General features: G+C 37.5%; 5 protein-coding genes across 36 annotated transcripts; 1 reads left to right on the top strand and 4 right to left on the bottom strand.

The window, feature by feature from the left end:
* Positions 1–1,043: 1,043 nt before the first annotated feature.
* Positions 1,044–12,217, bottom strand: LOC148846858 (alpha/beta hydrolase domain-containing protein WAV2-like). 2 transcript variants are annotated; one of them, XM_088948431.1, is made up of 8 exons: positions 11,756–12,215; positions 10,428–10,463; positions 10,216–10,294; positions 10,041–10,095; positions 9,814–9,930; positions 2,546–2,710; positions 2,125–2,368; positions 1,044–1,355 (listed from the first exon to the last, which is right to left on the bottom strand). In XM_088948431.1, exons 1-7 carry the CDS (start codon positions 11,991–11,993, stop codon positions 2,213–2,215), a joined length of 846 nt encoding a protein of 281 aa, XP_088804557.1. In that variant the 5' UTR covers positions 11,994–12,215; the 3' UTR covers positions 1,044–1,355; positions 2,125–2,212. The 2 variants fall into 2 exon arrangements, with proteins under 2 accessions (XP_088804557.1, XP_088804558.1); XM_088948432.1 differs by lacking the exon at positions 1,044–1,355 and having other exon boundaries at positions 2,177–2,340; positions 11,756–12,217.
* Positions 12,218–19,479: 7,262 nt separating this feature from the next.
* LOC148846857 (nuclear transcription factor Y subunit A-7-like) lies at positions 19,480–32,881 on the bottom strand. 2 transcript variants are annotated; one of them, XM_088951925.1, is made up of 6 exons: positions 31,254–32,881; positions 26,495–26,895; positions 22,331–22,440; positions 22,182–22,253; positions 20,251–20,418; positions 19,480–20,159 (listed from the first exon to the last, which is right to left on the bottom strand). In XM_088951925.1, the coding sequence occupies exons 2-6, from the start codon at positions 26,688–26,690 to the stop codon at positions 19,803–19,805; spliced, it is 903 nt and encodes a 300-aa protein (XP_088808051.1). In that variant the 5' UTR covers positions 26,691–26,895; positions 31,254–32,881; the 3' UTR covers positions 19,480–19,802. The 2 variants fall into 2 exon arrangements, with proteins under 2 accessions (XP_088808051.1, XP_088808052.1); XM_088951926.1 differs by having other exon boundaries at positions 20,251–20,406; positions 31,254–32,758.
* A 10,308-nt stretch (positions 32,882–43,189) lies between these two features.
* Positions 43,190–69,578, bottom strand: LOC148846856 (polyadenylate-binding protein-interacting protein 4-like). Of its 25 annotated transcripts, none has more exons than XR_016100943.1 (18): positions 67,364–67,689; positions 66,413–66,467; positions 64,484–64,606; positions 63,703–63,864; positions 63,400–63,536; positions 63,038–63,228; positions 53,117–53,294; positions 52,778–53,008; positions 50,999–51,126; positions 50,770–50,842; positions 50,594–50,627; positions 47,134–47,456; positions 46,873–47,019; positions 45,961–46,056; positions 45,773–45,835; positions 44,831–44,995; positions 44,038–44,192; positions 43,190–43,523 (listed from the first exon to the last, which is right to left on the bottom strand). XR_016100943.1 is itself a non-coding variant. In XM_088950616.1 (16 exons), the coding sequence occupies exons 3-16, from the start codon at positions 64,530–64,532 to the stop codon at positions 43,494–43,496; spliced, it is 1,842 nt and encodes a 613-aa protein (XP_088806742.1). In that variant the 5' UTR covers positions 64,533–64,606; positions 66,413–66,467; positions 67,364–67,689; the 3' UTR covers positions 43,190–43,493. The 25 variants fall into 25 exon arrangements, 6 of the variants coding, with proteins under 6 accessions (XP_088806742.1, XP_088806740.1, XP_088806743.1 ...); XR_016100936.1 differs by having other exon boundaries at positions 64,478–64,606; positions 67,364–67,507; XR_016100944.1 differs by lacking the exons at positions 66,413–66,467; positions 67,364–67,689 and adding an exon at positions 68,942–69,574.
* A 1,918-nt stretch (positions 69,579–71,496) lies between these two features.
* Positions 71,497–87,966, bottom strand: LOC148846855 (phospholipid:diacylglycerol acyltransferase 1-like). 4 transcript variants are annotated; one of them, XM_088951900.1, is made up of 7 exons: positions 87,067–87,966; positions 85,427–85,649; positions 84,875–85,158; positions 82,253–82,577; positions 72,976–73,235; positions 72,122–72,614; positions 71,497–71,905 (listed from the first exon to the last, which is right to left on the bottom strand). In XM_088951900.1, the coding sequence occupies exons 1-6, from the start codon at positions 87,513–87,515 to the stop codon at positions 72,131–72,133; spliced, it is 2,025 nt and encodes a 674-aa protein (XP_088808026.1). In that variant the 5' UTR covers positions 87,516–87,966; the 3' UTR covers positions 71,497–71,905; positions 72,122–72,130. The 4 variants fall into 4 exon arrangements, with proteins under 4 accessions (XP_088808026.1, XP_088808025.1, XP_088808027.1 ...); XM_088951899.1 differs by having other exon boundaries at positions 71,497–71,895; XM_088951901.1 differs by having other exon boundaries at positions 71,497–71,895; positions 86,967–87,961.
* A 21,374-nt stretch (positions 87,967–109,340) lies between these two features.
* On the top strand, positions 109,341–115,624 carry LOC148846854 (protein Brevis radix-like 2). 3 transcript variants are annotated; one of them, XR_016100359.1, is made up of 7 exons: positions 109,341–109,658; positions 109,772–110,404; positions 110,497–110,879; positions 113,192–113,327; positions 113,605–113,999; positions 114,685–114,930; positions 115,058–115,147. XR_016100359.1 is itself a non-coding variant. In XM_088948384.1 (7 exons), exons 3-7 carry the CDS (start codon positions 110,285–110,287, stop codon positions 115,134–115,136), a joined length of 1,113 nt encoding a protein of 370 aa, XP_088804510.1. In that variant the 5' UTR covers positions 109,344–109,658; positions 109,772–109,912; positions 110,212–110,284; the 3' UTR covers positions 115,137–115,624. The 3 variants fall into 3 exon arrangements, 2 of the variants coding, with proteins under 2 accessions (XP_088804510.1, XP_088804509.1); XM_088948384.1 differs by lacking the exon at positions 114,685–114,930 and having other exon boundaries at positions 109,344–109,658; positions 109,772–109,912; positions 110,212–110,404; positions 115,058–115,624; XM_088948383.1 differs by lacking the exon at positions 114,685–114,930 and having other exon boundaries at positions 109,344–109,658; positions 115,058–115,624.
* The last annotated feature ends 1,762 nt before the right edge of the window (positions 115,625–117,386 follow it).

Here is a 117,386-nt window from a genome sequence, read left to right as displayed (position 1 = left end):
AATAGTTTGGGCACAACCACATCTGTGATTATAAATCCCAGCAATGGTCATCCTATATATGATAGAAAGGTGATGTTGCACGATCCGATGCTCCCTGTTGACAAACAGTTTGGACGCCGAACTATGTAGGTCGTTTATTTGAGTTGCAAAAGAAGAGATCAGAGTGTCCGGGTTGCTTTACCCAAGGTGGACACTCCGATGCTTAAGTTAGCGATGAGTTGTAGAATTGGAAAGCTTGAGAGCAAGAGAGCTATTAGCGTTGAATCACGAGTACCTTTTTTTAGGAAGGGGACACCTTTATATAGCCTAATAGCCATGAGCCCCATGAAGCATGTCTGGGATCTTCAACCCGTCTGGTTTGGAGGTGGTTTCACGCCCAGAGATGGGCTCCGAGTAAGCAGGTAGTGCTTATCCGGTCATGCTCGAAATGAGTGGGGCAATAGTTAGCCCTGTCGACATGGTGTCGTGATACTGGGGAAGTCAGAGGTGACATCATGTCATGCAAGCCACTAGCTAAATCCCTACTAGGTCGGTAGAGGCAGGTCACCTCTTATGCTGACCGGTTTATCTTCAATTCGACCTACCGAGGTAGGGCTGAGGATCTACTAGGTCAATGGAGGTAGGTCACCTCTTATGCCGACCTGACATCGGCCGATTTATTTGCAATTTGACCTACTGAGGTGGAGCCGAGGAATCTGTGGTGGATGCGAGGTGTCTATCGTGCTGCCGAAGTCTGCTTACTGAGTTGTCGTCTGACAGTTTTGTGGAGCCATGTGTCATGATGTCACTTGAGGGTCAAATCTCCCCTCTTCAAAAGCCTTCTCTAAAATTCCAGGCTAATCGCGTGTATTGACTATAGAAAATAACAATGACAATAAACTAAAGAGGGTATTCTTCTGCACAAAGTGTTTATCCTTGGCAGTTCAAACAAGCATAGTGGCTAAGACTTTGAAGACTGAAGAAACACAAGAAGTAAAGATGATGATTGGGGAATAAAGGAAAGGACTATGTCAGAAGAGATTCAGCAAGGGGCATACAAATCGTACAAGTTTCAATTTACTCTTTGCAGCATCTTATTTCGTACAATGAGATGATGTCCAATTGTTTCAACATTTGTTCTGGGATATATATTAGTACAGCACTTCAGGAACCAAAAAATACATTCAAATCTTTGATGTCTTCTGAACTTTGTGGCATCCATGAAATAACTGAATGGAACATTTTCTTTTGGATGGGCAGCAACTCCTTTCTTAAGAGCTTTACAACTTCAAAAACTGGTAAAATGACCTATCCTGGGATTAACCAATCTTAGAGTTGGTATCAATTAAGCACCCAAAATCACCTTGCCCTCAAATCTGAAAACAACATTCAGAAGCCAGAATAAAGGGGTTAAAATGATAATTTTAGCGCTCATGCTAACAAGACTGGTAACCATGAAGCTTGTACATACTACTTTATGAGGATGCAAAAATCAGAGCACTTCAGTTCTCCAGTATCAGAGTGCAAACATAAATATAATAATACTAATATCAATGAGAAAAAAAGCATATACTAGAGGAAAAGGAAAACAATAAAGTTTTCTTGGGTAAAGGGGGTTAGGGGGCTATTGCTTCAGCCTTTGGGAGGTTTCGGATGGCTGTTTATCTTTAGTTTTTCCGGTTTTGCTTTCCTGGTCCTGTTGTAAGGTTGTGTTGGCATGGTAGTTGTTTTGGGGATTTTCTTTTCTTCTCTCAGGTGATGTTTTATCACCTTCCCTATGTATTCTCTTTTTATTTTGATGAATTTTTATATTGATAACAAAAAAACAATAAACACTTACAAGGATTGTTCATAAATGTGGCTGTCTTTCTTTTTTCTTATCAAAAAGAAGGCAGAAATATAAAAGCAAATGCAAGCACACTTACTATTCTTTTGTAAATATAGCATGATGATAACAACTAGTTACTAATCCATTTAGAGGGTGATGTCTTAAGACTATAAATGTCAGCAGGAAAGCCCATTAGAGAATTCCAAATAGAAATTAAATGATTTAAAATGTTATTTACAATTAAAAACATCAAACTAAAGGCCCTAGATAGGAAATGGAGGTTTAAGAACAGAGAGATCTAGTTTTCAAACCACTACCTTTGTCACTATGATGCAAGGCATGTTCATTGTTCTCTGGCACATATTGCTCCAGGAACTGCTGGATTGTTCTCCAATAGTCGTCACCTCAAGCCAGCCATGTGTCCATATGCATACCAGTTGGGAATTCAACAAAGATACAATGCGTGTTATGTGTGGATGCTTTAGCATAAAGCATCTGCATATGAGATGGGGGAATCATCTCATCCTGCAATCCTGAAATGAACAGGATTGGCTGTCTGATCTGTAGGAAATAGGTTCAAATCAAATGTGATTGGAAATTTGCAAATCAATGAAAATGAGATTAGATTGTAGGGGAAAGGGTTAATATCATCCTGTCACTTTTCCAAAGTTTTGCAAGTTGTGGAGAAAGTGTGTGTGTGTGTGTGTGTGTGTGTGTGTGTGTGTAACCAGCCCTTACCTGGCCAATAATATCAATGGTACTCCATGGAGACCGTACAAGGAAGTTAAGAACCTTGAGACCTTTAGAACCACTGCCACCAATAAACCACTTTAGGAAAGGTAGTAGAACTCCAGCCATATCCAGGATAGATGTGAATGTGTTTTCCAATATTAAAGCACAAACCTGCAGACCATACAAGATCACAAAGAAAGAAGAAAATTACAGACGAAAACATCACACAATTAGTAAACCCAAGACCCCAATCACTTGATGGTAAAAAAAATAACGCACAGATAAATCAGAAAATCTGAATCAAAGACAATAATGAAGGTTAGGCAAGAAATAACATTCAGACAAATGAGAAACTCTGAGTTGGTGTAGATAATGGATTTTTTTTTCTTTTTTTTTTTGTTTATCATTTTCTTTCAAAAGATACCATAGTCTGAAAAACATCTTTAGGTGCCTAATTTGATTAAGAAGAAGAAATGGCAATAAGGCAAGGTCAAGGTTAAAAAAAAAATCAACATTCTTTGGGGTAAAAATATATCCCTCTGTTTTCTTTTCTTTTCTCAGTAGATAAAGTATTGTATTTCATTGAAGAGTATAGTAAATTACAAAAATCAGCACCCATGTACACCAAGGAACTATACAATGGGAAATTGGAATATACAGACTTTACTAGTATGGTTCAAGAATTACATCTCAAAACACCATTGAAATCAAAAAAACAGTCATACATATGCCCCTAAAAATCAGGTGTACTGAGTAACAGCCAAGACCAGAGAGTGCCTACTGCCTTCTTTACAAGCTCCTGGGCAGTACAACCTTTATTTTCGAAATAGAGGATTTGACTATTGCCAGTAAGATTTCCTTCACTATAAAATTTCTTACAAGCTTTCCCAATAGCTGGGTGGTTAGCTTGCAATGAATGAATAGGTGGTCTTCTGTATCTGTATGTGTGGAGTACAGGGTGCACTGTGATGAATCAAGCAGTCAAGCTCCATGCCCCTCTTATTAAGACAATCCTTTGTAGGGCATTTCCCAAGACCATCCATCCTAACTAACAATGTCACCTTGGAAGGAATACTTGAAATCCATTCTCTGGAGTGGGGGAAGATGCTTGGCAAGTGATTGCTCAGATATTCACTTATTATTTGCTATAGGAGTACTTCCATCATTTATATCCTTCTGCCTACATAGTTAACAAAGAATTCTCCACAGGCTCAGCCAATCCTCATGAAAGTAACAGCAATAAAGCCACTAGAAATCAGCTCCAGAAACGGAACTAAAGAAGCTTCACATATTTAGGCTTGTAATGGTAGGGCAAAAAGATAAGACTTCATGGAGATTCTTCAACTAGTTATTATGTCTTTCAAAGATAATCAGATCTATATTACAAAGGCCAATAAAAGCCCCTTAAGGAGGTATTTGAACTTTGATCCCTGAAAAGCAAAAGAAGTTTTGAGAACAGTTCTAAGCTTTGAGCAGTAAAGTTTTGCTTTTTGGTTTTTCTATATATTTAAATGCAGTGAAGTTGTTCAGTAGTCTGAAAGTTGTAACCTCTGAGAAATGTCTATTTTACAATTTTACCCTTGTGGAAAATCTATTTGATTATTTTGTATTTGTTAACCTTTGAGAAATGTCTATAATAAACACTTATTTAATTACTTTATTATATGTTCAATCATTATTTAATAAACTACACATTTATTAATAATTTTAACATTTTCATTTTTGTAAATAAATTTTAACACTTTATAGATGCCTTTATCATTATTTTATATGTATTACATTTTTGAGTAATGTATATACATAATTAATAATTATTTAATTACTTCATCATTTTCAATTATTTTTAATAAATTACAATAATTCAAACATTTTTCATATGCTAAGTAAATTTTAAAATATGAAAGACTTTAGGTAAGATTTTGCAATTTAGGAGGGACATTAATGTCCAAAAATTTTAAAAACCTCCAAACATGGTCAGATGTCTCAAGTCTCCAAGTGCTTTCAGAAGTTAGCACAAGGGTTTGGAGGTTTTAGAGGCCAAAAGGATTCCTTGTGTTCCCATTTCCCATCCTTTACTATTGGAAAAAGTATGATCCTTTACTATTGCAAGTCCCAAGTATCTTTTAATTACAAGTTAGTATGGCTGCTAAACTAAACAAATCAGGCAAAACCTTAGTACAATATGGAATGTTGGACAGGTGAGGACCATGCAAGTCACTACATGGCTTATCCAGAAGGTCCCATATCTGCTGGACAGTCTGGACTGGGCCCAGGATACTTCCATGTCGCAGAAACATGTGGGGTTGTCTAGGGAGCTTCTCCAATTATCCAATATAAGCATGCTTGCTAGTCAAGTCACTTGTGAAGGCTGAACAACCAAGGAATCCTCTAGATGGGAACTTGGCCCCACATATTCCTCTCGTTAATCTGTATTAATGCGTAAAACTTGAGCCTACAAGCCCCTTCAACAAGTTCAAATATTAAAATAATAGAACATTTTACAGTCAATATCATGAAAAGAAAACACTAAACCAAACTGGGGTATATAGTCAACTTGGACAGGAGGACTGAACAAGTGAACAATCCAGGGGGTCCTCAAACCAGTGGATGGCTCAGATTCATCTCATCATCCCTCCGGGTGGCAGAAATGGGGAAGGTCATGTAGGGAAGCTGAGAAGCTCCCTACTTGCCCCAACTAGGGAACTACTTTCTAGATATTTTCGGGCTGCTGCCCTCAGGATGTTCAACTGGAAAGGTTAGTAAGTTCTAAACACTAGATTCACATTATACTTAGAACTGTGCTTTACATAACCTCTCCAAACAACAAGGTTCACTACTACTTAGAACTGTGCAATCCATGAAAGGATAACTTTGAACTATTACATTCATTTTGTAATCTCTAACTGATTAGAGAAATCCATTAAATAAAAGAGTCAGATTTCAGCAAAGTAGAAAGAAATGAAAGCCACCAACCCCCTCCCAAAGACCTGAATTTGCAAAATTAAGAGATACCTCGCTACTGCTTCCCCCAGAATTTGTCTATCCCCAAGTACAAACAAATAAATAGATAAACAAATAAATAAATACCTACATTTTGAAAACTAGGTGGGGCACTGTCCAAAAAGGCTTATGGTTCCCAGGTCAACTAGATCAGCCTCTGTTTGACTGGGTAAACTAAACATAATATCATAAATATATTGATAAAAAAACAATAAAATGACAAAAAGCTGCGAACTAGTTAAAGAGTTTCTGGTTCAACCACAGGATTGACCAAAGTCAACATGTTTTAATATATTATAGGCACTTCATATCTAATCCAGAAAGTCTCAGTTCCAGTTGATTCCATTTCAACTGGCCTGTCTACGTAAGTTTCAAATCATTGATAAATACAACATTAATCCAACTGTCTAAGAGCTCCCTCTCTAGCAAGAGCATATTTGTTGATCTAAGGACCTAATTAATCAAGAATTTAAACTAGAGACCAAGCCGCCAAGGATCTAGTGTCCCTAACATGATGATAAAGCTACCAAAATCCCACAACTGTAAATCCCTTTCCCACCACTACGTTCTGATATCCCAAGGAGCTATGCAACCTTAGTCATAAAGGAAGGATGGAAACTAAGCCTGGTTGGAACCTCAGTAGGACTAGGACATAGACCATAAAAATGTCTCTTCTATGATTTCTAGAAGACCCACCAATGTGCCACTGTGATGAAAATAAGCCAGATGGTGGTTACTTTTGTATGGAAGAGAAACAAGCTGGGGTTTTGGGAGCACAAGAAGTTAATTGATTTGTAGTTTTAATGGTACAGGAGGTTAGAGTGAGAATTAGTGAGTGCAAGGGTAGGGAATGTTGTGCAAAACAAAGTTGGGATTTGGGAACTTGAGGAGAGTAGAAAGTTGAGGGAGTTCATGAGTGAGGATGTGGGGGGGAGGGGAGAAAGAAACTAATAGAGGAAAGAGAGTAGAATATGGGTCAAATTGATGTTTTTTTTCCATGGCTGTTATTTTAACTTCACAGAAGAGCTGCATAGAGAAGAATTAGTTGAAGACAATTGAATTTTTCTGGTTATAGATGACCAGTTGATGTAATTGATGCAGCATCATGCACTTGATTAGATCAATTTAAGCCTCTTTGGAAGCCCAAAAAGAAGCAAGCAAATCTAAATTTAAGGAAGAGACGGCCTGAAAAAGTCTTTCACCTCATTCTCATCTTAAAGAAATTTTGTGGGAAAAGAATTGATGACAACTAGAAGTGAGTACTTGATAAGAATCAATCAGCACCCTTGAAGACTTATTCTAGAAAGAAGAAGGCCTTACAACAGGTCCTGATATGGCATAGTGATGGTACTTGGGATTTGGACTGAATTGAACACCAAGGGTATTTTTGCTATTTTATAATTTTTTTGTAGGGTCCGATTATAGGGTTTAATTTGACTAGTTAGAGTTTGTTTATGTTTAAAATTTCAGAGTCATTGCATAAGTAGGATTAGAGTTATTAAGTCTTCTTTGAATTGAAATAGGATATGACAGCTTAGTTTGAGTCCTACTAGGATTATTGAGTCTGACAGTTTGACTCCTAAGACTATTATGAGTCTAACAGTTTGACTCCTAGGATTATTATGAGTTTAGAGTCTATAAATATGTATGGACGTTTTACATAAGGGCAATGAAGTATATTGAGCTTTCTTCAGCTTATGCTAACCATGGTGAGTGATTCCCATACCATAGAGTGATTCTAGGCACCCTGTGAGTGATTCCAGGTATTTTCCCTCTTCTTTCTCTCCCTATTTTCTCTCTTATTCCTTCAAGAAGCCATTACATCCATCAACAGCCATAAAATTCTGATCAAGAAGACCATTCAACACTCTCTAAGGACTAGAATTTAGCTGGTCCTACATCAGAACTACTTAAGATGCAATTCTTTTATTGAATTTGTAGGTACCTTAAGAATAGGGCTTCAAGATAGTTTCAATAGAATTCATAAATTGTTATTGGAGCTGTATTAGAAGTTAGATTCCTTATTTGAGTGTCCCTACGGTTGCCTATGGATCTCTCTTAAGAAATCAGAAGTGGATTATTTACCAAAAATTAAAAATAAAAAACAAAAAAAGAAGTTGATTTGGGTCAGTTTCCTGTTCTAAATTGGAATCTTTAAAGGGACATACAACCTCATAAATTGTCTGTAAATAGAGTCATCATAATTGCAAATTAGAAAGAGTTGATTTGAAGAAATAAAGTTTGGTTTAGTGAGTTTTGGTTGTTGCCAGTTTTTTTTTTTTTTTCTTTTCCTCTTTTTTTCCCTGTCTCTCTGGTTTCTTCTTCAAAGTGATCTCTCTCTTTGCTGTTTAAAAGCAAGAGCTCTTCTAATTTCTTGCTTGCTCATTCTTTAGTGGACTGCAAGCTGTCTGCTTGCTCTTCCATCCCTATTCTTCTTTATCCTTAATCACATAAAGCCTGTCTTCCACCCAACAAAGCCCACCATGACATCTGAAATTTGTAGGACCCACCCAGTCCTATACATCACTAGTTAGTGGGGTTGGGGATTACGTGTTTGAGGATTGTGGTTAAATATATTGAGATAGTTTAAGGAACAGAACAATACATTTAGTGGACACTAACATGACAATAAAAGGATCACGGCTTCTGTGTTCTCTTCTTCTGGTTTGGCTGCTGGTGGACCCAGATTTTGAATTTATGGATTGAGTTGACTTGAGTTCTTGAATCAAGTATTTGTTTATGATGGGGCATTTTTGAATTTTAGTCCTATTGTTTTCTGTGATTGGTGGGAGTCTTCTTATTTTAATTATGATGAATCAATTTTTTGTGCTATGTACCTCGTCATTTGGTCTGCTTCCAAGTGGTCGATGACTCAGAGGCCGAAGTTGAGAACTTTTGCTAGATGAGGACCTGGATGCCGAGCTGACCAGGCCGAGCTGGGGGCAGGTTAGGTGCCGAATTGACTAGGCCGAGCTGGGCAGGTTAGGTGTCAAACTGACTGGGTCGAGCTGGGTAAGTTAGGTGCCGAACTGACTGGGCCAAGTTGGGCAGGTTAGGTGCCAAACTGACTGGGCCGAGCTGGGTAGGTTATGTGCCGAACTGACCAGGCCAAGCTGGGCAGGTTAGGTGCCGAATTGACTGGGCCGAGCTGCATATTAGGTGACGAGCTGACCAGAGGGCCAAGTTGCCTATTAGGTGCCGAGCTAACCAGAGTGTCGAGTTGCCTATTAGGTGTCGAGCTACCTATTAGGTGTCGAGCTGCCTATTAGGTGTCGAGCTAACCAGAGTGCCAAGCTGCCTATTAGGTGCCAAGCTACCTATTAGGTGTTGAGCTAACCAGAGTGCCAAGCTACCTATTAGGTGTCGAGCTAACCAGGCCGAACTGGGGGCAGATTAGGTGCCAAGCTGACTGGTGGCGAGCTGGATTGATTGTTGAGCTTCGTAATTCTTTAGAGACCTACAAGGAACCAATGTCAGAGGACCCGGGGTGGCTAACCCGGCGAGGTCGCTCCAATGCTTAAGTCAGTACTCTCATAGTAGACTGCGAGCTAAAAAATCATAAAGTATGAGAGCTAGAATATGCTTACTTGCCCCCCCCATGTCATTGGGGTTGGTGCCTTTATATAGGCATTGTTTGGCATGGGCTTCACGCATCGTATCCGAGATTTCTGCGAGGTCATCTAAGTGGTTCGAGATTCCCTGAGGCAACCGCCTTGCATGTTGACCACCCTCCGGATCGTTCGGCACGTGGGCCAACTTCCAAGGATCGTGGGAGTGTTTGGATATGCATGCCGAATTTGTCGGCAAGCACGTCTCGCAGGTCGCCAGGTTGGCTGCTGTGCCAGGCTGCCAGTTCGCGCCTGGGCCAAGCCTCCAGGTGGGACACCATAAACTTGGCTAACGCAAGTTGTTGCCTAAGTGGTTCCGGGTGTCACCTAGTTGTTCCGAGGTGCCATGTGTCACAATATCATTGGAGGGCCAAATCCGCCCTCATCAAATTACACCTACTATTGTATTGTCTTTTTATTTTAATGAAACTTTATCACTACTATCCAATGAATTTTACCAGGGAAGATCTATATTTACAATTTATAACTCAAATTATTTCATGATTTTTTTTTTGATAAGTAAACTCAAATTATTTCATGAATTTTTATAACACAATTTAGTCCAATGCTTAAATTTACCACTAGTGAAACAAAAAGAGGTAGAGTAGGTAACCACAAAAACAAAGTAGGCAACAAAATTCTATTAAAACGGGAGGAAAAGATAACCTTATCGGGATTGCTTTTAGCAACCACTGCTCCTACTGCACCCCCAAGTGATCTTCCAAAAACAAATATTCTAGATGTGTCGATGTCGGTTCTCTGAGTCAGATAATCCAATGCTGCCTAACCATAAAGAAAACAAAATGCATGAATCAAGCTCATAATTGAATCCATCTGAACAACAAGACAGAGGTGGGAAAAGAAATAACCAGAAACTTTAATAGGAAACAAACCTGAGCATCCCTTGTAATGCCATGTTGAGAAGGGTAGCCATCACTTGCACCATATCTGTGTAGAGATGAAGAAAGCACTGTGCTCATTCAGTGAAATGAGCTGCATGTATGCATGGAATAATGAAGCTCCAGCAGCCACTAGATAAAATCTTCCAAACATGAAAGCAATACAAACCCTCTGTAAGAAAGCATAAACACGTTGCATTGCAATCTCTGTAACATTATACGAGCCATTTCAAGACGGTGAGCAATATCTGCAGGTGACAGTCAAGGTTCTCACAAGAAATAGTACCCACTTAAAATACAATGTATGAAATAATAAACCTAGAACAAAGTCCCTCCAGGAAGGGGCCCTTTGGTGGGTGGAGGGTAGAACCATTAGGATACTTCCAGCATTTTCTTGGAAAAAGAGAATGGTTGGCCCTGCAATAACAACAAAAATGACTGTTACGGCCTCACAAAAAAGACGCATATGCAGATACAGACAGACAAAAGGAATAAAATACACTGTTACAGCCTTGTCAGTATCCCAACTTCTGAGTTATCTGACTGAATGGTAATTTCAATATAACATGAAATAAGAACCACTAAAAAATATGGAGTGATTACTGACTATATATTTGTAGGAGCAAAGTATGTTGGTTGAAGAAGAGATCCACTAAAAAGAACTATCCAACATACACACAGTCCTCTGTAGTCATGCCAAGCTACAACTCCTAGCACATTTGCCATACTTCACACTTCAAATAGGTCAAAAGGAATTGGTTTCCTAGACAGGCCATTTGAAGATCTTCATATGAACTTTCCCATCCAAATGTTGTCAATCCATACCCACTAAAAATGTTACCTACCCAGATGCCAGATAGAAGAACTTCCTGGTTCAGACATGTTTTGGCATCCCTGTCCATTTCAGCTATGTAGCCCCGCCATGTACTAGACCTTTTCTTACGTAATGTAGAAGATAAAGATTCACATTTTAGTTTACAAAACGTTAGAAAACAAGCGTTTTTTTTCTGTCTACCAGCGAAGAAAGGACTGTTGGGATCAAATTTGCCCCATAAACTGAGGTAGAATGAACCTTTGGAACACCTTTTGGCTGCTATCTGAGATGCCATGCAGAAGATCCTTAAACCATCCAGATATTTTTGCTGGATTTTCCCCTTTCATAGCCGAGTACAAGTAAAAAACAAATAATAAGAAAGTAGGCATCAGAATGTGTAAAAGGGTGTAATAATCCAAGATGGTGTGATCCAAGCCAACCAAAACTCGAACTCCATAAAACTCATGCTAAATGGATTCATACAAATCAACATTATAGGTAAGTTCCAATAATGGTAACAACAAAACCAAACGCACTACAAGCCAAAAATCTCAGAAACAACTTAAATTGAGAATAGAAAGAATATGCATGTTCTTACATAATAACAGCACAAAACCACAACAATGAGGTGTTTTTTTTTTCACGCAAAGAAAAAATACAAGACAAAAAAAAAAAAGAAAAAGAACAGAAAACAGCGGAAAGAGCAAAAACCAAGAAATACAGCTAAACACAGGCAAAGAGGAAAAAACCGGATACCCCAACTAGAATTCTTTCTCTCAAACTGGAAAACAAATCTTCAATTCCAATTCGAGAAGGAAGAGAGGAATATGAGCAACGAAACCAGAGGACTTACGAAACTGAGAAAGACAAAATAGAGAGAAGGGGGAGGGGGGACCTCTGCAATCAGGGAAGAACTTGATGAACCAGGAATGAAGGCGAACTCCATCTGAGGATGTCAGCCAAACGTCCTCGTATATAAGACGGAGACGAGCAGGTGTTATGGGGTAAGATTTGGTAAGGCCAGGCAGCACCGGCACGTACACCAGCTTCTCTTGGAACGCCACCAACAGTGCCATCCCCGCTACTACTATTCCTCCCACCCCGTACAACAATATGCTCACATACGATACCATTTCTTCTTCTTCTTCTTCTTCTCTGTGCGTGTGTAATTCACTCCTCTTCTCGGTAGAAAGAAAGAACGCAGAAGAGTGGTAGGTCAACAAAGCGAAAATGTGGGGAATCCAATTCCATTTGCGGTTTTGAGAAACAACGAACGAATGATATGACAGAGACAGAGCGCGCTACCGCTACGAGGCTGGCCTTTTTTTTTCGTTCAAAGCTCTTATTTTTTTCGTTCAAGTTGGATATGTCAAAGCAAAAAACTGTCTCAGGACTCTTCCAACGTGATCTTTGTCCGCACATCTTATCATACGAATGGGGCCCGCGTGATCTATGTCCGCACATCTTAATAACATGTTATTAATAACAAATCCTCCATGGATGAGATGTGCAACACAGATCGTTGGAACGCGCAACGAGGTTGGTGGGCTCATGTCTATGCACTTTTTCTCTTTCTTTATTTTATTATTATCGAGGAGGAAGCATGGAGTACATTGCCAATCAGAAACAGGCCCGAAAATTGAATGGTAGAAAAAAATAATAATAGAGGCAATCAGGAAAAAGGCGCAAAATTACTAAAATCCTCCCTAACTTTACGAAAAAATGCATAATTCCGTCATTTTTGGTATCGATGGGTCCTCCCATCCCATGTGCCAATATGGCCCAATAAGCACCTTTTCACATATTTATGAATTATATGGTCCAACAAGCCTTTTATTTAAGAAAAATTACCGATTATTAACTTGTATTTTGGGCCACGTGCCACTTTCGTCCTCAAACTTTAAAATGCAATAATTCAGTACTCAAACTTATAAAACATGACAATTCAATACCTTTGTCGTTAATTAGTTGTTAACCAGTCGTTAAATGATATTTGAAAAAAACAAAGATATCATTTAAGTACTATCTAATTTTCTTTATCAATCATCCAAATATTGACAAAAAATTAACAGTTTCAAATCCTTACACTTCTTCTATTCAAGAAAGTTGGGATCATCGGGATGCCCACTCGAACATGACCCTAACTTTGTTGAATGGAAAAAGTAAAGATATGAGACTATTAATTTTTTTGCCAACATTTAGATGTGTTAGTGGTGTTAGTGAAGGGGTATTTCGGTCTTTGTACATGTTGAGAAGGTTGATGTGTACTGTTATGTTAGTTCGAGTGCTTCTTACTTAAAGAAGGGCACTTAAGTCTTTTCCATTAAGTTAATAATATAATAACAGGTCTGGCCGAATCTAGGGAGATAATCTTTTCTCTAATTCAAACTAGCCTTTCTCTCTTTCCTCTCTTTTCTCTCTTCTGCTTTCTTCTCCTACTTGCTGTTTACTTTACTTTACAGTCAACGAACAAGACAGAATTCTAGGGCAGGTCAAACTTCAACATGGTATCAGAGCTAGGTTCAACAAATCAGACTTGCTAGAATTCTGTCTTTTATGCATTCGAATTAGGGTTTCTCTTGGGTTTCTCAACTGTGAGTTGGAGACTAGGAAAATGGCTGAAAAGGAGTGATCGTCCCATTTCCTAGGAGGTTCCAATGCCTCCGATTGTGTCGTTGGTGATTGGTTGTTGTGGTTTCTAAGCCCTAGTTAGGGCTGGTACGTGTGGTGCAGTGGTGTCTCAGTCCTTCGTGTGGTTGGCCTTCAGGCGGTGAGGTAAAGTTTTTTTATGCATATTTTCTGTTATGGAATACATGAGAGGTGTAGTACAGTTTGCATGATGGGTTTCGGTTGCAGTGTGCTAGGGTTTATTCTGGTTTGTGTGTGATTCAAAGGGCAATAGTGTGGATTAGGGTTTGTGGTGTTACAAGTGTGGTTTTTAGCACTTGATATCGCTAAAATCAGGTTGTAGACTTTGGTGAGTAGGGGCTGTGGTGTTGCAGTTTTTCAGCATTTAATATTGCTAAAATTAGTGTGCATATTTTGGTGATTAGGGTTGGTGGTGTTGCAGTTCTCAGCATTTATTACTGTTGAAATCAGTGTGCAGATTTTGGTGAAGTGTCTGTGTGTAGTGTGCAGTGTGTAGTGCTCATAATTCAGTGATAAGGGAGTTCGGCAATGGCAGATAACAGTGATAGTAAACCTAGTGTCATGATCTCTATTGACTACCTGAATGTCCAAATGACCTCCATTAAACTGAATGGAGAGAATTATGTTCATTGGGCCAAGTCTGTAGAGGTTTTTCTGAAGGCAAAGAAGAAAGTGAAGCATATAAGAGAGGAGAAACCCCCCGCTAATTCTCAAGAGTATGAAGACTGGGAACAGAAAGATGCACAGATCATTACATGGTTGTGGAACAGTATGGAACCCAAAATCAGTGTGAACTTCATGTTTCTTGACACAGCCAAAGAGGTGTGGGATCATGCTAAGAAATTGTATTCAGGTCAGGATAATACCACTATGGTATATCAACTGTATTAGGAATACTTCAATCTGCAACAGGGAAGTCAGAGCCTTAAGGAGTACTATGCCAGTGTGAGGAATATCCGTAATAAGTTAAATGTCTATCATCCTCTCACTTCTGATGTCAAAGTCCAACAGCAACAACGAGAACAGCTTGATGTGACACGGTTTCTGGTGGGGCTGAAGTCTGAGTATGAACCAGTACGAGCTCAGATACTAGGGGAATCTGCTCTTCCATCTTTAGAGGAGGTGTTTGCTCGTCTTCGGAGGGCTTCCATTGGATCTATGGATTCTAATGTCTCCGATAAATCAGCATTTGCAGTGTTGAGAGGTCGATGTGGCAGAAGTGGGGCTCGAGGAACCCAGCCTGGCAGAAGTGGTAGTGGTGGATCTACACATACCCGTGGTGGTGGTCGTACTGGAGGCAGAGATTCAGGGGGAGCTCGTGGTAGAGGACGTGGCTCGGGTCCACGGAAGTGTACTCATTGTGAATTGGATGGACATGCCATTAACTACTGCTACGACTTACATGATCATCCCTCGACGTGGGCCAACCATGCCATGACTAGTGACACCAGTTTCAGCTCTAGACAGGAGAACCGGTCAGCTGACCTGATGCCTTCTACCCCCTCAGATGGCCCAGGCAAGGAGATGGTGACTGTTCCTCGGGATGAGTATGAGAGGTTTGTTCAATCCAAGTCGCAGCAGAAAACAACTTCCTTTGCACACTCAGGTATGGCTTGTTTGGCATCCACACCCAACCCCTGGATTATTGACTCTGGAGCCTCCGATCACATGACGGGAAATCCAGGTGTGTTTTCATCTCTCACTCATTGCTCAACATCACAATCTGTTACCCTTGCTAATGGCTCCGCATCATCTATCTATGGTGTTGGTAATGTTGACCTAGACCCTGTATCCCTATCCTTTGTTTTATATGTACCTAAGATTCCATTTAATCTTATGTCTATTAGTAAGCAGACCAAGTCCCTTAAGTGCTCCATCACATTTTACCCTTCGACGGCCCTTCAATCATCAATTTCTCCTCTCCAGTGGCATTGTAGATTTGGTCATCCTTCGCTGAAAGTGTTGTAGTCCTTAGTCCCTTCATTGATTCAACTTTCTGTTTTATATTGTGAGTCGTGTCAATTTGGGAAATACCATCGTGTTCCCTTTCATTCTAGGGTCAATAACCGTGTGTTGAGTCTTTTTTCTTTAATTCATTCAGATGTTTGGGGTCCTTATAAAGTGATGTCATATAATGGATATCGATATTTTGTTATTTTTGTTGATGACTGTTCAAAAATGGCGTGACTCTATTTAATGAAAGAAATGATGTGAATTATTTGCCATATTCCAAAAATTTTATGCTGAGATCCGCAATCAATTTGGCGTTCACATCAAAATTTTCCGTTCTGATAATGGATGTGAATACTTGTCTTCATCTTTTCAAGAATACTTGGACCAACATGGCATTATACACCAAACTTCATGTACCTACACTCCGCAACAAAATGAAGTGGCTGAAAGAAAGAACCGCCATCTTGTAGAAACAACACGCTCCCTCATGCACCACATGAATGTTCCCAAAACCTTTTGGAGCGATGCAATGCTCACCTCTTGTTTCTTAATTAATCGGATGCCCACGTCTATCCTTGATGGTCATTCTCCTTTTAGTGCCTTATTCCCCAACATGTCTCCGTTTTCGCTTCCTCCTCGGGTATTTGGGTGTGTCTGCTTCGTTCATAATCTGGGTCCTGGGACTGACAAGTTAGATGCATGTTCCTTGAAATGTATCTTCCTTGGCTATTCCCGAATTTAGAAAGGGTACAAGTGTTATCATCCTAGTTCTCGTCGTTCCTTGGTATGTGCTGATGTTACATTCTTCGAGTCTACTCCGTTCTTTGTCGGGTCCGGTGCTGCTGCTTCCTCCTCATCACCACCTCCTCTTCCTCTTCCTGTGGCTGATCCACCTCCTCTGGTTCCAGTCATGCCTACGTCCTTGCCTCCGGTGCCACCGTCGGTTGACCGTCCACCCATCTGTCATGTGTATACACATCACCCGCGTGTACCGGCTGCAGCTCCTCCAGCTTCATCACCGTCGACAGATCTAGCTCTAGCTCCGACACCAGCCTTCGACCTAGATCTTCCTATTGCCTTCCGGAAAGGTAAGCGTACTTGCACCCTTCACCCTATTTCCAATTTTGTTTCACTTACCCACCTCTCCGCCTCCCATCGCCAGTTCATCTCTTTGTTATCCTCCGTGGTTGTTCCTAAGGATGTCTAGGAAGCCCTTACCTCTCTAGAGTGGTGCCATGCTATGGAAGCAGAGCTCTCTGCTCTGCATCATAATCACACTTGGGATCTCATCGCTCTTCCTCCTAGGAAGTAGGTTGTCGGTTGTAAGTGGGTGTATAGTGTTAAGTACTTGCCAGATGGTCGTGTTGAGCGCCTGAAGGCGCGGTTGGTTTCCAAAGGGTACTCCCAAACCTATGGCATTGACTACACAGAGACATTCTCCCCAGTTGCTAAGATAGGGTTAGTTCGTGTCGTCATCTCCTTTGTAGCTATGTATGATTGGCCTCTCCATCAGCTAGATATCAAAAATTCCTTTTTGCATGGTGATTTGCTCGAGGAGATCTACATGGAGCAACCACCAGGGTTTGTTGCTCAGGGGGAGGATGGTAAGGTATGCAGACTTAAGAAGGCTATTTATGGACTTAAATAGTCCCTTCAAGTTTGGTAGGTTAAGTGAGGTGGTCAAGAAGTTCGGTATGAAACAATGCCAAGTTGATCACTCTGTCTTCAATTTTGACTCTTCAACAGGCAAAATAATATTGGTGGTGTATGTGGATGATATCGTTGTGAGTGGGAATGATAAAATGGGCATTGACAGATTGAAGGCATTCCTACAAAAACACTTTCAGACAAAGAACCTTGGCAAGTTGAAATACTTTTTGGGCATAGAGGTAGCAAGATCTAAGCATGGCATTAATTTGTGTCAGAGGAAATATATGCCCGATTTATTGGAAGAAATATGGTTGTTGGGTACTAAGCCGGCTGAGACACCTATGGAAACAATTACGAGGCTGAGCAGTGATATAGGTGAAGTATTTGAAGACCCTGGCAGATATCGACGACTTATAGGCAAACTAAACTATCTAACCATTACTCGACCAGATATTTCATTTGTGGTTAGTGTGGTGAGTCAGTTCATGCAGAAACCTTTGGTCCCACATTGAAATGTAGTGCTAAGGATTGTGAGGTATCTGAAAGGAGCTCCTCCTAGTCGTGGTGAAAAACTGGTAGTAGAAGGATACACCGATGCTGATTGGGCAGGTTCTATGTCTGATAGACAATCCACCATAGGCTATTGCACCTTTCTGGGGGGTAACCCGGTAACGTGGAAAAGTAAAAAGCAATCAGTTGTGGCAAGAAACAATGCAGAAGCAGAATATAGGGCCATGGCACATATTGCTTTTGAATTAGTGTGGCTGAGGAACCTTCTACAGGAGATAGGATATGACATCAGTACTCCAATGAAGCTCTATTGTGACAATCAGGCAGCAATTCATATCTCTTCCAATCCAGTGTTTCATGAAAGAACCAAGCACATCAAAGTTGACTGTCATTTTGTGAGAGAGAAGGTGTTGAATGGGGTGATTGAAACTACATATGTTAGTACGGGAAACTAGTGAGCAGACTTGTTTACAAAAGGTTTGAGTCAGGGGAGAGTGGGCTACATATGTTACAAGCTGGGATTATATGATATATACTCACCAGCTTGAGGAGGAGTGTTAGTGGTGTTAGTGAAAGGATATTTCGGTCTTTATACTTGTTGAGAAGGTTGATGTGTATTGTTATGTTAATTCGAGTGCTTTTACTTAAAGAAGGGCACTTAAGTCTTTTCCATCAAGTTAATAATATAATAACAGGTCTGGTCGAATCTAGGGAGATAATCATTTCTCTAATTCGAACCAGTCTTTCTCTCTTTCCTCTCTTTTCTCTCTTCTGCTTTCTTCTCCTATTTGTTGTTTACTTTACTTTACAGTCAACGAACAAGACAGAATTCTAGGGCAGGTCAAACTTCAACAAGATGATTGATAAAAAAAATTAAATAATACTTCTAGGGCATTTGTATCTTTTTCAAATACTACTTAACAACTGGTTAACAACTGGATTGTCATGTTTTGAAAATTCTGATACCGAACCGTCGCATTTTAAAATTTGGGGACCAAAGTGACATGTAGCCCAAAGTACGAATTACTAATCGAAAGTTTTCCCTTTTTTATAACAAACCACCCAAAGTCGTTCACTTAACTATATTTCGGTGTCATTCACTTAACTAAGGGAGCTCAATCGATATTGGGCTTGGGCTACATCAGTACAACACAAAGTCGTTTTTAATAACATTAACATGTACAGATGTACTGTGGTAGATATGCTTTCATTGGGACACTTTAAAAGAAGCTTCAACAGAAAACCGCTTTCTTGGCTGAAGAACAGCAAATTTGAGCTTTACAGGTAAACATTGCCATGAGCCGTCCAGGTGTGGCCTACCTCAGTATCTCACAAAGCCAAAAGCCACCACCACAAGAAAGCCCCAAAACGGGCACTTACGCTTTTTTGGCTGCACTGAACCAAAGTAGGCTATCTAATTGATTCTCCAATCTCCTTATCATCAAAATGGAAAGAGGAAAAGAATCACTAATTCCCTTTTTTTTTTTTTGGTAAAAATCGTAAAATGCTGATTCTGCCTGGTGGAAGAGATTAAGGCTGAGTTTGGAAGGAATACAAATGCAAATATATAAAATGCAAAACCTTATATTTTGTATGCATTTAAACTGTACATATTTGCATTTGTCCTGCTTCCAAACTGAGCCAAGAGAATGAAGATTTGATACGCTACGTATTCAGCAACACTGTCACCATCAAACAAACCATACATGTTAAGTAGTCCCCAATGCCCAGGTGACTAAAAGAGGAATGTGGTGTACTTACTACCTTCACTAAAACAATTGCAGTGTCTGCTCCTCGTGGAGTTGTTTTTATAACAAAGATAGCCAACAAACATGAACAAAATACAGATGTGACATGTTTTTATGGGTGTTAATCTGAGGTAGAAAGCAAAAATCATTTAAAGTGATGTCCAACCAAACAAAAAAAAGCAATAAACGTTAAAAATAAAATAACACAGATAAACATTTAAAGCAATAAATGACGTTTCTCTAAACGCCAGCAGAACCAAACATATATCAGTATCAAAGCCAAGGATGAATTGCCAAATGGAACACCAGTCAGCCGCTTCATAGTTGCCCTACCCAACCAATTAATGAAATTTCATCAATCAAGTTTAGACTGTAGATGGTAAAGTAACACCCTAGTTGAGCTGATCTAGTGGTTGTGATCATCGTCATCCCTCATCGCATGACAGGAACCCGGACTTGTGAACCATTCCTCATAATGCCCACTCCACCCTGCATGCTACTACCAATCTCAATCTGGGCAGGATAGACCGAGAACTGCAGGCAGCTCTCATCGCTTGTGACATCAGAGCAAGATGTGGCAGAGCCACCCGCAGTCCCAGTGTCCGACTGAAGAACTTCAGATTCCGATTGAGTTCCACCCTGTTGTAGAGAAGCAGAGTCTGAGACATCATGGCCACCCACAGGGGCAGTAGGCTTGGACTCCTGGAGCTGCTTTATGTTGAGAAAGCGTCCTCCAGATCCCCGAGCCCTCTTGAGTGCATGAAGATGTCGAGACTCATGAAGATATGGCTGCAAATAATTTTTTAGATTTTAGTATAAATGGGGGGTCAACTGTCCAAGGGAAGAAAGGAGGGACAGTGGATAGGCAAAAGATACAAACCTTGCGACTGTTGACAAGTTTATTTTGGGCCTCAAGCTTGGCACGTGACTGTCTTCGTCTGAGAATTCCACGATACTGCTTTGCATTGACATAGATGGGTTCATCCTCTGAAAGCCCAAGAGGCAATGGGATTCGTGCAGGTACCATCCCAATCATCTGTGGGTGAATCTGTTTTAAATTCCCGAAAAACGTCGCATGTAAGAGAAAAGGTAGAAAAGGCATCATTTTGTGGTAGTAACCACTTCAAATGAAGCTATTTCACATTCCCTTCCGGAACGACAGCAAATTATAATTAAATACCAAAAGACTGGCACTGATGACATTGTCCCCTGCTCAAATTGACAAAGATATAGTATAGCGATACCTTATCAGGCTTTCAAAAAAAAAAAGCTATAGTACAGCGACAGTTCAATAAGACAATAACTGTCTAATTTCTTGGTCTCGGCTGATGAGTATGAGACCGTGGGTTAGAGTCTGAGTGACCGCTAAGGGTTTTTGCCTCATGGCATGCTGAGATGACAGATAGAACCTGTATGATAAGGTGGCCCTCTGGATTAAACATTTAAACCTGTGCCTCTTTCTTGTTCACCCATGCTATAATGCATGTTTTCATTTTTCATGTCAATAATTGATCATAAAATTTATTTGGTTCTATAATAATGAGAGAGATGACTCTTTTACCACATGGCAGAGCGCCATTTGGCTCTAATTTGGCACATGGAAAGTGGAGAACATTAGAAAGACAAAGACCCAATTTGGACTTTACCTCAGATGGCACATGTAAAAATCGCTAATAAACAGAACTGAGAACCCTTTTGGCTTAAACAACCAACGACTCTTATAAGAAAGATCAGGAGAGGGTATGGCCATACAGAAGGCAATGCCTATCCCATCAAACAAGGGAGCAGGGCCTACAGAAAACAAAAGGTGGAAAAGATAATACTGCAAAAGAGTGCAACAAATTATAACATACAAGAAGTGGTCCCTTTAATCACCTCAGAAGATAGATAAAGAAACAATAACATGGAAAACAAAAAAGATTGAAGAGGAAAAGAAAATTAGGAAAATAAATGAACTTCTGAGTTCTTCTGGGCATGGTGAACAATTTTTCAATTGGGAACTTATTAGATTGGGCTTTTATATTTCAATATGCTTATTCCAGAAAATTAAATAAAGCAGCACATAAAATAAAATAAAAAATCATATAATAAAACAGAGAGCCCAAATCCTGACAAAAAAAGATATGCAAGGCCCGATAAAATAACAATTCATCGATCTCTTTTTTCTGGTAGGTAGCATCATTAATAGAAAAATGAGCTAGCCCTAAACCAAGGACAAGATATGAAAGAAACGCTAATGCCCCAAGGACACATGATTAGTTAGGCATGTTTCAGATCATCAGCCAGTTTCATCCAACCCCAAACTCAATGTTGTATGAATTTCAACATCACAGGAGATTGAATCAATGCTGTCAAAATATTATGATTTACGATACGATTCACAATTTGAATCATGAATCCCAAGGGTTTCGATTCAAATCTTATGTCTGAATATTTTTCTGAAAAAATCTTATGATTTTATGATTTGATTCATAAATCTTACAATTCATTGGAATTCAAATAAAAATTCATTTCATAAATTTTACTACGAATCTGTTCATATATCCCCCCCCCCCTCTTTGTGAGTAATCAAAAGCTGTTTTACAGTGCACAATAATGGCAGCCTAAATGTTATACCAAATAACCACAAAATTCCAACTAGAAAATGAGCTGTCATTGAAAGCTAGAGACTAATCAATGAGAAGGTTTCTTGCATAATCACAAAGATGAGCCAGTGACCTAACTTACATATAATCTCTACCAAGTGGAAGCAATCTGGAAATGAGATTATATCTGTACGTTAGAAAAAACAAGATATTTGTCAGTACTTACAACAGTCTGTGGTACATACGCAGTCAAGTATCCACTCAAATACGGTTCAGCATAAGGGTATGGAATGCGGGCCTGAAATATGAATTATGAAACATCAGACCAATACCCACAATAATAATCGTCCACCAGAATACATAAAAGAAACTTACTACTGATTGGCTATAATCAATTTGCGAAGGTACAACCAAATCAGGAGTCCCCAGTGACAGAACTGGTTTTATATGATCTCCAGCCTGTTTTCCATAACTCTCTGTCAAGCCTGAAAAATGGAAGAATTGAAATCAAAATAAGGTATGTGCCACTTCTGAAACAAGATCTTTTAAAGCCTGCAAACTTGAGAAGAAAACCTCAAGGTTTTGATAACAGATGACCTTCCAGCAGTTGCATGGACTCTCCAAAATGGATGGTGTGTCATGTTGGTCGTGTGTCCAAGTCTGACAATCCATGGATTCTTAAGGAAACTTCTATATTACATTTCCCTTTTATCTCCTAGATTATTTGACATAAATGAAAAGCTAAACTACAAGATGAATCCTTCTTTTTTTGTATCAAACATTATTTAGTAACTAAAGTAACATTGTTTGCATGTATATAATGTTAATTCAGAAAATATGAATTATTTTAATATTATATAAATTTCCATAGATGCGTCCATGAGTCCATGTTTTCTCATCTTGCTGAGTCAGACTCTGGGAATACACATCATATTTTAACTTCTCTGTCCATGTCCATGCAATACTGCCTTCCAGAGCCTTTTGACATGGATTCTGATACCAACTAACAATAAATAAGTCAAACCTGAATTCTAGATTGTGATTTGATTAGTGATCAGATCAAAATTGGAAATACGACAATTCAATCTATTAAGTATCCAATTCATTTAGCTAGCTAAAACAGTACTGGTTATGCTTAAAGTACTGAAAGGATATAATGAGATTTTCATTATCTTTTTCTCTCTCACACACAAATGTTCTTGCAAGTTGCTAATTAATGGAATGAAAGGACAAGAGGCAACTTCTCTCAGTTATTTTAACTGTATATCTAGATGTAAATGTGCATTTCAAATATCAAATCCCATCACCCACCCTCTACTCTCTATCATCTACTGGTCTTGGTTGTCAGCTTTTTGTTTTCTTTCTTTTTTCTTTTTTATTATCTACTTATGGGATTTTCAGTTTTCACAGGGAATTTGAAAGGATCACAACGAAGAATAAAGTAGCAATCACACATCAATAGGCCCACCATTGATGATCATGATCATCTAATGGGTTCAAAGTAATGGTAAAAACCAACTTTTTTATTTACACTAGCCATATGACATGTGCATTGTGCATAAGATCCACGAGAGATAAGAGAGACAGAGCTGGTTTTAAGTCATTTAGTAGAGAGGAAGGACCCAAAAGGGAATAAGAGAGGTGGGGACACATTTGGAAATATATTTTCCTTTTGTACTTCATATATATCTTGCTGTCTTTCATTCATACTAACAAGGTTTTTTTTGTCCATGGTTTTCATTAAGAATCAATTCAAACTACATTTACTTCAAATTTTCATAAAATTGAATTCAGATTCAGGATCTTTCAGATCTATCAGATATCAAATCAAATTAGGATAGAACCATAGAAGATATATCCTATCAAGTATCAAATAGAATCAGATATAACCTTATCTGGATTTGATTCAATACATTTACAACCCTATTGGTAAATTGACACAATGCCAATTGAAACAGCTGAAAATGAGAATAACTGACGCAATGTCAATCCATTTACAACCCTTTTTACCTCCAATAATTCATGGTTAAGATCCCTCAGCTAAAAAGAGAATTCACGGCTGATCCCTTTTCTGCAAATATCATGACACTCAACTTATATTGAGGAAATGAGTATGATGGACACTTGAAGTTGAAAATTTATTCATTCACTTCAAAAGGACTAAGCTACTAATATATTCTAGACTGATAGGTGTTGGGAATACTATCAAGACAGAACTTTCTATTCTCTGAGGATAGATTGGAGGTGAAAAGGGACTCGCATCTGGTCATAGGTTAGCTGGAAAGGGTGAAAAGCACCATGGAGGTTCAGAGTTTAGATATACAATTAGAGAAGCAAGATTTCTGGCTGATAGAATGAATACCTACTTTGATGGGAGTAATAGAGGGAACCCTGGACAGTCAGGGATTGGAGGTGTCTTCAGGGATGAGAATGGGGTCATTTCTGCCTTGTACTCAGGCCCAATTGGAGTGGGGGACTCCCTTAGAGCTGAGATTTATGCAGTTATGGAAGGGATCCAGAAAGCCAAGGAGATGAATATCAGAAAACTCATAATTGAAGGAGACTCGGATGTGGTAATAGGGTGGCTGAATAAAGATAATAGTAGCCTATGGAATTACAGTAATCAGAGGAAAAAGTTTCAGTGGTTGGTAAGGGAGATGGAAGTGAAGATGAGGTGGGTTCAAAGATCAGCTAATTCTTTGGCTGATGGATTAACTAAACAAGGGGTAGAAAGGGACTCAATGTTTTGGGCCAAACTGTAAATTACTGTTTTCATTTCCTTTTCTTTTTCTCGAGGGCTCAAGCTGTATTTGGAAGACAAGAGTGCTTGTCTTCTTTGTAATCATCATTTTCCTGATTTAATGAAGTTGCCAATGAATTCGTTATTGATCAAAAAAAAAAATGAATGAATACCTAGTTCAGATGAATTAGGAGACCAACCAATTCAAAAGCAGATGAATTAGCTAGAAATGGGATAGAGGCATAGGACCTATATCAGGGGCTTACAATTACCCTGTAGGCGATCTTTATTTGGGATGGGGAGCTAAAGGGTTCATTTGTAAGATTTGTGGAGTATGATAGCTTTTATATAGTTGTAATTCTTTCTGTTACTTCTTTATAATAAAATTTTTCAGATCAATCAACAATTAAATAAAAAAAAAATTGTGGGTCTTGAATGCAGTAGCAATTTCATATTTATGGTGAAGAACAATAACTGGAGTCACTCTAGTTACTTGTGTATATCTGTTATTTTTCTCTTTGATGCAGCATAGAATAAAAATTGGAGCTTGTGTTGATTTTCTTTCCCCAAACCCTCTCTTCTTTGTCTAAATATTGATTTGAGCTGTAATTCAATCTATTAGAAGGCATCAACTTCTTAAATTTGATCCATCTTCAACCTACAAGTTCCCTCCACCTTTCTTCAACTTTCATTGAGTTTTCACAAAACCCTAGACTAGAACTTCTCTCTAGAAACCATCCAACCTAGAAACCCTAAAAAACTCCATTAAAACCTCTATGTCAACTGTCCTCTTTATTTCACCTTTTCTCTCAACCCTGTCAGGAATGAAAAAGAATTTCCTTTCCCAATCTTGAAAATTGTGTATATGCAGAATTTTAGCATATTTTCTTTCTCTAGAATTCTCTCTTAAATCCCAACATTCTCTAACAATCCTAAATCATTCCTCAGACCTACCCCATCTTCATAGCCCTAAATCCTAGCTTTAAACCCTATCATTGCCCTAGTTTTCTTTGTTTTTTCCTGTCCTTTTACATCAGTCGCCTATTTTCAGCACCTGTCGAAGTGTTCTTAGGAAGGTTCAGTATCCATCCGAATAATAGTTATATACCCAGAGGTCCCAAATACCTGTACAGGGGCGCCATATGTGTCAGACACTTCAATTTTTAGTATAAATTTGGTATCCTATACCATCTCCAGCTCTGTCCTCTCCATATCAGGGTAACATGGCATAACAGTACATTTCAAAATCACACATTGATACATGCAAGCTAACTTAACTGAATTTTACACAGCCCTTTGTCTTAGGGACTGCAGACTGCAGTTCTGATATTCTGTGCATGCACAACCTTAGAAGCATTAATGAAGCCAGAACGGCTTGGTCAAAGAAGGTATTACAAACAAATGTCACTGTCACACCACCTGGAAAGTGAATCCAAGTTTTCTTTTCATTCCTCACCATCTTATAAAAATGAAACATTGTCTTTAAGTAGATAAAATAATTAAATAATAAAACATTCAGGGGTACAGTAATCAACTCAACTTCAGCTTCAGCCATTAAAGAGCTCACAACTTCCTTAATAACTTATCCAGTAAAAGACAAAGCAATACCATTTAGTTCAGACACTAAAGCTGTTACCAAAAACAGCCCCTAAGATCTCATTTCTCAATATCTAAAAGTCCAATAAAAAATTTATAAGTTACTTATACCTCATAATCTTAAATAGGAAAATAAGAACATTATATAAAATCTAATACAAATAACATCATTTTTATACCACTTATCTATGAGTAACTTATACCAGATTGTTCCGAAATGCATTGTCCATTATGGCCACTCCCCACAGCTTCCACCTCATGGTGAGATTGGCCAGTTGATTGAGTTGACGATGAATCCTGCTCTTGTGATTGAAGACCTAGTTTCTTTATGTTATGACAATGCTGAGACTGAGCATCCATCTTCAAGATCAAGCTCTTGGACAGAGATGATGCTGGCATCTGTGACCCAACAGAATTCCTCCACAATAGGCAATTAACAACACAAGGGGATGTCGACTGGATACAACTTTAATCAGAACCTTTCTTGGTTATGTTTTTCTTTCTTTTGTCCTTTTCTTCATTGCATGTATGGAAATTAAGATGTGAAATCTCCTAGATCCACAATAATCTCTTCAAAGGCCTTTCTTGCTTGAATAGGAAGTGCCTTCAAAAAAGAAATCCAATAAGCAAATAAGCTGTACTGGTCCAGGCTTATCAAAGTTGAATGCAGATTACATGTAGATTTGCAATGTTAAACAACACATCTCCAAAAAGATAAACTAAATGTAATTGTAATATCGTTACTTGAGTGAATGAGATATTTACAACTACAAGATTACAACGTGGGATTAATTAGATTGCAAAACTACTACCAAGAGAAAACTGTAGCTACCAACTGTCTGAATTTGAATGTAAATGATTCCATTTAATAATCCACCACAAGTCTAAAAGAAGAAGAAGGCACAGCCTCCCCTCCCAAAAGAAAGGCAACTAAAATGGGCAAGAATCAAGAAAACCTCGGGAAGGGCCTCTTGCTATTAGCAATTTGATAACATCAAAAAGCAAACAAATATGTAAAGAAATTTGACTATTCTTGTGAACCTAATCCTGTCAAGAATACTAGTAAATAGTGCCATAGTGGTTGTTAAGTATTAACTGATAAAGTAGTAATTCCTAACCATGATGTACACACAACATAATTGCTAAGATGTCAGCTATCTCCTTTGGCTTCAGATGACAGTAAATAGAAGATTCAAGAATTATCTCTTCCCAGTCGTCAAAGTTAAAGCTAAAGTGTTACATGACTTACATCCCAAGGTATATTAGCAAGAGATGCTCTTGGAGCCACAAATGTTTCTCCCACAACAACAGAGAAGAAGATAGAAAAGAAACAAAGGAAGAGGAGGCTCTCAATACAAGCAAGCCATGACTAAACACACCCAAGACCACAACCTACAAAAGGATCAAACCCCTACAAAACCAATATCCTAGAACTCTGAAATCAGACAGCCCGAAAAACAACCCAGCCAAACAGAAAGTTAATGGTCTAGGCGCTGATAAAAAAAATAAAAGAGTTAATGGCCTAGACATGGATTAACAGCTCAAAAAACCCCACCAACAGAAACAGAAATAGTCTCAAATGAGACCATTTGGTCAATGGAACACCAGATACTCCAAAAAGAGAACGCTTTTTTTTTTATTGTTAACAGGTGTGACTTTATTGATAGAGGTACAATTTTTAGTACAACTCTATTCTCAAAAGATATCAGAAAAGTAGAGGAGAGCATAGAAACAACCATAAGCTAACAAAGGCAGTCAAAGCTCCCTAATTCTATTAAAAATTAACCCCCAGATCTGGTTTTCCCTAATTTAAAGTATTTTTGTTCATCCCCATGACCCCATCCTCACCAGACTATCTGCCATGCAGTTTTCCAACCTTGGAATTCACCTGAATAAAATTCAGGTTGGATCCTAGAAGTTTTACTTCTTTGACTAGAACATTAGGTTTCAAGGACCATCTAGATCCACTCCAACATTCACCAACTGCTAGAGATCAGCAAATTCAAATGCACATAACCCACTTCACACCCTTCCTTTCTACAGATCAGCAAGTGTGTTAGCCAATAGTTCAAAATATAGGCCAGGAATTTCACTTCTTTAATGTGGTTTCTGAATTCTCCAAGGTTGTCATTTCCACTCCTCATCAACCCAATTACCACCTGTTAATCTCCTTCCACCTCAAATCTAGATGGCAATAGGCTTGAAGTAAGACGCAAGCCATGTAATAGTGGAAGTAATTCTGATATAAAAGTATTGCCCACGCCAATAAGTCCAAAATACATAAAATCACCTCTTTGTGGTGCCAAGAGGCCTTCTTTACCTCAATCACCTGGATTCCCCAAACAGCACCTGTCAAATTTTGGTTTTATTACACCTTGGAGAGGGGGTAACAGTCCAATAATGATACCACCCTGTTGGATTAAGATGCAGCCATGTAATTCCAATTTATGATGATGACATCTGTCATAAACTCCTCAAAATTTTCCCTAGTCTTTACCCAGTCTACAACCCTCACAGTTATCCTTCTGAGTTGAAGTGGGGCATATGTCTTAAAATGTAGCTCATCTATGTGCCCAGGGGCACCTTTTAGAACAATAGATTTTAGGCTTTACTTAGTTCTACTGTATAACCATATCCTTAAATCGTCCTCATCAAATAGAACTCCTGATTTCGTGGAAGTCTATCTCCTCCATGTAACCCTAAAATCTAGTAGTTTAGCCCATGACCTTTTTCCAAGTTTTTATTAGAAAATTTAGTAAAAATAATAATTTTTGTATACAATTAATTTACCTTGCAAACATTTTGCCTACCAAAGATATTTTCCTAGGATCCCCACACAGCATTTGTAGTGGAATTTTACCTTGCAAACATTCTGTCCTCTTACTCCAATTTGTCTGAAATCTACTTCACTCCATCTTCTCCATTATCAAGGGAAGCTCCAATGAACTTTTCAGTCTCCACCACACTCCACATGTCTCATTAACACCCAAAGAATCATCAACGTCTTGATGTTGCACAATAGGTAAGGGTATATACTCTATCATCCACGTCTCTGTAGTGGCAATGATCATCTAGGCTATCCACCCAAAAAACTAAAATAAAATACTATTTCTCCTCAAAACTTCATCTGTCAGAAGTTCCTCTTATAAAAGAATCCCTACAAAACTTGGGTACTTGACATGGAGATCACCAGAACCATATACAAGTTAAATGATGAAACACCCCCATCCGAACACAAAACAGACAAACAAGCAAATAGAAAAACTAAAATGAGAAATAGCAAAGGATACTAACCTAAAAAGTGAAGAGCACTCTCCAGGAACCATAAAATTCAAATATGACAAGTCTAATTTCTTAAAAATCTGTTGAAATTAAAAAGAAAAATACCAATATACTTGGACATTCTAGTTTTCCTCAATTTTTTGGAGGGAAATTTATGATGTTTTAATGGGAAACAAAAGTATTATATCCTAAGAAATATAGATCTTTTCTTGATGTTTGTGCATGAAATCAAAAGGGCATTTGCCAAATAAAAAAAAAAAAACTTTAATATAATCTCTTTTAATAAAGTATTTGAAAGCCATCTAGAATGAAATCATTTCAGGTTTCTCTAGCATATTAGCACACAATCCAAAACGGGGTTACTCAAGAGGAAAGTGAGAAAAATAGAAATGAGATTCCCAGGAAAACAACCATTTTAGATGATGAATTTACATGTTCAAATGGACCAAAAGAACAAAAATGAGAAAGAAATGAATCTGTTCCACATTGACTCCCTCCCCAAAATATAAATAAATAAACAAGAAAGGATAACCAAGCACCATAGGACCTAATAAAGCCATCTAATAGGAAACGATTTCAATCTAGATTTTCAATGCGGTTCAAGCCACAAACTTATCACCTAAAATGGAAACATTTCAAGATGCCAATAGAAATCGAAAACAGGGCATGTTAGGATTTCAATACATGAAATTGTTTCTATCATTTTCTTAGCCCCTTAGGATTTCAATATACGACTGGCGAGAGGTGCATTCCTCAATCATTTGAATATTTGCTACGAATTCCAGGCTCCATCAACTGCCTCGATAACAAGTCAATGTTAGTCACCATCATTAGGATTTCTGCGTCAGGAGCCAGGAAGAATCCCCTTTCCACCGTGGGGATCATTTCAGATGAAGAATCTATTGGTTAAAATTGTATGAAAAAGAAAAATGAAGTAATCTCATCCCGAACGGCTGCCAAACACCACAAAGATGAAACCAGACAATAAACATGTGACTATATTCCGCAAAGAAGATAACTTAGAAACCGATGTACAAATTGAGTGAAGATACAACCATCGTCCAATTAGTAGAGGCAGAATAAAAGAAAATTCACAGATTTTAGAACAAATGCACTCGGACTGCAATAAAAATGAAACAGAAAGGACAACATAGAGTCAAAGAAAGTTGCCGCCCCAAATAGAAATTTCTTTTTCTTTTCAAGGAAAGCAAAACATGCAACAAGAAGACCCACGTCAAAAACTGCAGCAAGCAACTAAGCAAGTAGTAGTTATAACTCGGAAGGTATAAAACCAAGAAGAAATATCATAACTGCTATTCCATCGGCATGATCTCAAAGTCCAACCACATCCAAAATCAACAAATAATACAAACCAAAATACACAAACAACCGATAGCATGCTAGCCTCTACATAAACTATGATAACAAAAAAAAAAAAAAACAAAAAAAACAAAAAAACAAAAACAAAAAAAAAAAAAGAAAAACTGAAAAAACTAGGAGAAAAGAAGGGAGAAACTAAAATATGAACATTGTTTTTCATGTTCGGATAAGCCAAAAACAACAAATCCACGAAGAAAGAAAAGAAAAAGGAAGGAACCGGAAAATTGGAGACAAAGAAGAAGAAGTACAGAGAAAAGATGAAAGGAAAAGAAAAGAAAGATGAAGGAGAGAGAGAGAGACCTTTGGCTTTGGCTTTGGCTTTGGCGTTGGTACTTGGTATTGATAAAGTGAGAAGAAGTGAGAAACAGTTGATGTTGGGAAAGATCTGGGCATGTCTCCCCTGTTGAAACCTCTTCAGTCTTCCCTCCCTTCTTGGCTTTGCTGCTGAAACTCTGATTTCCACCGAAAACCGCGGCACGTTGCCCCTTACACGCTAACACCCAAACCTCTAAAAATACCCCACGCAAACAAATCACGCCATACAATTGATAGTTGATACAAGCGCAACGCAGCTCAGGCAGTCATGAGTCATGAGTGATACAAGCGCAGCGCAGGCAGTCATGACATGAGTCACCCCAACCCCTCCCTAGTGGGCCTAGTCCCCTCCCTACTCCCTACTATTTCACCTCTTCTTTTAGGGTAAATTTTAAATTATCTTTATTATTAAATTAATTGATTATTTTTATATTTATTGCTTATATATTATCTTAAATAACCCTACTGTTTTTAATTGTCATTGATGTTAAATGCTAATAAAAACAAAATATCGAATTTGTCCTTTATCATTTCTCAAATTTTCAAAATAAAACCCAAAAAGTTTCGTCAATCTCTCCAAACTTCTTTTTCCTGTGTTAATCTCTCGAAGAAAAGTGAAGACACAGAAAAGGTTCTTTCAAGACGAAAGAACAATAAACCAGACGGAACGATAGGGCCCCTCGTCAAAACGACGAATGATTTGTCGATTGTTGGGTTAGCGATGAGCAACTGGGAAACCCCTTCGTCTCTGATCAAGAAGAAGATTAAACCAAAGACAGAGAAAACGTTATTTCCTTGCAATTTGCTTGGTTCTTACCATTTCCTACAGAAAACATACAAAGAAAGTTGTGAAGGAATGATGCAGATGATCACATAAGGGTATCATTATATAGGGGCTGAGCGAGGTGGAGGACAATGGAGTTTCATGCGTTGCTAGAGTTCCTCTCAGCGAAGAATTACAGGGGTTTTAGGGGTGAGGGAAGAGAAGAAGATGAATCTTCTTTGGAGAAGGATTCCGCCCCTTCTGAAGGATTAACTTTGGGTTTTGTTCAATCAGTACTGGTCAAGGATGGGGTTCCCTAAACCTAAAAGCAATTAGCAACTAAAGCGGCTAGGAAATCGTCTCTAGCGACTAGTGGAGTGAAGAACACCCGAGTTTCAGACCTGAGGCGGTGGCTCTAAGAGAAACCAGGGCGACTAGTGGAGTGAAGAAGACCCAAGGTTCAGACCTAAGGCGGTGGCTCTGAGAGAAATCAGGAAGTATTAGAAGAGTGGAGACGACACGACCTCCTCTCCACCAACTAGAAATTCCCGAACAAAGTTATCTCTGGATGTAATTTGTCGATTACGTACAGGATTCACCAGAAATTCCCAACTGACATCGCCATCGGTGCAACCCAGCTCTCGGTTTGAAGAGCCAACTATTTTCAGCTTGGGATGCTCGAAAGATCAAAGCTCTCAACTGTGATGATTCAAATTAATCAGTTTTCAAGGTTGAATCTTCGTGAAGGTCTGCTCTTTACACGAAAATAAGCCTTGAACCAATAGATCTGCTTTTGATGGGCCATAGGACTGAATGCATTTTCAGACGATAAGCACAAGCATACAAGCACACCCCCTCCCTTAAGGGTATTACTGTCATATTTTGAAAATATTACCGTCATGTTGTGTGGTATATGAACAGATCATGATGAATTGTGACAAAACTCCAACGATAAAAGTATAATTAGTCAATTGTCAAAAATAATAGAAATATAAGATAAATAGATAATATATAAATAATAAAGATAGGGTTAGCCAATTAATTAAACAGTAGGATAGTTTACAAATTTTATCTTTTCTTTTTTTTTTTGTTTTATTTTATTACAAAATACTTTAATTTGCTTCGTGTATTTACATAAAAAATATATATATATAATAAGCATTGCCGTTTGTCAATGTTGTCATACGATACCACGGTGACCACACGCCAAGCTCCTTCCCCTTTCCGCCCTTTCTGCCCTTCCAATTTATTTAAAATTCCCTCGATTATCTATCAATTATTAAAAAATATCCATCACTTTCTCGTTTTCTCTTCACATTTAAACTTTGGACACAAGGGTCAAAGTTCGAATTCTGAGTTAAAAGATGATAACTTTCTTCTTAAATATCAAAAAGAAAAATCTCTACACATTTAATTCTGCCCAACTCACTCCTAATAATCGAGCTTGCAAATAGGTATTTGGTTATTATTATTATTTTTTAAGTCAAGGCAAAATTGTTTATAAATGCCTAAATTATAACTGCAAGGAATATAAGCAGATAGGGCGCAATATCAGAAATTAGAGTAAGGTCATGTTGGGAATTAATGCCTTTTCATGATAGGTGGTTTTTTTTTTTTTTTTTGAAAAAAAAAAATAATATAGATGTAGTGCCAATTTTGTCAAGAAAATGACATCAACAAAAGTGTGGGTCATCCTTTGATTGTAGGACCAAGAGCTAATGCAGTGACTTGAAAAGGAGGGGCTGTGGAGAAACGCAAATTTGGCCATTGCAAGCCAAGGCATGATGGTAATTTGTCCTAATTGTTCAATTATCAGATGGTCACAATTACCTTTCCAATAATTTATACCACCACACATTAGCTTATTGGGGAGGTTGTAGACTTCTAGTAAATAAGAAGTTTTGGTACTCGTAAATTGTAAATCGCCCCAAATTTATCCTATCTTATTTATAAAAGTATAAATGGGTCACACTTTTTAACTTTGTGGTTGTTTAATTTGCATATGACAGACGCAAAACAAAAAATTAGAAATAATAAGAATCAACGCATGTTGAATACAATAATAAACTTTATTATACGTGTCTGATCTGATGCCCCCAACATGTCCTCATGCAATATAACAGGATCCCAAAACTTAAATTGAATTTGGAACTGGTGACAATTTGGGGTTAGTTAAAATAGTTTTCATAATTATAAACCAACTCGTTTATCAACATAACACTACTTTACTCTTTACCATGTTAAATGAAGTTATATTTTAAAATTTGAAGCCCCAAGTTGTTATGTGATGATGTCAAGTACTGTTATTTCACATTTTTATTTTACAGAGAAAAAAATATCATATTATAATTATAATTACCTTTATTTATCATCATCATCATATTATTATATTATTATTATTATTATTATTATTATTATTAAAAGTAGATCTAGTACCTGACTCCCAGGGACAAGTGATGGGTATATATGATTAAAAGTTTAGGTTGTATTTGTTTTGATTCCTTACATTTCCCTTTCTTTACCTACCATTTTCCTGCTGATCAAACACTGCCTTTGTGATCAAAATTTAACATGATTGGAATTTTAATAGTATAGAGAAATAAATGAAATTTCAAAATCACATATAATAATTGTTTGTTGTGGATGTTGAGATTCCGGACCCAAAAATGTTGAAAATGTATTATCCTTAGATTGGATTAATATGTATATACAAAAAAAAATAAAAAATCTATATAAACAAATGGATGAAGATTGAGAGTCGAAATAATCAATAAATCCCTTCGCTCAATCTTTTAACCGGCTCTGTTTGGAGTTGAGATCGCCGGTCAACAAAACACGTTCTATCACCTGCCAACTTAATCCAACACCAGACATCTCACTATGAAATTGGGCCCACCATAAAATTAGACCCGTCGTCGGGGGTTGGAATGCATTTTCTTGGCACGTGATCCGGGCTCCTCTGTTTGTCTGTATTTTGGATGCTTTCACTGTCATTTAATATCAATTTTGAATGAAGATTGATTGCAACATTGAATTGCCCACATCTTAGGACTATTAGTATGCATGTCCAAAGGCAAGAGTCGCTTTCTGATTTTTCCCCTCCAAATGGGTTTTCAGTCACATAAATGCCATCAATCCAATTAAAGGGCCCGTTTGAAATGATTCAAGTTTGATTTGAGATGCTTAATGAGAGTAGCTAAGGAATAGTAATTGGAAGTTGAAAAGAGCCAAAAGACTGTTAGGTGATCACTTTGGTGCCTTTCATGGTTTTCAAAACTGGGCCGGACCGGATGGTCGGATCAGAAAAATCGGAAATTGGTCATCTGTTTTCTTTGAAAATCAGATTTTCCCTTAAAATTGTTGGTTTTGGTCGGCAAATCGCTGAACCAGGTGGTTAACCGTTCAAACGGTTTTGACAATTTTTTATTTTTGAAAATTTTTTATTTTTTTATTTTTCTATCAGAACAGATTAAGCATTTGGTTCGAACGATCAGACCATTCGACCCTGCAACCAGACCCCTAACCGGTTTGATTTTAAAAACCATGATGCCCTTGTCACTGAAAAAAAATGATACTAACATAGAAGAATGAAATTTGATGAAACCTGATGAACTGATGGTAGATATTCAAAGTGTAAGTTCAATAACAATTACATCCAATGTCAATGTTGTTTTTTCTTCAGGACATTGATTCTTAGCATTAGTAGGTTTAAAAGAAAAATGAATGGTATTAAACAAAACAGAACTTATGTAATCAACTACATATTGAAAATATCTCCTATACTTATGTATTGTTATTTATAGAAGATATTCTCAATACACACTGGGATGTGCCATAAGATCACTATGAAGTACATTCTATGATAAGCAAATCCCAATTACTCCCCACGTGAAGGCTCAGATGATGAGGGATTCTCAGCTTTCACTGTCTGAAAATTCATGAAAGGTGAAAACAACCAAAAAGATAGCCCTCCGGAAAACTAGTCCTAAATAATCAATTATTATTATTTAGAATCCTAACCGTAAATTAATGTCAAATTCATGGACAAGATGCAATTTATAGGGAAAAAGGGGCTACCAGTAAACCATAGGAACTGTCATTCAGAATTCTGCATTGGATTGCAAATTACTTAACCCTTCAATTTATTCAAAATCTATTTTGATTTGTTTTTTTCCTGATGTTCTGATCATGAACATCGAATAATCAAATTTATCCTTTATTGCTAGGCTTACAAGGCAAGTATCATTTTTACACGAGTCATATTGCTCCACCTATCTTCAGAAAACTGCGAGGAATCAAGCAGAAGGATATTCCAAACTTCAGAACAAATGATAGTAAAAAATAGGCAACAATAACAATTGTTGATTGCTCCACCTGTTTTTAGAAAACCGTGAGGTAGCATGCTGAAAGGATATTCGTATTCCAACTTTTAGAAATATTTATGTTAAGAAACAGATCGCAGTTACAAACTTACAATTCAACTCATGATACTTGAAACAGTATGAAATTAAAGTAATGCTCTCAGACTTGAACGAAGCAAAGTGCAATTGAACAATAATCATAATACCCATACATTTGAATCATGATTGATTAGAGAGAGAATAACAAATTAGTATAGATGTACATCTTGAGGAAATATTCGTAATGCACAGCTGCTGCAAGTGGCTGTGAGTACGCTACATCAGACAAACAGATAAAAGACGAGGCGTTAACGTTGACTCGATCTCACATAATACACGCTGCGTAACCAACCAAACTCCAACTACTACTCCATGAATCTTTTCTTTTTCTTCTGCTCACAAAGCAAATATCTTTAGCCCACTTGATGTGTGATTGTGATATTCTGATGTTTTTTAAATTAAATATTTTAACAAAATAATATGATCTCCATCCACTACGACAAGGACCATTTGAGGCTCCAAGGGGTGGTGGTCCACCATTTAGGAATTGAGCCTTAAAAAAGGTCAGAATATAACCAATTGGACTGGGGAATATACGCAAGAATCTATTTGAACTTTTAGATCTTAGAATTGCTCAATTAGCAAGCAAAATTGGCTGGAGATACACATAACGCTTTGGGTGGTTAAGGCCTTTAAGGGGTCCATTTTCATTTGAATATTGAATGCACTAGAAATCTCTATGGATCTATTGGAGCAACAAGGGGGCTTCAATGCTATATTAAAAAAATTAAATCATTCAATAAAAGGAAAATTGCCCAAAACTCACAATGAGTTTTCAGCATCTCTTAAACTTACCACAACTTTTCAAAATATCTAAAACTCACCATGTCACTAACTTGACATTAAACAGACTAATGGGTGTTAATATTTTACCATTTTAACCTTAACTATAAAATATATACAAAATAAATTAACGGGTGTTAATATATTATCATTTTAATATTTAGACATGTAAAATTTCAAAAATTATTTTCAAATTATAGAAACTATAGAAATTGAAAAATGAAAACAGAAAATAAAAATTGTAAAAAAAAACACAAAAAATTATAAAAAAAAACACAGAAATTACAAATAAATAACAGAAAATACAGAAAAATTTATAGATTGTAGAAAATAGAAAATAAAAAAAAACATAAATTTTAAAAAGCATTGGAAATTATAACAAAATACTAAAAATGCAAAAAAAAAAAAACAAGAAAATTGAAAACTGAATAAGACCATTTTTCCTCTAACTCGCCATTCAAGGGTAATTTGGTCATGAAAATTGTTATTTATGTTGACATGGACACCTTTGTTAAGAAGCATTAACGGTGCACTAATGGAAGGTGAGTTTTGAAAAATAAAAGCTTACTGACATTGTAAGTTTTAGACATTTTGAAAAGTTGTGGTGAGATTAAGGGAAACGCTGAAAATTCATGGTGAGTTTTAGACAATTTCCCAATAAATAAGGGTAATTTAGAAATTTAAAAATTTTTAAACAGCTGAATAAGAATAAGTTTAGAAGTTAATTGATGGAATCTTAATAAAGATGCCATTTGTTGCAAAGTGAGAAGTTGTGTGAATGATGAAAGTTTAGAGATGTGCATCTGCTTTAAAAATTGGTTAGATGTTGAAGATAGATTACAAGACAAAGGAGGGCACAACAGAGTGACACTACACCTGATGTTTCACCTAAAGCAAATGATTAGAGTCAAGAACAATGGGAGAAAATGACGAAGTTAATATTTTTTGTATACTAAATAGTTGTATAGCAATTTTTTTTAAAATTATTATAAATTTTGTTTTAATTTTATTTAATTTATTTGATATTTTTAATAACGTAATTTTTTATTTTCAATTTGCAACTATATTGTATTTTTTATTTTATTAATTTATTCCATTTTCCAATTTTCATATTGCATTCATCCAACCATTGTATCATTCAAATTTAAATGAAATAAACTTCTTATTTTTCTTCTAATTTATTATTCACTTTGAGTTTTTGTCTCTTTTACTTCTTATTTGGTTAAGTTTTTTTTTTTCATTTCTTTGTTAAATTTCTTATTTTTTCAAATAGTTTCCAAAGGAAAGTTAAATGTTTTAGTTTTACTTAGCAAAGAAATAAAAAATAAAAAATGTTAAAAAAAAAAAAAACAGTTTGGCCCAATTTAGCCCAGGGAACCAAAAAATCAGTTAACCAAACCGGTCGGTTCGATTTCGGTTTGGTGTTTTTAAAAAACTGGGTCTAGGGGTGTTTTTAAATTAATTATGTTAAATATATATATATATATATATATATATAATGTATTGTGTATTATATTTTATTTAAAATATAATGTTTTATATATTTTTATACATATTTTTATAATATATATTATAAAACTAGAAAACCGAAAACCAATGAAGCAAACCGATGGTTAACTAAATCGATCAACTGGTTAACTAACTGGTTTTGATTCGGTTTCGATTACCGATTTTCAGAAAAGACCCCTCAAATTATCCATAAGAAGAACAATACAACCCAAAACGGTCTACGGGCCAACACGGCACAGCCCGCATTTAGACGTCCGTTTTACACTTCTAAATAGGAGGTACGATGTACTTTATTATTATTATTATTATTATTATTATTATTATTATTATTATTATTTTTTTGTTGAGAAGCTGAGTCTCTTCCCATGTGATGTCATAAGCTCCAAGTCAATGATATGCCTTTAATTTGCCCCGGAATGGAGGCACGTCTCCATTAAAAATGATAATATAGATAGATGGTTAGAAAATACTTTTTTTTTAACACAAAGGATAAGGATAAGAATGAAAAGAAACAAAAAGAAAAAAAAGGTCGGCTTAGATAAGGATTAGGAATCTTGTTCCGAAGCGAAGCCAAGCGATGATGCGCACAATAAATAAATTATAAGAAAAGCTAAGTCCTAATCTAGAGATAGAATAAATATCTACCATCCTTGTTGGCTATGCAAAGGGCTTTTATTTTTTATTTTTTTACTTTTTTGGGTCCTTTAACTACTATAAGGAGAGTAGTCATCACTCGGCACATACTCTCCGACCTCTTCGCAGAATAAACCCGAGAACCCCAAGTGATTTTTTGAACAGGTAGATAAAACAGCACGTTAAGAGACCCGATCTTTTCCTCACACGGTGCCTTACACCGACCTTATACGTATATCCTACCATGCATTAGGAACATCTCCCCTATTTATAATTTATTATTTATGGGAGATATTTTCAATACATGGTGGATGTGTTTGTGAGGTGCCCATGTGTGAGGAGCAGATCCCGTTCTTCATGTCAAGCTGGTGTAGAATAAAAGTATTGGTGTGTTCAAAAATCAATGGGGTTTTGGGCTTGTCCTGATTATGTGGTTGCAGGAAATGTGTTCTCACTTTATGGATGGATTGGATACTGCCATACTGGGAGAAATTACATCAGGCACAGACACCCCACATATACATCTCAGCGTGCATTGAGAACATTACCGGGAGATTCCCAATGCACAGTTGAAATGTGCTGTTGGACACCTATGTAACTCATTCCAGGAACCAGTCCCAAGGTCACTTGGAACATGTTTGAATCTAGGCCTTTTTACATTATAACCCATCTCAGAATTCATAAATTAATTCCTCAAATGTATTTATTACCACCCCCCATAAACAGAATCCCTCTAAATTGAGAATCTTCTCCCCCTTAACATTGACCCGAACTCTACATCACATTATAAATTTTGAGGTGGAATGAACTCAAATTACTCCTTGAATCTATTACCCACAAGCCACTACTATGGGTGCAAATGGATCGGATCATGACCCGGTCCAATCCAAAGTCTGATCCTATTTTGTCGGATTTAGATATCCTCACTTCAGATCTTTGGTTTGGATCAGATAATAGGATCAAATCAGAAATTACATCCAATTTGGATCACCCCTATCAAATAATATATATATATATATATATTGCATTTTTATAATTTTTTTATATTATGTATATATTTCTTATAATAATTGTATTTTTTTTGTTTTTCTTTATTTAAATTATTATCTTTTATTTTTCTTTTAATAATTTATTATTTTTTCAAATAAGTCAAATCGGTTCAGATCCAAATATCCGATTTTCTCATCAAATTCGAATTCAAATCCATATTTACAAGATTCGTTGGATCTTCAAATCAAATTTAATTCAGATATACCCTGATTCGAATTCGAATCCGATACGATACAAATAACACCCTATAGCTTTCTAAATTGTATTCCTTTGGCTTTTCAACCATTTGAGGCAAAGCATCTGCTTCAGGCTTCAACAAGTAATTACGGGTCTTCTTTCCTTGGATTGCAATCCAAAACATGATTAAAGATTAGAACTTTAAAATCAGTTACCCTTGCAACAATCACTTCTTTTCATTTTGTTTGTGGTTCAATTACGATAGAAATAATGGGGCTATAAATGGCTTACAACAAATTCAATTCGCTCTCCCTTCTATTTATATTTATATCATGAAGGGTAAATTACAGATTACCATCATTGCAGTGACACTTAATCCCTCAACTTTCATTTATAATAAAGATCCCCCTAAACTTTGAGATTCTAACACTTTGCCCAGACCCGATAATGGGGTTGACAGTAATATTTAAAATTACCAAATTGCCATTCAAAATTAATGTGCTGACAACAACAAATATCCAGATGAGAAAAATAGCCATTTTCACGCCATTGGGTTATTTTCAAGAAGGCCATTGGGTTAAGGTTAACTGTGCTTTCAATGCGATCGGACAAAACGCTTGCCGGTTTACGTCCCCAAATTGATATGAAAACAGGAAAGGAATAGAAACTGGTGGAGACTGTCAGCACCAAATTCCTCATTTTTCAAGGGTTAAAATTTTCTTGAAATTCATGGAAAATCTTGTTTAGTTTTGCTTATGAAATGGTTCTCTCCCCTCTTTTTTCTTTAGATTTGTATATGAAATAGAGCATCAAATGACGCCATTTTTGAAGAAGAGTATGGTCGAAACATAATCTCAACTTCCTTTTGAACAAGAAATAGAGCTGGGTTGGGTTGGTTTTTTTTTTGCATCCTTCTTTTCACTGCTCTAACTTTCTCTTAATCTCTCTTTCAATGGAAGCAACCGTCTACCTGGAAGGACTATCGGCTCCCAGAATTAGTACTTCTCCTTCCGAAGACGGTATCTAATATATCAATATTACGATCCTTGGCCTGAAGCAGTCTCCGAAGGGGTTTTCAAGTTGGAATTATTGTTTCATAAATTTTCCTTATATGCAAGAGGTGCTTGATGATGTAATAAAAGCTTTCTCTAGCAAGTAACATTTATGAGATGTAAGCTATTAAATGGGCGTGAGGTTTCTGAAATGGAAATGGAAGAATTGATCACTGAACCATCACAAATTAATCTCGTCAAGCTCTTCAACACCGACTGTTGTTCATTTTCCTCTCATGGAAAGCATAAATGACTAGTGGTGTAAAGTGGGCTGTGCCGCCCTGATGAAAAATTTGAGGGTCGGTCCAGCATGACCCATGGGCCGGAACGTGTATCAGGGCAAAGTTATTTATTTAAAAATAATTGACAAAAAAAACTTAAAAATTTTAAGTTTATATGAATTTTGTGTATAAATTTACTTATATATGCAATAATTAAATAAGTTAATATAAAAATTTTAAAAAATATTTATTTTATTAATAAATTATATACTGTATATTATTATATAATTATAATATATATAAAATATATAAATATATATGGATTGTGTCCGGTCCAAATTCGTACCGGGTCACGGACGACACGACCCAATTTATACCTCTATATGTTACCAATTTACCATTGACATTGAGATTGACGGAAAGAATTTGGATATCCGACCTGACACCGTCCCCACAGCCCTTGTAGTCGTGCATTGAAGATATCCCCCATGGCCCATGAATTAAATCACAAGTACGAAGATGTTCCTGATGAATGACTGCAAAGGCTATGAGGACAGACATTTTGTGAGGATGAAACCCGTGTTGACAGAAGAGCCATGAGAAGATGTATCGCCAGTAAAAGGGGCGGAAGATGGAATGCAAAAGAAAGCAAGGAAGTCCATTAATGGTGATGATGTCATTACCTGATTTCATTAGGAAATGTGGAGACACAGCAAAAAATAAATATTCAATGAAGTTAAACTTAAAGAATGCTAACAAAGGGGGAGGGGGTGGGGCAATATTGTTGGAATCCAGATTAGGGGCAATTCCTAATTTACCCTACTAATTATTTTGATCCAAAGTGATTTTGTTTGTGTTGCACTTTTATATTTTATTTGGGTTTTAGAGCCCAACTTGGGGAAAAATAAAAGAAAAATGCATACAAGCCATATGCATAGAATGTATAATATGTGTATGCTCGCATATGTTTGTGCACTTGTGGGCCCTAATTGATCACATACATATCATAAACACTCTACGGTGTAGATGATGCTGTTTCATAATAATATATACATATTTATACATGTGAATATGGGATAATATAGATAATAATATAATAGACTAATAACTTAGAGTGGGTTTGGTTGGGTCGGCCTTAGTCTAGGCCACAACCCAAACTTCGATCAAGCTCAAGCCTACACCACAAATCAAACATTCATTCAAGCCCCACCAATGCAAAGCCTGACATTAGGTCGGTTCAGAGTTCAGACTCGGGTTAAACCCACCAAAGTACTAGGCCGAATCGTGCTCAATTTGCCTTTCCACTTGCAGACGTCTTACACTAATACTTCTTAATAGTAACTTAAATTATACAAATACAAAATTCCTTTTTTTCTTCTTTTTGGAAAATACAAATACAAAATCAAATGGATATTTGAAGCATCTAACCTTCCTATGGCTTTTAGAAGGTGCTACAGAATCTTCACATTGAACACTGAGACATTGGGTTTCTGTGATGAAATTTTGTCTCCTCTCTCAGAATGGTGTTATTTACAAGCACCTATAGCCACTGAGAATGCATTACCAAGCTCAAGTGGTTAGAAATCGCTTCCTTTGTATGGCATTTCCTGTCCAGAACACCAAATTATATAAGAGAGAGTTGCAAGCTTGTATATAGTGTAAACACGGGCAGGTAGGTAAAACCCCGTGCCTAGCATGTATTGGAGCGGATAATCTGATATCAAGAAGCAAAACTAATATATAGTGTAAACTTGAGCCTCACTAATCTGAATGAAACGATGAAACATGAGATGAGGCATATAAGTAACATAAATGAAGCTTAAGCCTCACAAGAACGTATTTATTCTTTATAAATAAGTCTTGCACTATAATGATCTTTTTCTGTGTTTTTAATGTTGCAAGAGGTTCAAGCTAAAACCAAAGACTTTTTAGCTAGAGTCACCATAGATCCCAATATGTAATGATTAGTATCCACCATTCAATTGGCCAAGGCCTCAACCCTAACCTGACCCATAGTCTGGTACATATTTTCAACCCTAACCCTAATCCAAACTTCAACCCAACCCAACCTGACTTTTTGGGTTGGCGAAAGCCAACCCAGCTCATGTTGCACCTTTATACCTTGATTTCTTTTTGCAAGAGCACTCTGTGTTCTTTTGGCCAGCCATGAATGCCGAAATCAGTCAGTTTCAGAGGTTTGATTACTTGGAAATAGCTACCGTGTTGGAAATTTCAAAAATGTCATGCCAAAGCTCTGGAAGCATTCATTCATATATCTGCCAGTGATGGAACAAGCATAAACTCAAAAACTTAAATTGGTACATTGACAAAAAAAGACTTTCTACTCACATTTGAAATATCAAATATTGATTCTATTCTATTTCATCTTATTGAAATTTGTCCACATAGGTTTTAAGATTTATGCATTTCAAAATAACATATTTATTCTTTGTAGGAATGTCAAAGATTGGGGCACAGGTTATCATTAACTAAATTAATACATGAATTAAAAATTATCTCAGAAAAAGGTCAGTCCTAGCTAGAGAATTTGTGTCAATGGAATTAAAGAAGCAAAAATAAGAAAAATTTGAATCTTATTGGCTTAAGAACATTTCTGTAAATGTAAGCTATAATTGTGTAGCTTGAAAAAAAAAAAAAGAGAAAAAAAAGAGAAAGTTAGATTTAGTTGAAAATTGAAACAATATAACCGTATTAGCGCCATCAGAACATTTTATGGGAAGTAAATCAAATATGTAGTTTTTTTGGATCATGAGCTACCTATAATCTTTTGAGAAACAAAACTTGGTAAGTTTGCATTGATCCTTTTTTCAATCAGTTTACCTTAATCTTATGGGACTTTGGTCTGTTTTTTATATAAATTTAAGAAAAACATGTAATATGTCATGTCTCATACCTCTGTCTCGAGATTTTAAAAAGCCACACACCTCATGCCTAATGTTATGCTCAAAGTTGTGTGATGATGCACTTTAGCTTCGCCTCTTCTCCACAAAGCACCCCCCCAGTACATGTATTTCAGGTATCATAGCCCCATAAACTCTGTTATTTTAAGACACCTCAACTACAAGGCAACAATTTTCTATTAGAGCGAAAGCCTCTGCAACCAGGCTCAGCTACCAGAACTTACAAATTGTCGATACATATGATAAGAAAACAAACAGTGTAGCTCCTGAACTCGAGGAATATGTAAAGGCTGAATTTTGATTGGGGCAGCTTAGGCAGCCCAGAAGCCTTAGGAGTTAGGAGCGGGGGGAGCTTTTAGAAACCACAAAAGAGTAGTGAAAGATAGTCTTTCCAGGTCCAATTGGATGAAAGAACTCAATAGAGGCAGAGATGTTGGTTGTAATTCAAGGCTTGAGTTTGGGGAGATCATTGGGATTTAAAGATATTATGGTGGAAGGTGATTCAAGGAAAATAATAGGTTGGCTGAAACAAAATTGCCCAATTCCATTGAAAAACAGAAATACGGTGAGGGAAGTAAGAAGCACATAGCAAAGGAGTTGAATGCAATTTTTGTTTGGGTATGTAGATCTGCAAATGGGATGGATGACACTCTAGCAAGACAGGGGACTGATAGGGAGCAAATTTTATGGAGTGTCACGAACACTGATGGGGATTGGTATGATGCAAGCAGAATCTCTCAAAAGCCAAGGCAGGGACAGAGTGAATATGATGATGGGTTGGGTACCACTTGTGCTCTTTGCAATGTATAGACTTTATTATTTTTTGATAAATGATGTATAGACTTTATTTTACCATTACTTAATAAAATTGATGATAAGTTACCAAACAAGAATATGCATATCATAATAAAAAAGCATTATTCAAGCAGTCTTACATGAGGGTAGCTTGGCATGTACAAAAATTGTCTAGGGTGGCCAAGAATCATCTGCTGCCCATACTGCAAAAAAGGGGAAAACAAAATCATACTCCATCACTTCTATGGGTATATCAAATTGATAGGCAGCATAAACTATCAATAGAAAAGTACAAAGAGAAAGGTGTAATAAAACCAAATCTGCATACCACTGGTGCACTTGGATGGATATATGCCTGAGGTGATTGTATAGATGCAGTCTGTGGATTGTAAATAACAGGCTGGTGTCCAAATGAGGGCTGAATCTGCAAACGTTGTAAAAATAACTCTAACAGCAAAGCTTTATTCAAACCATACGAATCAGCTAAATGGATCCTGCTTTGCCATCCCACCGTGGTCAACATGGCCATTCAGGACTCATGTCAAAATAGTTCTTAACTATTAAAAAAGGATCTGAATAGAAAGTGAACATGGGCATGCTGCTATCAAGAAAAATTAAAAAAAAAAAGTTTATTTTATCGAAGAAAGAAAATTGAGAAAACAAAAGGAAAATAATGTTTTTTTACCAGCAACACAAAAATGATTTATTAATTATAAAAAGGAGTACAACAAGGAGTGGCGGCAAAGACCAAGCCCAAAATCACTTCCAATATTTACAAAACAGCCTAAAACGTGGATTGAACTGAATTCGTAATCCACTTTATTCGGATTATCATGCCTTTAGAAACCTGCTTGAAGCACCTAAATTCATTCTTTAACTGCCAAATTACTCCTTCCCCCTTTTTCAGCCAGCCCACAACAACAAAAAGAAAAGACTGTTGTCCAGTGGAGGAATGTCTATAAACATAAAAATATCTGAATATCAAGTTTCAACATTCTCATAATGTGCCCAAGATAAATCAGATTGGGTGGAGTGAAGTAAGAACTTGTCCAATTGGTTAAGGGGGTTGTAAGAACTCAAAAATCTAATCTTAGCAGCCTTCGCCATCAATGAGAAATAACACTACTTTGTGTAGTAGGAAGGTAGTACAGAAAAAAAAAAGGGATAGACAATTAACTATTTAAAGTGACAAGAAAAAAAAAAAGGAATAAGGAACATGAGTTGGTCTTCATGAGCTCACCCCAATGCCCACTGGTAAACCGTGTATATGTTGGACAGCAGTAGCATTCGGTGGGAGGTAAAAGGAACCTTCAGCTCCTGGAGAAGAAGGCCTCAAAGGCGTTTGAGATGGGATGAAACTCTTTGCATTGGGATTGAGCTTGAATTCCTGAAACACAAAATCTAATCAGAAAGCAAATCAAGACTACCAAGGAAAAAAACCATGAAGGTGGATGCAGGGGGAGGGGTTGTAGGGATGTAAAAACATGAGAAAAAATGTCACCTTGGCATGGGGATTTAATGTGGACTTCCCTAAAGACAATGATCCCATGGATGAGGTTGGAGGCAAACCAGGACCACTTAAAGCTGAAGTTCCACCTACACATTCTGAAGTTGAAGATGTAGAACTACCAGGTCGTCCTTGAGAGTTTACAGGTTGAGTTGCATCATGTTCTTTGGCTGTAGAATATGATGCTTTGCCAAAAGGAATCACGCAATCTTGCCCCTTTGAATGAAGAGAAGATGAAGGATCATATGCTGTGGCACTGGGAGATAACCCCCCTTTATCAGAAATAGCTTTCTTCAAGTTCAGTGTTGATTGGGCATCTACATCAGTTATGGCACTTCAACATGATTAACAATGTAGCTTTATAATTGGAAGATGCTAAAATGATACAATCAGATCAACAATTATTGCCAACATAATTAAAGATTTGAACCACTTAAAAGGCATCCTCCGATATTAGCTCACCTGACTACAAGATCTATGAAAGCTATACAAAGACATGGGAAGGACTAAAAAAACAAACATTGAAGTTGAAGTTACACAGGCAGCTGATAGGTTGCAGTTTTCAAGAAAAGAGACCAAAGGTCAACAACCTGGACTCTGTTTCACATCATCCCTTTACTCTGAATTCAACATAACCAAGTAAATAATAAAAATACAATCTATTTACAAATATGCACTCATGCAGTGTTTTCAAGGGTCATTTTTTCTTGAGGAGACAACTATAATGCCTTGGGGTTTCAAGTAACAATTAGGTGCTCATCACATTAAAGTGAGGCTGTAATTGGGTCGGATCCAAATCAGATTCAGTAACATCTGAATCCAATCTGACTAATGAAAACTGAAATCTGCATGTGATCTGAAATCTGATTGGATTTGGGGATCTCAGGCTCAGATTGGATTCAGATTTAATCCAACTCAGCTTCATATTTTTTTTAGATAAAGAAAAAATTTTAAAAATTAATTACTTTCAACTTATATATAATAAATTAATATAAATATGAGAGATTGAATAATTATATGTATAAACTAATATAAAATATATTTTTATATTTATGTATAATTATATAATTTTTATATATTTAATCAATATATTATAAAATAATCAGACTCTGATTTTAATAGGACCACATGGAGCAAAATCCACATCTGATCTTGATGTAGGTGCACATATCTTTGGCAGCAACAAATCTGATTATTAATCAGATGTAATTTGTAAAATCCAAATCTGACCCAATTATGTAAATGGATCATCCAAATCTAAGATAATCAAATCAGATGTCAGATTGGGTTTCGAACTTTTGGAGTCCATTGACAGCCCTACATTAAAGTGAAGCAATAAGCCATGGAAAAAAAAAAAAGAAAAAAAAAGCTCAATCCTACTCCTAAACCTTCTCATAAGATCCACCAGGCCACCACCACTCAGCTCTAGATGTCAACTTACTTAAATATCAGATACTAAAGTAAGGGAAGGGGGAAAATAAGGGATAGCCCTGCAATAAGTGTTTCTTAGCCAAAAAAGTCATAAGCACTTAGTGATGTGTCAATGACCACCCGCCTCTAATCCACAATCTCCACTCTCCCTAAAGCTCTTTACTTTTTCAAGGAGGCCAATACACATGATCATAAGCCTTTTATAATGGAAACAAAACCCCTTCCATGAGACCACCTCATCCATTGGAATTTGATCCACTTCTCTCTAAAGCTCTATTTTTTCAAGGAGGCCAATATGCATGATCAGAAGCCTTCTATAATGGAAACAAAGCCCTTTCTATGAGGCCACCTCATCTATTGGAATTGGGTCCACAATTTCAAATCCTTTGAAAGAAACCCCTTTCAGAAGGATAAATATCCAAAACACCTGATACATCTATTAGAAATTATTTAAAAAATGACCTCAGAAAAACTATCCACCAGACTAACACATATAAAACTATAGAGATGAGAGTGCCTAGCTTCCTACATATCTACTATTTTTATCAGCACTTGACCATGGCAGTGCTTTATTGATCCCCCCTCCCACTCTCATATGATTCCATAAACTTGACATAGGCCATCCTTTATAATGTCCCAGCAGCAATCATGGTAAAATACACTGTATATCCATTAGGACCCAGAACTGGAGTTTCATCCTTCTCCATCTCTGGAATAACCCTTTAGCCTCCACATCTTTGAAAGGTCATAGAAGGAAAATGATTGGAGGGTGCTGATCCAATGCAGTCCCTCCAGAAGGGGCCTAGGAGGAATTAATCATATAAAGCACTAAAGTACATAAAAGCATACTCTGTGATTCTGTCTTCCTATTGGCTAGTCTAAGTGAAGACTCATGATTCTTTCCCCCAAGACCATTTTTTTTTTCTCCAACTGACCCATCAAACCCAAACACACGTTCTCCGTCACTATCCATTAGCTCGCCTGGAAACTATGCGACCAAATCCATATCCTATTAATGTCCCTTTCAAGTTCTCTTTTACCCCCTCCAATCACCTTGTGACCTCTAATCAACATCAGAAATCACTTTGAAATCACCCAACAGAGCTTTGACATTCTGATCATCAACTAGGACACTGGCGTAGACTGTAGGCATGTTGGAGAAGACAAGATATCCTATTGATGCATTCCCTTCCAAGTTCTCCTTTATCCCCTCCAATCACCTTGTGACCTCTAATCATCCTCAGAAATCACTTTGAAACCGCCCAACAAAGCTTTGGCGTTCTGATCATCAACATAGGACACATGCACTGTATGCATGCCGGAAAAGACAAGAGGAGAGGTGGTTATAGCAGGATTATATTGAGTAACATGAAAATTACCTAGGGTTGAGACCAGTTGAGAGTTAAGAGGAATAATGATGGGATGAAGAGCCACCTCCCACTGGAATTTCCTACAGACAAGAGGCCATGCTCCAGGATAACTTAAGACAAAATCATCATGCACTCGGTATTTGTCTGAAACTATTCCATTCAAGGTCCAAAGTGATACTTCTACTCCTCTAGGTTTTCTAGCATGCTACTTTGAGGTGAAGTTGCAGTCACAATGCATACTAGCTAGAGTATAAACTAATTTAGCTTGGCTAGTTCTGATCCCAACCATATGGAATTGGCTACATGAGTCTGGCTCCATAATGCAATCCAGTTTAGGCCATATCTTCTGTTAAGCCATAAATTCTCATAATCATTCAACACTCACTTCCATTTCACAACTTGTTAACCATTGGACAAGTATTATAAGCTAATATTGATAATAGAATTGCAGCAAGAAGCTAGGGATTGACGTTTTGCAGGAATTCTATTAAAAATGGTTACAACTTTAAAATCAAGGACATCATTTTTTAATCCTCACCGTAAAATTATGTCCCAATATCAGAAAATAGACAAAGCAAACTTGTTAAACATTCATGACCACAAACATACATGGTCTAACATGTTTAACAAATAAAAATGTAGATCCTACTCACCCTCTAGTTTTGAAGGCTGCACCTCCTCACTGAACTGCATTAAGCAACATAGAGAAAACAAATATAAAGTAGATATAAGAATGCATGCATAAGCATGAAACCCAAGAAAATCAATGACAAAACTGCATAGCATGCAAATCTACAAAGAGAACACTCAATGAAAATTGAAAACTGACATTTTTCCTTTCCTCAAAGTCCTTCGGGAAATTATTTCCACTATTCTGTTCTCTGAACCGGTTCTCCTGCAACCTAAAATTTTAGGAATGTAAGATCAGGGCTTCCTGGGTAAAACTCTTTGAGGACAACATTATTCATCTGTTATGAACTATTCATTTCCAATTCTAGTAGAACAGAATGGGAAGAAAATACATAATTAACAAAAAAAAAAAACTATTAACTAGATACCTGTTTTCTCCTTCCAAAGCAGTGAAGCTCTTTGAAACAAAATCTGAAGGCAACTGTTTGGCAAGGTCACCAGATCCAAAATGACATAAATCCCTGGCAGTATTTAATTGAGCAGATTGAGCTTCATCCTGCATAATACAAAGAAATAGAAAGAAAATGGAATCTTAGATATAGATAAAGAATGCAAATGCAATTTAAACTTTAAAGGTCATGCCAAAGAGTCAAATAGCCATTAAGCAACGATGAGAAGGCCAGGGGATTAACCCCAAGTATAAAACCAATTAGTAATTCTTGTAGATACATTAATAAACATGAAGAAGCAGAAGTATTAAAAAAATGACCAACAAGCAAATCCAATGAACATCTTTTGAGAGAGAGAACTATCAATAATCAGTCATTAACTTAAAAATGAGAATAAATGGTGCCATTTATAAGCGACGAATTAGATGTCTGAGAAAGTCACAGTATGTACTTTGGAAGAATATTACGTTGAACATTTCCAAAAGGATGCCAGGCTTAGGGTTGGTGCTGGTGATAGGAGAACAGATAGGAAAAACTCCTAAGTTGCTTCTTCTGGGCTCATGTTGTGAAGTTCATAGGGATCAAAGTCCACAACTAGTACCAGCAAGCACATCTGCAGCCCAGGCCCAGACATCTACTGGCCAAGTGGCTGCTCTAGGCAAGAGGGTGAGTACTACTCCACCCATAACTTTGTTTACTCAAGGAAGCAACGTCAGAACAAGTAGTTACCGAAAGAATATTCTCATGTAACTGGATATAAATACCTGTTCGAACATCATGAAACCGGATTCATGTAGCCAACCTCATATAGTTGGGAAAAGGCTTAGATGATGAGTTGTGCAAAATGCATTTTATACTTCCTTTTTTTTTGTCTGTTTGGAGGAATAAAGTGTAAACTATGATACCCATGTATCTGTACCAGGGTGCCATATCATTCTCAATACTTCTTCTTATAGCATAAATTTTGTATCTGATTCCTGATACTTCAACTTATAGCATAAATTTTGTATTAGATAACTTTCCAACTATATCCTTGTCGTATCTGAGTAACATAGAGTGTGAAGTTATTCTACAGGATCTTGGTTTAGATGATCATACTTATACATGCTCCTTTGAAATACTACATGTCACAAAGTAGGAGAAGGAGAAAAAGAAGGCACAGGTAGGAGAGAGATGATTCTTCTTCAGACATAAACATCTCTATTTTGATGAATATTTTGTACTTCTATATTTTTGTCCCAGTTCAGCAATTAAATATGCTATGGAGTATTTCATTGTGGCTATCTTTCATGCAAGGTTCCAGAACCCTTCTAGAAAAATGTTTATTTTAATACCATGCAATTCATAGGGTGTGAATTTCAATTCTTATCCTGAGGGTCTTTTTCTCAATAGCCAGTCTTTTTTGTGAACCCTTCCAGAAAAATGTTTATTTTAACACCATGCAATTCATAGGGTGAGTTTCACTTCTTATCCTGAGGGCCTTTTTCTCAATAGCCAGTCTTTTTGTAAAGAACGCCAACTGCCATGTGTAACAGCTCAATGTACATGGAGTACACCACCCTTTTTTGTGATTACTACAATATCCTTACCTTCTTCGAAAAAATGCAATTCAAGCTAAATGTGTCTTTTGAGATTATTACCACTACTAAACCATAGAAGATCGTATTATGCAAGATTAAATGGCAGAAAGCTCAACTCCTTAGCTATCCTTACCAATAAATACAATATTTTATAGAAAGAAAATGGTCACAGGGCTACCATTAATGAAGGGCTTGATGATGCATGAGTTCCATCGTTGGTCTTTCCTCTGACCACATCTGAAAAGGACCTGCTAATGACAGATCCAGAAGAAGTTCCAAAGGTATCAGAATTATGTGAATCCAATGCTGAGTCCTCACTTTCTTCATATCCACTATCATCAACCCCCCTGAGTACTGATGAGAACCTGGCCTCCTCATCATAGTCATCATGAAAGTTAAGGCCTCTTTCCTGTTGAGTGGATCAGTAAAACTGTCAAAATTTGATAGAATCAAACAAGAAGAAAGCAAATCAGACAATAAGAGCAAAGGAAAGCATGATAAGTAGGTAATTGGTCACCTCAGCTAAATGAAGATCATGAGTTTCTTCATTCTCGATTTCTCTTGCTATTCTTGTAGCTTCCCTTTCCAATTCTCTCATATGAGGACCTCTCTCAAGTTTTGTGGTATAAAGTTCCTCATTAAAGGTGCTCTTTACTCCAAATAACGATTTGTTAGCTTCAAACTGATCCCAATTCCTTGTTAAGAAATAAAAAAGGAAAAAAAAAATCAACCAATATACAATAGGAAAGAAGAGGAAATAGATGCAAATCAAAGACAATTCAGATGGAAAAGAAGACAAGGATGAAGATTATGATTCTTAAAGAACCGTACAACCTAAAAGTTTAAGCTTTAGGTGAGGTCCTTAAATAGGTTTTTATTCTCTAACAGGCCCCCTCGTGCAAAAGTCTATTGGGCTTGAAGCATGGACAAGCACAGGCCAACCCATACCTTATGCTGAACTTTAGTTAATTATAATGGGGCCAGCAGTGATTGAACACTAGATCACTTGGTCAAACAGGCTCTGATACCATACCATATTAAAGATCCATTCAACCTAAAAGCTTAAGCTCTTAGGTGAGGTCCCTGAATAGGTTTTTATTCTCTAAAAACGAGTATCAATTTTGCATGGGATTGACTCCATGTCAAGGACATGTTGGAATACCATGGATTCTTAAATGGATGCTTCTACCTAATGTTTTTCTCTTTTTCTTTCTTTGCTTACTACATAAATGAACAGCTAAGAACATTACAGACAACACTTTTTTTTGAAGAAGGCACCTTGCCCAAGCACCTTGACTTTTAGCAACTATGCGCCCTTCTAGGCAACTAAGTGCCTGCCTAGGTGACAAAAATGACAAGGCGGGCACTTTTTATAATAACATTTATATTGTTGTATCATATTAAATTATTAATGTACGTGTTAATACATTTTATTATTATTATATATATATATATCAATTATACTTTGTTTTAATGTTTTACTACTGAAATTTAAAAGATCAAAAGGTTTTGAGGAGAGAAAAAGAAAGAAAGAAAGAAAAGAAAAGAGGAAAGAAAGAATAGAATTATAAAGAGGTTCTTTTTTTCTATTCTTTCTTTCTCTCTCTCTCCCCCTCCCATTAAATAAAACAGAAACTCCATCCTTGTTTTTTTCTATTTTACTTTCCATCTTGAATATTTATCATATAAAGTTAATAACCTTCTTTAGCTGTTAATTGATATGAAATTGCTCTATTAAATACTTATTATAGTAGTATTGTTTTTGAAAATAATGAAATTAATATATGTAAAAGATTTTTATCTTTTAGATGTGATGATTTGCCACATTTTTAGAGGAAATTTAATGTTCTTAATAAAGAGAATTGCTATTTTTTCATTTATACATGCTGAATGGTATATAAAACTAGAATTAACCAAAAGTTAGTTTTTTATATTATAAAATTTTTATCGCCTAGGTGAATAGGCGCCCCAGTGTCACCCAGAATCACCTAGATGCCTTGAAAACTATGGATACGACAGAAAGCTAGGAATCCCATAACAAGACAGTTACAATGCTGAATCAGGGGCCGATCAGCAAACTCTTTGGATACAGAACTCCAAGAAACAATTCTGCATCAACTCCACCACACATTTAGACTATACTAAAAACAACCATCTATTCCTTTCAGTCCAAATGATAGCTGTTGGGACTAGCTGTCAAACAAATGTGAAATGTCACTTTTTTCTTATCAGTAAAATGCCACTTATATTTGAAAAATGATATCTGTATTGTGTATTATCCAAAGGCTGTCACTTTTTTTATCAGTAAAATGCCACTTATTTTTGAAAAAATGATCTGTATTGCGTATTATCCAAAGGCAAAAGAGAGTATGATTACATTCACATTCTAGGGAAATCATCTGAAGTGCTCAAAAATATTGATTTATTTGAATGGTAGACCAGCCTCCATGGCCCAATACCAACCATTTGACCCCAAAGTATTTTGCTGACCGAGTCTTCTTTAATAACAGGGGAGTATGTAGCTGTTTAGCTATACCAGTTCCTATGTATAGCTCACATGCCTGTTCGTGTCATCGAGCTACTATAAGCCTAGAAATATCAGATTGGAGAGACCGCTCCCTCAGAAAAAATGCTAGAAGGCCTTAGGTCACGTCTAGCACTACCATCAAATTGCAACTGCGATTTACTATCAGAAGGTAGGAATGTAGCATAACTCTACGAGTCACTAGGGGAGAGTTTAGGATTTCTAGTAGATTCCTCAAGTCATCACAAGAGATCTTTTTGAATTTTTCTGCTGCCAGTACCTAGGAACTGAGGGAAAGGATGTGTTCCCTTAGTACTTCCAAAGATGCTTCCTTATATTCAATAATTCATCTATTTCTCTCTTCCCACATGTCCCACATCTATCCTCTCAATTCTCCTACCTTATGGTACAATATCCTTCATATAATTGATCCTGTACTTGATATTGGTCCTAAATTACATATCTTGTTTTAACAAGGATCATATATCATTGTGCAAGCACTAATTGGAAGGGTTGAAGGCACACTGAGATGACAGGTGTCAATTCTCAAGGCCTTTGACAGTAAGTCAGACAACTTTAATGGTCACTGAGACAGCGACGTCATAATTCATCATTTGGTAAATAGAGGATTCATTTGTACTCTACCTTGTTTTTTTTATCAGCACTCTGCCTTGTATTTTCTTGTGGTTCCCATAGTCAAGTAAAATTCCATACTGTTATGTAGCACCCCCTTTTGTATCAATAATTGAAAACATATTGCATTAGGTGAAGCCTCAAACCCAAGAAAGGGACTGAGGAACAATAGAAGAAACAGTCCAAGGCTGTCCTTAAGTAAAACTTCTTTTAACCACACTATTTTCCAACATTAACCCCAGGCCTCAGACCTCCAAAAAGGAATCCGGATTAGCTGAATGCTTTAGCTGTGTAGCAGGCTGTGGAACCAGTATAATGCTCCATGCCAGTGATAAAATACATGGGGCCCACAGGGAGGGATGAATGTCTGTGGGTCTCATGTATTTTATGACCAGTCTGGAGCATTATTATTGGTTGCACAGCCTGCTGAACAGCTATTGTGTTCACCTAAACCTATCTCCCAAAAAAGATCTTGCTAGTGCATCAGCAAGCTTGTTAGTAGATCGAGGAGCCCACTTGAACAAGCAGTTCAAGTTGGGCATCAACAACTTAGCCTCTCTAATCAAATGATTAAGAGCCCATGGACCTGAGTCTGTCAAAGTAAATCAAGAAATGACAACTTTGCAGTGACCTTCCACTGTAAAATTTGAGAAGCTGTGAGAGAAAGCCAAACTAAGACCTTGAAGCAAAGTAAGCGCACGGCACTCAAGGAATTGTTCAGTGCAATAGCACCTGAGTAGCTAAGCAAAAATGAGCCAATTTCATCACTCATCACCTCACCTAGCTTGATTGCCCTGGATCTCTTATCACTCCACCTAGCCATTTCCTCCTTTTAGTTAATACAATGTACAACTTATCCAAAAAAGGCTCATGTCTCATGAATATAACCATAGGCAACTTTGTGTAAGTCAACATTATTGACTACATCAGTGCTAGCCAATGCAAGAGAGATTTGGTACTTTTGTTTCTATTCAACCAATGATACCATTAAAATTTCAATAAATATGAATGACACCAGTGTTCAGTCTAAATATCAATTTAACATAAGTACTGGATAAAGGAATACAGAGATCCCAATGTCAATCCATTTCTCAACACCCATATCTTTGAAAGTTCAACAACTTAAGTATGTTGATGCATGGCATCAAACACTTCGTTAACAATAGCAATTAATGGTTAACCGGTAAGCAATGTCCAATATCTATTCCATACCACTGTCTTATATAGAAGAAATTGGTTAGTGATGAAAAAAGAATCAGTGTTAAAAGCTCCCCAAATTACAAATCTCAAACTTCTATCTGCACAGTCCCACTAAAATGACATAAACATTGTTATGTACTAGATTCAACAGCCTCACCCAAACTTACATAAATTAATTTTTTATGTAAGTTCACTAATACCAAAAGTATCCCTCAAACTATATATTAGATAGTAGGACAAACCAGGAGAATGATACAAAAATTACTAGTAGTAATTTTGAAGAACTTTATTGGCCCACGTGGGGAAGGAAACTCATTGAGGGCTGAAATCATTTGCTCCTTCAGGGTCTAAAGCTAGCTTATTCTTCGGGTTGGTCAAGCTTAGATGTGGAAGGAGATTGCCAAGTGGAAATTAGTTGGCTGGAGAATAAGGAAGATAACCCTTGGATAATATGACACTTTATAAGAAAAGCCCAATATTTGGAATCCAACATGATTGTACTGTGCTTTCACTTTCCTCTTCATATGATAAAAAGGGTTTTCTCCCTTTCTTGAGTTTGTTTTAATAAAATTTACCATGGTTAACAATTAAAAAAAAAATCAAGCATGCTGTATTAGATGTGCATATGTACTCAAAACAGACAAGAAACCTTAAATGCAAAAGAAGCAGCAAAATTTTCCACAAGCAAGGAACGAGGTAAGTGTGTGACTTAATGTCCATTACCTTTTTCTCTATCCTTTCAATCACTCCCAATAATTCATTATGCCCAGAGTCATCAGACAGGGAAAAAAGAAGGTTTCCCTAGATAACATTCAGAACACAAAATTCTGCACAACAGGCTTCAGAAATAATATCCAACTTCTGAAATGCGTCAAAGCAAGCCCCATGCATCAAATTGACAAAGATGCTCATGTGCACCACGTTACATCTCCCAACTTCTAACTCCATATTCTCCTCCAAGAAATCACTAAAGTTTGATCAATAAAAGAATTTTAGTTGCAATCATATAATCTTAGATTACTAGAATCCATGTTTTATATTCAAAATGTTGAGTGGGCCGATTTATGTTTAGTTTGTTTTCTTTTAAATTAAGAAGTTGTTGGGCCTTGGGCCCATTAGTTTTTTTATTTTTAAAAGAATTGTAAGTACTTAGTTTGAGTTGCCGCCCTACTAGGGGCATCTTTGTAATATCTCATATTTAAGTTAATTATAAATAGAATGAAGGGCTGGCGGCTAGGGTTATGAATCACTATCCTAGTTGACCTTCTTCTCCTTTTCTTCCCTTTCCTCAGTCTATTGCTGAAACCCCCAACTTTCTCCTCTTCCTTTCACAAGAAGCTTGGCCGAATCAGCACATAAGGCTTTCTACTTGGTATCAGAGCAGGTTGAAGGTTCTTGAAGAGATTCACTCCTGCAGCCCTAGATCGGCCGACTACATGGAGATTTAAGAGGCTGATCGAAGCTCTCAGGTAAGCCCAGTTTTTGGATTTTCTTGATGGATATATATGCCCTGTAGCTGGTCTAGGGTTTCTCATCAGAATCAGGAAAAACTGGAGAAAGGGGAAGAGTCCTGATTTTGTTGGACTCTTCAATTTTGACCTAGGTAGTGGCGCCCTAATTTTTTAGGGTTCCTTAGGTTTTTTGTAAGGGGCGATTCAAGTTCCATGTGGTTTGGAGGCTTCTAGAGAGGGCGGTTGCTTTTTCTCTCTCTTCTCCCATCCTACAGAAAAGGAATCTTTCGTGGGAAGAAAGTCCAGGACACCAAAGGAGTGTCGTTGGTTCCAGAAGGTATTTGTTTGTTCTTGTTGCTTTTTTTTTGTTGTTTTCTTTACCTCTTTTGAGAAACATGGAGGGACACAGAGTTGAATATAAGCCCGGGAATGAAATGGGGCCAGTGGGAAGAGGTGTTGGAGACCCCTTCGGAGCTAGGACCATTACTACAGTTAGGTTGGATGGTACAAACTACTTGGAATGGTCCCAACCTGCAAAGATGGCCATTGGAGCTCGTGGAAAATTGAGGTATATTACTGGTGAAGAGGTGAAACCCGAAACTGGCAACTCCCGGTGGGTGTAGGAAAATTATATGGTAATGACATGGTTGTGTAATTCTATGTTGCCACATATAAGTAAAAATTTTCTATTGGCAAACACTGCTAAGGAGATATGGGATGGGGTTGCAGAAACCTAGTCACAAAGGGAGAATATTGCTAGGGCTTATCAACTGAGAAATCAAATTATTGCCACAAGGCAGGGAGATAGATCTGTTGCAACCTATTTTTCAGTCCTTAAGACCCTGTGGCAGGAGATCGACCATCTAGAGACCTTTGCTTGGGAAACCACCAAGGAGCCCCAATGGCCATCTTTGCAGATTGGGACCATTGCACGACAACATCTTCTTTCTAGGTAAGTGTCACTCTCTCCCAAGCATATGCCTTTGTGTCAGGAGAGGAGTGCAGGAGGGATGTAATGATGAAAAATCTCAATTCTGATCAGTCTGCTATGGTAAGTGTTGTGAAATCCAAACAGAATGGCAATGAAAACAAAAAAAAAAAAGACAAAAGGGACTTGGTCTATGACTACTATAAGAAGCCTAAGCATACAAGAGACACTTGTTGGAAGCTTCACCCACATCTTGTGCCGACCAGATTGAAGAATAAGAAAGGAAATGCACACATGGCAATTACCGGCGATACTCCGCCCCCCTACTACAGCTGCTTTGGAGTCCGCTGCAGCTGCTGCAGTAAGGGCCAAGCTTGAGAGGTTTGGGTTACTTCTGAATCAGAGGGATACAACTAGTTCCAATTCAGCCGTAAGCGGACACAACAAGGTACAGGTAGCACAGGTGGAGCTCACTCTACCTCCTTTGCCCACACAGGTAGTTCACATGTCACTGCAAAATATGTTTCTGCTTCAGGTAAGGAGAGATCTCCTTGGATTATAGACTCTGGAGCCTTAGAGCATATGACCCATTGCTCCACTATTTTCTCCTCTTATCAGCTCTGTTCTGGCAGAGATAGGGTCTCCACAGTTGATGGATCCCATGTTCCTATTGCTAGGAAGGGATCTGTCAGGATTAATGATTCTATTTGCTTACCCTCTATCCTTCATGTTCCTAGATTAAGCACTAATTTGTTATTTGTTAGTAATTTGACTAAGAATCTGAACTGCTTAGTGATTTTTTCTCCTGGACGCTGTATTTTGCAGGATCTGGATTCAAAGAGGACGAATGGGAGTGGTCGTGAAGTGAATGGAATTTACCTCCTAGATGCTCTCCCTCTTCACCAAAGCCATCATGTTTGTAGAGATAGTGAGTCAAAATCTGTGGGTCAGATTATGCTTTGGCACAACCGCCTGGGTCATTTATTATTTTCTTCTCTGAGTTGTTTGTTTCCAAAATTGTTTGAGTCTGTGAGTCTGTCAAGTTTGAAGTGTGAGGGTTGTGAACTTGAAAAGCATTGTAAACACTCTTTTAAACCTAGTAATAAAAAATGTCCTTCTCCCTTTGATGTTATTCATTCGGATGTATGGGGCCCTTATCATGTTCCCTCTATGGGCGGCTATCGCTATTTTCTCCTATTTGTGGATGATTTATCTCGATATTCCTGAATCTACCTGATGAAATCACACGATGCAATACCATCCTTGGTGAGGCAATCCCACCAGATGGTACTAACACAGTTTGGGACGAGAATAAAGATGTTCAGATCTAGCAATGCTAGGGAATATTTTGAGAGACATCTTGCCTCATATCTGTTGGAGTATGGTGTTGTCCATCAGAGCAGTTGATCCTATAGTCCACAGCAGAATGGTGTTGCAGAGAGGAAGAATAGACACATCGTTGAGACGGCAAGAAGCATGATGATCACAGCCACAGTTCCGGTTCATTTTTGGGGTGATGCAGTTCTCACAGTAGTATATCTGATTAACAGGGTGCCCTCTCGTGTACTCGGATTCAACACCCCATTTAGCCTTATTTTTCCTCAGGGGGAGATGTTTCATATTCCTCTAAGGGTGTTTGGATGTGTCTGCTTTGCGCATATTCTTGGCCCTTACCATTCGAAGCTTGATCCCAAGGCAAAGAAATGTGTTTTCCTTGGATATGCAGAGAATCAGAAAGGGTACCGCTGCTATGGTCCAGTCTCTAGGAACCGGTATGTTACTATGGATGTTACATTTTTTGAATCTACATACTTCTTCTCAAAGGATCCTTCTCAAGGGGAGTGTTTTGGGGAAGTAAGTCAGCTGTCTATCCCTCTCTCAGTTCCAATCCCTATGTCTACTCCTATGCTTGACCACCACCCGATGTCACCCACTTTGCCACCTCCTTTGTGTTCCATTTCACAACATTACTCACGGCAGAGACTCCATAAGGCGGTTGATTCCACTACAGCAGAACTCACACCACTTCCTGTCGATCCCTTGGAGACTCTAGATTCGGCTGATATGGATTTAAGTATTCCTCTTGATCCCACTACTAATTCAGTTCCCATTGATCCTATTGACACTGTTACAGATAACCTTGATCTCCCTATTGCTCTTAAAAAATGGAAGAGAAAGTGCATTGCTCATTGTATCTCACAGTACTTATCCTACAGTGGACTTTCTCCTTCCTACCGTGCTTTTCTCTCTTCTCTTGATTCAGTGTCTATACCCAAGGGTGTTAGTGAGGCTCTCTCCAAACCTGGGTGGAAGACAGCTATACAAGAAGAGATGGAGGCTTTAATTAAGAATCAGACATGAGAGATTGTGGACCTACCAGAAGGCAAAGAGGCAATTGGATGCAGATAGGTTTACACAGTAAAGTATAAGGCAGATGGAAGTATAGAGAGATACAAGGCAAGACTTGTTGCAAAAGGGTACACACAGACCTATGGCATTGATTATCTAGAGACATTTGCACCAGTTGACAAAGATGTTGCACAACAGGCTTCAGAAATAATATCCAACTTCTAAAATGCGTCAAAGCAAGCCCCATGCATCAAATTGACAAAGATGCTCATGTGCACCACGTTACTCTCCCAACTTCTAACCCCATATTCTCCTCCAAGAAATCACTAAAGTTTGATCAATACAAGAATTTTAGTTGCAATCATATAATCTTAGATTACTAGAATCCATGTTTTATATTCAAAATGTTGAGTGGGCCGATTTATGTTTAGTTTGTTTTCTTTTAAATTAAGAAGTTGTTTGGCCTTGGGCCCATTAGTTTTTTATTTTTAAAAGAATTGTAAATACTTAGTTTGAGTTGCCGCCCTACTAGGGGCATCTTTGTAATATTTCATATTTAAGTTAATTATAAATAGAATGAGGGGCTAGCGGCTAGGGTTATGAATCACTATCCTAGTTGACCTTCTTCTCCTTTTCTTCCCTTTCCTCTGTCTATTGCCGAAACCCCCAACTTTCTCCTCTTCCTTTCACAAGAAGCTTGGCCGAATCAGCACATAAGGCTTTCTACTCAAAACATGGATTCAGAAGTTGACAATGATGCTCATGTGCACCACGTTACATCTCCCAACTTCTGACCCCATATTCTCCCCCAAGAAATCACTAAAGTTTGATCAATAAAAGAATTTTAGTTGCAATCATATAATCTTAGATTACTAGAATCCATGTTTTATATTCAAAACATGGTAGATCTCCTTTCTTCTCTCAATGTAAAATCCTTGTCATGTTGAGCACCCCACCCCCAAAAAAGTATCAAAAACTTTGATATCATGAATCTATTTCTAAAATAGTAAAATTAGATGGATGTTTACAACAATATCACCAATACTACTTAATGTTCAGGGACATATGAATGGATGAAAAGCATTTAAATGATAGCCATTCAAAGAGGCAAAGAAGAAAAGTCATTCAAAAAGCTGCTAAAAAAAAAGAACAATCCATGCCAAGCAACATTTGCAAATGCATCCATCCTCTTAAGTAAGAACTGAAAAATGATGACTACAATCAAATCACCATCATGTATGGCTACAATCAACGGATAATATAATCAGACCAAATATGTAGATACAGGCGTGGGAACCTTAAGTAGCATCAGGTTATGATCATGCTTAAATCCCAATAGGTTTTTGTAACAACCTATTCCAAGGGTTATCAAATATACTCTCCAACTCAGGGCACTGTGGACCATCTTCATCAGGAGTCCAGTGCTCCAGCTCTCTCTCTACCTCAACAACCTGAGATTGTGATATTAAAGAGTCTGTCATAATATCTTGCCTCCTTTCACGTTGGACCCCACTTGTCAAACCATCCCAGGTCAATGGCACACCCTGACACAAGTGATATAGAATAAGATCACAAACTATCACAATGGAAGAACCGCAATAGGTTTAGCTGCCTTATCCAATAAATAACATAAACCTTATTTATTAACTGTACAGTAATTATCTGTGTAAGAATGAGATAAATCAACCAAAATCATTGAGAAAATGCAGTAGAACCTTTGCTATAACTTGTACAAGTTCTTTAGCAGGTATGATCAGAGTCTTTGAAGGAGCCTTGCTAGTAGAATCAGATATTGGCTTCTGTCCTTTGAATGAGCAATCCTTGATTAACCTAGCCATTTTCAGGATAATTCCTGAAATTAACATGCAACAGGATATTGAGGACGGAAATGATTGAATTATAGGAAAATAATGTGTCATTTTCAAAACAAAAGTTGAAAACAATACATAAGCTTGTAAGCCCTTCAATCTCCTATGCAAAAGCATTACCACTAACACATTAAAATCAGTAACACATACCAAAATCATTTTCAGCGTTTGTTGCATGAAATATCCCAGAATATATAGATCCATTTTTCAACTGGACTTCCACACGATATCCAATAAGACACATTGTCAAATAAATAAGCCGGTCACGCAAAGGATTTTCATATTCTCCAACATTGCTGCCATTTAGCACACCTGCACCAAAGAATTTTAGGGGGAGCAGCATGAGAACAAAACATATTTCCATCTATGGTGCCCAGAAACCTGTACAAGGGTGCCATATCATGCTGGACACTTCAATTTTTAGTGCAAATTCCATATCTGACACATTGTCCAGCAGCGTTGCATGGGCTCTCCTAAATGAACGTGTCTACGTCAGACACTCATCAGAATCCAACACTCCACATTGAGGACAATTCTACATAACATTTCCCTTTCATCTCCAAGCTTATATGCCATAAGTGAACAACTAATATACAAGATGGATAACATTTTTCATATCAAACATTATTTAGTAATAAAGACACCATGTTTTTTTTTTCTTTTAATAAGTAAAGAGGAAAATTATATTAAAGAAAAGAGAATTTGAATGAAATCTATGTTAGACCCCCTTATGCAGGTACATAATTTTAGAATTCAAAAATTATGAAATACTTGAAATACTATATATTTTTGATAAATGTGTCTGTGAATCCACATTTTCTCATCTTACTGAGTCAGACTCTTGGACACAGATTGGATTCTGACCTTGTCCATGCAACACCAGTGCCATATCTAGGTAAAATGGATTTCCCTTAGCAGTGGTTACCTTTACCTGGGTTTGACTTCCCAGTGTACAGCTTGTTTTCAAGACGAGTTCCCATCTCTTCCTCAGTACAACCAGGATCAAATCAATTGGCAGAAGAGACTATATAGCTAGTTCAAGATTCATCCTTGGCTGCAACATACAATGAACTGGATATAAATTGAAAAAAAAAGATATACTCAAAACAAACATTACAAGCAATAAAATTACAATAATACTAAAAGGACAGCCCAGTGCACTTCTTTGGGGGGGCGCAAATGTATGCAGCCTTACCCCTGCACATACAGAGAGGTTGTTTCAAAGATTTGAACCTTGGTCACCCAGGTTGCAATGAAGCAACCCAACAATTAAATTAAAAAGATGCTAACAGCAAATAATCCACTTAGCATATAAATAGTTAAATGCAGCTCAAATGGCATAGAATATGCAATAATAAGGTGGACAATTAGAAGCTACAAAGCATCATAAACAACAATATTGTCCTAAGCAAAGCAATTTGGCTTCCACTTCTTGGAAGTAGAGGGGGACTCAAAACTGATCATCACTTGGGCAACTTGTGAAGTCCCTTGGATATGCAGGCACATTTTTAAGGAAATGGAATGTCTCTCAAGGGAGTTAAGCTACATTGGCATTGCTTGATTGTCATACATTCATAGTAGTCTCTATTTTTTTCATATGGTAGTAGGTAATTTATGTATCATTTAAGATAGAAGAAAAGCATGCAGTCATTGGGTGATTTGATTTTTCATTTAATTGTTAGCATGTCTATGTTTTATTGTAGAGTTGCAAGAAAGTGCTGTGGCCATGTGAATTCATCAAAACCAAATCACCCAAGCATGCACTCATTCAGTGATTTGGGTTTTAATAGCATGCTTGTGTCTCATTGCAGGGTCACATGAAAGTGTTGTGGTCGTGTGATCTCATCGTTCAACATGTTAAGGCTACCCTAGTATTTGTAAGTTGTCATAGTAAGGTAGTATACCCTAGAAGCAATCTCTATTTTTTCATATATTAGTGGGTTGTTAGTGTGTCATTTGGGATAACAACAGGTGCACTCACTAGATAATTTGGTTTTCATTTGATTGATAACATGTCTATGTTTTATTAGATGATCGCAAAGTAAATGTTGTGACCATGTGAACACATCAAGGTTTTTAAAAACGAACCGGACAATAAACCAGTCAAGGGTCCGCAAAAAAAAATAATAATTTAAAAAACAGCCAAAACCATCGGACGGTTCAACTGCCCGGGTCAGCAGTTTGCTGACCAAATCAATGTTTTTTGGTGAAAGAACGACTCGGGTAAAACAGAACTGGTCACCTAACCGGTTCCCGGTTTTTCCGGTCTGGTCCGGTTTTGAAAACCATGGAACACATCGATAACAAATCACCTAGGCAAGCACTCATTGGGTGATTTGGTTTTTCATGTAATTGACGGCATGTCGTGTTTTATTGGAGGGTCAAAACTAAAGAATGTGACAGTGCAAACTCATTGCTCCACATATTAAGCTAGCTTTCTATTTCTTGATTGTCAAAGTAAAGGATTGGACCCTGACGGCATACCTTTCAAGGCATCTAGGTGAGGCTGGGCAAAAGGGGGATGCCATATCGCCTAGGCAATGACCTTTTTTTTAATAAAAAAAAAAAAAACCATGAATCTTAGGACAATTCCCTAGGCTCCATAGCAAGCAGCAACCATCTTTCACTATTAATTGTTTACAATCTTCATAAAACATGTATAAACTTCATTTACATAAAATCAACATATTCATAAGATGAAGAAAGAAAAGAAATTCCAGAAAATAGAGTGGTTAAGCCTTTATTTTTGTCCTAGAAAAGGAAGAAAAGAAAAGAAAGGATGAAAGAGGACGAAGAAGAAGAAAAAAATAATAATCAATATGTGTTGATTGGACAAAATTTTTAGTTGTTCCATACTTACCAGTTCAAATCTTGAAATCTTCCAGGGTTAAGGCAGTATACATGCTGATTGAACCCTAACAAATGAGAAAAGTGATAAAAAGAAAGTAGTGTTTCTAACTTAAACTGAATAATTTAGTTTAATAATGTTTATTTTATTATTAAAATCTCAAAAAAAAATTAAGGATACATTGATACAAAAGTATCCAAGACCATCTTGTACAAAATATCTTTGCGATAAAGCGAGGCAAGTAGGCCACACTCCATGAGCACCTTATTGTCTAGGCACCGCCTTGACACGACAACTATGGGTGTCAATCACTATTCACTCAGTCTATGACAAAATTTGAGTATTTCTATTTCTTTGGGTCAATCTTGGAATTGCTCCACTGGATGGCCAGGGCGTTAAAATGAGACCAGCACTGGCTTCTTCAAGCTGTTAAAATCGGGACCATTTGAATGTTGCCTAAAATAAAATTCATTGTCCACAAACTTGCATTGGGAAGACATGAGACATTTCATTGTGGTTTGAAGTGTAGACTTGCATTTGGGAACGCAAAATCTAGCAGGAGGCGATACTATGTCAAAGTTGATGGTTCTACAATTATTAGTAAAAATTTAATGGGATCTTAACCTTTAATTTAATCAAGCACCCCTAGCTCCAATTTTAAGCCCATGTAGAAGATAAAGGTATCCATTTGTTTACCAAAACCAAAGAACTAAACTTTCATGTTTTCTCATGGAAGATTAACCAATAGGTCCAATACTAATATACACAAGCAGAAATCACCCGGGAAGAGGTCATACTGTGCCAAATCAACCATGGTTTAAGTAAAAATACTGAAGATATGATGAGAGAGGGCTTTGACCAATAACCATCATAATTGATCACCCTCTTTTTTTTTCAGATAGGCAGAGACCACCTTCCATTTTCATACTTTTCTTTTCTCGTATAGAATGACAAGAATCATACCTGAACGCTCCCTTGGTTGCCAACTTTTTCACTGGTCTAAATGGTGAACCCTCTGAAGATCCCTTCTGTCTCCCCTTCTCCACCCTCACTCAAAGTCTCGCAAAAGCCCTAACGGAAGAACCCCATGGCATTGCTCCTGTTTGTAAATTGCGATCCTTCATTTCTTTTCTTTTAAATAATTTACCTTTGGTCTCTGTTTGTTTCCTCGCAGAATGGACGTTAAAATTTTCAGGCAGCTATTATTTCCATCCCGTCTGCAGCGAAGAAAATTTTTGTTTTCCGTCCCTCCTAACGTGATGTGGTGACGGTGACTGTAGGGACGGTCCAATTGAAATACCGGGGACAGCGAGATCCTTAATGCAATTACTAGTTTCCTACGGTACCAAGAGGGTAACATACCTAAATCACTTTTAAGTTTTAACCAATCAAAATAGATAATATTTTTCTCTTTCCCCTCTTTTTCTTTTTTACGTTTATTAACCCCAACTTTACTTTGAGGTGGTGGGACGGCTGGACCTATTTATGGGCCGGGTTTGAACTTGACTTTTATCAGAATTTAAATGACCCAAACCGAAACAGTATATAATTAGATCCAAAGCCCAATCCGTGAACAAATCTAGAAACGGCCACCTTAAGATTTTATTAAGCATTATAAAAATAAATAAATAAAATCACAGGAGAAGACATAGCCCTCTGTCCCAAAGGATAACAAAACCTTTAACTGATTAAATAATTTTTTTCTTAATTATTGTAATAAAATTTTCAAGACTAAACCACTTGTCCTTATTTCATGGCCAGAGGAGCGGATCTGCAAAAAGAGTTGCATAGGGGCACCCACTCATTCATCGTAAGGCTTCGTTTGTGAAAGTAAACTGGGCAGAAATTTTTTTCAGGATGAAAATTATCCAAGTTCTCGGCTATATCTCTATGTCCAAGAAGCGGAAACACAACAAACACAGCCTAGGTTGAGATCAAGTTGTTACAGCTGAGATTCAAGTTTTAAAATTTTTTTATCTCCTATCCATGGTTCAAAAGTATTGATACACGCCTCTGTGTATCGGCAGAGGTGGTACTTTGAACCATGCAGAAATAGTTTTTTAAAAAAATTGGTTTTTGAATAGTTTAACACTCATATTTATCATTAAAAAATAGTAAAGTCCTGATACACCTGTAAATAGGCGTTTTGGGACCCAAAAGATACGATGTGTATCGTATCGAGTTTTTGAACTTTTCTCCTATCTGATGGTTGTTGTGAAACCGTCCATCAAGATTGAAATAATTAACAATGGGAAATTGTTATGTTACAAATTTGACGTTAAACAGACTAAGACTAAGGGTTGTTAATATATTGCCATTTTATCTAAAATATATACATATATTTTAATATTTAAACTAAAAAGACGTAAAAAAGAAAAACGCATTTTTAAATTATAGAAACTATAAAAAATGAAAAACAAAACCAGAAAATAAATATTATAGAAAAAACACCAAAAATTATAGCTCCTTCAAACAAAGAACAGCACTGGAAGAAAGAGTAGAGCCAGAATCCCTGAGAAAATCAAAGAGGACGACAAGGACCTCTATCTTCTGAATCAGCGACCTAGAATTCCTCCGTTGGAAGGGGAGCGCTCGATGCGAAAAGGACAAGATCAACTCATTAGCAACGACTGAGAGAATCTGAACTAGCACGGCATCGCTGAGTTGGACCGGAGCCAAGAAAGCCTCTGAGGACGGTGTTCTTCTTCTTCGCAAAGAGGAGAAAATAGCAGCCGATGCCATAGATCTTAAGTTAAGGATTCAAAACCCTTTCTTCCTCTTTCTCTCATCCTCTTGACAAAATGAGAAATCAACCTCAACCAAACCTTTTCCCAACCTTCACCTTTATAAACCTCTCATCCCTCGATCAGATTTCCCACATGAAAGAAAAAAAAGAATTTTTTTTTTTTATTTATGACCCGGAAATTTGAAGAAGAAAGCAATCTAATATCCTCCAAAATCTAAATCTAAATCACCTCCAATATATTATAATTCGTATAAAAACAACATATATATATATGAAGAAAAATCCTTCCTTTCTATTATGCTCTACCGATTTGCAAAGCGAAGCAAAGAGAACCCAAAAGAAATGAAACCCTTTTTTGGGTTGAGAGTGAACAGAGAGACAGTTGACGGCTGGAAGTTATGAGCGACAGAGGAAGGGTGAAGATCGGCAAAATGAGAGAGAGACCCTAAATGAGCTTTTTTTTTTCTTTGGTTCAGTAGTTACGGGGGGCAATTTGGTCATGCAAATTGTATTTATGCTGACATTGACAACTTTGTTTGTGAATAAGGAAAAGTGAATTTTGGAAAATAAAAATTCACAACATTACGAGTTTTAGACATTTTGAAAAGTTATGGTGAATTTAATAGAAATTCTAAAAAAGTCATAGTAAGTTTTAAACAATTTCCCTTAACAAATTCATAAGTAGAGGAGAATCAATAGAGGAGATAATTAGTTACCTTAGTAAATGGCACCAGACATAACTTTGCTTTCTAGATCTCTTTTATTTTTATGAATCCCATAAACACAACAATGAGAGATTTTACTCAAACAACTTTGGTAAGTCAGGTTGCTAAAGCCATAAGTGGGGTGGCTTCCGATGGTTTGCAAGAAATCGCATTGAAGGTAAGAGAGAGAGAGAGAGAGAGAGAGAGTATGGAGGGTAATATTGAATTTAAAATAAAAATAATATCACATGTGTACAGATGTTGGGAGAGCATTAATGGAAATTAACAGTAGGGGTAGAATTAGTCAATTGTCAAAAACAGTAAGGATACTTTAAGATAGTACAAAAAATGTAGGGATATAATTATTAAATTTCCTAAACCTTAGGGGTAGTTTAAGAAATTTGCCCATTAAATAATTGGTTCAAAAGTGGTTCTACCAAATCCTAACTTATTGTCAACCTTAAGCCAAATTAGGGTCCACTATAATTATTTATTATTTGTAATAATATAGTTATAGTTATTTTATTTAACAAAAAGATAATTAATTATTGCATGTCCAAATAGCATTTTTCTATTTTGCCCCTACGAACCCGCTAATATATATACTTAAACATTCTATTTATCGTCCTCCAAAACATATGAATAGGTTTTGAAAGGTTCACACAAGCAATTGAATTCCAAGTAAAGATGATGACTAGTAGGGATGTCAATCGACCTGTTTTGGTTTGGATCCAATCCGATCAAAACCTTATCAGATTGGATTTGGATGGTCCATTATAATTATTGGATTGGGTCAATCCAAAATAAATTTGTCCATATTCTTATTGGTTTGAATTAGACCTAAACCAAATTTTCAATAATCAGATCATGAGGCAAACCCATGTCCAATTTGAAATTAATCAAAACATTTTTATAAAAGCACTTCTATGAAAAGTATTTTTACAAAAGCAATTCTATGAAAAATATTTTTACAAAAGCACTTTTAAAAAAATACGTTTACAAAAATATTTTTACAGTACTTTTATTAAAGCACTTTTACAAAAGTAATTTATAAAAGCACTAATACAAAATCACTTTAATAAAAACACTTTAATAAAAGTACTTTTACAAAAGCACGTTTACAAAAATACTTTTATGAAAGCACTTTTAGAAAATCACTTTTATGAAAGAACTTTTACGAAAACACTTTTACAAAATTACTTTATAAAAATACTTTTACAAAAGTACTTCTACAAAAGTACTTTTATAAAAGTCTATGGAAGTACTTTTCAAAGAATGATTTTACAAAAGCACTTTTCCAAAGTACTTTTCAAAAGTACTTTTATAAAAGCACTTACACGAAAATACTTTTACAAAAGCACTTCTACAAAGTACTTTTATAAGTCTAGGAAGTACTTTTCGAAAAATGTCTACAAAAGCACTTTTTCAGAGTACTTTCAATAAAATGCTTTTTCAATGCTAGAAGTGCTTTTATATAATTTTTGACATTTCATTCGGTTTGAATTGGATCCAACCCAATCCATTTACATTTTAATGGACTGGATTGGATTTGGACTGGATTGGGTCCCATCCATTTATAAGTGGGCTCACTTTCGACGGGATCAGGTTGGTCCAAATCCGTCCAATTGACACCTGACTAGTTAGAATTACAGAGGTAGGACTCACTAGAAACTATAATTACAATAAATCTCAATATTACAGCTTTTTTGGGGGGTAAATAATTCATACTATTCACAAATTTCCTAGTGAAATGAAAAATCAAAGAAAAAATACTACATAATAGGCGAGGAAACCAAGTAGATGTAGGATCCCTGAATCTCCAAACCACACTAATTGCTTCTTTTTCGTTTCCTTCATTTCCACCCCTCCCGTTTTAACTTCACGATTCATGAATATGCTTTCCTATAACGTACAAGTAGATGGCAATACTTGGGAACTTCGGCTAAATCAACTTATTCATCTCTCCAAGTGGCAAGAGGGGAAAATGCATATCTTCTTCAGAGACTCCATCTACCGTCTCCCAAAGGATTAAAGATCCAAGTCCCCTGCAGGCAACTACCATAACATAAATATAGTTTTTTTTCTTTGCAAAAATAAAAGAAACGAAAAAAAGGAACAAACGCAAACGAATATCTACATAAACAGACAGGACGAGGGGGCATTTGCACTTTGGCTCTCACACGACAGGACACTATAAGGTGGAATAATTCAGGCAAATAGCAGTCCTAGGCTGTAAAAAATTTATATATCTCGAGAAACTTTAGGTATTACCAACTGAGATTAGAGCTGCAAGTTGATCTTGTCAGACCACTTAAAGATGTCTGAGTAAACTCGATCACCCCCCAGCTCTTCTCCTGTAGCTCCTGCTGCCACTCTTATGATATCCTCAATCAGAGCAAAATTTCCCATTATGTCAACATGAGCACCACTCTGGGTCCCCCGGCCCTCTAAAAGATTGACTGGAGGAGCATGATCATATTCCCGAATGAAAGTCCGAATGCCTGAAGGATTGAACCTAGTTTTCCCACGCCAAGCTTTTGCACACATGAAACCTGCACTTAGAACAGGCACAGTTTCATCTCCATCAACTGAAAACACTCCACCTTTGAGACGGCTACCCTCATTTTCACCCTCTGCCGAGGTATCTATCTGAAAGGGTATGTAGCATTCAGCAGCAAGGGTTAGCTTGTAAATATATGCTCTTTCTGTGGGAATGCCAACTCCATACATTGAATAGATTTCCATGTCAGGGGCATTTGGTAATCTGTAAAAACAATCCAGAAGAACAATTAATCATCATCTTGGCCTGAACCAGGACAACAATTAAATATAAAATATGTATCTCTGTTTGACATCCTTCGAGAATATGCAAGCAAAGTAATGGGTATGTCTACTTCTCGTCTCTAGAGCTATCTACAGTAAAAGGCTAAATCTTTGCAAACCATATTCCCAGTAATAAAAAGGCAGAAAAATGTATCTTAAAAAATAAGAGCAACAATCAACGCCCCATGGGATATTGAGTGGTTCATGGGATGTTGTTGAAAAATAGTGGAGTACCAATCTCTAGAAAAAACTGAATTCTCAAAAATAAAAATCAATAACAAAAATAACATATAGATACTGACTTAGTTTCCAAAGGATTTGACCAATATTTGTAGTGATTGTATTTGGGGTCATCCAAATTCTCAGCAATCCCATATGAAAAATGAGCATCTCCACGTTTCATCATCTTTGGAGCAACAAAATGAAGCAGATCCAAAATTGATCCAGCTGTGTAAGCTTTATAGTCTCCTACAGCTTTAATACCTCCCCAGCCCATGTCATGGTACTCTGTCCATACATCACGACAGGTTGTATTTCCAAGGTTATTACCCTTAACAGCATCCTGTACATTAACAAACAACTAAGCACAAAATGCTAAAACTGTGAAGATGTCGATTATTATAAATCATAACATGTAATTAAGTAAAACTAAATGACAAATTTCAGTCAGCAGAATTTTCCAACTGCTAATATTCCCATTATAGTAAGGAAAAAAAAAAGCTCCATCAACAACAACACAACAGTCTCAAGTTATACATTGCTGGACTTCTTTCCAAAGGAAACATATGTTGATATGATAGTGAAGCAAACCCGTGATATTAATAGTTGTCTTATGACTTGTTAAAAGCACACCTCTTATTTAGAATCAATTCTTATATATTAGCTCATCATTAACTGTGTTGAGGGCCCGGGAATAGGATCTCGTCACGGGTCGGTCCACGGGAAAAACCTCCTGTTTTCCCTTGTTCCTTCCTGCTCGTGATGAACCTATCTTGGCGCCCTTGGTGATTTGTCCAAGAGATCACCAACTCTCCTCACTCACTCTTGACTGAATAATTTGATATCTCATTCAATAATGGGGTCTCCTTAAATAGGAGATTACAAGAGTCCTAATCAAGGGGAGTCTCATGCTGAATAGGGAGACTTCCAGTTCTATCTTGCTAAGGATAAGATAAGCTAATCCTAATCTGATAAGCTATTGACAAGATAAGATAAGAGATAAGAACAAGCAAAATGATCTAATCTAATCTAGATAAGGCAGCTGTTGCCGAACTAGGTAGGATGAGCATCACTGAATCCTTGCTGCTGCTGGCGGTGAGCCGGGGGCCTGTTGCTGCCGGCGGCGACGGTACGTCTTCCCGAGAAAGGCATCCATAACATTACTCCCCTCCTGGACTACGAGCTTGTCCTCAAGCTCGAAAGCTGGATATGTGGCTTGGAACTCTGCCAATGGGATCCATGTGGCTTCTGTTGGTGGTAGATCACACCATTCCACCAAGACTTCAAATATTCCACGATTGAAATGAGAGCGGGTGATAGTTTTAGGCCGGGGGACCAGTTTGCCATCTTTCAAGGGTGGCAGGGAAGGAACTTGGTTCGGGGGAACACCCGTAAATGGTTTCAGCAAGGAGATGTGGAAGACATCATGAATTCGGCTAGTCTCTGGCAATTCCAGCTAGTAGGCCACACTGCCAATCCGTCGCAGAACCTTGTAGGGCCCATAGAACTTAGGGGCCAGCTTCGGGGCGGCCTTGTGGCGCAAGGAGCGCTGCCGGTAGGGCTGGAGCTTCAACCAAAAAAATTGTCATGGTTCGAACAACAGTTCCCAGTGATGCTTATCATAGTGGAGCTTCATGCGGAGCTAGGCCTGTTGTAAGCGAATGCGGACGTCGGCGAGGAGGGCGTCACGGTCCTGTAAGGAGTGATCGACTACGTCCAAGCAAGTAGATCCGGGCTCGTAGGACATCAAGCGGGCAAGATCCCTGCCGTAAACGACGCAAAAGGGGGTCATGCCGAGGGAGGAATGGTAGGCTGTGTTGTAGCAATACTCGGCCCAAGGTAGCCATTCCAATCACCGTCGGGGTTGATCGCCTACGAAACAGCAGAGATACATCTCGATAGTGCGGTTAACCACTTCCGTCTAACCGTCGGTTTGTGGCCGGTAAGCTGATGAGTAGGCCAGGGTGGTGCCGTGTAGTCGAAATAATTCTTTCCAGAAGGCACTAGTGAAGACCGGGTCTCTATCGCTGATGATGGATTCCGGCAACCCATGTAAGCGAAAGATGTGTAAAGAAGGCAAGGGCAACCGAAGTGGCATTGTACGGGTGTGATAGAGGAATGAAGTGCACGTATTTAGAGAAGCGGTCGACTACCACAAAGAGAACTAATTTGCCCCCTACCTTGGGAAGTCCCTCAATGAAGTCCATGGATATGTCGGCCCAGATCTACGATGGGATGGAAAGGGGCTGAAGGAGGCCTGCCGGGTGTAGGTTTTCCAATTTGTGTTGTTGGCATGTGGAGCAACTCTGGACAAAATATCGAACAGAAGTCTTCATAGCTCGCCAATGGAAATCAGTCCGGACGCGGTGTAGTGCTTTTTGAATGCCCTCATGGGTGGAGTTATGGATGCTGGTGATGATGGTGGGAATTAACGGGCAGTTTACTGGAAGATGGACTCGTCCCTTATACAGTACCAACCCGTCGTGAAGTGACCAATCGGGGTCGACCATGCCGGTCTGGATCTTCTACAGTAAGAGCGACCATTCCGGGGGCTGTGGTGCTGCCTTCTTAATGTCGTCAAACAGAGAGATCCGAGGTTGGGAAATGCTACATAGAACCATCGCATCTTCTTCTCGCCTTGACAGGGCATCAGCTGCGCGATTAGAGGATCCCGCCTTGTATTCCACCCGGAAGTCAAACCCGAGCAATTTGCTAACCCAATGCTGCTAAGGGGAAGTGGTGAGACGCTGCTCTAATAGGTATTTGAGGCTATAATGATCAGTTTTGACGACGAACGACCGCCCCCACAAATACGGCCTCCAGTGTTGGATGGCTCGGGCAAGGCCGATTAGTTCACGCTCATAGGCTGGAAGCTTCAGATGCCGATCGACCAATCTGCGGCTGAAGAAAGCGATCGGGTGCCCTTGCTGCTGTAGTATGGCCCCGATACCCACTCCGGAAGCATCGCACTCGACTGTAAATTCGAGGGCAAAATTAGGTAATTGCAGGACAGGGGTTGAAGACAGTGCATTTTGCAGTGATAGAAAAGCTTCATCAGCTGCGTCGTCCCACCGGAAGGAGTTTCTCTTCAACAGGTTGGTTAACGGAACGGCCAACACTCCATAGTTCTGTACAAATTTGTGGTAGTAACCCGTTAAACCGAGGAACCCACGTAAGGCCTTGGCGGATTGAGGTTTGGGCCATTCTGTTATAGCCTGAATCTTGGAACTATCAACTGGACACCCTGCCCATGGATGATGTGGCCGAGGTAAAGAACCTGTCATTCCTCGAAGGAGCACTTGGACCGTTTCAGGAATAAGTTGTGTTGGCGTAGGAGTACGAAAACGGTCCTCAGATGGTGGACATGCTCTACCAATGATTTGCTGTAGACGAGGATATCATCAAAGAAAACTAAAACAAATTTTCGTAGATGGGGCTGGAATACCTCGTTCATTAGTGCCTAAAATGTAGATGGTGCATTGGAGAGTCTGAATGGCATGACTAAAAATTCAAAGTGGCCATTGTGGGTACGAAAAGCAGTCTTCTTCACGTCACCGAGAGCCATGTGAACTTGGAAATATACGAACCTGAGGTCCAGCTTAGAGAAATACTGGGCACCATGCAGCTCGTCCAACAGTTCGTCCACAACGCGAATAGGGAACTTATCTTTGATCGTCCGGTCATTGAGTTCTCTATAGTCAACACAGAACCTCCATGTTCCATCCTACTTCGCCACCAACAGATCCGGCGAAGAGAAGGGGGAGTGACTTTTGTGTATGATCCCTTGGTTCAGTATCGCTGTACATTGTTTTTCTATCTCATCCTTCTGCAAGTGTGGGTAGCGATAAGGCCTGACAATGACTGGTGCTGAACCCGCCACCAAAGGAATACGATGGTCGCAAGCTCGGGAAGGGGGAAGGCCCTTCGGTTCCTAGAACAGATCTGAAAACTTGGTGAGAGTTGTTGGTTCTGTCTGGAGTGCATGAACCTGCGGTGTCTTCTCTTTAACCCTGCAACCGTGCCATGAAACTTGCTCGCCATTCAGGTGGAAGGTCATGGTGAGTGCGCTGAAGTCCCACAAAATCGGGCCTAGGGTAATTAACCACTTGACCCCGAGAACAATATCGAACCCATCCAATGAGAGTACAAATAAATCAACAAGAATTAGTTCAGAATTGACTTGTACTAGAACATCCTTACAAATCCCTGGACTGTGAACTTTTTCACCATTTGCGACGACTACTTGTAGTCGCGGCCGGAGTTCCATTGGTAGTTTTAACTACAGGGCTGCATGTTCACCGGCTGACCTGCGATCTGTGCCTGTAACTGCATGGTCTGAGAGGTTTTAATACCGGTGATCGCATGGAGAGAGATCTCTGGTTCGAACGTGACGGGTTCCCCTTCCTCCTCCTCTTGCTCATCTATGAGAAGGCAAAAAAGCCTCTTGCATCTATGTCCTGCCGAGTAGAGGTCATCACAGTTGAAACATTGACCTCTCGCTCGGCACTCTGCCATTTCTACCCTGGTCAAGCGCTTGATGGGAAGAGTGACCATGTTACTACCTGTACTTGTCACTGCTCTAGAGGTGGTGGTCGTGGGAGGCTTCATTTCCCAACTGGTAGCAGAAGAGGGGGGCGTTGTTGTTGGTCTTGGGGGGCACCCACGAGTTCGGTGGACGACCCACATTAAAAATTCTGTGGCTGAGCTGTAGCTTGCGCTCAAATGCATGGGCTAAGTTCATGGCTGTGACCAAATTTGGGGGATTCTGCATCTCGACATCCACTCGCAGGGGTTCTGCTAACCCTGCTGTGAATATATCTACTTGCTGGTCTGGTCGCACGGAGGATGCCCTCGCGAGGAGGGTTTGGAACTGTTGCTGGTATTCAACAACTGTTCCGGTCTGTTTAAGGTTAATTAGCTCGCCCAGTGGGTTGTTGGTCAATGGGGGTCCGAACCGAAGAAGGCAATAGAATTTAAATTGGGACCAACTGAGCCCGGGTTCTTCTTGCTCTAACCGATAAAACCAAAGTTGTGCTTCTTCTGTTAAATGAAAGGCGGCTAGGCTTACCTTGTCCTTGTCATTTGTCTGTTGATTCCGGAAGAACTGCTCGCAGCGATACAGCCAGCCTAAGGGGTCTCCGTTGCCGTTGTACGATGGGAACTCCAGCCTGCTGTACTTGGGGATGATGGCTGCTCCATGGCGGACGAACTGTTGTTCGCCGGAAGACTCCGACAGATCTGGCTGGCAGTCGTTAGTTGTTGTCCCTCCGTCAGAGTTCCTTTCCCCGCTGGAAAGAAACATCTCCATTAGTCGCCGCAGTTCTCGCACTTCACCTTTGATCTCACGAACTTCGGAGTTGGTCTCCACGAGTTGGTGCTCGAGGTCGTGGACCCTGGAAGGTAGTTGCTCCAGATCTCCCATGACGCCTTGCTCTGATACCAAGTTGTTGAGGGCCCAGGAATAGGATCTCGTCACGGGTTGGTTCACGGGGAAAACCTCCTGTTTTCCCTTGTTCCTTCATGCTCGTGATGAACCTATCTTGGTGCCCTTGGTGATTTGTCCAAGAGATCACCAACTCTCCTAACTCACTCTTGACTGAATAATTTGATATCTCATTCAATAATGGGGTCTCCTTAAATAGGAGGTTACAAGAGTCCTAATCAAGGGGAGTCTCCTTGCTGAATAGGGAGACTTCCAGTTCTATCTTGCTAAGGATAAGATAAGCTAATCCTAATCTGATAAGCTACTAACAAGATAAGATAAGCTAAGCTAATCCTAATCTGATAAGCTATTAACAAGATAAGAGATAAGAACAATAAGATAAGAACGAGAAAAATGAGCTAATCTAATCTAGATAAGGTTGTTGTTGCCGAACTAGGTAGGATGAGCATCACTGAATCCTTGCTACTGCTGGCAGTGGGCCCGGGGCCTATTGTTGCCGGCGGCAACGGTACGTCTTCCCGAGGAAGGCGTCCATAACAAACTGCCTTTGACTGATCAACTCCAACAATATTCTTTAACAAGAGAAGTGGATGAATTCTGTTAACATTTTTTTCTCAATTGGCATGCATATTTTTTTCACGATGTGACAGGAGAAAAACAAACTTGACAATCCTGATCAGTGAATAAAACCACAGTAGGAGGAAATGCTTATCATTATAGAATAGATGTTCTAACATCAACAAAAGCATGATACAACACATTAGAGAGAAGAGAGAGAAAGGTAAAGATCATTTGAAATTAGTAGGAAATAATGATGAGCAAAAATAAAAAAGACCCCGAACATAACAACACACTGAGATAAAAGGATAAAGTGGTTATTGTTTGTAAGTTGCAGTCTGAGAGAGGCTACTTGGTGCTAAAATGCCTGAAGCTAGGATGTATCCAGTAATCCCTCCCAATACCCTGAATAGCTGGAAAGGATGCAGCATGGAATCCAGGAGAATTCAACATTCAGGTATACGGTTGTTATCCGAAAGAGTCCAACTATGCTATCAAAAAAGCATGATACTTAAAAACCGGTATCATAAAATCGGTAACCAATCATAAAATGGTTGGAAAATAGGTAGGGTTGGAGTGTCAGTCACCCATCTTCAATTTGTAGATGATTTCTTAGTTTTCAGTGGAAGAGGGAACCTTGAGTAGGTAAGGAATCTAAAGACGATGGTGAAAAGGTTTGAAAGTATGTCCAACTTGAGAGTTAAACTTGAGAAGAGTGTTGTGGCAGGGCTAAATTTGGATGATAGAGAGGTGGAGGCAATTGCAGGGTGTTTAGAGTGTTCTATAGCTTCTTGGCCTTTGACTTACCTGGGTCTTCCGATAGAGGTGGAGCCACCCTAACTAACCTACCTACTAATTTTTTGTCAATCTTTAGGATTCCCTATAGGAAATCTAAGAAGCTAGAAAAGTTGATGAGGGACTTCCTTTGGGAACTAGGAGAAAGTAGGAATGATCACCTGATGAAGTGGGAGGTGGCATGCAGAAGTAAAGAAGAGGGAGATTTAGGATTAGGGAACTTATTGCAAAAGAATATGGCCTTGTTGGGGAAATGGCTATGGAGATGGTCATTAGAGAGAGAAAGATTGTGGTATGAGGTGATAGGAAGTATTCATGGCCACTCAGAGAACGGATGGGATGCTGGGGTTTCTCAACGGGCAACTTTAGCAACACGCCAACACCTTGGAAGGCAATCCACAGTATTCTCTCTCCCTCAACAATTTTCTCAGGTATGATGTGTGTATTGCTAATTCGGTTTTGTTTTGGGAAGACATTTGGGTTGAAGAGGTTCCGTTGAACTTGAAGGACCTCTTTTCGTCCTTATTCTCTATCTCTCTGTATAAGAAGAGCATGTTTCTTCTTTTTGTTCCCCTTTGGAATCTCCTTTGACCCCAGTCTGGGACTTTAGGTTCCAAAGAGGCCTAAGGAATAAGGAAATTGCAATTCTAAATTCTCTTGAAAAAGTTTGCTTGGATCCCACAGAACTAGATAAAAGGTTTTGGACTCTTGTGCCTCAAGTAATTATTCTTGTGCTTCTTTCTTCAAGGCCCAGTGTCGTCCACTGTCTTTTCTTTCTTTCCCTTTTAAGGAGGTTTGGTGTAAGCCTATTCCCCCTAAGGTCTTGGCTTTCTGTTGGGAAGTGTTTCATTGGAAAGTAAATACCATTGATAATCTACAAAGGAGAAGGCCCTCTTCTGCATCTCACCCAATTGGTGTACTCTTTGCAAATCCTTTGGTGAGGACTGCAACCATTTACTAATTTCCTGTACTGTTACAGCAGATTTGTGGGATTGGGACTACTCTTGATTTTTGGATGCAGGTGGAATAGGCCAGCAGATGTAAGCAGGCTCTTTGACCCTTCTACCTTTGTTTGGCGCCATCAAAGAGGAAGAATAATGTGGAGGGTTGCAAGAGCAGCCTTGTTTTGGACAGTGTGGGAAGAAAGGAATGCCAGAATATTCCAAGAGTAGGTGTGAAGCCAACAAGATATGAAAGAATGTATCCTATACAGGGCTATAATGTCGCTAAAATCTCTAAATTTATTTCAGCAATTCTTTTTAATGACCTGTGGAGGCCTTGGGCAGAAGTGGCAAGCAATTCCTCTCTCAAGACAAAGATGCACATGAGCTGGGTACCCCCACCTGAAGGATTCATGAAGTTAAATTTTGATGGTAGTAGTCTGGGCAATTCAGGTCTTTCTGGGATGGGAGGGGTTATAAGGAAAGTAAGTGGTTCTGTAACTTTTCTGTTTTCAGGTCCTTTGGGTGAAGGGGACTCCACGAGGGCAGAATTATTAGCTGCAATACAAGGAGTACAGTTTGCTGTACAGCTAGGAGTGGAGCAGCTACTAATAAAAGGTGATTCTCAGGTGGTTGTGGGGTGGCTACTGGCTACGAAAACCAAAGACTATGGTTTGGTGCTTCAAAATGAACTTAAAAGATTCAAATGCTTGATGAGGAATTTGGATGTCAGAATACAATGGGTAGGGAGATTTTCCAATGCTATGCTGATTGTTTAGCCAAGCAAGGGGCAAATAGGGAAAATCTGTATTGGGCTCAATTGTAACCCTTTTTAGTTCTTGATGATGATGGGTTGGATAGGTTGCAGCTTGTACCTCTCCAAGTGTATTCTGTAACAGTGGTTTATTCCATTAATAAATTCTTCATTTATCAAACAAAAAAAATCGGTGGGGGTCTGATTGGTCAAAAATCTTCCAGTATCATAAATATTGCCTGTCCAGAGTTATAATGGACCGCTTAGGAGCAACTGATTATGAAGATTCTATTAAGGTAGAACTTTTAGCCCCTCAGATAGGTTCATTCTTTCAATTACAGAAAATGATATAGGAAGTTAGGGTGGTTGTGGGATGGATCAGAAATGAAAACCCAGGTTATTTGCAATATAAAACACTTTTCGAGAGAAGCAAGAAGATTAGCAGCACAGATGGGAACAATATTTAATTGGATTCATTGAGCTGCAAAAGTTTAGTCAATGCTTTGGCTAAATGAAGAGTGCAAAGAAGATAATTGTGTGGGGGAAATATGTAAGATGTATGGATCAAGATGCTTAGGTGGCCGCAGCCAACCAATTAGCCTTTAATGGGTGCCTGGCAGTTATTATACTTGTAAGCAAATATCTTTTTCTATGTTAATAAATATTGAAGCAGTTCACTTAATAATTAGATTCTGATCTCTATCTACATATTTAAAAATTGAAGTGACCATCCTATTAATTAAACAAGGTGAACATAGAAGGAGGAGAGGAGAATTATTGGCCAATTGCAAAAATAATTCCCAGAATCTTATAACCCCACTTTCTATCCAAACAGGTAAGGGTGTGGAAAGTGGAAACTAGAAAATTACCCAAAAATCCATCCTCTCGATTTTGGACGAATGCTCCTCTGCCACCTCTTTCCCAAATGATATGATTCTTCCATAGTTCACTCTTTTTGGATAGCTAAGACCCTCTGTCCCACTTTGGCCTGCAACCTGAGTTTCATTATTTCTTTGTCTTTGTGGATTACAGGCATAACTTTCCTCTGGAGACCAGTCCATATTACCCCAGATAGTGTCTCCGCCTTTTGGTATCATTGACATGGTTGAATCCCATGTACGGGTCATCTGCATAAAATGCTGTAAAGCTTGAAGACCAAATACATCCTTGTCCAAAAAAACAGGTGCAATAGCCCTGCACAAGGGTAGCATTTGGTTGGGATCTCAAAACATGTCACAGTCAAATAAATATACAGATATGTACAACAAAAATCATCAAGTGTAGAGATGGCAAGTACATCTAGAACAGAAGTTAAAATCATCACATGAAGGGATGGAAAATATACACAACTAGGAGTACCTAAATGATGAGCATCGATGTAATCTTGGAAACAAAACTTGCACCCCTAGAAATGAGAATGATGTCATCAAAAAATCATAAAATTTGAAGCAACAAACACATCTATAAACAAAAAAGACCCCTTGAACAAGAGACCGGATCTGTTACCAATACCTATACACAAGACACTACAGCAGCACATCACAAACATGTTACATACTTGTATGTTGTCATTGATGGGGTTGTACATGATATTGTGTGTAGCAGATCTGGACTATGTGGATGATGAACAACAGCCAAGGCCCTTGGTGTGTTAGCAAATTTTGTTCAGAAGTATCATGCAAGGCTGGCAGGTAGGATAAGACATAAAGCATCTAACTCCAATGAGATTATTTCTAAGTAGCCAAAACTAGATGGGAACAAGAAAGCAAGTGTTTTCTAGAGCACAATTCCAATTGCAATCTACTGGGGCTTATGGAAAGACAGAAATAGAAGAGCATTTGAAGATAAAAATAGAAACATCAAAAAGAGTATGCATAATATAGGGTCAATGATCATGAATTTTGAAAGATGCCTAAGTTATCTTTCCATTCGATTTGTGGTCATCTCTTCATTTCATTTGATGTAATAGATTTTTTATTCATATTTTACTTTATTGGTAAATCCTGTATATAATGATGATCTCAGATGGCTGAGTTAGGACTCAGCAGAAAGATTAATGTACATTTATTTAAAAAAAAATCTTTTCTTACAAAAGGGTAATTATGATGCTCTAACTGGAACCGAAGTTGAATCTATAGTCATGGTCTGTAAAGATAATTTGAGATCTCTATGTACCTTCAGCTCCTTGTGTCCTCATCTATATTGAGTTTTGTCAGAGATTGTGTCTGATAACAATGAGCTCTTTATTTATGAGTACAAGAAAGTATAAAATCCTTTTTTATCAGTAACTATTTAGGATTTTATACATATGACAAAGAAATGACAGTATACATCAGTACAATGCCAACACCCCTAGGAGGTAGCTAGGCTTGGCTAACTGCCTCTTGAATATTTAAATTACATTCAATCCCCAGAAGGGGGTTTGACAGTGTGGGTGTGAGGTGAGAGTGAGTGTTTGTGTGTGTATATACACATAGTGATAGAGGGAGTATTTTCTTTTATTTTAATAAAATTTCACTTTTGCTACAATCATTATCATCCAAGCCTTATCACAACAACATAGGGTTGACTACATGAATCTTGTTTCGTCATTCCATCCATTTAATGCCATATCCATTGTTAAATTATTGGCACTTAAATCATTTCTTACAACTTATACCATGTCCTTTTTGGTCTAGCCCTAGCCCTTCTAGCCACTTCAACTTGCAAGGTGCATGGGATCAAAGTGCAAAAGTCACCAAAAAAAAAAAAACAGCAAGCATTTAATAGATCTGAATAGATTAGATTTTAAACTTACCATGTCAGGAAGAAGACAGGATCAGTTAAATAAATGACTAGTCCCATAAGCTCATCGGTGCCCATGTGAAAAAGAAAATCCAGTACAGTTTACAGTGAAACAAAAATATAAATCATTTAAAAAAAGAAAAGAAAAAAGATAAGCCTGATTTCATTAACGAGAAAGAAGGGGGGAGATACCACCCAAAGGAAGTACAAAAACACTGGTTCAATTGCCGTGCAACAAGATTCAAAGTATCAACTCGATACACCCCATATCAGGCATATGGTATTGTACTGTAGGGTTTCCGTTACACCTGTTTAAAGGTGTTTTCAGGAAATAACTTCTTATTTATTAAATAATATAAAAAACATATATAAAATGAAATCTTGAAAAAAAACACTAAAAAATTAAAACACGTGGGGTAAAAAGTATCGATACACCCCTGCTGATACATTAGGGCGTATCGATACTTTAAACCATGCCTTGCAAACAGTGTAAAAAATGTCATCATAGGCCCATTGATGGTGATTTGTTTGGATTAAATGATAAGCCTTTACACTTTTAAGAATGTAAAATTAGGACTAAAGATTTAATTACCCCATGAAACAAGTATCTAACAAAATTTTAAACATCATCCAAAAGCAAAACATAATGAGAATTGAAGATAACTGCAGAATATTAGAAATTGCATGGTAGGTAAGCAGAACAGAACCTGGCAACAGCAATATCTTTGGCTTCAGCAGAGAAAAGTCCTGAGACTGCTTTTGGCACACCCAAAAATGGTCCACCAATGTTCATAACTGCCTTTATATGCTTAGCACACCAATCTGACCCACCCCCACCGCCCATTGGAGTTGGAGCTTCAACCCACTTCATGAAATGTAAAAAATACAGAACTCCCATTGAATGTGGAATAACAACGACCTTTCTCCCACCATTTGTAGCTACCATAAGTTCTATATTACTTTTTATCCTGCTCAAGGTATGGTCTCGCACCTGGTCAATTGAGTTTCAACAGAATTGTATAAATTTTCCTTTTCTTTTCTGCTGGGGAGGAGGGATATTTTAAAGTTATAGTATAAAAAGACAAACCAGCAATTGGAAAAAAATAAAATTAAAAAGAATGAATGAAATTTAAGAAATGCTGCAATTAAGTACAAAATATAAAAAAGTATATAGTTTGCTGTGAAAATCCCAAAGCACAACATGATGATGGAAAAGAAGATAAAATCCTGTACAAAAGAACCATTACTCAAAAGAATACCTCAGTGTTCTGAAATGAGAGCCTCCAGTCATATGCAGCCATGTACATGGTTTTCTCCTCATACCCAATGCGGGCCAAATTGGCAATTAGAACCGCCCAAACAAAATAGCCAGGTGCAAAGTAATCTGCTGCCACAAGTCCTGGGACAGGCCTAACTCTTATACCAGAAGGATCAAGTCCAGTTTCATTGTCTAGTGACATGTGTTCAACCCAGCATAAGGGCCTGCAGAAGTTTGAAGTGAAAACATACAAACTGTAAAAACTTGATATATTTAATGTATAAAACAGAAAAAATTAAAGCTAATGTCACTAACCACTGTATGCAACAATATCCACAGTTATGAAGCAATTAAAAAAAGGAGACTATTATGCAATAATTATATCTAAGATATGCAATTTGTCTGACCTCACATAGAAAGAATGGCTAGTTTTTCTTTTCTTTTGGCTCCACTGGGCTACACAATGGGGGGTAGCCCATTCCCCAAAACCATAACCCCCAAACCTGGATGTATATGGGATTCAATCCCAAGCCTCTGCTACAACCAGCCGGATACCTTACACTAACCAACTTGTTACACCTTCCTAGAAATACTGGCTAGTTAAACATATACAAATACAATCATGAGTAGAGTATCTTTGGTACAAGAACCAAATTGGCAACAAGATAATTAACAGAACCATCGCAAGAATTACGAAATTGATAAAGAAAATTACCAATAATTAGGGAAGAACACAATGGAGTTGAAATTTTAACTCTCTCAATGTCGCAATAAATAGAACCATAAAACTGAAGATCTTGAAACATTAAACTAATGCGTCAAATAAACTGATCCAAATTTTGACCATAGTAGCCCTTATAAATGGCATTCATTTCCAAACTCTCATCTTGTGCTGGCCAATACAGGATTTCTGATAATGGTTGGGTTACTTCACAGTTATCTAGGTCATTACCTAGAATTGGATATGGACCTACCCACCAACATCTTTAGCACGAAGTGATGGCTTTCACACTTGAATATGTGTTCTCAGTTGTCACCCTTGTCAACCCAAGATTTTAGCATCACTCATATAACATATGCAGCTATCCGCCTAAGTCAGCATAGATAAAGGCATGCAGAAACATAGTTCACCAATTTCCTTTCTAATCATTGTTTTCTTATCTTTATATTTTAAATGAACACCATGTTATAGATTTTGTACTCAATCTATTAAGTAATGTCTAAAGCCCTTCTCCCACAAAACAATTAGTTAAAAGTCCTCCATCTCGGAAAAGAATATGACACCTAGGGAGGATCCAGAAGAGAATACAGAAAAGGATCAATTTCAGTGACCACATCACCCACTCCGGAGAGAAGCAAAAAGTCTTAAACTACGTTAAACTGAAAGCTCTAGCAAAGATGCCATTTTTAAGCTAAAGAAACTTTTTCTTGAAAGAATTAGCTGGTTTCTAACATTCCATTTGAGAGCACCCAAAATTAATCAGAAACAGAGTGAAATGGATATAAAGTGGAAATTGCAACATAAAATTGATGACCATTACTTGGAACAACTTGGCGAACAATTCAAAACCATGTTGTCATCTACCACACTGATCAAACTTTGTTAAAGTTGCTACCGATCAATGGTTTAGGAAAAAAAACCTCTTGTAGACTTCTCCAAATGTCCCGCCCCAAAGCCGTTTTCTGAACAGCCCATCAGCGCACTGATGCCCTTCCCAAAGCTCGAGTCCGCCGGTGACGATGCCCGGAACGAACACCACCGGGTGCTTCACTGTCAAGCCTTCTTTCTCCAATTTTACGCCAGGTGGATCGGGCAATGGTCCGTTAATGGCTTCAGTCACATACTGAGGGAAAGACGCCGGCATAGCATTATAGAGAAAGAGTAGAAACCACCCAATCGAGCAGATGCAACCAATCAACCAGCAGCAACTATCGATGCAAGACCATTTCTTCTTTTTCTCCTCTACCTTCCTCTTCGAAACCTTATCCTTCTTCTCATCTTCGACGCCTTTATATTTTGTCTCTTTATGAGTATCCTCTTTAGAAGCTTTTTCAGTTTCAGAGGTTTTTCTGCGCCTCAGTATCGACATATTCGTCTACTTCTTCCTTTCCTTGTTTCTACTTTTAAGTTTCCGATACCCTACTATCGATGCTAAACCAGAAGAAGCTTCGACGATTTATGGTAATAGGTGGGATAAATGGTTTATAGAACTTCGCCCAGTTCGCAATTTCGCATGATGTTCTTAAACCCTAACCCTATATTTAACCGGTAGTATTGGTCTTTACACTGTTTTCTGTTGCAGCGGCACCAAAACCACCGGTTAAATCGAGGATAGAGCAGCCGGAGCCATGAAATCGACGAAAAGCTAGACCTAGGCAAGCCTTTGAGCGGCAGAGACATTCTGGAATCTGTATGGTCATCGTGGGTCCCACCGTGAGATGCTGGATAAACTTACACGTAGCATGGTACAATCAGATGAGGCATTTATACAATCAGACGGTCCAGAAAAACAGCAGCATTGTCGAACTTGAAACTGAACCTCGTGGTCGTGGAAGGAAAGACCATTTATCTTGAAATTTTGGGCAATTAATGGACCACAGTTGGCAGTTGGCAAACAGATTCGGAGTACACATAATGAAAAGAACCGTCGGATGAGAATCATTTATCTCCTTCCAGTAGATGCATGCAGCATGCTCAACGTGATCACGTGAATGAGTTCAGTAGTTCACTCTTCCACATATTCTAACGTCTAACGATTATTAAAAAAAAACGAAAAATAGGTTCCAAAACAAGGGTCTCCCCACAGTTCTATTTTATTCCCTTATTTAGTTCGAGTTTCGAGTTGGGAGTTAGGAGAAATGGGAGTTGCGAACATGTCACGTACTCACGTTGGGTAAGAATAAGAAACCAAGTAAAGATACTTTTGTAAACGTTGACTCAATCCTCCTCCTATTTTCTACTTTGGATTTGTTTTCTGAAAGCTATTTCCACTTTCTACTTTACATTTGCGATAACAATGTGGGTATAAATTTCTGCCCTTATGATTCACTTAATTGATTAAGTGTACCCTTTGTTTGGAAACTGCCCTATATTTTTTTTAAATCCAATTTTACCCTCCCCTTCTTTTTCTTGATGGATTCAATCCTCTCCCTCCCTCTTTCTCTACTATTCACCACTCTCGTTAGACCGCTCTGGTAATAAACCCTATTGCAGGGCAGTGGTATTCATAAGCTCATAACACTTTTAGTGTTCAGCCGCATAAAGTAAGTTGTGTTAAGCTGCCAAGCCCAGTCATCTTCCACAACAACCACTTAGTCCAAAACCCAATTCCTCTCCTTCTAGGGCTAACAATGGCACTCTTGGTTTGATGAGCATCTGCAGCATCAAGAGGAAAAGGCCACGACTGGTAAAGTTTGAAGAAGAATCCAATCGGAGTCATCCAATTTTTTCCAAATGCAAATAAGAGTTTTGCCAATGGGGGTTTTCATTAACTTCCAATTGAACCCCATAAAGGTTCTCATTTTTTGAGTTTTTTTGTTCAGTTTTGAAGATTATGAAGTCACTGATTTTAAATCCATTTTCAGTGGTATGCTTTCGCTCTTCCAATCGATAGTATTATCCATAGTAGTGGGAGTTTTGTTCCTGCAGTGAGTCGATAGTGACAATGTGAGCTCTGTTTTTATTGGAACAAAATAGAGATTTGTGAAGTTAATGGAGTGCTTAATCGTGGCTTAGCTTGTCTATGTCTTCCGAATCTGGAAATCATTGGATTTCCAGACAATCAAAGTATGTGTGGTGGATCGGAGCGGTTAAAGTCCACCTCGTTCTGGCCGTCTTCTCCTTCATCCTCTGAAGAAAGAAAAACCCCCATGCAAAGCATGAATCACCTGACTATAAAAACCGAAGATTCTTTCTAGAGTTTACTTGAGCTCGCGGCTAACAATGATGTTGAAGGCTTCAAAAGTTCGTTGGAGAGTGGCGCCTCTTCTATCAATGAGATGGTCTTTGGTATGTCCACCAGAAGGACTTGAGGTAGATAGTCCTTGAGCACATAACTCCTTCGTTGGTTGCTGCAACTTATGGTAGTAACGATGTCTTCAAGCTACTCCTTGCTCTGTCCAAGGCTGATATAAATCATCATTACTATGGCCCGGATAAGAGCACTGTTCCCCACCATGCTGCCTCCAGTGGATCCGTAAACGCTGTAGATGTTGTGAAGCTGCTTTTGTTGGTTTTTCTATTCGAGAGCAATGGTTCTGATTGTTTTTCTATTGGAGAGTTCAGTTTGTGGGTTTCCACAACCACATCCAAATTCAAATTCACCCCCCTTTGTCATCATCCCCAAAGAATGGATCTCCAACGTCTGCCGCAGACTCGACTTCATCTCCCATGATCAAGTCTCTAAAGTTTTTAAGGGTTGTTATTCTTTTCCCGTCATTTGTTTTATTTTGAAAATTTGAAAAAGAATAAAGGGTAAAATCATCTTTTTAATCTTTTTGTTAACAGGTGCTACTGGTGAAGAAAGTATTTGTCAATTGTCAGAAAACAGTGAGAATAGTGTTAGTCAATTTTTAAACAATAAGAATACACTTAGTCAATTAACTAAACCATCCCAACCTTTCTCCCTGTTTTCGTGTACATGACATTCAATTAATTTCGATTTGGTTGTTGGCAGTATTACTTAATTAATATACAAGACGATAGTTTAGTTGTACCTGTAGGTGCCAGTTCAACAAAGTCCGGTTTTATAGGTTTGGCTTATAAAGCAAAAATGATATAATGTCTAATGACTAATCACCATTATTAATTAGCAGCATAGAACGATCCATAGACCAGTCAAATATGAATCTTAATGGCTGAGACCCACATGACATAATCTCTTCATCAGTCATCAGATACGTCTCAGCCTTGACCGTCACCAACAAGACTTGGACTTAACATCCGCAGGCCCACTGGGCGAACCAATTCGAGCCCAAACCGAAATTTTATTTGACTTAGATTTTCAACCTTTGAGCCGTCTGGTTCCTATCTCTCTGAACCTTCAAATTTTCTTATTTATATTTTGACCGGATAGGCTTGATTCTCAGATAATTCAAACTTGAAGCAGTGTTAGGCTGCATTTGGCATTTTTTATTTTAAGAATTTATCTTTTTTTTTATAGTTAAAATGGCCCTATAAACACTGAATTTTTAATAACAAAAAGGAAATAATCCTTAAATTAAGAAATACCAAATACAGCCTTGTTCCCATCAAAACCAATCAGAATTTAACTTAACTACATATATACACGTAGATACATAAAAACAGTCCAATCTAACAGTTCGGATAGGTTAAGGATTAATGTCTACACATTAGAGCCTATACGCCCATCCAATCTTGAATGATCAACTTCAGCTTAATTCCAGTCCAAGTTGAGCCTGGTAGGATGGATTGAACTTGAATTTAGGCTTGAGCATTAAATCAAATTGTTATAGTTGTGCCCAGTTTAATTATAAACCCAACCCACCCCACACCAAATTGCACAGGTGCAGGGGACTATGTTAGGGATGGGGATCTAAGTTAACTCGAGCAAAAATCAATCCTGACACAGCTCGAGTTATTGAACCCCCCAACCATAACTCTGACTCTACCCAATCTGTTCTGAGGTAGGTTGAGCTTTGACAGGATTTGGGTTGGTCTGGTTTCCTCATTTTATTTTACCAAACTATTTTTCACTTCTTAGACTGGATAAAATGGACTAAGGTTAGGGATGCAAGCAATTAAGGCAAAAACAAAAGAACAAAGTGTTAGGGATGCAAGTCAGGACAGGTTAAATTGGTTTGAGTCTTTGAGATCAATTCTAACCAGATTGAAGTCGTGAAACCCCAACCCAAATCCAACTTTAAATTACAGAAGTTGCGATCCCGCATTCATCTTAACACATAGTTTTAAATTTCAGAAAATTCTTATAAAATAAAGGGAAAAAATTTTTATTAGTACCTACTTTGAGTCTGGTGCCACTTTGACCCCCAAACTTTAAAATACGACAATTCAGCACCTATCATGAAGTAACTGTTAACCAGTCGTTAAGTGGCAATTGAAAAAGACACAAATGCCCTTTTAGTGTCGTCTAATTTTCTTTATCAATCATCTCAACATTGACAAAAAATTAGTAGTCCCAAATCCTTGCCTCTTCTATTCAAGAAAGTTGGGGTCACCAAAATGCCCACACAAACATGATTCCAATTTGTTTGAATGAAAAATGCAAGGATTTGGGATTATTAATTTTTTGCCAATGTTTGAATGGTTGATAAAGAAAATTATATGACAGTCAAAGGGCATTTGTGTCTTTTTCAATGCCACTTAACGGCTGATTAACAGCTAGTTAACGATAAATACTGAATTGTCACGTTTTGAAAGTTTGGATACTGAATTGTCACATTTTCAAGTTTGATAACCAAAGTGGCACTAGACTCGAAATACATGATACTAATGAGGAATTCATGTAAGCAACCCCATATAACTGGTACAAACGTATGGTGAAAACCTATGATGATGAGGATGATGATCATAATTGACTAATATAAATCTCAAAAGGGTTATAAAATGCTAAAAAGTTAATTAAATTCATATGATTTTATCAAATAATTGGTATAACTCTTTTCTATTTTCCAAAATAACAACTTCATATACGATGCTTTCCATGATTGAAAGATTCAAGAAATTTTCCCAGAGAATTAAAAGTCCTATAAATACTTACTATAAAGGATTGGGCATATTGCATAATGTTGACTTGCAGCTTTTTAATTTCTGTACACAATATTCAAGACAAATCTTTAATAATAGGGAAAAATTCTGATAGGTACTCTGTATTTAGGCCGAGTATCAATTTAGTATCCGAATTTTCATTTTATGACAATCTAATACCTATCGCTAATGGACCGTCAATTATATATATCACGTGACCTCATGTGCAATCTAAGACTTTTAAAAATGTCAAATTTACCCTTGCACATTGTTCATCATCTTATTTTTAAAGAAAATGAAACAAAGCCTAAACACACTGTTCATCATCTTCTTTCTCAAGAAAATGAAGATTAGGTTCTAGGAACCCAAATCTCTTGATGGAGGTAAAGCCTCCATCCACCACCAACCAAACGTTCTTTGCCGCATTGAAGAATGCTTGCAGCAATGGCTGAGTGCGTAGGTGGCTCCCTGTGGAACCAAATGGTAAGGTGGGTCCTACAGCTCTCTAAACCGCATTAACTTGCAAACAGGGTCTCCAAGCTAATCCAATTCCCGATAAACTCCGTCTATAAATACACCACACCTTCGGCAATATGATGCCACCCTGCAGGCTTCAACCACCATTGCTAAGTCTCGTCGTTTTGAGGGTCTGCCTCATTCTGCATCCATCTTAGGGTTTGTTTCTACAAGGCTTCTGTCTAGAGTTTCTTATTCTCTTGCATGGCAGTTAGCCTGTTGGCTCGCGAGGTATCCGACCTTTGCCTTTGAAAGTGGGTGTTGAGGTCGCTTTCCATTTTCGCCACCGTCAATGATGCATTGTTGATGCTAAAGGCGGTCGGGTGACAACTTTCTCAGAATTTGGAGCTGTGATCGCTCCTTGAATGCCAAAGTCGGCTTCGAGGATTGTCAGTGTATAGGGAAGCTTTGCATAGTTGATGTGATCTGCTATCTCTATAAAGAGGAGAACCTCACTTACCCCTCTTTGCGCTTAAATCTCCAGTCTCTATTCTTCTCACGAAGCCAGCAGGAATAGTGAGGCATGTAGAGAGTCATTCAAGGTTCGCATTTGGAAGCAAATCCAAGCTTCATTCTATTTTCTTATTAATTTAATTTTACAAATTTTCCGTTGTTTACTTTGATTGTTTTGATTTCGTGAGTATTATAATGCCTTTGTCTGTGTCTTTACTTCATTTTAGTAAATAAGTGGAAGCTATACTAAATATATAATCAAATGTGCCATTTAAGTACATGAAATTTCACAAATTAATGCATATTTGGAAACGATGCAAATGGAGTGTAAATCCCAATTCAAGGTAAATTTGCACTCCGGTTCACTTTTGTCTGTCTTTGGCAACATTACATTTATGCATTGACAAATGACAGATTAATGCATATTTACATTAATAATAAGATGTAAAAGTACATCAATAAAAAAGAAGTAAGTTTGCATTCCAGTGGGCTTTTGATTAAAAAAAAAAAAAAAAGAAAAGCATGTGCTTTATTGGAATTCATATTTGCATCCATTACAGCTAAAAGTCTATTTGGTAAGGAGGTAAATTTGTTAGTGCAAAACTAACCCAATTTTACAATTTATATGAGTCGCTTTACACTCTACATCTTTGCATTAACACTTATTTGCATCGTTTACAAATACAGTCTTAAGTGAAAAGGAAGAAAATGAATAGTGAAAAGAAAATCATAATATAGGTATTTCTGTAATTTTACCCCTCACTATAATGATTGTCTATCAGAGTTGGACTTAGATGTATATTTCTGGAATTTCAGTTACTAAAGTGGCACATTTGAAAGTTTAGGCCCTAAAGTGCGAACTACTCCACAGTACATGGTACCAATATGCAATTTACCCTACCTTATTTTGGAGAAAGTCTATGCAATGCATTCGGTGTCATTTGGAATTGTTCAGGCAGTTGGTTGGTGGCCCAATTCGAATATTCGTTTATTTGTTACAATAGACTTGGGATCTATTCCGGTTACTCACCACTTCATTAGGGTTGGGGGTATTATGGGGATGGGGGATATGTCACCCCCTCCCCATAACCCATTCAACCCTTGTGACAACAACATTTGATCCTAGGCCTCTACTACAACTATTAAGAGATCCTATTAAAATAAGCCTCCATTAATTGATAAGTAATAACCTAAACAGACTAAACACAAATTTTGCCTCATCGCAAAATTATAAAGGTTTTCCTATCTTTTCCTTACTTTCTTTATTTTTCACTCAAATCAAATACAGCTTAATAATGATTGCACATTAAATCCAAATCTCGTCCAATCATGTTAAAGACATTTTAACATGAAAATAAACTTTACAAAGTATACTTTCATGTTTCATAGAGTGTATTTTAATGTTTAACAAGACGCAAGCCAAAGGCATCATTACTACATGTCTTTTGCTGCATGGGGGATGCACCATAGATTTTGTCAAAAAAGAAAAATTAAAAGAAAAAACCTTTTCAATGACCTTTCTAAATCAAATTTTAAATAAAAAAACTTATTCTAGTAATAAATGTGGTAAAGAACTGCTAGACTGCCAGTATGTCATGAAAAGAGTGAATATGGAGCAGAGAAAAGTTTAACTTGGACTTAAAGAAAAAGTCCTAATTAGAAGGTATCAGCTAATTTGATGGTTAATTCAGGAGGTACAATGGTCACTTGGACCATGGTGAATGTCATAGGACCTTTGGTGCAACCCGTCCTATGGCTGAGTTTGGAAGGAGGACAAATGTAAATATATAGAGTGAAAAATTTTACATTTTTTATATATTTACGCTTCCAAACTGAGCCTACGATTTTATATTTTTTAGGATTGATCATTTACTTAAGAGCCACCTATAATAGTTTTACTAAAACCTATTTTATATTTTGTATAATATTAAAAGAAAAAATCTATAATGTATGAAAGTGTGATATTTTAAGTTTTTTTAACAATTAAAATCCACCAATCAATTTTGATAAATATTCTAACCGAATGATTAACACATTTATGATACCAGCTGAATGATCATAAAATTTTCAGATATCATAGTTTGCAACTGCTCACTTAATTAACTTTTTATCAGTAGCCTTCGTTTATGAATGAGTAGGTGACCTTTTAAAACAAGTAGGAAAGGTGAAAGGGAGGTCAAAGGTTTTAATTTATAGACTGAAAATACCTCAAGCAACTCCCGTGTAATCATATAAACATTTTAGAAACAAAACCTGGGGATAAAATCAATATTTATAAATGTAATTTTCTATTTCTCTCTGGAAAAATCATGGTTTTAGAAAACGACTTAGAAATGGAATTGTTTTGGCCACCAGTTTTTGTATCGATGGTTTGATTGTCCAATTCGAACGGGTGACCCATTTTAACAAAAAATTAAAAATAAAAAACGACAAAAACCATTGAACACATTGACAGGTCAATGGTTTAACCGTTTGAGTCAATAGGTCATTGACTGATTCAACGATTTTTTTGTCAAAGACCGGGCTTGAGGTAAAATAGAACCGATTACCTGGACAATTCCCGAGCCAAATGGTCTAATTGTCCGAATCAATGGCGGTTCAAAAACCAGAGAAAATAGTGACAAGTAATTGCAAACTTTAGGCATGTATTAGTACTCAAACTATAAGCAGGTGGATTTTAATGAATAAATAAAATTATAAGAATAGACTGGATGATTTGCACATGTGGTTGTGTTAAGGGCTGTTTAAGCACTAATAATATGTCAAGACCGTGATTGCATGCAATAACTAGCGGTGAGCATTTGATTCATCATTTAGTTAAAAATCAAATCCAATGAACCGAACCGGAATTAAACAAAACTCCAAGAGGAAAAACTAAAATTCAACCAAATTAAGGGAATATAAAAATAATTGAACCGAATTTCTTATTCTGTTATTTTGGTTAAAAACTAGAAAGTCTGGCAAGTGACTATTTAACCTATTTTGTAAAGTGCTATCAGCATTCATACAATGATACAAACACATATCCCATACAAATGCATAAACCCTACTGCAAATACATGTATTACATCACTATGTATTGTATTGTGGTTCATTTCATTCTGGAGACTCAAACCAAACCGATATTACCAAAAAGAGGAAAAAAAAAAGCTAAACAAAATCAAACTTCCGGTTCAATGCGGCTCCGAAATATGAACATGTTTAAAAGAAAATGTGTGTATATGGCGCCCTACCATTCAGACATGTGACAACCTCTACTTTCTGGAAAAATATCTCAGAAATTAGTTGTTTATATTTTTTAAAGAGAAAATTCACTCCTCATATACATAAATTGCTTTTAACCACATTTAAACTTTTGAACTCAGACATGTGGCACTTTAAGACAGCATACATTCAATAATAGTTCTTTAAAAATACATGAGAAGTGGGGAGCTCCCATTCTCATCCATTCCTAAAAAAGTGCAAAAAATGTAGAAAGGTTACAATTTCAATAGTTAGTTTTATTTGAATTTCAAATATAAATATAATTATTAGACAAATAGTGAAAATCAAATAAAATATTCTCAAAATAAAACCAAATAAAACAATATTACTATAAAAAAATAAGAAGAAAAAGAGTAAAAACCAAAATGATACAAATGTGAGACTGCCCCATAATGGGTCGCATACTAGATAAAATATGGTAAGTCTCTTAAACCAAATAAAAATCTATCAAAACAACAAATGAAAAACCTAACCTAAATTTTTAATATAAATAATTTAAAAAAAATTGAAAATTGAAAATAGTTCATATTAGTGGCCCCCCTTTTAAGTACCGGAGTAATGCCTAGTTGTTCAAGAAAAAGTAGTTGGTCTCTTTCCATTTTCAAAGAGAAAACCCACATAATTAAATTGCTTTATTTAAAAATTTGAAATATTAATATGTAGACATGTGGCTCTCTAAAACAGGTGTCACACATTCAATAACACTTCTTTAAAAATACGTGAGAAGTGAAAAGCTCTCCATATCAAAGAGAGATCTATCCATTCCTAAAATCATGGAGAAGTGGTTAACCACAACTACTTTTTCAAAATCTTCAAATTAAAAGATGCATGCTCAATTGGATAAGAAACATACTTGGTGAGACCCATTAAAACTACCACAAACACACATCTCTTAGCGTTTAACTCTAAAATGCATGAAATTACAACTGAAGTGTAATAATGGTGCTAAGTCTACCCTCCAAATTTGTTCAATGAAGCCCACTGCCTCTCTCCCTGGCCAGGGCCTCTCTCCCTCTCTTCCTCTTTGAGGGGGGAGGGACGAGTTATCTCTCTTGTATCTTCGTATAAGAGTGCTACCTCTCACATCTTTAATGTTTCAAAAAGCGTTCCTGGAGGCTTGTTGGTTCCTACTTTCAATCGTGATGATTCACAGTAAACATAAGCAAGGAGGTTCTTGGACTGCCGATCTATAATATGGAATTAATGAGTCAGTTGGTGCAATTTTCGATAATCTTGTGTCCATACCAATCCCACTTCCGATGATCCAAGAGAAGTTGTACTGTTTTGGGGATAATATGGATGATACATCCTCCATGAAGGGAGATGTAGTGATTTGCTTACCAATGGGGACCTGCCGGAATCACTTGCCGACATTGCCAATGAGAGTGATTGTAGTTCCCTTGTTTTTCAGAAAGGTTTTGGTGCCATGTTTTTCGGTTTGATCTTCTCTAGAATGGTTAATGTTTTCCCCATGAATAGTGGTGGTCTTTGGTGGGTGAGGTAGTTTCTCATGGATCAACAATGAATAATCTGGCTTGTCTAGGGCCCACTTTGGCATTTCATGACTATTTATTGGACGCAAGCATCAATCTTTTAACCCTTCTGTTTTGAAGGCCGGTTTTCTCTTATGTTCAGTTTGCGCGAGATTCACTTCTTTAAGATTCAATCTCTGTTGGAGGAATCTCAAGTTCAAGCTGGCCATGCTGGTTGGTCTCCGAAAAATCATATTAGAAGGAGATGCCATGGAACCTATCCAGTGCCTGTTAGAGGAATCTTCCCTCTAACCATGCTCCATACACACATATATTATGGATTGCAGGCGGCTTCTCCTCTGCTTTGATTCAGTCTTGGTTTATCATGCCAAGAGGAACTTCAACAGTGTTGGTGTCAATAGTCTTTACTTTTGGGTGGGTAACACTCCCAAATGTATTTCTCTTCTGCTTAATTCTAATTTGTCTCTCGATGAGACTACTATAACCCGTCGGCTTCAGGCCTTTCCAAATCAACTAAAAAAAACACTAAAATGGACATACATGGCTATTTATGAAACAAAAAAAAAAAAAAAAATTTGTTGAATACCACATGTTTGGTTCTTGGGCTCATCAAGTGGGTGATCAGATGCTTTTTTAAGATTGGGAGAAAATGCAAAGGCATCAGTATCAGTATTATCTGTAATTTCAAGACGATATATGTATGACATATGCCACTGAAGACAAATTAAACAGTTCCATTTTTAGGCAAAACATGTATTTTTTTTAAGCCACCCATACAGTCTATGGATACACATAAATTGGCCCTTTTATGTCTAACCCATACATTATACATGTCATTCAATTCAACTTGACCTTTTTTATTTTTTTAATAAGCCAACTTGAACCCTTAATTCAATGAAAATGTATTACTTTAATTTACAATTTGTGTTTTTTGGTAATCAATTTATAGGTCCACATAAGTTCAATTAAAGTTAAGTCCACATATGTTTAACAATTTCGTAATCATTTATGTTTAATCCGTACACCATTCAGGTCATTAAATTTAAATTGGCCCCTTAGTTCAATTAAAGTTAATTACTTTAAATTAATAACTTATCTAATTAAACTAAATTAATAACTTAGTAGATAAAATTAATTATCCAATTCATTGATTCATGCACATAATTAATATATATAATAAAAATGATTAAGTTTGTAAAAAGAAATACAAAATGATCCAATCATTACTAAAAATGATTATTCCAAAAAAAAGAAAATGATTGCATGATTAGTAAAATGGTTAAATAAATGGATTAATTAACTTCATTAAGTTACCTTAGATTTATGAACCAAATAAAGCTAATAATTTAATTTAAGTTAATCAAAATGTGATAAAAATTTAAAAACAACTATTTAAATAAAAACTAATTGGATATGTATTACATGTATAAAATGTAATTGTCTATGTTAGCATTTCCTCTCCATCATTCCATACTATTTGTCTAAACTTACATTTTTTTTAATTTTTTAACATTATCTATAATTCTATACTCTCACAAAATACACAATTATCTAACGTTTCTTCCTTAAATAATTAAGTCAAACTTACCATACAAGTATTGAATCCCAAACAAAATAATAGTTACCCTGTACTTACGATTTTGCCACGCCTACTACTACTCCATAGATTAAAAAGAAGAAAAAAGCACAAATTGTTAATTGCAAATTAAACTTGATTTAATTTTTTAAATTAAATAAGAAATCAAAATCAAATTTATCATATAAGCATAAGTTGTAGATCTCAAATGAAAAAAATACATAATGTAGACCATTCCTCTAGATAAAATATGGTAAGTCTTTTAAATTAAATAAAAGTTTATAAAAATTAAAATTAAAATTTAAACTGAAATTCTAATATAGATTATTTAAAAAAAAACTGAAATAGTTCAGATGATGTATCCGTACTTAGTACGGGGTCATGCCTAGTCATATTTGAAAGAAGACGTCTTCGCATTTATTTCAAACACTGGTGTCTCTCTCTTCAGAAGGGAAAAAGTTGTCCACCTGGTTGTCCTCCACAGCGGCAAATAGTAATTGCGCAACGTCAATCTCAGAATTAAAAGCAATTAGCGGCTCCACCACCGACGACGATGATTATAAAACTCTCTCAGGTAATTTTGGTTGGTAATGGTGGAGTACCACTGTGAACGTGATTGAGCTAGCTCTTCCCAGTTCCCAGTATCAAAGCTTGTGAATTTAATTAGCATGGTAAATATAAAGCCGTACTGGCTACTGTCGTTCGGGAGGATGAACTGGCCGGCCAATAACGGACGAGCACCAAGTGTTAGTGAGGTTCATCAGGGGTTGGATTTGGTTGGTGGCCGGATCAAATACAACAAACAAGTTTGTGACTCTAAAGTGTCTCACTGCGTTGCATACACATGCGTATATGTGTGCACGCACATTATACGGTATCAAATCCCTATGTTCTCTTCTATTATTTCCAACAGCGTAAATCAGTTACTATTAAAACAAAAGTTATAATTTTTTAATATTGGATAAGTTCAAAATTGAATTTTATAAGAGAAAAATTAAATTTTCAATCAAGTATGTGAATACAATTTATCATGTAATTGACCAATCAAACCTATTTAATTTAATCTCTTATGAGATTAAAATCCAACATTATCTACCTTAGGATGAAATAAAAGCTCTTTAGTGGATCGTTAATGATACCATCCTGTCATAAAAATTATTTGGAGGGCAAGGAATAAAGAGTTCAGGTTCCACTATGATGCAATTGCTAAGGCCTCCGTGGAGGTTTGGTATCTGATCCCGCCTGCACCAGCATTGGGGGTCATGGTTTGGGGGACGGGTTACGCCGGTTGTGTATTAATTCCATGAAGTAGAAAAAAAAAGTGTTCAACTATAGTGGATTTACTTATGTTGGCTGATCTCAACCAACTGCTTAGAACCTATTTACTTATCCTTCATTCAAGTTTTCCAAAATGTATAATGTATGCTCAAATTTGACAACATGTATTCATTATTATGTTCAATTAATCACTTTTTTTTTTTCTGTTTCAAAGTGCATCACAGCTATTGTTAGTTTGACTAACGTTGATATATGAAAGTGTAATAATTCCATTAAAAAGGATATTTGGTGAAATTTTTTTTTTTTTTAATTTTAAATTTTAAATTTTGAAATTTGTCAAATGTCCATTTTAATCTTATATATGATCATTTTTGTTTGTGTTTTGAGAGCATCATTGAAAAATAAAAAGTTGTAAGATTCCTCTTTAAGAGATAAGAAGAAACAAACACCCAATTTTCTTTTAAAGTTATAAGATTCCTCTTAAAATATGAATTTTGATAATCATCAGTTAATTTTGATTAAAATTATTAAAAAATGTACAAGAGAATAAAATTGAGAAAATAAATAAATAAACTTAGCTAAATTTAAAACAACCCAATGTTAGTCCCAACTATCTAGAGTCTTGGGAGGGATAAATTGAATACAATCCCAATCTTTGGCTTTTTATCATACATGTATGCGATATAATGACCCTCATATCCAAACCTGCTTTCTTATGCTTACTGAGATTTTTCCATTATACCAAGTAATAAGTAATAGCCCCCATTCTTAAAAAAGGATTCCCAACAGTCCCATATACAATTGCAGATCTATAATCAATCAGCAACAAGATGTATAAAACAAAATGGCAACCCCGAAAATACTAAACCGATCTAGACTAGAGTCTAAGATCTCCGTTCACCCTGGAAGGCCTGAACCATGGTTTTCAAAATCAGATCGGCCTAGTTTCTGGTTTTTTTCAAAACTGCTTTTTTTCCTTAAAATCATTGATTTTGGTCAATAAATCGCTGAACCAGCCGGTTAATATTTCGAACAGTTTTGAGCATTTTTTTAATTTTTTAATTTTTTTTGTTAAAATAGGTCGATCGTTCAAGTCAAACGGTTGGACCGTTTGAATCGGTAACCAAACCCTTTACCGGTTCGATTTTAAAAAACATGGCCTGAACCCATAACCCTACAATACATTCAACAAATGAATCTAAATATTCTGAACTTGCTATTTTATTGCACCCAATTTGAAGAATGTCCAACTAAATAAAGATAAAGATAGGACAGAGGAGCCAATAAACAAGTCTACCACTACAACACCCAAAGGTATCGCACTTAAAACATTTCAACGGATCAATGTCTTACATGAATAATGAATTCGATTGTGAAAATAGCGATTGGTTACTTTTACAGATTGTTGGGTGCCATATAGGCAGCCTAGCTAGTGGCCAAAGACTAAAGAGCCCAACAATGCTTTTGAGGGCGGTTGTATACACGGCAAGAAGGAAAAGTAATTAATTAAAAGCACTGTTTTTTTTATATGTTTTTTTTTTTCTTGCAATGACTTTTTGATAAGGTTTAATTAGTTAATAAAATTTTAGGTAATCACCCCTCCATTTGGAGTAAATTTTAAATTTATTAAGTTAAAAGTAAAAATATTATTCGCAATTGCTGTGTTTGATAATTCCACGATCCCATCTTTTGATTAATATAAATGAAAACAATACATGTTTCCAAACCACATTCCACATATCCCATATTTTGTTTTCATTCTTTTTTATTTGAAATTGTTTCATGACAAAATATATATATATATATATATTTTTTTTTTAATTCCATTTTTGTTTTTAAAGGGGAAAGCAATTTGGTTTTGTCATAGAAATATATGATTTTGAAACCACCATCAAATTATTGGTTTTAAAATCAACAAAAAACAATGTGTCAACCCCTATTCAAGTGGTGATTGAAAGAGCTTTTTAGCCTTTATGGAATATTATGAAACCAATATGAAGCCTAAGGGTATTTATTCTCATAAGCTGTGCAAATATGTTATGTAGCAAACTCAAAAAATTGGTACTATAAAAATAAATTTTGACGCGCCTCAACTAAACAATGGGATGTGCTCAGTTATTGCAGCCATAGCTAGGAATTTCATGGGTGAGGTGGTAGATTACAAGGCTTACCACTTAGGTTCTTCAACAATTAACATGGCGGAAGCTTTGGCCGTGTGGGAGGCCCATAACTTGGCAGTGAATTTTTAAACCATTCCATCATCATTGAAGGCTACTCTTTGATCATGATTTCTTGTCTGAAGCGGCTCATCGACCCCCCTGGAATCTACGGAACATGATTGAAGATTGTTTGGATTTGAAAAATCGAACAAATGAAGATTTGATCTACAATCACGTGTATCGGGAAGCTAATCTGGCGGCGGACTGGCTCGCCAATCAAGCATTTTCTTCCTAACAGGGTATAGTAAGTCTCAATCTCAATGATCTTCCATGAAATTTAGCTTGTATTTATAAGTCTGATTTGTGATGATGTGCTACCCCCATCTTGTGTTGCCCCTATCGGTTTCTATCAAAAAAAAAATCATAGACTGAACCACCGTGCCAAAAGAAGTTAGATAACGATGCTAGTTCGGATTTGATGCAGTTTTGAATAAAGACGTTTTACAAAATCCCAAATGAGAGAGTAGCCACTAAAAATTAAAACAAAAAGCTTTTCTTTCCCCTCATCGAGTGAAGGATTTTATTGGTGAAGCTTCAAAGTGGGATAAACTTTGATAATTAACCCATATACAAATGCAACTAGCGGAAGAGAGTCAATGCAGGGTCTTGATTAATTCAGATTCAGCACCATTTTTTCACTCCATGGTTATCAGCACTCATGCACCCATGCCATTAGTTAGAAGTAAGAAGCTAGAAAGGCTTCATTGTCAATACCACCTTATCCCTCAAAAAAATAATATTATTTGTATATGTTATTTAATATTTATTAAAGTAAATTTGTTGAACTTTGTTCATGTTTTACATAAACAATTTTTAGATTAAAAGGTGAATTTTCTTAATTCTTTGCAATTTATTCGAACTTTCTAGAATACTGCCAAGAAAAAAATTAGCATAACTTAATATGTTTTCAAAGTGTATTTCAATATATTTCTTAACATTGAGTTTTATGATTTTTTTCAAATATCATGACTTTACTTTTTTTTTTCTTTTCCTTTGATTCCATAAGATTACGTATATAAAGACATCCCAACCCTCCGCTACACCTTCAGCAATTTTGCCAGTTGACACCTTCACTAATCACATCTCAAGCTGTCCGTGATGTGAGCTGTCTGTTGCACCATTTAACTCTATTAAATGTTCTTAACAAGCACCGGATGTGTGAATGTGACTTATATATATATATATATATATATACAATAAGCATTATCTTCGTAAGCATATCCACTACCATATTTTATAGTCTGTTGTTCATCGACTCATTGTCACCACTTATCTACTTTTACCCACAAATTAGAAGGCGTCACATTCCAACCGGATTTAATATTATACATGCTCATTTGCATGCGGGAATGTGTTTTATTTATTATTATTATTTTTTTTGCTTTTGCATCATTCTCCATGTTTGTCTTTTTGGTAGGAATACTCGTTCATGAGATGAAGATAGTCATGAGAATTAAGGTCGATAAATATTTAAGAACTCTAGCTCTTATTAAGTTTAATTGAGAGATGTTTTTTATGCTTATCGATATGAGATATTTCTTGAATTGAGGTTGTAGTTTCATAATTCTATCAATTGGGCGGAGTTGAGGTGGAAGGATGAAGCCATGCAACAAGATATAAAACTAATAATAGAGTCAAAGGCTCGAGGAGTAATTCTCCGGGTAGATACTTCGATGCTTAAGTTAGTTGAGAATGGTGGGCGATCGGGTCAAGCAGTTGAGAGAATAGTATTGGTCCAAACAGAATAACAGTATAGATGCTCCAAGTCAAAAGTCTCTTACTTTGAGCAGAAGTTACTTATTTATAGCCGAAATTCTGTTTTCTGTTCGAATGAGGCTTACAGGGTTGTTGGGATGAAATTGCCCACTAAAGTCTTCGGAATAAGACCTAATCCCTAGCGGAACTGTCTTCTTAATCCATATGGGGTTCTCCTTCCTTGGTCGCGCTTAGCCATATGACGTGATGCCAACATGGCCGAAGAGATAAGATGCCCACGAATGTAACACGTGACACTCAAGGCCAGTTCAACCAAAATCCAAACTGTTTTCATTCTAAATCATGATATTGTAGACCGAATGTAGGAGATATGTTAGAGCAAAAAACTCCTTTGATTCATGCCTCTAACCTCCAAATAAATGGACCATTTTGCATAAACACAACCATTGTTTCTTTTTTTCTTCTTTTTTTTTTGATAATTCAATAATTTGTATTTGGTTAGTTCATTTATTCCGATTGGTAGGGTGTTAATTGGACCAGGTTTGGTCCAATCCAATATGGCCAATATGAGTCCATTACAGACCAATCTGATCAATACTCTAGATCATTTTGGACTAGCCCAATCTAATGGTTGGACCGGTCAATCTGTTCAAATTAGTTTTAGTTTATATTGGTTCCTACCCAAACCTAGTCCATTAACATTTGTATTCTTATATTGTATTATTAATGGACTGGATATTGGTTTAATCTGACCCAATCCAATATAAATCGATTATGGATGGACCAGATCCAATCCAATCCAATAAATACTTTGGACCAGTTAAGTTTGAACTAATTCAATTCAACATGACATTAGTAGTCCATCCAAATTGATTCTGATTTGAAAGGTCGAACTCAAAACTGCGACGTTGTTGGGTTGTTAGGAAGCTTTAAAAGAAGAAACTGGATCAAGTTTTGGCGGAATCGATACTCCTGAAACTGTTTTAGGCTTTTAGCCATCAAAGCCAGCGGTCAGACTGAGTTCTCCCCTCTCAAGAGCGTTTGATTTTCTCTGTTTCGAGGGGACACATAATTTCTTATGAAAACTTTACTTTATCTGTACTATTATATAAAGTCAATACTTGTTTTAGTTTTGGTGTAAGTTTAATATTTAATATCAATTTATGTTTTGCCTTCTGCTTGTATACATACATAGCACTTATCCTTACACTAATTAATAAAAATCCTTTTAATGTTGAATGTTTAAAAAAACAAACTAGCCAAATTTTTTTGATATTTTTATCATTTTATATATTTTACAATTTCTGATTTTTGTTTGAAATGCTTTTTTTTTGAAAATTTTAACGTTTTATTTGTTTATCTGCAATTTTTTACTTTTCTGCTAATATATATATTTTTTAAACTTTTATCATTTATTTTTTTTTATTTTTCATTTTTAGCTGAAATATTTTTTGAAAAGAAAATATATCATTTTTTGGAAAGTTGAATCAAACCCAAAGTGAATGGGTTAGAGTGGTTTTTTTTCTTTTTTTCCTGATAAGGGCTACACAATGGGGGTAGGGATGGCAATTTTTACCCTACTTAATGGGTACTTTCCCCTACCCTTTCTGATGGGGCAAGTTTTGTTTGCTTAAATGATGGATTTTGGAGTGGGTACAGGTTTTAGGATTTTACAACCCATAGGATACGAGTAAATTATGGTATTAGGCTAAAGTTAATCATCTCCATCCGCATATTGTTGGAAAGCATGTAAATTTTTATTTACTATGTAATGAATGTAATAACATTTAAAATCTTTTGTGAAGGATAATTGCTAGTTTATGTATTTTTTAAATGTTTGGATCAAATAATTAGAAATCTTGATGTTTATTTGCGCTATTTTACTTATTTATTGCTTATATATGATAATAAATAATAGAAAAGTAAATACAGGTTTTAAACGCAACCCACCCCTACCCTTAAAAGCGGGGAGGATTTTGCACTTTCATGTGTAGAGAGGGTATGGATTCTCAAAATCCAATCGGCTAAAGAGTTTTGAAGTAGGTACATATTAGGAGGTTTAAGGAAACAAATAAGATCTAAATTTTATAAAATCCTCCCCATTGTCATCCCTAAATGGGGGTAGCCCATCCCCCAACCTTGGTCCAACCGGGAATGATCCTATGATCCTAAGTCTCTGTTGTTATGACAAGCAGGATACATTACCAACAAGTTGATTAGCATCTTGCAGATAGAGGCGTTCACGGGTCGGGTTGGGTCGATTTCTTGGGATTTTCCCAACTGACCCGACCTGGTCGAGTTAGCTAAGGTGGAAACCGAAACGACCCACTGAAGGGCCAAACCGACCTGGTTGGTTTGAATCGGGTTGGGTCGGTTTTGGTTTTGCTCCTATACAAAGCCAAATAAAATCTGAATTAGTTGATAATTTGATATTCAAGAGTCCAAGATAAATCTAAATTTAATTCACGTAAAGAATAAAATCAATAAATTATTCATGTAAAAACAAGTGTCAATAATGGGCCTTCTAGAGTAAAAAACTAGGTAAATCAATAAAATAAAAATTTAGAAACCTTCTAAATTCTAATATAGGTAAAAAACTAAAAAATGACACCTAATTGAGTTCTAATTGTAATTGCCTAATGGGCCTTCTAAAGTTATAGTTTTAGTAGAAGTATAAAAGTAGAAGATTAGTAGGAATTAGGAAACTACTCAAACTAGGAAGTAGGAACTACCAAACTAGTAGAATATTAGTTTGGTTTGGGTCGGGTTGGTTTCGGTTTTCATGCAAGAAAATTGAAACCGACCCAAGATTTTTGTTTATATATGTGCCCAACCTGAAATCGACCTATACAGATAAAAACCCGATCGACTCGGGTTGGATCGGTTCAGGTTGGGCATTCTTATGAACATCCCTACTTGCAAATTTTTAATAAGTAACTAGTGGGTGTAGAATGGGTTGTTACCGCTAACAATCATTTTTAACAATTAGTGGGTCACTGAATCAATATGGGTGGGTGAGTAGTTTTACTCAACTCGCACCTAACCACCCATTTGCCCTAACGCTAACTGTATCTGCTCGGCACAAATGAGCGCCATACAAGCCCATCCACCCTGAAAACATCTCCGGTGAATAATAACAAATAATTAGGGAGATGTTTCCAATGCATAATAGGATGTGCGGGTGAGGTGCCTGTAAGTCGCCAGGTGTGGGAGGAATAGATCCGGTCTCCCATTTGCCAGTCCTATATGCCGATGTTGATCATCCACGGCATTCTCTTACGATGTTAATCGCCGATTATTTGGGAACTGACCAGCCTTCCAGGTCTTCAGGATATATGAGATTATGAGTTGAGCGGGGAACCGTGGTCGACCGGCCAAGCTCTTCAACAAAGAATTAATTACATGCAATTAAGAATAGACAGGATACAAAAAAAACGGGTAAGTTGTGGGTCCACCCATATTATATTAATTCCCTAGTTCCTCCTCGCCTCATCACCACCGCTCCACACTCCCCTCTTTCCTGGGTGTCCATCCAAGGTCCAAATCAACAATGCAGTTCAAGAAAGGCGAGATTCTAGAGTAATGAACATTTATGATCAACGGAATGCAAAGAAAACTAGTCATCCGTTGATTCTTCTCATCCAGGAAATGAGAATTGATAGTGACGAGATTGACGATCTGTGTTGTGATACAGTGGCCCACAACTCACTAGTTTCATTTCATCATTAAGAAAAATACAAAATCGATTCTTTTTCACTTCAGATTCCGGGTTAATCGGTAGCAGAGTTGTGTAGTCTGTGGATGATGATAGGGACTGACTACTGAGTGTGGAGACAGTGCAGGGTACACGTGAGTCCCACTGGCCTAGTTCCCTGAGAACTGCAGTTCCGCGGGGTCGATCCCGCACCTCCAATTGTGAGCAATGCCGACTGCCAAGTGATCATCGCTAAGTCACCGGATCACCTGCCAATAAATACGTTCCAACACTCCCAACAAATCTGGCACCATACATCTAGACATTTCGGGTTGGGTGGGTCGGGTTCGGGGTGGATCAGGGTATTTCGGATTGATTTTGGTCGGTTTAAATATCGAATTGGGTTGTCAAATGCTAGATTCTAATCCTAAATATTTGGGTTAGGATTGACCTATGAGTCAATTCGGGTAATCCCAAAAAATAATTGAAATTTAAAAAAATAAAAAAGATTACATAAAAAATATCAAATATAAAATAAAAACTTTAACATTTAACAATTTAAAAGAATAAATAATAAAAAATAAAGACTAAATAGAAAAAATTTAAAAAGCATAAATAATTCTAATTAAACTTGACAATCAAGTCAATGAAATCCAGTTTTATTGGGTCGAATCATTTTTACAATCGGATTGCTAAATATGAGACCTAACCCTATTTTTTCGAATTGGATTGGATCGGGTTCGCGGGTTGGATCAACTTTTTGCCAACTCTACATAATTTTGGGAGGAAATGGGTACGTTTTTTGTTGGAAGGTGACGGTGATCTCAACTCGTCATCGGCGAGGTCAGGGTGTTGTTGGGTATTTACGGTACGTTAAATGTAATGAATGTACTTCACCATCCTTTTCCTTCAGCTTTTTTTATTTATTCAAACCTCGTCCTAGTCAAGGAAAAACTAGCACTCACGCTCAGCTCAAAAAAGAGAAAAGATAGGGATAGCGGAGATGCAGTTTGTACAAATATAGCCGGTTGCATCCGGTAGCAGGTAAACAAGGCCACAAAGGGAACCAAGTTGCAGTAATAACTCAGTTCAGACTTCAGACTCAGAGAGAGTATTTCTCTCAGAGCTCCGTCTGGTCTTAAGTGATAGCTGGCCGTTTTTTCGTCAGACAGAGAGAAAGAGAGGTGTGAAGAGGGGTGGCGGAGGCTCTGAGATAACGGAGGCATCAAAGTCGTTTCTAGTTCCGTCCTTTTCACGAATTGCAGAAATCAAAGTCCTATTTCCGCGAATATTCTGGGTCTATCTTTTTTTCTCAGACTTTTTTTCATGTGTTTTGCTCTCAAATTCTCCAGGCGAACTTCACGTTCAATTATTTTTTAAAATCTCCAATTCCTTTTTTCTGATTTGCAGGCGGAAACATCTGAACGCGTAGCTTATGGAGGTATTAAAGAGTATGCACGAATGGTAGTGTATTACCACTCGACCTTTGAAACTGAAAGGACTGAATCTTGGATTTGGAGGGTTTGGTTTGCAGATATAACGATCGCACAGGTTGTTGTCAAATGCCCTTCTGCAGCTGTTAACTGATTCTGGTTTTCTTCTTACCCAATCTTCGATCGATCCCTCTCCACATTTCCTTGATTTCCCGCGAGTTTTGGACCTCTGGCTTTTTGAAACATGCCGGTTTTTCATTTTGGCCTTTAAACCGAGTGGACTGAGCTTCGGAGTAAGGACTAGCCGCGCAAGCAAGGACAAAAGAGGAGATCTTCAGCGTTTTGTTTCCTTATGCAGCAATTGCATTGTTGCTTCATGTTCGAAATTAAATTCTGAATCAGATTCGGTTATTACAGAAATTTCGATCTCTTGCTTATATCCTCTGTCTAACGGCAAAGATCCGATTGATAACAATCGTTGAGACCCAAAATGCTGACGTGCATCGCTTGTTCGAAGCAGCTCGGCGGTGGATCGCTTCACGAACCAGAAGACGAGGACACCACCGGCACGCCGAGCACTAAGCAAGCCATTAAAGCTCTCACCGCCCAGGTAAAGCAAGCTAGGGTTTCTTTTCTAGACTTCTATCATAATATATTCCAACTGGACTTGGGGTTTGTAACAGACAGTCGTAAACTTTTCAGATCAAGGACATGGCTTTGAAGGCCTCGGGAGCTTATCGACATTGCAAGCCATGTTCAGGATCGTCGGGAAATCATCACCACCAGAACTACGCTGAGTCCGACGCGGCCTCGGTATCGGAGAGATTTCACTGCTCGTACCGTCGGACGGGAACTTTTAGCTCGAGCTCAACGCCGAGAATATGGGGGAAAGAGATGGAAAACAGATTAAAAGGGCTTTCAAGTGGCGAAGGGACCCCGCCATCAATGAGCGGCCGAACTGAATCAGTTATTTTCATGGAGGAAGAAGAGCCCAAGGAGTGGGTGGCACAGGTTGAGCCCGGTGTTCTCATTACCTTTCTTTCGCTGCCTCAGGGAGGTAACGATCTCAAGAGAATCCGGTTCAGGTAATTCTGCCTTCTTCCAAGATCACAATGCAGACGGTTGTGATTATGTTATAACCATTTTGTTATTTTGCCGCTGTTGGATTCGAAATTTCGAATTATATAGCGATGTAATTCATTGCCACTTTTTTGTTGCTTCAAATTTTAAATCAAGTTATTCGTTTTTGGTGATAAATTTAAATTAGCTTGGTTAAATGTCGTTCGGAACTTAAAATTTAACACAGTTAAAATTCCAGATTGGTTCTTAAAACATTACCCAGTTTTTCTCCTCACCCACTCCCTGAGAAGAAAAGAAAATGAAAATGAAAGAAAACGAAAATCCTTACCCAGTTCAAATTCTAGATTGGTTCTTCAAATCTTACCCAGCTTTTGCTACACCCCCGGAAAAAAAAAAAAAAAAAAAAAAGAAAAACCTTACCGAGTTACCGAGTTCAAATTCCAGTTTGGTTCTTCAAACCGATATACATCCGTATATAATCTGCAAGTTTCTGTCTCACACAATTCAGGGTTGGACAGGATCGAGCGTTGTTAGACGGGGTATGAGTATGCCATGTCTGGGACACATCTGGGTACTCGGTGTGAAGGCAGCCATTCAATGGGTTCCACCCAGGAGCCCCTTGGACGGAAATTGGCGTGCCTGACACTAGTGACTGTCCAATATGTGGGTCGTAAAAACTTGTCTGTTTGGTAGAGCTGTATGTATGATTTTATGGCTTTTATCTTGGGCTATGGTCCTTGGAACAAGATCTGCGCCATATTTTATGGAGACAATAACGAAGAATCTAGTTTAAGCTTTGCAGTCTATTGTAACCTTCAATGACAAAATTAACCTTACCTTTACGAATGATTTCCAAATTCCAATTGACGGGGACAAAATCTGTTTTTTGTTCTCAAAAAATCAAGGGTCTGATTTTTATTGTGTTTGCTTGGTGGAGGGGTGATTCAAATTCAAATCAATATCTTACGTGGAGAGTGGGGCAATCGTGTCGGAACTTTTCTCAAGACTGTTGTCGTTTATAACACTGTACTACTGTTTGATTTAGAATGCCAGCACTGTACCACTGTAGCATTAGCATTATAGCACAGAGCGGCTAGAGCCATAGATTGTTTTGCTTTCATTTTTCTTCTTCAAGTTACTGAGTTTGTCATTTTGTACATGTTGTCCCTTGTCTGCAAAGGTTGAAAGAAACCCACATAATCTCATGTCCCACTAAACTCCATGAAACGACAAGAATAGGCACCTAAAATAGAAACAAACAAGTTTTTTAACTGTGTAACTTCAACTTAAAAAATAAATAAATAAATCAACTTTTTTTCTGCATCATGGGACCGGGGAGAAGAGGAGGAAGGCTAGCGATGTAACCTATTCACCTAGATGCGTGTTATCTTTGGCCTAAAACTTTATTATGATGTTGGTTTTACATCATTCAGCAGCCCTCTGATGTTACCTTTTTCCCTCTGCAAACAACCGAGGATTTCTTTAGTTGCTACTTGCCAGGAAAGCAAACGCCCTTTGAAAATTGCAGCTGTTCAGGAAAAAAAAAACAAAAAGGGGCAATCCATGTGTCCATTAGGTGGCACCTAAGCACTTCATCAGCCCTGGTTTTTTCCTCTGATAAGTAACCCTGATTTATAGGTTGAGTCACAAGGACCTGCAAGGTTCATATATGAACATAATGTAACTGATTCAATACGCTCTCTCCCACACAGCTTACTCTATGAAGATCAGGTCCAATGCCAATTTACTTGGCAGTCAAGCATGTGTAGTGGTACACACATGTACACACAGGAGAGATTTTGATACTTCATGGACATTTGGCCATTGCTTTCCTATGCAGTTCACTTGAGGCATACCCAAGGATAATAATTTTCTCTGGGATTAGGTTTTATTAGGCACTACAAGTTATGCTTGTGACAATTTTGTGCTTTATCTTGTATCTTGCATGGTTTTTTTAGAAAGGTAATGTATTAATTATTTTGTGTCTGGGAAAGAACAGATGTACACAGCCCTACCCCTGCACATACAGAGAGGCTGTTTCCAAGACTTGAACCCTGGTCACCCAGGTCGCAATGGAGCAACAGAACTGTTGTGCCAAGGCATAAAATTGTAATGCCCGTTTTACTATCTGTACAGTGGACATTTACTTTACTTAAATTACTTAAATATCAGGTTTAAATATAGTTGGCAAAATATATGAGTATGCCACTTTTCTCCACTTGTTGAGTATCAGTTTGACACTTAAATTTCAGTGTCTAGACAGTACACATTGCCAGAATATCCATTTTATTTTATTTTCCTTTTGTTGTTTTACTAGTCGAGAGATGTTCAACAAATGGCAAGCTCAGAGGTGGTGGGCTGAAAACTACGACAAGGTCATGGAACTCTACAATGTTCAGAGGTTTAACCGTCAAGCTGTCCCACTTCCTACACCCCCTAGATCTGAAGATGAGGTGAGCTTCCACATTGTCTTGGTTAGAGAAATCATATTTGAAAAATAGGTTTGGAGCAATTGAACATGCTCCAACCATTAACAGTGGATTTCTATCACTATCCAAACTTTCATCAAAATTATTGTGGCATCACCTGGCCCAACTCCAATTGATCCAACATCAATTGAAAGATTCACTTATAATCATACCCATGATCTATAGATTTTGCATTTTTCATTAGAAGTCTTGTTCTGATTTGTTACACTTGAAATTCGAAATGCCTTTATCCCCTATTCAGGGTTCAAAAATTGGATCTGCTGAGGACAGCCCGGTTACACCACCATTAAGTAAAGAATGCTTACCCCGCAATTTCCACCGGCCCGTAGGAATGGGGTACTCATCTTCAGATTCACTTGAGCACCACCCAATGCAGATCCGCCATTACTATGACTCTGGTGGTCTCACATCAACACCAAAACTTTCAAGCATCAGTGGAGCCAAGACTGAAACATCATCAATGGATGCTTCTGCAAGGTCAAGTTTGTCAAGGGAAGGGGATCGCTCTGGAGAGCTCTCTGTTAGTAATGCTAGTGATCAGGAGACTGAATGGGTTGAACAGGATGAACCTGGTGTCTACATTACCATCAGAGCACTGCCCAGTGGCACCAGGGAGCTGAGGCGTGTCAGGTTCAGGTGAGTGATTTCTTATATCCTTAATAGCTTAGTTATATCTTAAATGCTGCACAATGCCTGCCTAAATGGCTCCATGAATATGACATTAATGCCTATCCCTTTTTGATGCGTCTCACATCCGGGATTGCTTTGAAGATGCTCTTAGGTGCACTTAAAAGCTATTGCAATTACATGAGCTTCACACAGCACCTTGTTTGTTCTATCACGTAGATCTCTGTAGTTAGTAGTTGAGATTCTTAGGATGCTCAAGCATTTCATATATATATAGTTAAATAAATTGTGCCAGGTTGGGCGTCTCAATTCAGTGAGTCCCATTTTGGCCTAATTCCTGTAATTTGACCCTGTTAGTATTATAGCTACCAGCTTCTATGGGACTATGGGTAGCACTAGCACCAGCTCCTGGGGTTGAGGCGTTGTTGTGATTTTGCCCCTGCGTAAGCTTTTAATCTTCTCAGCATCATACTGTTTTATGTATCTGTTGCAATAGCTCTGCCTATCATATATGGGTTTCCATCGGTAAAATCTAACCTTTAACCTTTGTAATTGGCATTGACCCAAACTCAAATGCTGTGTGCATATGCATAGGCCCCGTAGCTGCAGAAAGTGGGGTCGACAGTTGGGAAAAGTGAATGTCATTGGGTCACTTGATCGTACTTGTTAACTAATTAGGTTTTCCAATATGCAGTTCTTGGAAGACATGAGGCCTTCTGACTGTTAGCTAGTGGTGGTCTTTTTTCACTTCAACCCCTTGCGTATTTAAGAAAAACGAATCATGGGGGTGCCGAAACTTTTAACTGTGCCGTGGTAGATGTTTGACCTTTAATGTCTAGCCTATCCATGAGCCGTTTTTCTCGGTCGCTGTGATTCCTGCCTCATCACCAACCGGGTCTCAGACTCTCTCAATTCCAACGAATAAATAATGATATCCACGGTAAAAGACGATATAATATAAATATGATAAGCACCAGTCAATTAATTGTGATTTGTAAGTGAAAGTTTAATTGTTTATTCGGATTTAGCTTTACGAATCCATAACTTGTTTGTATTTTGTGGTACAGCCGAGAAAGGTTCGGGGAAATGCACGCAAGGTTGTGGTGGGAGGAGAACCGAGCCAGAATACATGAACAGTACTTGTAATTTGAGGAAAACTAGGTGCAGTGGACCGGCCGGTGGTGGCGGTGGGGGTGGGTGGGGTGGGGAGATATTGGCACCTGGATGGGATAGGGGCCTCTGGGGTCTCTCCTCTATTATTTTTAAAGAAAAGTAGCGTGGTGTTGACTAACATGTACCAGGGTCCAGGGCACCAACAATGACTACATTGCTCTGTGCATCCTCGAAAGACGAAAGGAGGGCGTCGGCATCTATGGTTTGCTTCACTCTCTTAGTAGTTCCACAATTTCACATGGATATTTTTTTTCCTTGTTTGTTGTACTTCTTTTTAACTTTGGAATTTTCTTGTGAGTGGAGGGGAGCAACAATTTGGCACTTAGAGTTGATCACCGTAATTATTGATAAGATTGGGGTGGGGAGAGGTTGGATATGGCAGGAGAGAAGAGATTAAACAAATGTTAATAACAACAAATAACAATTTTAGTTGTAATATCATATATACCTTGGATTCTCTATTTCTCTTACTTTCGTTCCTACCTATGGACTTGTCTCTTTGACGTCGTCTTCACTCTTCACTTTTGTGGTTGTCATCGCTTGATATTTTTTTGAGAAATAATGTCGATTTATTGGGATCGGGAAATTTTTGCAGTGGCAAGGAACTTACAAGTGAATGGAATACTATGCAACGATATGACATTTGGACCACAAAATAAGATGTTGGCCCTGAATTTAGGGACTGATGCGATGCCATATAATTCGACTGAGATTAAATGGCAGTAGTTGGTCAAAAACGATGGCTTGCCAATTGGTATGTTTACCGGACGTGAAGGAGCTTGAAGGTCGTTGGGGTTCGTATGCTGCCGGCTGCGTGCCTTTCTGTGAGGTGATTTCGTCAGTTTTTATTTTGCAACGCTTGGTCGACTTGGGCGAGTTGGGGGGTTAAGGGGAAGGGGAATTGGCTACCCCCGGTGGTGTAGTCCCACCACCCACCCAATTCATGAATTTGGTAAGTGAGATAGAAATAGAATGTCCCATGCAAACAAACACTATGATTCAAGGTTCAACAAGTATCGGCCTATGTATCCGGGACCTCTCTGATACGCCTCTATGATTCAAGGTTCAACAAGTATTGACTGTTTCAGGGGGTGGAGGAACCCTAAACCGACCCCCTGAACTGGTTTTGAAAAAAAATAAAAATAAAATAAAGTAAAAAAAGAAGCATCGATATCACCCAATACGCCCAGGTATCGATTGAACCTGCTATGATCATAGGTCGGGCTGAGGATTCATGGGATATCTACCATTATATGCTTATTGTGTTATAGACTCCCCAATGCTAGCAATTCCCACAATCCATGATTCTCTCAACAGACAAGAGACAATCCCCCTCAACATGGGCCCACTTCACTACAAAATTTCCCAATATTTGTAAAAGCGAGTAGGAGGAGGAGGGGGGGGGGGGGACGTTTATACTCGAAAAAATAAAATAATGGGATGTCAAGTGGGATAAAACTCTGTGAAGGGCAAATGCAAATCTAATTTCTCTTTTTTGAGTCTCGTTAATGGGATGTTAAGTGGGATAAAACTTTGGCTGTAATATCCTATGCAGATAGGAGCCTTGTTGGGCTTGGTCGGACTTGGATGTGCGACTTGGGAGGGCCCAACTTGAATTTTTGGCTGCAAGATGGGTCTAGGCCATAAAACTCATCTCTAAGCCTGAAGTTGAGTTGGGTTTGGGTTGAGACCTTAGTGGCCCAAGCTCACTTGACAACCCAAGCCTGCCTGAAATTTTACATAAATTTAAGTATTATATTTACATTGTTTTCATCCAATAAAAAATAGAAAGAAAAAAAAAAGAAAAAAAGAAAACGATGACATGAGAGAAGAAAATAAGTGTTTAGGGAACCAAAAGAATAGGCTGGTAGCGCCCTTTCTTTTATTTATAGGGTGATAAAAAAATAAAAATGATAAATTACAATATGGCCCTTGATGGCACATTAATGAAAAACAAATAAAAGAAAATGTTGACAACACAGTAATAGTAAGAAACTAACAACGAACTAATGGTGACTAACACTCCCCCTCAAGTTGGGTTGTATGTATCAATCATATTAATCATATTCAACTTGTCACATAGCATGTTGTGTTGCAAACAATGAATTACTTTGGTGAGAATATTAGCAAGTTGCTCTTTGTATTAATATAAGGAGTACATAGTTCACTCTTGTCACGCTTTTCTCTTATGAAAAAACTTGTATACCTCAATGGAGGGACATA

This window comes from Nelumbo lutea, chromosome 6 (genome assembly GCF_056320005.1).
Source record: "Nelumbo lutea isolate HS-2025 chromosome 6, American lotus-T2T, whole genome shotgun sequence".
Lineage (NCBI taxonomy): Eukaryota > Viridiplantae > Streptophyta > Magnoliopsida > Proteales > Nelumbonaceae > Nelumbo > Nelumbo lutea.
Note: the sequence above shows the minus strand (reverse complement) of the source record. Positions and strands in the feature narration are given on the sequence as shown.

Excerpts from the sequence above, each read along its gene's own strand:
- LOC148846855 (XM_088951900.1), bottom strand. The coding sequence starts at position 87,515 with ATGTCGATACTGAGGCGCAGAAAAACCTCTGAAACTGAAAAAGCTTCT. Across the intron at positions 85,650-87,066 it reads TTTGGAGAAGTCTACAAGAG|GCCCTTATGCTGGGTTGAAC; the intron begins GTTTTTTTTCCT and ends AAACTTCTGCAG. Across the intron at positions 85,159-85,426 it reads TCTCATTTCAGAACACTGAG|GTGCGAGACCATACCTTGAG; the intron begins GTATTCTTTTGA and ends TCAATTGACCAG.
- LOC148846856 (XM_088950614.1), bottom strand. The coding sequence starts at position 64,532 with ATGGGAACTCGTCTTGAAAACAAGCTGTACACTGGGAAGTCAAACCCA. Across the intron at positions 63,229-63,399 it reads TTGTACAAGTTATAGCAAAG|GGTGTGCCATTGACCTGGGA; the intron begins GTTCTACTGCAT and ends CACTTGTGTCAG. Across the intron at positions 43,524-45,772 it reads ACATGCCAAGCTACCCTCAT|GAAATGCCATACAAAGGAAG; the intron begins GTAAGACTGCTT and ends TGTTCTGGACAG.
- LOC148846857 (XM_088951925.1), bottom strand. The coding sequence starts at position 26,690 with ATGCCAGCATCATCTCTGTCCAAGAGCTTGATCTTGAAGATGGATGCT. Across the intron at positions 22,441-26,494 it reads ATGCATTTCGGAACAATCTG|GCTTGACAGAGAGTTATGGA; the intron begins GTATAAGTTACT and ends TCCATTTTTCAG. Across the intron at positions 20,419-22,181 it reads CGTATGTACCACAGACTGTT|ATTCACCCACAGATGATTGG; the intron begins GTAAGTACTGAC and ends AATTTAAAACAG.
- LOC148846854 (XM_088948384.1), top strand. The coding sequence starts at position 110,285 with ATGCTGACGTGCATCGCTTGTTCGAAGCAGCTCGGCGGTGGATCGCTT. Across the intron at positions 110,405-110,496 it reads TTAAAGCTCTCACCGCCCAG|ATCAAGGACATGGCTTTGAA; the intron begins GTAAAGCAAGCT and ends TAAACTTTTCAG. Across the intron at positions 114,000-115,057 it reads CTGAGGCGTGTCAGGTTCAG|CCGAGAAAGGTTCGGGGAAA; the intron begins GTGAGTGATTTC and ends TTTGTGGTACAG.
- LOC148846858 (XM_088948431.1), bottom strand. The coding sequence starts at position 11,993 with ATGGTATCGTATGTGAGCATATTGTTGTACGGGGTGGGAGGAATAGTA. Across the intron at positions 10,464-11,755 it reads GTTCTTCCCTGATTGCAGAG|GGCCAACCATTCTCTTTTTC; the intron begins GTCCCCCCTCCC and ends TTGTTATTGCAG. Across the intron at positions 10,096-10,215 it reads TTTATGCTTTCTTACAGAGG|ATATGGTGCAAGTGATGGCT; the intron begins GTTTGTATTGCT and ends ATCTCTACACAG.